Source organism: Mytilus trossulus, chromosome 12, assembly GCF_036588685.1.
Source record: "Mytilus trossulus isolate FHL-02 chromosome 12, PNRI_Mtr1.1.1.hap1, whole genome shotgun sequence".
Lineage (NCBI taxonomy): Eukaryota > Metazoa > Mollusca > Bivalvia > Mytilida > Mytilidae > Mytilus > Mytilus trossulus.
Window position 1 is genome coordinate 4,586,978 of NC_086384.1, and position 121,545 is coordinate 4,708,522.

Below are 121,545 nucleotides of genomic sequence, written 5' to 3' on the forward strand. Positions count from 1 at the left end.
ATACAACACATTTTTTCGTGCAATGCGGGATTCAAAATTTCGCTTAGTTTTTCATTTTGTGTATCGTTATTTATAGTTTATGATATAAAGTATTACTTCCATGCTCAGATTAACGAAGAGTTGTTTCTATGCGAAGAAAAAAGGGTTTGAATTACCCGATATATAGCCATTAACATGTTTGATGATGGCACAGATATTTCATGTATTTGTCCACCAGACACCAACGAAACAACAGCGAGAAAACACAATTACCCATAAGACAACTTACTAGTGTAAATAAAGTAAGCCGTCGATAACAGCCGGTGTTGATATTCACGGGTACAGCAATTTTCGTATACATAATTAAAGGCTAATGTGTGATCCTTGAATTTTGTGTTCGTAAAAAAGGCGAAGAAGTATTTACATACATCGCAGTGTTAACAAAATCTATTTATTTTTTTCACATTTCAGTATATGGAACTTCCAAACTGTTCCCCTTGTTTTGAAGGTAGTAAAGGTCAGCAACTGCAGTTTCAGTTTTAACGGGCTCGGACATTTTCCAAACTGAATAAAATCATTACAGCTGATTTCTTATACCTGCAAATAAAAACTTTGGTTGGCTTGCTTGCTTTGATTGTATAGTTGTTTATACAAGCTTTGAAAATAAAATTGACATCTTTAAACAATATACATGTATAGACATAGTTTAACTTGTATATTTTATATTTTGTACAATATACAAACAAAGCAAGCAAGCTAACCAAAGTGTTGCTCTACATGCATTAGGAAATAAGCTGTAATGATGCTATCCATGTGTATGTGCGACAAGGTGGAAAATTTGATATGTTTTGTGAAAATTGCAGCGTTGGATCTATAATAAAAAAAGAAGATGTGGTATGATTGCCAATTAAAACAGCTGTCCACAAGAGACCAACTTGACACAGAAACTAACATTTACAGATCACTGTACGGCCTTCAACAATGAACAAAGCCCAAACCGCATAGTCAGCTATAAAAGGCCCCGATATGACAATGTAAATCAATTCAAACGAGAAAACTAACGGCCTTAATTATATATAAAAAATGAACAAAAACAAATATGTAACACATAAACAAATGACAACCACTGAAATACAGGCTCATATACAATTTTTTTTTTATGGGATAGTTTTTTTTCTCCTTTTATATATTTAATTGGGCTGTTTGTTTTTGGATTGTTTTACACAAGTAATTTTTGGGTCATTTATGGCTTACTTTTCAGCATATTGAACCTATGACTGCTTACTTTACTAAATTATTTTTTTGTTTGAAAGATGTCTGATTTGGCACTCAAACTCATCTTCTTATTTCTATATAAAAAGCACGATTTAGAAGGGAAAAAATAAGTAATATGGCACCCACTATGATCCAGAGACTTTTAATATTGGAGATATTTTCTGATAAAACTAGCAACAAACGGATGTTACCGATTGTTGAAACTATAAAAAAAATAATGTGTTGAGCTATATACCGTACCCGCTCAGTGGCGGATCCAGGGGGCGGGGGTTCCGGGGTATGGACCCCACTTTTTTTTTAAGGATCAGTGCATTTGAATGGGGACATGTAGTTGGAACCCCCTCCCCTTTTGTCCAGGGTTAGGACCCCCCTTTTGAAATGGCTGGATCCGCCCCTGCCGATTTCATAACACCTATTTTTAGCATACTGAATATTATGATGTTCTTACTTTTAGTTCAGGTCTTGATAAAAAAAAGTTACACATTCAGTACAGAAAGAAGTGTTTCAATAAAAGTTTTCGTGTTTTTCTAGGCAGAAATGATTTTGGAATGACATAATATCGGTTTAAAAGATCTCAAATGATTTTCTTACTGGACAGTGGTCACTTCATTGGATATTTCATTGTTTCATGTCGTGAAATTAATGTAGGTTCAATTCATAACAATGCACAAAACCGGTTCCACTACTTAAGGCGAAAAAGAAAGTCGAATCGTGAAGCCAGTAAGCAATATTTTTTTAATCTGAGCATGCAAATTGAGGATTACGTTATATATTTTACATTAAATATATTTGCAGAATAAACACATTGGTAATGAGAGTCCCAGACAATATATTAGTTGACTGTTTTCCCACTAATTCCACGTGTTTTAAGTAGTAGTTTACTCGTAGTAGCCCACAATGCATTGTAGTTCATTGAGTCGATTGGTCAGTTTTTCAAGGCCATATTGGCCTTGTGTTTTGGAAATTACTATGTAAATATATTCTGACGTCAGAAAATCTAGAGTTCTCGACCTGTTTAACAAAAGACAATATAATTGTCCCTTCCTCCTATTGGTGGGAGGGTCTCAACTCTGTCCCTAAAGGATCGATTTGTCATTTACATTAGAACTAAAGTTCTATCATTTCTGGCGTTCTTGTATGGCAATCCGTTTTTATATTGAAACCATTTCAAGAAATCTTTTTTAAAGTTAATAAGATATCATAAAAAGTATATAAGCTATCCTATAATGTTTATAAGATATCTTATAATGTTTATACGATATCATATAATGTTTATACGATATCTTATAATGTTTATAAGATATCTTATAATGTTTATAAGATATCTTATTTATTTTATAAGGTGTCTTTAAATTTTTCAAAGATATCTTATATCTTTTCAAAGATATCTTATATCTTTTCAAAGATAAGATATCTTGTATAGTTTATAAGATATATTTAAAAGTAAATAAGATATTCTATTTACTTTATAAGATATCTTATTAACTATATAAGATATCTTATATGTTTAATAAGATATCTTTATAACCAGTTTAATAAGATATCTTATTTAGTTAATAAGATATCTTATTTAGTTAATAAGATTTCTTATTTAGTTAATAAGATATCTTATTAAGTTAATAAGATATCTTATTAAGTTAATAAGATATCTTATTTAGTTAATAAGATATCTAATTTAGTTTATAAGATATCTTATTTAAAATAACATAAGTAAATAAAGTCAACAATAAAGGCTCCCTCTAGATCTACGCGGCAGTAAATAGATCATGTGACAGCAGTTTCAAATTGTCAGTTAATAATAAATGATTGTGGTGTTTAGATATCAAGAAAGCCGAATGACACACTGCAACCTGCATTAATTTTTGCCATTGACATTAATCACGCTACAGACACCACGTTACCTGTATCAAGGACTTTAAGAGTTTATACAAACTTTCACAATAAGAATAAAAATGATTTTTTTTCGGCTTCCTTAAAGTATCTTGTAAAGCTTGATGTGTTTGAGCTTCTTATTTTTTCCATTTGATTAGGGACTTTTCATTTTGAATTTTCTTTGGAGTTCTTTTTTTTTTGGGGGGGGGGGGGATAAGGGTTTTTTTCAATTTACTTGAAAATATGTCATAATGATAATTTTATTTTACTTTATATAAAATCTGTTGACTTTGATGCAAGTGATAAGTACAAGTTATAAAGGCTCCAAAAATTTCTAGCTATATTTAAAGTGTAAAACAATTCAAACGGGAAAACCAATGGCCTTATCTGTATAACATCCACTTCCATTTAATATAGCCGAGAATAAATGTTTGTCAATAGAATTTAAGGCTTGATTACAAGTATGAAAACAAGTATTTATATAAAGCTTTAGAAAAAAGTAATTATTTTGACATGAATATATGCTGATGATGAGGGTTCGAATCTCCACAGGTATCACAGTTGTAAATGAATCTAATACTGTCGTTAACCAATGACACATTTTTGGTGTATGTGAATTAAAGTCAAAGATGATTGTCTCTTTTTATTGTGAAATTACTAGTATACAATTATCACGTACATAACGGTGGCGAAACAGAAGTAAATTTTATTAATATATTACTGCTAGTGGGTGGTGAAGGACACTTAATATTTATAACACTCCATTGGAGGTGTGCCTACACTTGCAGAATCTAATACAGATACAGATACAAATTAGCAATCGCGATCTGAATTGCTTTTGATTTATGATTGATCAATCTTTTTCAACATACAGGGACACTTTATTTCAATACGTAAAAAGGAAAGAAGATATCTTATTTAGTTTAAAAGATATCTTATTTAGTTAATAAGATATATTATTAAGCTTATAAGAAACTATATAAAGATATATTATATAGTTTATAGTTTATACAGTTGTTGGTGTGGGACTGGATTATGTTTGTTTGGTAATACCAAGTGCTTTCTCATTTTAGCGTTTGGAAAGACAATCGAGATTTTCTTATCAAATTATCAGGATATCTCTATTAATTTATCAGATATCTCTATTAATTTATGAAACATCTTATTTAATTTTAAAGATATCTGATTTAACTTTTTAAGATATCTTGAAAGTGAATAATTATTAAAAAAAAACGGCTTGCCATATTCTTGTCAATTACTTGTGCTAGGTTATTATCATCCAGAATATCAAGCAGTTGTTGGTGTAGTGCTGAAACAGGTTTGTTTTGGTAATACCAAGTTTTTTCCAGTTTTTTCCAGTTTAGCGTTTGGAATGACAATCGAGAGTTTATATTGCAGATATGACCCAGATATAGACACGCGCATGTCATGTAGGTCTGATTAGTCATTTCTAAATTGCATTGATAATTTGATGGTATTTGAATTGGATTGAGTTCTAGATTGTATAACAGCTCCGTATACTTATTGACTCTCTGACGTCCATTACTTGTTTACTAGTATAAATCACATTTTAATATATTTGTTTTATTAATGCATTGATACATTGAAATTCTGACGTATATCCGACTTTTCTTTTCATTCGTTATAACCTTTCGTTAATGTATTTCCTTTTTATTTTTATTAGTGTTTGTCAATCATTTAAATATGATCTCTAATTTAAACAATATTGTTACATTGTATTGTTATACTAAGTAATTATGATTGAAACAAATTAAAAGGTGATAAGGTTATAATTTAGAACAGCATATTTATAAGAACATGTTAGGTGGTTCCTGCTCATTACAAAGACTTTAATCTACGTACTAGTTACTTGTTTGTGATTTACTAATTTACTGACATGGATATTATTATATCTATCAGATTTTTGTTTCTATGTTTCATAATGTTATATGACGTTCAATGTCAGAGTAAATCAGATATAAAACAGTTATATAGTGATGTGTTTTCAAATTACCAAAAATCAATTGTACCAAATTCTGATTTTTCTTCACCTCTAAATATTACTGTGAGTTTATTTTTGATCACCATAACTCGATTTCAAGAGGTTGACCAGACGCTTGATCTAGCAGCTGGAATAGGAGCGAGTTGGAAAGATGAGGACTTATCGTGGAATTCGTCATTATATGGTAATGCAGAAAACATAGTGGTACCTTTGACCGATGTTTGGACCCCAAAGTTTTTACTCGTAAACTCAGTTGCAACATATGAACCGTTAGGTGGAGACAACGCTAATTTTGCGACACTCAAAAGCACTGGTGAGGTGTCCATATTTGTTGGCGACGTATTGTCATCTAAGTGTACAACAAATATATATAAGTTTCCGTTTGATTCTCAGACGTGTTATCTGAGATTCAATGTGTTGAGTATGACATCAGAAACAGTAACATTGAATCCAGCTTTTAATCCTATTGTATTATCCTTTTTCACACCAAATTCGGACTGGTCATTACAATCATATAAAGGTGAAACGTCAATTTGGAATGGATATTCTATATTTACCTTGACACTAACAATACAACGTTCGCCTTTATATTACACAGTATTAGTGTGTGTTCCTACTATATTGTTTGGATTACTCAATCCAATGGTGTTTTTACTGCCGGTAGAATCTGGAGAACGAATAGGACTTTCAATAACTATATTACTGTCTTATGCAATATTTTTGTCCATGGTACAAACGGCTATACCAGCAACGTCCAATCCAATGAGTCTTCTCTTAATCATAATGATTGTTACTATATCATTAAGTGGAATCATTCTGGCTTTAACAATTTACATATCTTTGCTTTATCATAGAGATCCAAAAACTAAAATGAACTTTTTCTGGAGGTATATTGGAACAAGAAATAATACATTAACAGGCGTGCAGCCATTTACAAACGATTGTAAAGGAGAGAATATGAAATCGTGGACAGAGACAAGTCCATCTTGGAAGGATGTATGCGAGGGATTTGACAATATTGTGATGGTTATATCATACTGTATCCTATTCATTATCAACTGTGCATATTTTATAGCTGTATTGAGTTGATATCATTTCAATAAGGTTATATCATACTCTGTCTTATTCCTTATCTAATGTGCATATTTTGTAGCTGTATTGAGGGGATATCATTTCAATAAGGCTATGTCATAATGTGTCTTATTCATTATCGACTTTGCATATTTCATAGCTGTATTGAGGTGATATCATTTCAAAAGACATTTGCGGAAACCTTCATACACCTATAATTAGGATTATAATTTCACTTACAGGTAACATTCAAATCTTGGGCTCTCTCAAAGTTTTAAAAAAAGTCGTCGAACCAAAAAAATGTAACGATAGCAATGTTTTTCTGTAGTTGAACAACGATTTTTCTCTAATATATTTGCAGCAATATGTTTACATTAATTAGTGTATACAGTGTTATCCAGGTTGAAAATGCTGTAATTGTAGATGAAGTATGATAGAATGAACTAACACTAATTTAAAAAAAAAATTTACAATGAGACACACAAAATATCGTAATTGTCGTTGCAGTAGCTAGATTGGGACAATTGCCAAAAACTCAGCAATACTGTGTGTTAGGACAGTTGAATCAACCATAATGCATGTGAGAATGTTCATCCAAAGACATACTTAGGGGATATCATTTCAAAGAGTTAATGTCATAATGTGTCTTATTCATTATCAACTGTGCATATATTACAGCTGTGTGTTTCTTATTCATGATCGACTGCATATTTTATAGCTGTATTGAGGGGATATCATTTCAATAAGGTTTTATCCTTTTATGTCTTCATGATTTATTGTCAACTGTGCATATTTCAAAAATAAATTATTGTGATATAATTTCAATAAATATTTCCTTTAGTTCGTGTTTTTTTTCTCTTGAGTGTTCTCTTTCATACCCCACCAGAAACTTGTAGTGTTATGGATATATACTGTGGTTGCAAGTTAACCACTTTCCCAGAATGAAAATACAAAGTCCAATGTAGTTTGAAGAGTTATATTAATCATGAAGATGGAATTTATTGAAAATTAGATAAATAAAGTTATTAATTAGAGGGATTATATATGTATAATTACTCTGAATATCTACCAACAATGTAAAATATTCAAATTTGCGGATCCAAATTTTTGTTGTTCCCTCGTCGGGATTCGAACTCCAATGACAACACCGTCAACATTGTGTTCAGCGCTCGAGACCACGCGACTAAATAGACTGAACTTAGATATTACGTTATAACTTTATATTCTTCTAACAAGAATAAATGAATTTACCATAGCTACATAAAACAATGAAGGATGTATATAAGTACAGAGCCAAGTCACGTGCAACAAAGAAATATAAAAGGAATACATACACAGCGAATTAGCAAAATAAAAGACAAGAATACAAAAATGTACCATAGCACAACAACTCAATGACGGAATGTATAAGAACAGAACCAAGTCACATATAACAAAGACACACAAAAAGGCACATTAGCGAGAATGAAAGATAAGAATACAAAACAAATTGACATAGAACAATAACTCAATGACGTGAAATACAGACACAAATAAATATCACCAAAACAAACTAAACAATAAAAGTAATATTAATATAGACAAATAAAAGAATACTATAATACGTTATTAAGATAATAAACAACGTCAGTACCCATAATCTATACTTCAAGACCACCGTATATTATTTGTGAAGTTGATACGGACTATTTCTCAACAAGTCTAGTACCTTCCATAAACAAGTCTAGTACCTTCCATAAACTATTTTTGAAAAAGGACGAAACGTTCTTTGCCATACACGGGTTCATTAATTTCTAAAATCTGAGCAACAGCTGCAAGCTCTTGAATACCGAATAATTTGAGAAATATATATTCCATACGCAGGTCAACTTGGTATATTTCAACTCAAACTGGAAATTTCAAAATCCAAATCGTCTAGTTTGTTATATATTGTGCAACGTATACATCGAATTGCACCCATTAAATCGATTAAATGTTCAAATGAGCTTCGAGGTCGAAAAGAGATTTTGAATATAATCTACAGATTCGTTGCCCAAGTCTGAATCAAATAAATTTTCTCCTAACAAAACGTTTTTTTAAATAATGTTGCCGTCTTCAGATAAAAATTCAGTCACACTGAAACTGTATGGCTTGTTTATGGTGTATACATGGTGGATTAAAGCTAGTGTTTTAGCTAGCTAAACCTCTCACTTGTATGACACTCACATCAAATACCAGTATATTTTGACACCGATGTGAGAACAAAACAAACAGACACAATAGCTACAGCAGTCAACATTGTGTTGTAATAGTTAAAAAAATTGTAAGGGTTCCGCGGAACCCAGTGTCTCGCCTATTTTTGCTGTAAATCGCAGGCTCAACAAAAATGAGGAAAACAATCAATAAAAATATTCCTCTTGTTACTATTTTATGATTGCAAGAAAATCTAAGTCCATTTAAAAGTAAATAACAGAAAAAAACAGAGTAATCTTTTTACAAACTTTACTTCTGGATACAATCTTATGATCATAAATAAGCTTCTGTCCAAGTTTGGTACAAACCCAAGATAGTTTAAGAAAGTTATTAAAATTTTAAAAACTTTAACCACAGAGTGAATGTAATGGTTCCCCGCAGAAAAACTAAGTCCATTTAAAAGTAAAATATGGAAAAAATGGATTTATTTATTTACAAAATTTACTTCTGGATACTATCTTATGATCACAAACAAGCTTCTGTCCAAGTTTGGTACAAACCCAGGATAGTTTAAGAAAGTTATTAAAATTCTAAAAACTTTAACCACAGAGTGAATGAAATGTTTCCCCGCAGAAAAAAACTAAGTCCATTTATAGTAAAATACGGAAAAATGGAATTTTATTTTTACAAAATTTACTTCTGGATACTATCTTATGATCATAAACAAGCTTCTTTCCAAGTTTGGTACAAACCCAGGATAGTTGGAGAAAGTTATTAAAATTCTAAAAACTTTAACCGCAGAGTGAATGTTTTGTTTCCCCGCAGAAAAAAACTAAGTCCATTTATAGTAAAATACGGAAAAAATGGAATTTTATTTTTATAAAATTTACTTCTGGATACAATCTTATGATCATAAATAAGCTTCTGTCCAAGTTTGGTACAAACCCAGGATAGTTTAAGAAAGTTATTAAAATTTTAAAAACTTTAACCACAGAGTGAATGTTTTGTTTCCCCGCAGAAAAAAACTAAGTCCATTTATAGTAAAATACGGAAAAAATGGAATTTTATTTTTACAAAATTTACTTCTGGATACTATCTTATGATCATAAATAAGCTTCTGTCCAAGTTTGGTAGAAACCCAGTATAGTTTAAGAAAGATATTCAAATTTCAAAAACTTTAATCACAGAGTGAATACTTGTTGACGCCGCCGACGACGGAATGTAGGATCGCTTAGTCTCGCTTTTTCGACTAAAGTCGAAGGCTCGACAAAAACACATAATGAATATATATCTGTTTTATATTTGTTACTAACGTTGGCAACTAATCGGATTGTTGTATTGTTTTCACTTTTGTCAACTATGCAATAAATTCGGAAAGCACAAATATGTAACAAGTACTTAGATTAAAGCAAGAACCACATGTTCTGAAAAATATCCTGTTCTTTATTGTGACCTTATAATCCGTTAATTTGTTTTAATCACACCTACTAATTGCTACCATGATTGTTTAAATTAGAGATTATATTTTAGTCATTAACAAACAATAGAAAAGGAAATACATTAACGAAACATACTGACGAATTAAAGGGAAATACGGATGTACATCAGTGCACGTAATTCATAATCGAATTTCTTTCAATCAAGGAACACCTCCCTTCAAAAAGAATAAATGGCAATACACAATAATATAAGATACGACGGTCATCAATCAAAAAGGTCCAGCACCTCAAAGATTAATATACTTTCTACATGTAATATAATTAAAACAATAAATTTTTTCGACAGTCACAAATTAAAATATTCTTTCAATACATATTCAAATGTTTCTGAGACCATGTGTTCCCATCATGCCGATGCAAGCTACCTTAATAATACTGTTATCATTTAGAAGTTAGATTTTCTAAGTCATCTACATTAGCTAGTAAAGAATAGCGCTTAAATTGCAAATTATATAGCAATTGTCTACAAAGAGGTTCAAAAAAATTATTAGTTTTCTCAAAACCAGTTTTGATTACATCAATGTCCACATAACATTACGGATTGAAAATCAGTTGAAGATCAGCTGGATATGATGTTGAATCTAAAGCTAGAAACAAACTTCCATTGTTTAAAAATTTTTGACATGAGTGGGTTTCTTGTTTCTTTCTATTTTTTTACATAATTGGATGAAGTGTTTGACTGTTTTATCCGCTTAACTGATGTTTCTTTGAAAATGAGGTTGTGTGGGTTTGAAGGATATATTTCCCAGTTTTAAGAAATACAGGAATTTTATTGGTGTCCCTGAGATCACCCCATGTTTTTGGGAGGTTCGTGTTGCTGCTGAATCACTATTTCTTACATTTTACCTATTGTGAGTATTGTGTTCACGCATCGCTGTCAATATAATCACTGGGGTAAGGCTGATGACCGTAACTGCATTCACAGTCATCCAAAGATGTCGGAAGAAAAAGTAGGTCAGTATCTGTATTGTCTGTTAAAGTGTTCCTATTATCATTTTCCATACAAATCATACATTTCAACGATGTAAATTCATAAAAGATTCACACGGAAATCACTAATTACTACCGAGAAATGAACATGAAACAGGAATTTCGATTTGAAAAAATCGCTCAGATGACCGTAAATCACAATCGAGATGACCGTAACAGAATCAGCGATTCATAACAAGGGTGACCGTAATTGGTTTTACCGTAATTTGTAAATGATGACCGTAACTTTTAAAAGATGACCGTCATTTCTAAGAAATATTCGTATTTATATAACTACCTTTCTGTATCCAATGAAGTTAATCGTGTTGGTATAAACGTATTAATATGAGAGTATTATCCTATAAGTAGAAGAAACTAAGACGTGCTTCAAATGCATAGTTCCCTATATGTATCTTTTTTACAGTACAGGGTTGAATTTTTAAAATGAATTTGCAACAAGACATGCACATGAACAAATGGGAAAACCATGCAACAAAAGCGCGATAAAATAACACCTTACAAGTATAATGAAAACTAGAGGCTCTAAAGAGCATGTGTCGCTCTTTTATGTGAATTAAACAAAGGAAGCAGACAGTTCATGACAAAATTGTGTTTAGGTGATTGTGATGTGTTTGTACATCTTACTTTACTGAACATTCTTGCTGCTTACAATTATCTCTATCTATAATGAACTTGTCTGTGTAGTTTCAGTGGAAAATGTTAGTAAAAATTTAAAAATTTTATGAAAATTGTTAAAAATTGATTATATAGGACAATAACTTCTTAGGGGGTCAATTGACCATTTTGGTCATTTTGACTTATTTTTTAGTCTTAAATTGCTGTACATTATTTGCGTTTACTTTGGTCATTTTGACTTATTTTTTAGTCTTAAATTGCTGTACATTATTTGTGTTTACAGTTTATCTCCATCTATAATAATATTCAAGATAATAACCAAAAACAGTAAAATTTCCTTAAAATTACCAATTTAGGGGCAGCAACCCCACAATGGGTTGTCTGATTCATCTGAAAATTTCAGGGTAGACAGATCTTCACCTGATAAACAATTTAACCCCTTGTCAGATTTGCTCTAAATGCTTTGGTTTTTGAGTTATAAGCCAAAAACTGCATTTTACCCCTATGTTCTATTTTTAACCATGGCGGCCATCTTGGTTGGTTGGCCGGGTAAAAAACACAAATTTTAAACAAGAAACATCAATGATGATTGTGGCCAAGTTTGGTTTAATTTGGCCCAGTAGTTTCAGAGAAGAAGATTTTTGTAAAAGTTAACTAAGTTGTACGAAAAATGGTTTAAAACTGACTATAAAGGGCACTAACTCCTAAAGGGATCAATTGACCATTTTGGTCATGTTGACTTATTTGTAAATCTTACTTTGCTGAACATTATTGCTGTTTACAGTTTATCTCCATCTATAATAATATTCAAGATAATAACCAAAAACAGTAAAATTTCCTTAAAATTACCAATTTAAGGGAAGCAACCCAACAATGGGTTGTCTGATTCATCTGAAAATTTCAGGGCAGATAGATCTTGACCTGATAAACAATTTAACACCCTGTCAGATTTGCTCTTAATGCTTTGGTTTTTGAGGTATAAGCCAAAAACTGCATTTTACCACTATGTTCTATTTTTAGCCATGGCGGCCATCTTGGTTGGTTGGCCGGGTCAAAAAACACACATTTTAAACTAGATACATCAATGATGAGTGTGGCCAAGTTTGGTTTAATTTGGCCCAGTAGTTTCAGAGGAGAAGATTTTTGTAAAAGTTAACGACGGACGACAGACGACCGACGCCAAGTGATGAGAAAAGCTCACTTGGCCCTTCGGGCCCGGTGAGCTTAAAATGCGATGCAAAGCCTCCAACTACAAGACAAAAGATTTTTTAAATTTCTGGGATGATAAATACACATTTTTAGAAATGCCAATGCATTAACACCCATTCATATTATATCGTCTTCCATTTTGTCGTGCAGATAAAATAACAGAAAATATTTTGAAAATATCATACGACTAAACTAGTGATGGTGATCTGCAACAAAGTAGATCCTTAAAATAGTCTTGGACGAATAGCGTATCACAAAGGGAAACGTTGTCAATTTGTATATATATACAGAAATGTTATTCATACAGTCAGGATTCTACTTCGTGAAAAATTATCTCCCCATTACGCCAGGCAGTTCATTTTCACAATCGTAGAAATGGAAGCCATTGTAGGGATGACGCGCTGCCAATTTTGCTTTTGAAAACCGATAAATTTATCCACATAGCACCATTGCGATCCTTATATGTCAGTTGTATTTTAAAAGATAAATGTATCTACTAGCTAATGAGCATCAGTAAATGATAACTATTTTTCAATTTTTTGTGAAATTTCTTTATCATTTAGAAACATAATCTGATTAAATATTTCATGAAAGGGCAGACTAAAAATGTTCAGTGGTTGAAGATAATAATTCCTAGTTATCACACACACAAAATTTTTTTTTTCTTTTTCGAAGATATGCATTTTCATCATCCAAATTAAAATAAAATAGAGAATGGAAATGTGGAATGTGTCAAAGAGACAATAACCCGACCAAATAAAAAACAACAACAGAAGGTCACCAACAGGTCTTCAAAGTAGCGAGAAATTCCCGCACCCGGAGGCGTCCTTCAGTTGGCCCCTAAACAAATATATACTTGTTCAGTGATAATGAACGCCATACTAATTTCCAAATTGTACACAAGAAACTAAAATTAAAATAAAACAAGACTAACAAAGGCCAGAGGCTCCTGACTTGGGACAGGCGCAAAAATGCGGCGGGGTTAAACATGTTTGTGAGATCTCAACCCTCCCCCTTTACCTCTAAAAGACTGTCGTAAAGTACTTTTAGAAATCAAATAGCTATTTGAACACACCTACTCTGTTTTTGTGATTCATTAGATAGGTATTTTACTTGACCCATATATTTCATCTTTTCGTACAGTCCTTTTTTACGTTATAAAGTAAACCTGTAGCTTTGATATATAATCAAAGCGCTGTAAGCACTGAAGGCAGTTAACCAAAAACCAAGGCAAACATAATTATGCAAACTGTGGCAATGTTGCTTCAACTTTTTTTTTAAATATTTAAAAGAGCAAACATTAAACATTCATATACAATTGCGCATTTATGTTCATTTAATGAATTAAACATTAAGGCAAATAATAAATATTTTATCAAGGTTTTCAATAGCAACGCACATGACCACGAATGGTCATGAGTCTTTCATGAGTCAGCAGTGGTACAAATTTGCAATGATTGCAGTTCTTCTAGTTTTATTGTTCGTATTAGTTGACTGTTAGTAGTTCAAGTTGACTTTAGTACGAGCTTGTAAAAGTATGAATGGACTTGCTTCCCTGAAAAGAAAACTGAGTTTGTGTTTTACAGTACAAAAGTTATGAAACACAAATCAGACAAATGTTTACTACTACAGGGATCATTGGTGAGGTCTGACTGACCTGTCCATAGTAAATGTAAATGACTCCCACCTTCACCCCAATTCCATGATTTCTAAGTTTGGAATACAATGACAGGTGTTAGGGTCTAGCAAAGTGATATGCATGTGTGTCGCCTATTCAATCTTTTTGAAATGAAAAACAGGAATGAATATTGTTTAGGCGTTGGTATCTAAATCTTTTTTCAAGTTCCCAAAACACACACACAAGAGGGTATGGGGTGACTTGAGGGACTACCCCTATTTTTCATTTGATTTTTTATATTGTCAAATACATGAATATATATGGTTTATGGGTGGGGATCTCGACCGTTATCAAGTTTTTGTTAACAGGAGGGGTGGGGACCCCAGTACTGACTTCCTCTATATTTCATTTGATTTGTTATATTGTCCAATACATGAATATATATGATTGAGAGGTGGGAATCTCATGTTTCTAAGTATCAAACAGGAGTGGTTAGGGTGACCCTAAGGACTCTCCCTATATTTCATTTGATTAGTTCTCATACATGAATATATATGGTTTAATTTAAAGGTGGTGATCTCGACTGTTTCCAATTTTATCAATCAGATGACTACAGGGACTCCCCTATATTTCATTTTATTTAGAGTTGGGGATCCCAACTGTTTCAAAGTTCTTATTATATAAAACATGAGGGGTAGGGTGACCACAGGGACTTCCCCTATATTTCATTTGATTTGTTATATAGTCTTATACATAAGAATATATGGAATTTTTCCAATTTCTCACTCATGAAGGTGTACAGTGACCATAGGGACCCCCTTATAATTTATTTGATTTGTAATATTGTCCCATACATAAATATATATTGTTTAAGATTGTGGATCTCGACCGTTATAAATTCTAAATCAGAAAGGGGTAGAGTGGCCCCACGAATTCCACCTATATTTCATATGATTTGTTATATTGTCCCATACATGAATATATATTGTTTAGGGGTGGGGATCTTGACCGTTACCGTGGCAAGTTTTAGTCATTTTGGTTTCTTGTGGATAGTTGTCTCATCGCCAATCATACCACATCAGAGATGATCTTTTGTTTACATAAGAAACTTCCAGCTATTTAAACTGACCTATCAAAATTGAGAGGAAAAAAATACCCCTTGAAATTGCATTAATGTGTTTAACTTGAAATGCATTTGACATGCATTACCAACATTTATCACTGATAAAAAAAATTATACTGTTACCAGGAACATATATATATTGTTTGATAAACTGTTCCCAGCTGTCACTTGTATTAGATTTTGACATTAAAATTGGTGTACAAAATATTTTCCGCTTTTTCTTTCTTTTAAACAATTTTGGTTTTCAATTCTAGTGTTTTTATTTATTTACCATGCATAGCTGTATTTTGTCACCTGTCTGGATTTTTTTAGGTTGATAGCCCAAAACCCGGGATTTCCCTTATCCCCTTTCGGAATCGGTTCCGATATTGTAATCTCGCGACAGCCATTTTGTTTACAATGTTGTTTTTGACAGAAAGTGGGATACGATTTTACTCGGATTTACACATTATTTATCGGCGATTTTCTGTATAAAGCTAGCGGTTGAACAAATTGAACATCGCTGTCATGAATAGTAATGATGAAAATAAGTTTGAGATCGTTTTTTAGGAAACTTTTGGGAAAATGTTTGCAAAGTTATGTTTTTATTTTCTTTCAAGGTCCGTTGGGCGTAGCTAGTTATAAAGTAGAAAGTCCGACTGCAAAAGAGGAAGGTCACAGACCCCGGACCACCGCTAATTTGAACCCCTGCGTCCGAATTAAAAAGATACGAAAATTTCGTCTTCTAATTCAAAATTGCCGCCAACAGCGTGATCAGTTGGGGCGCAGCTAGTAATAAAGTGGAAAGTCCGACTGCAAAAGAGGAAGGTCACAGACCTCGGACTACCGCTAATTTGAACCCCTGAGTCCAAATTAAAAAGATACGAAAATTTCGTCTTCTAATTCAAAATTGCCGCCAACAGCGTGATCAGTTGAACTTGTATACGTAGTTGACTACGTATTGACGACAAACAATATTATTCCTACGAGTTTTGCAATTTGGGAGATCTTAACTACTTGTCTAGAGATTTTCGGTGATTAAATATTTCATACATTTGTTCTTTGACATCTTAGCCAAAAGCTCAGGGGATAATAAACTACATAAGGATTCCTAATGTGCTCTACTTCCTATGTGCAACTTCAAAACTTTTGGGAAAATCGACGATCATTTAAGGTTTTTCTGGTGATATTTTTTGTAATCCAGAATGAAAAGTATGAAAAAACTGTCCAATAAGTTATAAATAATATAGTAGACAGCTAGATAATATGTATGGCACGTATTTCAGCATTTATTGGGTAGCACACAAATCCAGAGTGCTCGCATAAGGCAGCTTAACTGCCTAAAACTTATAGAATCAGAAGCGAGATGATATATTAAATACTCTTGCTTTGTACGTTTTTGGTTTGTTACCCCGATTTTGTTTTTTGTCCATGGATTTATGAGTTTTGAACAGCGGTATACTACTGTTGCCTTTATTTATTTAAGGACAAAATATACAAATCAAACACGACCTTAAATAAAAGGTACACTCGATTTTCTCTTTTCGATACAATTGTTACCTATTTTGGGGAATTTTTCTTGATTCAGATAATGGAAGGGCAGACAAGAAAAATTCTGAACTATTAGATTGATATGTTCTCCGTCCGGGTTAAAAAAATCGAAGGTTATGCATTTTCTACATCCAACTTATAGTACCCATGTCGTCAACTTGATATCTTATTGTTCTGCATTACTATGTAATGCTAGAAGATGAATTGAAAAATTATGCAAATGAACACTTCCTAATTGAGAAGAAAATTGTTTCTGATAGCTTTAAAAAAAAGTTGTTACTATAGTAATGATTACAGTAAACATTTATCGCCTTCTCTAACAAAGAGCTACGAATCTTTTGTTTTATTTCAACTGGGTTTCCACCTGCATATATCAAGACAAATTAAGAATTTTATCAGCTTCCTCTTGAACCATACACATTGGCTCGATTACCGAATATTCATACACGTATATATTATTAATGTTTTTTATGCTCCGTTTATGAACATTATGTTTTTCTGGTCTATGCGTGCGTCCGTTTATCTGTTTGTCCAGCTTCAGGTTAAATCAACTTGAAACTTATTACGTTTTCCCTATGGTATGATTTTTTAAAATTCTCATCATGAATCTTATCAGTTTTATCCCATTTTAACGGTCCACTAAACATAGAAAATGATAGTGTAGATGAGGCATCTGTGAACTAGGGCCACATTAATGTTTCTTCAAATTTTCATTGTATCGCTGTCAATTTGTATTAAAATTTTAACGTCGTTATCAATCAATATTTCATTGTTTACGCGAAATATGCAATTTACTATCATTGTCATGAACCCAAAATACGGCCAATTGTTTAAAAAAAGAAATGTATGAAACATATTTATATCCGTTAACCGAGCCGAGCCCCTATTGAAATCGACAAACTCAACAAAAAGCTTTGGACACAAGTACGGATATTTCTTAGAATTGACAGTTGTCCTTTATAAATTACAGTCAGCCTTTACAAATTACGATCATCCTTTACAAGTTACGGTCATCTTTTTACCAATCACGGTCATCTTGAAAATATTTTGATTATGAATTACGGTCATCTTAACGATTTTTTCAAATCGAATTTCCCGTTTCATGCACATTTCCCAGTAGTACTTTGTGCTTTCCGAGTAATTCTTTTATGAATTTACGTCGTTTCAATGTATGATTTGTAAATAAAATGATATAGAAACACTTTAACAGACAAAACAGAAACTGACCTAATTTTTCATCTTGGGATGACTGTGAATGCAGTTACAGTCATCAGCTTAATCTCCAGTGATAAGGGAATTTGATGAGACTGCCATACAGGTGAGAGGTTTGTCTGGCTTTAAAACCAGGTTAAATTCATCATGATGTCTATTCATTTGATGTGTTTCGGCTTTTGACTTTGCCATTTGTTTAAGGACTTTCCCTTTTGAATTTTCCTCGGAGTTCAGTATTGTTGCGATTTTACTTTTTAGATTTGCACTGACCAAAATTGCTAAAGGATTTACCAATGCAATGTGTATCTATGTTCAATGTATTTAAATGTAGAATACCCTTTAGATTCATCAGTAGTTTATGAAGTCCAATAAGCGTAAATTTTGGATTTAACTAACTGTGTCCATTGAAGTTTTGAAGGACTGTTCAGATAATCATAATAGTCAGTTATTCAATATTTTTAGCATATATTTCCTTAATTTCAATAAACTAACTGTGGCTATTGTGGGATTTTATCTGTAGTTGTCTTTCTGCTAGCTGCCATTATTTTTATAAATTCTACCAAATCACATAGTTCATTAATTCATCAACTATATTAACCTGTGACTTACATTATAAAACAAGGAATGGAAGACAGCAAGTCATGTTCACATCAGTCATTTATAGAATGAATATCAATAAAAATACAAATCAAATATCACAAATAATTCATATATCGTTTGAATAATTGTAATGATAAATCAGACAGATATGATGTGCAGGGTTCATATATATCAAGGCAACAGTAGTATACAATTGTTCAAAAGTCATATATCGATTGAGAGAAAACAACTCTGGGTTACTACAATGGAGGAAAAAAACAAAACAGAAACACTGAAAAAAACACTCCAACATACATAGAAACGAATTATTTGATAACAACTACCATATCCCTGACTTTCCAAACTTGCTGCTTTATGACCATGTTAAAATTTATCTGTAACTTTTCATGATGAAACTTTATACCAATTATCAAATCCGTATCTTCAAGCATGACGAAAAATGGAGGAAATTGATAATTAGGGTGAGTTTTTCAAGACCAGCACAATAACTCTTCGCAAAATTGTCAGATCGGAACAAAATTCGAACTTGATGTTACTGAACCTGATAAAACAATACACAAAATATCAAATCAATATCTTCAAGGACAGAGATAAAACTGTTGAAAACTGTTTTGTAAGAGTGATGGATATATTAAGTGTATAATTATAAGATATCATATATATTATACAAGATATTTCATAGATTATTATTATATCTTATAAACTATATAAGATATCTTATAACCTATATGATATATCATATAGTTTATAAGATATCTCATAAATTTATGAGATATCCATATAAAGATATATATGAGATAATCTATAATAGATTTATCATAAACTTTCCTCGCCCACCCTTAATCACAATACTATGAGTGGGTTTGGACTTAGTGAAACCCTGCCAAGAATGTAAAATATTTCAAACAGAATGAGTATACCACCTTGTCCTTTATGGTTTAAAGCTCTTCATCTTCTTAATAAGCTTTCGATTATCAAATATTTTGGCCTCGACATCACTAGAGAGACATTGATTAAGATGCACATCTGGTGTAGAAAAATTGGAACAGTTCATATTATTAAACTTTTTATTCTTTGACACAAAGGTCTGGTAAGACAGTTTTCTTGGGTGGGTAGTAAACTTGTTGAAGGTATCTCTTGAATATCTAAATAATGTATGACTTTCTCTAATTTTTGTGCTATTTTCACATTTCTTGATCGCTGTGAGATAAATATATCTCCTCACTAGTGAAATATTCTTGGGTTTCTACTGAATTTCCATCGTGTGATGTCATGAAAAGAGGCTACCATGTTTGATGATGTCACATATAAAGAACAAAACTTTCTACAAATTTTTGAAAGGGAAGGATCAAAATCATTAGAGAAACAGTTTCCACCCCTATCACTAAGATATTACGATAAGTCTCCAATCTCAACAGTTAAACTTTAATTATTTAAAAATCTTGGCAAACTTTGCTCTTTCAATATTAGAATTTAACTGTCTAGTGAAGAGAAATTTCATAACACACATATTGCAGTGATAGAATCTATATTTTTCACCATATAGAACTGGGAAAATAATGCACAAGATCATCTGTGAATAAGTGAATCGACACAAAAATAAAGTTCAGACACAAATCCCAATGTGGTCTTTTCCACTGTATTTTAATATTTATATCCATTTCATACATAACAAAGTTTTTAATACTAAAATTCTAAAACATTTTGGCACATAAAAGTCATTGACCAAACAATATTTTACTTTCTTTTCTTTCCTTTCTTTGTCATTTTCTTAATTGTTCGATCTAATCCATCTTTCTCTTGTTCAATTTGAGCTGCTATTAATGTCAATGTCGTCTTATGTCTCTCCTGAATGATAAATACAATTACAGTGGATTTATTATTACACATAGGATACCAATGTTTGTGTGTATTAAGTGTACAGTGGAACCATGATTCTAATTTTAAAAAAAAATCCTTAGGAAATACATGACTTCGTTAAATGCACAAAATTAAAGTTATTCTCAATCAATGAAAAATAAGTACCCATCAAAATAAAGTAATCTGCAATATCCACTGAGTAAAATTTTGAAGCTTTCTCAGACTACGACACAGGCACTTGTTTCTATCCATTGGAAGACCCACTATCAACATTCATTTACGAGAAGGTACCCAACTACTTTTTTCACCTCTACGCTTAAAACCCTTATTTCTTTGTAAATTTAGTCTTAATTTTTTTTGTAATATACACCATTCGGTTCATAAAAAGTTTATCTTTCAGGTGATATGCATTGTATTTACCCTTAGAGTACCCCTTACACTCCAGTACACAAGATTTGTCAATAAATTTTCAATATTATCATTTAAGTCCTCCTACAAAAAAAAAAAAAAAACGTTTTAAAGCAGATAAATTCAAAACCGCTTGTGATTGGTGGGTTCATAGTTCATAGGTTCATTCACTCTCTAGATTTTACTTTAATCATTTTTGACTGTTAAGACTTATCCTTAACATTAATCATTTTTGACTCTTAATAGTTATCAAAATTACCAGGATTATAATTTTATACGCCAGACGCGCGTTTCGTCTACAAAAGACTCATCAGTGACACTCAGATCAAAATAGTTAAAAAGCCAAATAAATACAAAGTTGAAGAGCATTGAGGATCCAAAATTCCAAAAAGTTGTGCCAAATACGGCTAAGGTAATCTACTCCTGGGGTAAGAAAATCCTTAGTTTTCGAAAAATTCAAAGTTTAGTAAACAGAAAATTTACAAAAAATGACCATATAATTGATATTCATGTCAACACCGAAGTGCTGACTACTGGGCTGGTGATACCCTCGGGGACCAAACGTCCACCAGCAGTGGCATCGACCCAGTGGTGTAAATAGTTATCAAAATTACCAGGATTATAATTTTATACGCCAGACGCGCGTTTCGTCTACATAAGACTCATCAGTGACGCTCAGATCAAAATAGTTAAAAAGCCAAATAAATACAAAGTTAAGACTTATCCTTAACTGTTTTATGCAAATTATCTAAAAGGGAACTAGTTGTATTTTGTAGGAGGACTAAAAATGATCAAATGAAAATTCATTGACAAATCTTGTGTACTGAGGATAAGGGGTACTCTAAGGGTAAATACAATGCATATCACATGAAAGATAAACTTTTCATGAATAGAATGGTGTATAGAACAAAAAAATTGAGACTAAATTCACAAAGAAATAAGGGTTTTAAGTGGAGAGGTGAAAAAAGTCATAAATCTACATAGCCCTTTGTAGCCGCTACAATATTGAACCCAACCCTGCTTTGACAGGCTAGTAATTACTGTAGGCGAATTACTTACTTACACCACTCTGCCACCTAAGCCCCCTTTCACACATTATATTTTATATTTTTAATGAAATGTGCAATGATATTTTTAAAGAACTTATCATTTTATTGTTAATATATAAGAGTTGGTATATAAGAAACTCTTACAGTAAGGCAGAAAATAAATTGTTTGGGTGAGCAATTCTAAATTCTTTACTTTTATTAATTCCTCTCTAAGTATTCTTTAACAGAACTCAATCAAATAACCAATTATCTTGGTTAGTTGGCTGGGCCACCGCACACATTTTTTTAACTAGATACCCTAATAATGATTGTGGCTAAGTTTTGTTAAATTTGGCCATTAATTTCAGGAGAAGATTTTTGTAAAAGATTACAAAAATTTACGAAAAAATTTACTATTGAAAATGACTATAATGGGCAATAACTCCTTTAGAGGTAACTGACCATTTTGGAAATGGTGACTTATTCGTAGAACTGACTTTGCTGAACATTATTGCTGTTTAAAGTCTATCTCTATATATAATAATATTCAAGATAATAACCGAAAACGGAAAATTTTCCTTAAAAATACCAATTCAGGGGCAGCAACCCAACGATGGGTAGTCTGATTCCTCAGAAAATTTCAGGGCAGATAGATCTTAACCTGATGAACATTTTTACCTCCTATCAGAGTTGGTCTAAATGCTTTAAATAGTTTCAGAGATTTAAGCTAAAAACTGCATTTTACCCCTATGTTCTTTTTTTAGCCATTTTGGCCATGTTGGTTGGCAGACAGGGTCGTTGGACACATTTTTTAAACCACATACCCTAATGATGATTGTGGCGAAGTTTGGTTAAATTTGACCTAGTAGTTTCAGAGGAGAAGATTTTTGTAAAAGTTAACGGACGACAACGATGGACAACAGACGCCAAGTGATGAGAAAAGCTCACTTGGTCAAGCTAAAAAGGAAAAAGCATGAAATCAAACATCCCTAAACATAAAAGTTTTTCTCAATCCTTTTTTCATCTTTTCTCAACATAAAATTGATAGACAGGCTATGTTAAAATTATCTGTACAAAAGTTTGAATTTTTTGTAACACTAAGGCTTTTCTACCTCAGAAATAGATTACATTAGACCTTTGAATTTGCAAAATGTCTAGGAATTTCGGTCCTCATTGCTCTTCATACTTTATTTGGCCTTATTAACATTTTTTTATTCGAGAGTCACTGATGAGTCTTTTTAAAGACAAACGCTCGTCTGGCGTTAATACATAAATTTAATCCTGGTACAATGGGTTTACTATACAGTTGTAAGTTTTTAATGGGCTAAATATATGTATCTGATATTCTTTTAATAAATTTAACAAATAACTCCAATATTTACCAGTTCATCTCTGGTCTGTTGTTCTCTATGCTGCTCATCTTCAATTCTCTTCTTTTTATCATCTTCTTGTTTCTGTTAAAACAAAATTTAAATATACCTCACCTGATATAAACGTGTCCCAAGTCAGGAGCCTCTGGCCTTTGTTAGTCTTGTATTATTTTAATTTTAGTTTCTTGTGTACAATTTGGAAATTAGTATGGCGTTCATTATCACTGAACTAGTATATATTTGTGTAGGGGCCAGCTGAAGGACGCCTCCGGGTGCGGGAATTTCTCGCTACATTGAAGACCTGTTGGTGACCTTCTGCTGTTGTTTTTTTTATTTGGTTGAGTTGTTGTCTCTTTGACACATTCCCCATTTCCATTCTCAATTTTATTGTTAAATCTAAGTTAGACAAGCAAGTCAGGAGCCTCTGGCCTTTATTAGTCTTGCATTAATTTAATTTTAGTTTCTTGTGTCCAATTTGGAAATTAGTATGGCGTTCATTATCACTGAACTAGTATATGTTTGTTAAGGGGCCAGCTGAAGGATGCCTCTGGGTGCGGGAATTTCTCATTGCATTGAAGACCTGTTGGTGACCTTCTGCTGTTGTTTTTTCTATCGTCGGGTTGTTGTCTCTTTGATACATTCCCCATTTCCATTCTCAATTTTAATGTTCCAATTTAAAAGGGACATTACTCAAGAATGATGTCAGTGGTACTACCTAAACAAGCAACTGTGAATAAGTTTCATAACATTTGGTTGATGGTTGTAATATATGATAAAGTAATAACTACTTCAGGTAATAAATAAAATTTGTAATGAAAATAAATGTTTATTTTTTTTCTGAAAATTTTATACCTGCGAGCCTCCTTAAGTGGTAATAATCATGATAATACATTTGGTTGAGGCAAAATGAAGTTAAATTCTGGGAACTGCAAATTTGAACGTTTTTCCATTCATAAAGGGACATTACTGCAGAATGACGCCACTCATGTTTGTTGGTAATAAGCATTGTCTTTTAATCTAATAACATTTGGTTGAGGGTAACTAAAGTAAGAGAACAGAAACTAATTTTTGTTTATCAGAATGTTGTACAGACAGACCAGGGTGAAACTAAATGCCCCTTTCACCGTGGCAGGGGCATAAAATTGTCTAGCTGATTCATATTGTTTTAATCCTGTAACAGACATACCTGTCTGCGTTGAGTCTCTTCATACGAGTGATAGTTTGGACATTGTGGCCACTTCCTGTTGTGCCCTTTTTGATGACAGTTTCCACACGTAACATTTGCCATGTTGCCACTGATCTGACTAGAAGATATTGATGATGAAATACTCTGACTAGAATCAAAAGCTGTATGTTTAAATGGTAAGGATGTGTTCTGGTTGATATATGATGTTCCTGCTATAGGCTGACTGCTGTGTGGATTTCCTGCAGCAGAAGAGGCTGATGTGAAGGAAAATGGCTTCTTCTTCTCTACAGGACTGTGTGGTGGTGATATAGTAATGGCATCGTTTTCACTCAAGCTTGGCAGAGAATCTAAATATGGAAGAAATAAATGTAGAATAAAACAGCGCATTTTAAAAAATATATTTATGGGACTGTCATACAAATGAGAGGTTAAGCTATTTATAAAACCAGGTTTAATCTACCATTTTCTACATAAGAAAATGCCTGTATCAACTCAGGATTCTAATGCAATTTGGATGTAACAATTTTTTTCATTGGCTAAAAGTTGCCGTCAAATCCACAGTTGACTAGGCGTAACTAAGGAGGGACCAGCCATTTTGAATTGGTGAATCAACAAATGTTCGATTACTACTATATAATCGAAAATAAAACAACACCTACCTCGAATTCGCCATTTTAATGTAATTTTATCCGAATTTGAAGCGTACAGGTAACGTAATAACTTCCAGTTTGCAAGTTTTCATTTGTATGACGTCACGTTTAGCCATGACGTCTTTGTGCCAAAATCATTCAATCAGTTTCGCAGATTTTTTTTATTTGACATATTTAGACATTTTTCCAAGTTTTATCGGATTTTTTCTTTTTGTAATGCATTAGAATCGGAATAACAGTACTGTAGTTGAAGAGTTGCCACCGTCAATTTTGATTTGACGGTCGCAAATCTCCGTTTTACTGTCTCCGCTACGCGTCGCCAGTAAAACTGCATTTGCGACCGTCAAATCTACAATTGACGGTGGCAACTCTTCAACTACAGTACTGTTATTCCTTAAATATGACAGTTGTTATCCATTTGTCTGATGTTTGAGATTTGATTTTGCCCACTCAAGCTTGGCAAAGAATCTATATCATTGAAATAAATAAAAGAGAATCAATATAATAATTTAAACATTATATTTGGTGTGTATCTCCTACCTCATCAGTATTTTTTGCTCTAATATACAAATAAAAAAATTAAATCAATGGAAATATGGAAAATTTTAAGAAATAGATATGAATAAAAGATAACCCTGTCCCCATTTTTTGACAGGTGAGCTAAAAATATTATCATAACTAATTTGTTTAAGTAATGTGACCAGTTTTCACAGATTAAAAACCAACTTGTGATTATTGTAAATCTGTCCTAATTATTTTAATCCTGTTAACCTTTGTAACTTATGAATTATAATTCTAACATTTCATTTAATCTAGACTTAAGACATTTAATTAGGTTTCATTTTCAAGGACAGCTGCACTTAAAATTTATGTTTATATAGACGATCAACAATGGTGTGAAATACAGGCCACCACTGTAACATGTCAAGTATATTACAGCTTTAATCACTTATGATAGATAGATAGTTTATTCTCATAAAACCATGCAAGTACAAAGGTTACAGAGAAGTTGAAAAATATGAAAATAATAAGGTTACACAAAAAAAACATGTGACTTGATAAAAAGCAATTTATTTCCCATAAAATATTACCTCCATCAACTGAAACAGGCTGCCATGATGAACTACAGGTTTTGGGAGATTTCTTGGTTGAATTGTCAAATGTCCTTGTGGCTAAAGTTATTCCTGAAGACGTATTTGCTTTTACAAAGGATGAATTGCTTGATGTACTTGCTCTGACAGGTGTTTTGGCATATGATGTTTCTGGAAAAGACTGCTTTCTTGGACTGGTGAAGTTTGACCCTGAATGACCTCTGTACTTGACATTTTGACTTTGTCTTACTTCCTGCAACTATATGAAACAAGTAGAATTTACAATTTCACGGCAGATTATTAATTGTAACTTTAAAATAAAAGATGAAATGTGATAAATTACCACATTAATGATTTTTTTTTTGCAGCTTTGCTTATTGTCATTGTACATGTTGTATGTGTGTTTCAAAAAAACATAACATTAGCCACTGAATTTAGTGGCAGATCCAGGGGGGAAGTTCCAGGAGCTGGAACCCCCTATTTTTTGGAAGATCAATGCATTTGGATGGGGACATGTAGTTGGAACCCTCCCCCTTGTCCTGGGTGATGACCCCCTTTTTAAAATGGATGGATCTGCCACTGGAATTAATTCTATTATTGAACAGTGAAAATGGATTCAAAACAGTAATCAGTATTTTATCTCGTTAATATCATAATGTATATTGTTATAATTGATAAATTGTATTAATATTGCATTTGTATATCTGTATGGTGGTTCAAACCAGCATAATAAACACATAATAAGGACATACAAGTATAACTATCCATACTATTATAAATATATATATAAAAGTACATCTGAGTCAGTGACGACTCTACAACAGATTTATCCATTGGATCACCAGCAACGATGGTGATACATAGCTGTGTACATTATGTATATACAACTCCCCTAAACATCAACCCAATATTCTCATGCAACAACGTTTATAACGTTCATTTTGATTGGATAACGTCACTTATTTACGTGGCATCAATTGACAATTGATGCTATGAGATGGACGCGCAAGGGCCGACAGCATATGACAATGTATGACAGATTTTAAATACATGTTTTAACGTTGTTTTCTGTCAGTTTCATTAAAAATAACGCGTCGCCAGTAAACTTAATTTGCGTCCATCAAATCCCCAATTGATGCTGTCGGAGCTTAAAATACAATACAGTTATCTCCTAAACATGGTAAATTGTGGAAATCCAGATCTGGTATACTAAAAAAAAATTCACACCGTATGTTTGTAAACATCATGGCCACAAGTTAAAAAAACATTTTCTGTTTAGTATTCAATTTGTATTAAGATCCATTTTGTTACATCTTGTGATCAATTTTATTTGGCAATCACCAATGGCAGTCAGTTGTTCGACCTGTAAGTCAAATGCGTTTTGTTTAAATATACTTTTTCACTTTTTTGGTCTTTTGGACCCTTCTACAACGAAATTTGTTTTACATGCACACGTTTAAAAATTGTGTTTTTTATCCAACGCAATCATAGCTTTAAACGTAGTTTTCAATTTAGACTCATATATATATACATATATTTACAACTCGTCTAAACATCAACCCAACAATGTTAGATCTGTAAATTTGCTTTCGCAAATTCTTCCCTCACCGGGATTCGAACCCATGCTACTTATTGAGGAAGAGCAGACTTTAAAAAACTTTAAAATTACCTGTGTCTGAAGATCTGTCTTTGACCTTTGAATAGCCTTTAACCTTCTATCCCAAATTTGTTCAACAGCAGCCTGTGTATTTAGCATTGGATAATTGTCTTCTTCATGCTGGGAAAATAGCGGTTGGCTGCTTACTGAAAAATATAGAAGCTTTAAATAATTCCATTAGGTGGCACTGCAGTAGCTGTTCCACTTTACTGTCAATGTTTTCCTTGTTGATGTTGTTTGTTATAAAAGCACATTTAATGAAACATTTCAAACAATACCCTGTGCAAAACAAAATCCCCGCTAAATTGTATTTATCAATTATTCAATATTGAATGTGCTTTTAAAAGTTATTTAACTTGGAGTACAGCAATCAACTGTCTAGTATGTAGAAAATCTAAGTTCAGAAGATGTTTAGTTTGACAGTTTGACTGTACAAGTCATTTTTATTTGCTTGAAGAAGTAAATAATAATATACTTATATAAGAACATTTTGCTATGTTCATATTATCTTACAAGGTTTGACAATGTCCCCCTTTATTTTCTCCTGAAGTTTACTTGTATCAATATTTTTTGGCTTAATCCCTTCAATTCTGAAGTTTCTCAATTTAATTGTTTCATATTTTTCACGTCCCAACCTTTTTTAGCCAATCTATAGTCAATTTGATAGAATGGATTATTTTTTCATTGTTGAAGGCCTTACAGTTGCCTATAATTGCTTATACCACTTCTTTGAACTTTGTAGGATAGTTGTCTTTTTGGCAATCATACCACATTGTCTTAACTATATGTTATATGTTTTTGAATGGTCTTCATCTTGTGTTTTGGTTTTCTTTCAAATATAAATATATATAAACGAAAGAGAGATAAGTATGAATTGTATCACAAAGTAAACCAGATGCTTCGCAGGGCGTAGCTTTATACGACCGCAGAGGTTGAACCCTGAACGGTTGGGGCAAGTATGGACACAACATTCAAACTGGATTCAGCTCTAAATTTGGATTGTGATTAAATAGTTGACACAGCATAGGTTTCTGACACAGAATGAATGTGTTCTAATGAACTTAAATTTTTTGTTTTCTCTTAGAGCAATTCACTATGCTGTTCAATATTAATCCACTCAAAATAATGTTTGAAGGAATTTTCTTTTTATCTATGAAATTTCAAATGAGAAAAATTGAACCCAATTTTTTAATCACATCCCCCTTTCCCTTATTCCAAAACTAATCTCAATTAAAATATTCTAATGGAGTTTGCAACAATAACTACTCATTTAAATACATCATAAAATAAACTGTAAATAAAATGTAAAAAAACTGCTTGTTATCACTGAATGGTAAAGATTATTTAAATTTATCAGTTGGTAGTAAAAAGTGAATATACATTGTATATTGTATATAACAAAGATTTAAGTTGATTCTGGACAAAGAAAGATAACTCCAATTAAAAAAAATTCTTGCAATAAGATATTTCTTGCTTACTATTTTGGACAAAGAAAGATAACTCTACTTAAAAAAAAATTTGCTATTTCACAATATTGTGAAATTAGATATTTCTTGCCATTGCATAATACTGTGCAATTGAAAAGACTTGCTATTCCACAATACTTAATATAATAATTTTAGATCCTGATTTGGACCAACTTGAAAACTGGGCCCATAATCAAAAATCTAAGTACATGTTTAGATTCAGCATATCAAAGAGGCCCAAGAATTTAATTTTTGTTAAAATCAAACTTAGTTTAATTTTGGACTCTTTGGACCTTAATGTAGGCCAATTTGAAAACGGGACCAAAAATGAAGAATCTGCATCCACAGTTAGATTTGGCATATCAAAGAACCCCATTTATTCAATTTTTGATGAAATCAAAAAAGTTTACTTTTGGACCCCGATTATGGCCAACTTGAAAACTGGGTCAATAATAAAAAATCTAAGTTCATTTTTAGATTCAGCATATCAAAGAACCCCAAGGATTCAATTTTTGTTAAAATCAAACTAAGTTTAATTTTGGACCCTTTGGACCTTAATGTAGACCAATTTGAAAACGGGACCAAAAGTTAAGAATCTACATACACAGTTAGATTCGGCATATCAAAGAACCCCAATTATTCAATTTTGATGAAATCAAACAAAGTTTAATTTTGGACCCTTTGGGCCCCTTTTTCCTAAACTGTTGGGACAAAAACTCCCAAAATCATTAACAACTTTCCTTTTATGGTCATTAACCTTGTGTTTAAATTTCATAGATTTCTATTTACTTATACTAACGTTATGGTGCGAAAACCATGAAAAATGCTTATTTGGGTCCCTTTTTGGCCCCTAATTCCTAAACTGTTGGGACCTAAACTCCCAAAATCAATACCAATCTTCCTTTTGTGGTCATAAACATTATGTTTAAATTTCATTGATTTCTGTTTACTTAAACTAAAGTTATTGTGCGAAAACCCAGAATAATGCTTATTTGGGCCCTTTTTTGGCCCCTAATTCCTAAACTGTTAAAACCAAAACTCCCAAAATCAATCCCAACCCTTCTTTTGTGGTCATCAACCTTGTGTCAAAATTTCATTGATTTCTATTTACTTAAACTAAAGTTATAGTGCGAAAACCAAGAAAATGCTTATTTGGGCCCTTTTTGGCCCCTAATTCCTAAAATGTTGGGACCAAAACTCCCAAAATCAATACCAAACTTCCTTTTATGGTCATAAACCTTGTGTTAAAATTTCATAGATTTCTATTCACTTTTACTAAAGTTAGAGTGCGAAAACTAAAAGTATTCGGACGACGACGACGACGACGACGACGACGACGACGACGCCAACGTGATAGCAATATACGACGAAAATTTTTTCAAAATTTGCGGTCGTATAAAAACTTAGGGCCAACCTTAAAAATATCTTTGTTTCCCCTCTCCGACGGATATTATCAGTGTATAGGTAGATAGGTAGGCAAATTATTTTATTTTATTTCTTTATATAATTTTTCTATATTGAATTTTTACAAAATTCAACAGGTAGATAAGTCAAGAAAAGTGGGGTATTCCCTGTATTCAGTGTGCACCCAAGTTTTCTGGTGTTAAAAACAGTTTACAGGGACCTCATTTTTTCCTTTTCACTTTATGGTATGAAATCTACAAAAGCACACATTCTTCATGTGATAACAATGTTTAATGAAAGCAAGTGTTACTTAGTTAAAAATCAAGCTTATTTCAAGTCTAATTTGATGCATAACATGCATAACTCACATGAACAAAACAATTCCTGTGTTCACCAAATCATACCTTGATCATCAATTATGAGATGACAAAAAGATATGTTAATTGCCTAGGAATTAAAATTCAAAGAATAAAAATTTTCAATAGAAGTGAACATAATACACCTTATTGCCATTTGTCCGCCATTACTGGATATCACACAGGTTCCCGTAAATTTTTGACGTCATAAAACAAAATGTCTGACTCCACAATGGAAAAGTGATTGTTGTTTGCGTCAAAAGGTTCAAGCAGCCGGGTCAGCCGGGATTATTCAGTTATGTTCAATTATACATGGATCATGCAGCTTGGTCAATTAATTCCTAAACAAAAGATTTGTATGTTTTTTTCAAGTTCTAGAAAAAACAAGGCTTTATACTTATTCATTTTTTGTTGTTCCTAGAATACTTTGAGTATTTACAAATTCAACTGATGCAGTTATAACTTAAAACGTGCCCTTTTGTAAATTTCATGCAATAAATTGAACCAGATGCTCCGCAGGGTGTAGCTTTATACGACCGCAGAGGTTGAACCCTGAACGGTTGGGGCAAGTATGGACACAACATTCAAGCTGGATTCAGCTCTAAATTTGGATTGTGATTAAATAGTTGACACAGCATAGGTTTCTGACACAGAATGAATGTGTTCTAATGAACTTAAAATTTTTGTTTTCTCTTAGAGCAATTCACTATGCTGTTGAATATTAATCCTCTCAAAAAAATGTTTGAAGAAATTTTCTTTTTATTTATGAAATTTCAAATGAGAAAAATTGAACCCAATTTTTTAATCACATCCCCCTTTCCCTTATTCCAAAACTAATCTCAATTAAAATATTCTAATGGAGTTTGCAACAATAACTACTCATTTTTAAAAATACATCATAAAATATTAAGATGTAAAAAAAACTGCTTGTTATCACTGAATGGTAAAGATCATTTAAATTTATCAGTTGGTAGTAAAAAGTGAATATACATTGTATATTATATATAACAAAGATTTAAGTTGATTCTGGACAAAGAAAGATAACTCCAATTAAAAAAAAATCTTGCAATAAGGGTGCTATAAACAGTTTCGTATAAAAAACTAGGGGTTATTCCCCAACTAAAAATAGACTTGGAGGGAAGTCCCTTTTTATCAACATAATTGGTAAAAAAGTATCATGTTTTTTATATTTGATTGTAAAAATAAGTTAATTAGCTTCAATTAAAACAGGTTGAATGATTAAAATAATTTTTAAAAATTAGATTAAATACACATGTTTTAAGGGGAGACAAACTGTAAACATCCTGTTTTTTTGGCAGTGAAAAGTGCAAAACTTATTTGCACCCAATGTAGCTCTTTTCGGAGCAGGCGAACGTAGCCTGAAGCATAAATTTTTAGAAAGACCAGGTAAAAACCTATGAAATTCATACAGTTTTGAATATGAAAAATGTGCATGTATCATGTCTGCATGGGTGTGCACATGGCCTGATTTCAGGTTTTTTATGCATAGATTAGGCAATGTTTTCCCCATTTTCTCTGGATAAAACTTTTTGGTACTATTAAAAGTACAATTTATTTTTATTTCATTCTAAACTAGAGAAAATTCTGATTCTAATGATATCTAGTTTTATACAAGTATCTTCATTAACATTAACACCACTAAGGGTCAATTATAGATGGTCCCTCAAAATATGACGTCATAGAAAAAAACTGTTGATTGCACCCTTAAAGGGACAAACATATAATATAATGAGGTTTTCACATAGAAATGTGTTAGTGAATGGACTAAAACAATTCTGAAAAATATTGTATGGCATGTGTACATTAATTTTAAAGCATCAGTTTGGTATATTTAATGCAAATATTACAGATTAGTACATAGCAACCAGATATAAGAAAACCAGACTCTGTTCAAATTTTGAAGTTTTTCAGCTTATTGCGACGTAATGATACTTTTATTAATTCTCTCCTATATATGGAACCAAAAGTTGCACATGCAAAGTGTTGATTTTTTCTTCTTTGGCCTGTACTACTGATTAGTGTCACATGGATTTTTTTTCATTAATTTATATTTTTTGTACTTTTTATAGTTAAAAGGCTCCAAGTATCATATATAAGAAATACACTATTTCAATATTTTTCTCAACTCAGCTACAACTTAGCTCATATAATAATAGGGACAAAATATGTTTAAAGTAACTTTATTTATGCTTATTTTACAGTTTTTATTCTATTTATTCAAAAGAAACCCAATTTTATGTTTTTTCTTTTTAAATAAACTGATGACAATAGAATACAGGAAAAGTTTGGAATATGCCAGTTAAACTATTTGCCACTGGCCAAAATACCACAACTATGCAACATATAAAATTAGCTGTAGTTTCACCATTCGGGGTCACAATCCTTAAAGTAAGACATCATTTTAATCGGAATTGTGTACAGATTCATAAAAGCTGAGAAGTTTTTATATATCGCATACAAGGTTTTGCTTAAGGGTGCTATAAACAGTTTCGTATAAAAAACTAGGGGTTATTCCCCAACTAAAAATAGACTTGGAGGGAAGTCCCTTTTTATCAACATAATTGGTAAAAAAGTATCATGTTTTTTATATTTGATTGTAAAAATAAGTTAATTAGCTTCAATTAAAACAGGTTGAATGATTAAAATAATTTTTAAAAATTAGATTAAATACACATGTTTTAAGGGGAGACAAACTGTAAACATCCTGTTTTTTTGGCAGTGAAAAGTGCAAAACTTATTTGCACCCAATGTAGCTCTTTTCGGAGCAGGCGAACGTAGCCTGAAGCATAAATTTTTAGAAAGACCAGGTAAAAACCTATGAAATTCATACAGTTTTGAATATGAAAAATGTGCATGTATCATGTCTGCATGGGTGTGCACATGGCCTGATTTCAGGTTTTTTATGCATAGATTAGGCAATGTTTTCCCCATTTTCTCTGGATAAAACTTTTTGGTACTATTAAAAGTACAATTTATTTTTATTTCATTCTAAACTAGAGAAAATTCTGATTCTAATGATATCTAGTTTTATACAAGTATCTTCATTAACATTAACACCACTAAGGGTCAATTATAGATGGTCCCTCAAAATATGACGTCATAGAAAAAAACTGTTGATTGCACCCTAAGATATTTCTTGCTTACTATTCTGGACAAAGAAAGATAACTCTTAATTAAAAAAAAAATTTGCTATTTCACAATATTGTGAAATTAGATATATCTTGCCATTGCACAATACTGTGCAATTGAAAAGACTTGCTATTGCACAATACTTAATATAATAATTTTAGATCCTGATTTGGACCAACTTGAAAACTGGGCCCATAATCAAAAATCTAAGTACATGTTTAGATTCAGCATATCAAAGAGGCCCAAGAATTTAATTTTTGTTAAAATCAAACTTAGTTTAATTATGGACCCTTTGTACCTTAATGTAGGCCAATTTGAAAACGGGACCAAAAATGAAGAATCTACATACACAGTTAGATTTGGCATATCAACGAACCCCATTTATTCAATTTTTGATGAAATCAAACAAAGTTTAATTTTGGACCCTTTGGGCCCCTTTTTCCTAAACTGTTGGGACCAAAACTCCCAAAATCAATACCAACCTTCCTTTTATGGTCATAAACCTTGTGTTTAAATTTCATAGATTTCTATTTACTTATACTAACGTTATGGTGCGAAAACCAAGAAAAATGCTTATTTGGGTCCCTTTTTGGCCCCTAATTCCTAAACTGTTGGGACCTAAACTCCCAAAATCAATACCAACCTTCTTCCTTTTGTGGTCATAAACATTGTGTTTAAATTTCATTGATTTCTATTTACTTAAACCAAAGTTATTGTGCAAAAAAACCAAGAATAATGCTTATTTGGGCCCTTTTTTGGCCCCTAATTCCTAAACTGTTGATACCAAAACTCCCAAAATCAATCCCAACCTTTCTTTTGTGGTCATAAACCTTGTGTCAAAATTTCATAGATTTCTATTTACTTAAACTAAAGTTATAGTGCGAAAACCAAGAAAATGCTTATTTGGGCCCTTTTTGGCCCCTAATTCCTAAAATGTTGGGACCAAAACTCCCAAAATCAATACCAACCTTCCTTTTATGGTCATATACCTTGTGTTGAAATTTCATAGATTTCTATTCACTTTTACTAAAGTTAGAGTGCGAAAACTAAAAGTATTCCGACGCCGACGACGCAGACGACAACGCAGACGACGACGCCAACGTGATAGCAATATACGACGAAAATTTTTCAAAATTTGCAGTCGTATAAAAATAAAAACACCAGAAATCAGGGAGGTTCCATGAAAGCAGGGAATTCACGTATCCAACATTTTATGACTTGAGCCCAACCTGTTCGAAGTTGAAAACAAAAGTAGATTGATTTCAAAGCACGATTTATACCATTTTTACTCAAAGATTTTATCCTTAAAACAGGAACAGAGGTAAAAGACAAATTTAAGCCAATCAAGGTGCACTCAGTGGGTTGAAAGATGCTTCAGATTTTTTATTTTCAAATATCCCATTTGCACACAACACAAATCATGTGGTAAGACCATTATGTTTGTTTTCCTTGATTTCTAATCATATAGACGCTTCAATGCGAAAATGCCTTGATTAAAAACATGTGTTGACTACAGCATCAGAAAGATATCACCAAAAACCAACATAGAAAAAAAAATTTGAACAAGAATGGCCAATAAATTTTTTCGAGTAGCAGCAATTTTACCAGGTCGGTAGTGGAAGAGGAAACAAACATTTATTTATTTTTGGCCCAGTCAGAAAAAAAAAAACTTTTTAAAATGTTTCCAGTTGTTGAGCAGTCAGAGGATTTACTTAAACAAGTGATTTTCTAAATCACTGATTCAAGTAACATTATTTCCATAAAGGTTGGATGTTAGAGTTGTCTTTCTTTTATAATCACCTGTTTAAGTAGTACAAATAAATCACTAGAAGACGTGATTTAATTTTAATGTAGCTTTAAGTATAGAATACTAATGATCCAGGGACTAATTATGTTTCTAAACTTATCAGAACCAACATCTGTGTTGTCTAGGTAGACCAGGTCATTTTAGGTGATGACCTTGTACTGAATCTATGATAATGACATAAAAATCACTTGTTTACATATCAGACCTCAATTTCCTACCCAAAAATCACTTCTTTAAGTAACATTCTGTTAATAACCCACACTAATTTCAACACCCCCGAACAGTGAAATTTTTATTGCGAACAGTAGAATTTTATAACTTAATCTGAAAGATGAAACCTTGAACTTCACAGGAAAAATACTCCCACTGCTGTGAAAAATCTTTTAAGAAAGTATCAGCTCATTATGTAAAGCCATTATTATAGCATTTTTTCAACTAAAATGGAATTTTCAGCTAAATGATAGCATCAAAGGCATGAACCTTCTACTTAAAAGAAGCAAAAAGTTCATATTTTTTTAATTTTACTAATTAAAAGATATTATATAAACCTATGTGTTTAAAATTTAGAAAAAACTACAAAATCCCAATTTGTGATAAAACCTCGAATTTGCTACTCAAATAAGTGATTTAAAAATCACCAATTTCAGTAAGTCCCCTGACTGTTGAGTAAAACACAAAATCATGATGGACTTACATAAACGATGTTGTGAAGAATTTTTTTTTATATCCTACTGACCTGAGTTAGTAGCTGTTTCTTTCTTATCATCATCTGCTAGTTTACGAGCCAGTTCCTCATCAGCTTTCTCCTGCTGAATTCTCCACTGATCATTATCATCACTGCTGACCCTGTCATTATTGTTTATTTTCTGAGCAAGCTCCAAGTCTCTCTTTTCTTGACTTTCTTGATCGGTAAAAGTTCCAATCTGATCCTGATCTTGCTCTAGTAAAGTTTGAGCAAGTTCAAGGTCTTCCTGCTCTCTTCTCAACTTTATACGGATATTTTCTTCTACATCATGCTGACTTATGACTTCTTGAAGTGAGATTAATGTTTCTGATGGTTCATGTGTTTCATTACTAGAAGCACTTATCATGCTGTGTTTTCTTTTTCTTAAGTTTCTTTTCTCTGTAATTTCCTCCTGATCTGGAGAGTAATATCCCTTGTCTAGTCTTTCCTGAAGTTGTCGTGCCATTTCTTCATCCGTTTGTTCAAATGATTCAGTACTGTCTGACTGTGTTTCAAAATTTAATATTTCATTCTCAATCTGGTTTGGCAAGCAAACTGATTCCGGATTTTTATTGTCCCACTTATTAACCCTCTTTTCTATTCTCTGACCCATTGAAGTCTGACGCCTTTTTAAATCATGTTTCAAATATTCTTCTTGTTCTAGTTCTCTGTTAATTTGTTCTTGTATCTTTCTTGCAAACTCTTCATCATCAATGTGTGAAACAATGGCTGCAGATTTACTTTCACCACTGTCCATACTTGGATATTCATTCAATATTTTCTCTGATTTTATTCTGGCACCAAGAGAACTTTTATCACCATGGAAAAAATCTACATTATGATTGCAAGGTTCTTTTTCTATTTTCACTTTTGTTTTACATATTTCGAAAGAATAATTGTCTGTCTCTTTTTTGATATTAACAATTTTATCATAATTTTCAATCTTGAACTGGCTGGCGATAACATTTCCACTGAGATAATCCCCATTTTGAATTTCATTTTCTAACTTACAACCACTTTGAATTGTATATTGTGATTCACAACCCTCACCCTCATTTGAGTGTTCTGTTTCAATGTCATCAACAAAGCCTAAAAGCAAGCTCACAGACTGACTCTGTTGTGTTTGTTCTCCAAGTGTAGCAGTTTGAAGGTCACAAGCATGACATGTTTCAAGGTCACTAGCATGACTAGTCTCAAGGTCACTAGCATGACTAGTCTCAAGGTCACTAGCATGACTAGTCTCAAGATCACTATCATGACTAGTCTCAAGGTTACGATCATGACAAATATCTTTTTGCTGACTGTCTCCATATTTTATATTTCTGGTTATCATTTTCAAACTCTGTTTTGGTGTTATTCCTGCGGAAAGTCTTTTTGATGTCATCGGAGATTCTTTATCAGGAGAGGGCGGTATAACATCAATATCATCCTCATCGGTGCAGATGTCATTCAATCCTGTAGATTCAGGTACATTTATGCTAGGAAACAAGTCTTCATTATCAGAGTCTTCCTGAGTATCTTCAACAAGAACTTTACCATGCTGTAAGTTATTAACCTGAACATTGTCAAGTCCTTTCAATTCACAATCATACCCATTATCATTTTTATATTCCTGTAAGATTGTCTCCCTTGATTCCTGTAAGATTGTCTCCCTTGATTCCTGTAATATTGTCTCCTTTGCTTCCTGTAAGATTGTCTCCCCTGTTTTTTCATTGCTGACAATGGTTTTTGTTAGCTGAAAACTGTTTTCGATCTGAAATGTACCTTGATGATTAACATTTTCATCTTCTTTATTAGAAATACTTTCAACTTCACAAGCTTTCCTTTGATGTTCTTGTGACATATCTTCAAATTGTTCGTCACTTGGTGACTGATATATTGGCATCCCATCATCACAGTACGATTCCAGCGGACTATCACCATCCAATATCTCTACACAACTATCACTATAGTCTGTACCTTGTGAATCTATTAAAATCACATCTTCTTTTATCTTGTTATCAGATACATCATCAGATCCTAAATGAGTCTGCTTTGTTTTAATACTCTCCTCACTATTTGGGTAAAGCACAGGTATTTCAGTTTTCTTACTCTCTATACTATTGGTGTTATGCACAGATATTTCCATTTTGCTTTGTTCAATTGCTAATCGTATTTGTTCTTCCTCTGACAAAGTCTCCACATTTGTTCCTATCCTATTACATTGATTACTAGGATAACTCTGTGTTAAGGCCAATCTCATTTCCTCTGCACCATCTAACACATGTTGATTAACTTTTCCTTCAAAAGTTTCATTCCTGACTGTTTTATCAACATTGTACTTAGTATCAAACCCATATTGGTCTACAGAATTATCAACATATGACTCTTCAAAATTATTAACACACAACTCTTCAAGATTATCAACACACGACTGTTCAAGATTATCAACACACAACTGTTCAGGATTGTCAACAAATGACTGTTCAAGACTGCTTAACTTTATAACCTTCTGCAGTTCCTTGTCTTCACAATCATTTGTCACAAAAGTTCTTTTGATACCTTGGTTACATTTCGGCACAAGTTTCCCATGCCTGATAGGTGATTGGTCAAGCGTACTTAATTCTAACACCCTTTGAAGTTCTTTATCTTGACTGTCACTAGAGAAAACAGGCAGGTTTTTCTTTATTTCCTTTTTACTCATTTCTAGAATTTTCTGCAGTTCTTCATCTTGACTGTCAGACATACCTACATTTGTTGGTATGGCTGTGTCAGAGTGGGGTACGTTACCTGTAGTTATTGTAAAACATGGTTTTGTTTTTTCATCGGATCTAGAACATCTAGGCTGATTGAGTTCAAGATCATATGCACACTGCCTACTAAGCTCTAGAGCTCTTTTTAAATCTTCATCTTCACTGTCTACCCTCTCTGCCTCTCCTCTTACACTACTTCCTGTATTTACAAGCTTAGGGTTCTTTGATGTCTTAGGTGATCTTTTTCTTGAAGGTGTTGCACTAGGAATACCTTTCTTAGGATTTTTTTTTAATAAACCACTTGTACAAGTAGGAAGGTCAGTCTCTTCTTGTCTGCTTTTAGCTAATGCCTGAAAAATATGTCATTGCCAGTTAACAAGTCGAACTGTGAGCTATTGCTCAATAATGATACCTCAGATATTAGTCCTGTTATTAGTATTTGTTAAACAGGTACAGTAAATTCAGAAATCATTGCGAGGTTTTTATTAATGTGAAAAATGCGACAGAGTTGCAGTCTGTGCCAAAAACTATTTGAAAAATATAAGTTAAAAAAAAATAATACTAGCCCGAAATTATATGTGCTAGACCGGATAAAATCTGTGTCACCGTTGAGGATCAAGAAGTGATCGGAACCAGCTAGGGGGGTTTGTGGGATGGTCCCCCCCCAAGAAAATTTTGGAATATTAGATGTAAAATCCTGCATTCTGAGGTTACATTTTGTATCTGGAAGTGTATATAACTTTTCAAAAATATAGAGTTTTTTCTCCATGTAATATAAAAAAATTCTACTTTCCTTAAAAAAAAACGTTCTCAAAACAGTTGACAAGAATTTAAGACATACATGTAAAATGAATGTATACATGTAGATATAAACCCCTTGCCATCACATTTTGTTTAAATTAATTTCTCATTCAAATTTGACTTTGGAAGTTAAAGAGATCATCCTTTATGATGCAGGCCAAGAAAAGAAAAAAAAATCAAAAAAATCAATCAGTTAAAATTTTATTCTTCATGATTTTTCATATTTATTTTTCAATTTGCTGAACAACTCCTGTTCAAATACAAATACAGATACAAATTTGCCTCCTTTTCCCTGCTCTTTACAGTAGCTTCACAACATAAATAGATTCTCGTACTGGAGCCATGGTTAGGGACGACAGTCCATCTAATGAGTTATAAATTCTCGAACTCGTTTATCCTCGTATTTTTTTTAGCCTCCGTAACTTAGTCAGACTTTCGAGACGGCCTTTTTGATGCCTTTCATGGTCTTGCACTTTCCGACAATTAAGCCATGTATATCAAACGATGTTTGTGATCAAAATTATGTGTAACTTTCGAAAAGAAAACAAAACTGGTTCCACTTCTTCATAAAATTAACGGTAACCAGTCACTGAAGTCGTCCTAATAACCAACCGTCTAAAATACACAAGATGTCAAGTGGGCAGTTACGAATTAACATCTTTTGATGCAAAAATGTTCAATGTTTTTTTTTATTTTCTGTTATGATTATAGTTTATTCAGTCTATGCAACATAAATCAATCAATATATTCTAAAATTTGACATTTTCAAAACACGTGGTTCTGACCGTTTTCGCGCTTTTTTTTATTTTGAACAGTCGGTTATTAGGGAGACCGTCAAAACTGGTTTACAGAATTTTTGCAAGGAAGAGAGTATCAGTTTATTAATATCGATTGCGTTGTGTGACATTCTGCGTTAACTAATTACGGTAAAGATTGAAAAAGTGCACACAGATATGCACTAGACCGGTTGGACTATCGGCAGTGTGCGTTAACTAGTCCGAGCTTATTTAAACTAGACTCGGGCTTGGAGCTACCGCTTAACGTCGCAAACTGGCTCAGTTGTAAATGCATAATTGAAACTCACATTTTGAAATGTTTAATATGACTTAAACAAGATTTTCTCAAAATCGTAATAATTAAAATCGCATTTAAGTCTAAAATGACAAAATCGCAATAATAAATGCATGCAATAATTTCTGAATTTACAGTTGTTGATGAGTGATGAATCTGAAAACACACCACACAGTTTGGCATGCTCACATAAAACTTGTATCAGAAAGCCTTGTTAATTTTTGAGAAAATTTCGAGAAGAAAATTGAGAAAATTCTTGAGAAAAATGCAATGAAAATTTCATACATAATTGGCCATAATATTTTAAAGTATTCTGTAACAAGAATGTCTCCATAGTACACTGATGCCCCATCGTCACTTTCATTTTCTATGTTCAGTGGACTGTGAAACTGGGGTACAATCTCTAATCGGGCATTATAATTTAAAAGATCATTTCATAGGGAACATGTTTACTAAGTTTCCAGTTAAATGGACTTCTACTTCATTAAAAACTACCTCGACCAAAAACTTTCACCTGAAGCGGGACAGATAGATGGCCGAACAGACGGACGCACAGACCAGAAAACATAATGCCCATAGATGGGGGCATAGTAAAAACAAGTTGATAAGCTCCATAACTGAAAATGTAACTCAACCTATATGAGCTTGATACCAAGTTTTAGGAGGCTCTTATGTGAGGTTCCTTACAAAATGTTACCAAAATTCAACGGGATTCTTGCTCTTTCATGATTGATTTTGTATCACTTTTTGTTTATATAAAACTAAGGCTTTTCTACCTCAGGCATAGATTACCTTAGCTGGATTTGGCAAAACTTTTAGGAATTTTGGTCCTCAATGCTCTTCAACTTCGTACTTTATTTGGCTTTTTTAATATTTTTGGATTCGAGCGTCACTGATGAGTCTTTTGTAGACGAAACGCAACTCTGGCGTATATACAAAATTTAGTCCTGGTATCTATGACGAGTTTATTTATATTAAGGTAATGAGTAATAACCTGTTGCATCATGAATTCTTCTGTATCAACATCAGCAGGCTGATTGTCAGTGTCATCTGCTCTTCTACTGGTACTCTCACCTGAAATATTTTTCATTAGAAATTTAGTAATGGTCTTAAGGCTTATGTTATACAGTAATAGACCTTTATTTACATGTATGGAGGGGACTACCAATATCTAAATAGTAGATTTTTCTTTTTATTAGAAATTTAGAAACAGTCTTAAGGCTTATGTTATACAGTAATAGACCTTTATTTACCTATATGGAGGGGACTACCAATCTAAATAGTAGATTTTTGCAGTATCAAAAATTTGTATCTGTTTTTTCTTGTACACATTTTATATTTTATAATATTTAAGGTATTAAGCATGTCATTTATGATGTTGCCTACATTTGAACATTCCAACTTATGTAAAAAACTTTTTATAGGTTAACATATTTCCAATTCATACATGTAATTTCTAAAAAGGAAAGAATTCCAAATGTGTAGTGAGGTTGCTACTTGTATGGACGAGTAATTTCTATAATAGATGAATGATGTCCTAAATACACATGCAATATATGAATCTGGCAGTGAAGAACCCAAAGCTATAATAGTATTACTGATAATTGGGGTGATGTGTCCCTTTAATGGACTACTGACAGATAAGTAGTGGCATACCATTATTATTGTTCATTTGGTCCCTGATTTTCTTTGTATCTTGGTTATTTTCTGTTCTAACTATGTAAACATGTGCAAACACCTATAATAAATGAAACCATGCCATTAAATAAATATTAGAATTTGAAAATCTTTAGATGCACGGTTCATGAGTTAACGCACAGACACTGTTTAACAGCCTCATGTCTAACCAGCTTTACATCCACAAACCCATAACCCAAGTTTCCATTTTGAAATCTGGTAAAACAAGAATGTGTCCACAGTACACAGATGCCCCACTCGCACTATTATTTTCTTTGTTTAGTGGACCGTGAAATTGGAATAAATTTTTTAATTTGGCATTAAAATTAGAATGATCTTATCAAAGGGAACATGTGTACTAAGTTTCAAGTTGATTGGACTTCAACTTCATCAAAAACTACCTTGACCAAAAACTTTAACCTGAAGCGGGACAGACGAACGAACCAACAGACGGACGAACAAACAGACGGATGAACGAACGAACGGACTAACTGTTCAACAAACAGACGGGCGAACGGACGCACAGACCAGAAAACATAATGCCCCTCTACTATCGTAGGTGGGGCATAAAAAATCTAGCTTTAAGTGGTTGTTGTTTGTTGATGTGTTTCATAAGTGTTTTTTGGTTTTTATATAGATAAGACTGTTGGTTTTCCTTGTTGAATGGCTTTCCACTAGTCATTTTTGGGGCCATTTACAGTTTGCTGTTTGGTGTTGAAGGCCTTATTTTGACCTATGATGGTTTACTTTTACAAATTGTGACTTGGATGGAAATCTAGAGTTGTCTAATTGGCACTCATACCACATCTTCTTTTATCTTTTAAAAAAAACTTAATAAAAATAAAAAGAGAAAAGAATACAGACTCAGTGTCAAGGCTAAAAATGCACACCCTTTACAACTCAGTACTGCTAAACTAGAGGCTTTTAAGAGCCTGTGTCACTCACCTTGGTCTATGTGCATATTAAACAGAAGACACAAATGGATTAATGACAGAATTGTGTTTTGGTGATGGTGATGTGTTTTTAGATCTTACTTTACTGAACATTCATACTACTTACAATTATCTCTATCTATAATGAACTTGGCTAATTAGTTACAGAGAAATATTTTGTTTAAATTTACAAAAAATTACAAAATTTATAAAAAATTGTAAAAAATGTTTGTAAGGGGTCAAAGGACCATTTTGGTAATGTTGACTTATTTGTAGATCTTACTTTGCTGAACATCATTGCTGTTTACAGTTTATCTCTATCTATAATAATATTCAAGATAATAACCAAAAACAGCGGAATTTTCTTAAAAATTACCAATTCAGGGGCAGCAACCCAACAACCGGTTGTCCAATTCATCTGAAAATTTCAGGGCAGATAGATCTTCATGCTTTGGTTTCAGAGTTATAAGCCAAAATCTACATTTTACCCCTAGGTTCTATTTTTAGCCATGGTAGCAATCTTGGTTGGTTGGCTGGGTCACCAAACACTATTTAACTAGATACCCAAATGATGATTGTGTCCAAGTTTGGTTAAAATTGGTCCAGTAGTTTCAGAGGAGAAGATTTTTGTAAAAGTTAACGACGACAGATGACAGACGACGGACGCCTTGTGATGAGAAAAGCTCACTTGGCTTTTTAGGACAGGTGAGCTAAAAAAACAAATCATTCTGTTCAGTAGTTTCTGAGAAAAATGTGACAAAAATTTTTGTTGATTGACAAAGTAATTGCAACAAAGCCTAGACTTTTGGAGAACTGAAGGGATATACTGATTGCCATCCTACCTGTATCTGTAGCTGTCTGTAGCACATTATATCATAATGAACCATGTTGTATGCATTAGTGGTAAATCTATCTTGGACCAAGTCTGTAAAATATAAATGTCATAATGAACCAATGTTGTATAAAATTGAGAATGGTAATAGGGCATGTGTCAAAGAGACAACAACCTGACCATAAAACAGACCACAGTAGGAGGTCACCAACAGGTCTTCAATGCAGCAAATATATATATACTAGTTCAGTGATAATGAACACCATACTAAACTCCAAATTGTACACAAGAGACCTAAAGTTACAATAATTTCGAGACTAACAAAGGCCAGAGGCTCTCAACTTGGGACAGGCGCAAAAATGCGGCAGGGTTTAACATGTTTATGAGATCTCAACCCTCCCCTATACCTCTAGCCAATGCATAAAAGTAAAGGCATAACAATACGCACATTAAAATTCAGTTCAATAGAAGTCTGAGTCTGATGTCAGAAGATTTTACCAAAGAAAATATTTTTTGTTTGTGAATGATATTAGAAGGGAGCAAAGACTGGCGTCTAGAATATGGAACAGCATACAATAAATTAAATGCATTACTGTGAAAGTACTTTAATTCGTTGGTATCAATTTTCGTGGATTGAGCAATATTAACATGTTCATGTGTTTTTAAAATTCGTGGATTACAGTTTTCAAAAAATAAATTAAAAAAAATTAAAGCCTTTAGAAACGAAGGTTACAAATAGTCTGGATTGAGGGAAATTGCAAAGTAAACATTGACTCGTGAAAATCATAGTGATAACACTATTTAACCTATGATAAAGTGATCAACAAATTAAAGACCATCAAAGGTGTTAATTAGGCCATAAACCTGTCACATAAGAAAATAGTAACATAAACAAATACTATAAAATATCTTGAATTGTCAAATAATTCTTATCAAAATCAAGCTCAGCCTGAAATTATTATTTTCATATGTACGAAAACTATGAGGATATAAAATGAACACTTTATCATACTAGCATATCATGATCAAAAATAGTTTTATGAGAATTAAAACATCAAAAGTTGTACAGTTTAGGTTATTAAAGATTAAATGGGTATTATCCTGCATGCTGTTGTAGTTCTGTGACTGCTATTAAAGTATTATCAGATTTGGCATTATTGAATATATTCTCTAGATTATTTCAGTTTCCGTATCCAATGGGGATCTTGCCATATCTTGATTTGGCAAATGGTTGTTTTATTTCGTTGGACACTTAAATTCGTGGATAAGGTCATCCACGAAAACCACGAAATTTGGTACCCCACAAATAAAAGTACTTTCACAGTAACTGAAAATCAGTCTTGGACCAATTTCATAATATCTTTCAAAAGCTCTGATTATTCCTGCTATTATTATTCATGATAAAGAACTTTTCTATATTTCATGAATAAAAGTTAATTTTCCATTTTATCTCATCTTAACATATAAGCTTAACAAATTTGACCACTATACGTTCCTAAGACAGTAGTTCTACAATGCAAGGAGTTAAATTCTCATAAATGATGGGTAAACTGGCATTTTTAACATAAGAAAATTTACTGAACTGAGTTGTAAAATTGGCAAGCATCAATTAATTTAGTTTAAGTCTTATAAATACATATATCTACTGAACATAATTAGGGCTATTCCAGAAAAAAATGTATGGGAGGGGGGGTTGAAAGGCACATTTGTATTAATAATACATGGGTGAATGGTATCAGAGCAACTTTTCACACTATAATGCACTATAGTTCTCAATTACAATTGTCTGGGTGGCAGGTGCTGACAAATACTGCCTTCCAAACCCCCCCCCCCCCCTACATTTTTTTCTGGAATAGCTTACCTTCTGTATTTTCCAGATTATCATGGGTATCTACCAAACATTTATTCTGCAAAGTCTGTCTTCTCTGTAATGACATATCAATCATTTAAATCATTCACTAAAATGTGAAAACTTGTGTCTATCTAATCAAAGATTGTTTTGACTTAGGAACTATGTAACGTGAAGATATCCAAATTGCACCTATTTTGCCAGTTTTTTCAACTACGTTTTTTTTTTTTTCAAGACAAAAATTTCCATTTTGAGTTTATTTTGTAGCCGTATCCTTCTTTATTGTATAGGTACACCAATTCTTTATTGTATAGGTACACCAATTTGATTTTCAATTAAAAAAAAAATTGTCTGAACTCACCTCTAACCCATCAATGATTCTGTAATGAGGAGTACCCAAATTGCATCCATGCTTAAATTCGCACTGTCAAAAGTCGAATAACAGAGCTTTTGTTTATTTTTTTCAAATATTTTGAACAATTGGATATTTATCCATGCTTATTCATTTTTTTTAAGAAATGAATATTAGTTACATATTGTATTTGCTATAAATTTTAAAAAGATGACGTTTTGATGATGTTGCATGGTGACGTTTTGGTACATTTTGCTCCTCGAGACTTAACCATTTGTAATTTTATGATTTGATACTATGCATGTCTTTCAAAATAGGTAAAATAGGTAAAACTATTTAGATATACACAAAACGATCACGTGGTGTAAACAATCTACCTGTCAATACTGGATTAAACTGGTTAGAACTGGTCAATTTTCATGTAAAATTTTAACCCTCACTGAAAGTTGAAGTCATTTGAAACTTTACCGATTTTAACACGATTTTTTTTACCGAAAACTTTAGCACCACGGAGAAAAATTATACATCGCGGCAAGAACGATACCACCGCGGTAGAAAATTATACATCGCGGGCCCGTGGTCCTTTAAGGGCCTGGGGAGAACACTGACCAAAACGTTTTGATTGGTTAAAAATGTTCCAAACAATTGAAATTCAGCCAATGAGATAACATTATTTTCATTTTGGTGTATGAACAATGAGATTACCGATAGTCCTCTTGATTCTGAAAAGGGTAACTACTTTGCAATACTAACCTAATTTTATCATTTAATGTTTTTTTAGTTAATGGAAAAAAACACGAATATCCTTAAATAATTGGGGAATGTGTAGCAATATAGATAAAGAATGGAAACTTATTTTGGAACATAGTGATGTACATACATACAGACAGAAAAGGGTAACACTTAATGCCCCCTCACTTCTGAAATTCATTCTGTTAATAAATTTTTCCAAAATATAATTCAACATATTGGCAACCAGGAAGTAAATATCTGACTGAGTGACAGATTCCATAAATTCAATACATCTGTAATGATTAATGTCATAGCTCTTACCTTGTTATATGCCTCTAACCCCTGCAGTATTAGTAGTTGTTTATTTGTCGGTTTGTGAAGTTCTTCTTTCACACTTTCTACTGTAGTTTGTAATCCCCTGCTTTCTCTGTAATGTACAACTGTTTAATTTTAGGAGAGGAATTTAAGGGTTCATATTCCTATCTTTCTTCTAATAATCAATATCAATTGAAATGCTTATACAAGCACCTGACAATTTAGAAGGAAAAGGACTTTTAATGAAAACACTAGATAAGAAATTGACTTTCATAAGAATATTCACTGGAAAAAGGTATTTAAAAAATTAGATGAACAAGTATATCAACTTAAAATAATTGATAAAAAATGTTAGACTGAAAACTTGGTTGAAGTCTAGGATTAATCCCCTCTTAACTTTATCTTTTTTCTATAATAATAAAAAATAAATAGACTGCATTGTCATTTTTTTAACCCTTTCATGATCTTTTCAAAAATGGCCTTTGACTTAAACTTTTTCTTTCTTCTAAGTGAATAATATATATTATTATACCTTATATATATTTTAAACAATTGTATTGGCTGAAACGTTATCACGTGACATGGAATAATTCAGTTGTTTTTCATTCAGTTGCAAGGAAGGACGAACAACCCTTTATAGTAACCCTATTATTCACCGGCGAATAACCTTTTGAGATTGTTGATTTGTACTTGAGTTATCTCCTATGAAAATGACATCAGATGTAAATAAACAAAATGGGGAGCGTTCACGTTAAACTGGAAGCCCACATAGAGACGAGGAAATAAGGCTTTGGACATAATAAAGTACCAACAGCTAATGATAAATCTTATAAAGTAACGGTCCTTTTCAGGGCCATCAATATTTTACAAAAAGATTCTACCTTTGTTTTACATTCTAGAAGTTCTACTGTAGCACACAAATGTTTTTTCAAACGTCAGCTTGTCTTTGTCTTTGATATGTAAAGTTTAAAAAATATAGAAAGTGTTTGAAAGGACTTTCCACTGTTAGTTCGGTATAATAAAACAATTGTGGCCCCTTAGAATCAATGAATATTCAAAATTGTCAACCCTTAAAAGTTATTTCACTTCGGGCTGCACCCTCATTGAAATAAACTTCTCGTGTTGACAATTTTTAATATTCACCTTTTCAAGGGGCCATAATTGTATAAAATTAATTTAAGCAAACTAAATACCTGAATATGTTGTCAATAAATTGTTGATCCAACCACACTGTATTTGTAGTCTGTCTGAAGTCAGTCTGTGGTATAACTGTTGATTTAGGTTGTACATTAGCTCTTCTTACAAACTCGTTATACATCAGGCAATGATCTCTAAACAATCCTAATAAAGAATAAAGCATCATTGATGTTGTGATTCAGCCAGTTTTGTAGCTTACATTTTGTCTGACTATGCTTCAATAATTATTTTGCTATCTTCATTTCCTTAATCTTTGTGTAAAATTTCTATTCTATTGCCAATTGTAAACCGGCATAATTCTAGAAAGGTTAAAGTGACACCACCAAAATTTAAACTCTATCTGTATTTTTTTTGGTAATAAGCAAGTGTACAAGTTTCCTAACTTTTAGATGTTTTAACTAAAGTTAGAGAATTGAAACGAAAAATCAGAAATTTATTCTTAAGTAAAAGGGCATATCTTTAGAACGGTTAAAAGAGACGCCACACAAATTCAAAACTGATCAGTGTTTTAGGGTGATTAGCACTGATTTTAATTTTCATAACATTAGGATTAGGCAAACTGAAGTTAGAGAACAGAAACCAACTTTGAGACGTATAGAAGGAGAAACAAGGGTAAAACTTACTGAGGCATTAAAAGTAAACCTGATATTTCACTGGGACAATTTGCCATTAAGATGGTCAACTATACATTGTACAGTGTCCTGCCTATACAGACTGTATTGTACTTTAGACATAAGCCAAAGACATGAGCATTGTTATGATTGTGTACTTTTTATATCATCAATACTTTTTGTATAATTTCAAAAATAAAATAAAGAAATTGGATATGCTTGCACAATGAGACAACTCACCACCAGGTTTCAAAAGACATGAAAGAAGAGGATTTAAGCAATTATAGACAAAATTTACTTTCAACTTTACTTTAAATCATTTAGACTGGTTACCTTTATTGACTGCAGCAGATAACAGTACTGTAAACCATTTAAGCCACGTCGCTGACTTAAACCAGGACGCTGTGTAGTTGATGTAAAATCCATTGTGCAGAAAAATATTCTCTAGCTCATCCTAAAACAGAGAAAAAGTTACAAGTTGATCAGTATAAAATAAGAATATGTGTCCCTTTGACATCATTCCCTGTGTGTTAGTTTTCATACGGTGTAATGAAAAGTTGGAAATGCTTAAGCTTGATAGAAAGATTCCATGGTATCTATGGTAACTATAAATGAAATATACTATGAAGGCCGTACTTTAACCTATAATGGTTTAATTTTTAAATTGTTATTTGGATGGAGAGTTGTCTCATTGGCACTCACACCACATCTTCCTATATCTACGAGAATACCAAGTTTGTAGATATTCTTTCTTCATTATTGTCATTGCCGCTTACAACTCTATGACCCTACAGGTATCATTTTTTATAACCACTACTTTTCATGGAGTCGACAACTTGCAATTGTTAAATAGTGTTTAAAACAATGGATCCAGGTTTGGATGTAAAAAAGAGCGATTCAAGTTGGAGAAACATACGTTGAGAAAAAATTAGAAGTAATTTTACCTCAGGAATAGATTACCGTAGCTGTATTTGGCAAAACTTTTAGGAATTTTTGGTCCTCAATGCTCTTGAACTTTGTACTTTATTTAGCTTTTAACATTTTTTTATTGGAGCGTCACTGATGAGTCTATTGGAGACGAAATGCACATCTGGAGCAAATACAAAATTTCATTCCTGGTCTCTATGATGAGTTTTTTTACCTTTACACTATATTTCTATTCTTTTATAGGAGGGCCAAGCAACTTCAAAACATACTTAGCACCAATAGTACTATAATCAATACCTACCTTCAGTTTTTGTTGTTGTTGGTCTGTTCTGTACCTCAGTGATGATATACTTCCCTCCATCAGATAAAAACAATTTGGTAAACCACAACCCTGGAAAATTAATAGGTCATAAAATTCATTTCAGAAGTATAAGAGAAAAAAGTAATGTTATTTTGCATAGCATATTGAAAATTTCAAAGAATTAACAACCAAAATATAGCTATTTTGAATACTTTTAAATTGCACATACAACTCATCACTATGAAGCTACTGACAGACAAGGTAACTGTAATATATCTCAAATTTCTAGAGGAGTGATTATAATAATAAACTTTCTGGAGTATATTGTGAAAGGTAGTAAATTCTTACCAACATTCTCAGAACTTGTTTATGAAATCTTTTAGTTCTAACACTATCATCTAAATCTTCCCATCCTTTTCTTTCAACAATGAATGGCAGAACCTGGTGAAAAATTAAAATACATGAATACTTGTATGCAGTTAGAATTGCCATACACATAGAGAAACATGTACAATATATTTTTTTTATTTCATATTTGTCAAGGTATATAAAAAACATACTCATGACTCTGCTTTGCTTATTGTTGAAGGCCATACAGTGACAAATAGTTATTAATTTCTGTGTCATTTGGTCTCTTCTAGAGAGTTGTCTCATTGGCAATCATACCACATCTTCTTTTTATATGATATGAATTATTTAATTATTTTAAGTACTTATGTTGTTCAGAGGAAAAATAGATATTTTATGGATTCTTCTTTTTAGTTCAACCAAAGTTGTTCCACTCTCTTTAAGGGCATACAATACAGTTTTGATCCTGTATTTACAGTTTGATGAAAATTTCCAAAAAGGTTATATTTTGCCTGATTAAATCAAATATGTAATAAAAAATATACCTTCATGTGCTACTTTTTGAGTTAAATGAGGTTGAAATTTTGTATATATTTGCTAAAAATAATTTTTAAAATTTTAACCACAGAGTGAATGTAATGGTTCCCTGCAGAAAAACTAAGTCCATTTAAAAGTAAAATATGGAAAAAATGGATTCATTTATTTACAAAATTTACTCCTGGATACTATCTTATGCCCATAAACAAGCTTCTGTCCAAGTTTGGTACAAAACCAGGATAGTTTAAGAGAGTTATTAAAATTCTAAAAACTTTAACCACAGAGTGAATGTAATGTTTCCTCGCAGAAAAAACTAAGTCCATTTATAAGTAAAATACGGAAAAAATAGAATTTTATTTTTGCAAAATTTACTTCTGGATATTATCTTATGATCATAAACAAGCTTCTGTCCAAGTTTGGTACAAACCCAGGATAGTTTGAGAAAGTTATTTAAATTCTAAAAAATTTAACCACAGAGTGAATGTTTAGTTTCCCCGCAGAAAAAACTTAAGTCCATTTATAGTAAAATACAGAAAAAATGGAATTTCATATTTACAAAATTTACTGCTGGATACTATCTTATGATCATAAACAAGCTTCTGTCCAAGTTTGGTACAAACCCAGGATAGTTGTAAAAGTTATTAAAATTCTAAAAACTTTAACCACAGAGTGAATGTTTTGTTTCCCCGCAGAAAAAACTAAGTCCATTTATAGTAAATTACGGAAAAAATGGAATTTTATTTTTACAAAATTTACTTCTGGATACTATCTTCTGATCATAAACAAGCTTCTGTCAAAGTTTGGTAGAAATCCAGCATAGTTAAAGAAATTTTCTTAAAATTTCAAAAACTTTAACCACAGAGAAAATATTAGTTGAAGCCGCCGACGACGACAGAATGTAGGATCGCTTAGTCTCGCTTTTTCGACTAAAGTCGAAGGCTCGACAAAAAGATTTGAAAACGATTTTAAAAGTACCGAATACCTTTTCTAATGAAGGTTGTCTTTGATCATATTTGACATCTGGTCCTGGTAAAGGAGGAGTCAGTATCCATATGTAGTCCCCAGCAGGTAGGGACCTCACTTGAGCATCTATTCCCCATTGGTCAGCTAGCTGTAGAAATCTGTTTTTGTCTCTCTCCTGCTCATCAATTATCAAACACACTTTTCTGGTGCCACAAATGGTACTAAAAATTCAAGATAAAAACTACGATTATTTCTAATCAATTTACACTTTTCTACTGACTTAGAAACTTGTTGTAGTAAATTCCTCTAGATCTGATGAAAATAAATAGAGAATGTGTCCATGTGACAAAGATGATGCCCTCACTTGCATAAAACTTTTTAAAGGGAAATAACTCCAGATTGGTAAACTTAGTTAATGAAAAGAAACAAAAAATTCAGCAAACTGTTCCATTTGTAAAGGGGCTAGATAACTCTAGAACTCTAACAGTGATGTCACACACATTCAAAAGTGATTTTCTATTGTGGTAATTAGCATTGTGCATAGATCAAAAACCAATTTTGAGACATACATATTTAAAAATCAAATGAAATCATTATCATAACTAAATGTATACATGTTATCTGCTCTTTTGTCGGGTTGTTGTTTCTTTGACATATACCCGAATTCCATTCTCAATTTTATGTAAATGCATATGAGTCATTAAAAGTTAGTGATACTGAGATCTGAATAATACCTGACGTCATGTGGCACTGTTGGAAAGTCATGTGACCTGAGGAATCTCTGTACAGACTGTTGATATCTAAATAACTTGGTCGCTAACTGGTGTCCTGATTCTGTTAAAGCATATCTTAAATAATGCAAAAAAAAATTCAATATATATTAACAATAAAGGAAAATCTGTTATTAATTTTTTCAAGTTTCAAACAAGACTTCGAGTACAAATATATTTATATGCAATTTCTGTCAAATTGCATACACTGCTTTTAATCAGCAATTTAATCTTGGCACTTTAAACTTCCTAACCTCCCAACCCTAAAATTAACTTCCTAACCTCTTAACCCTAAAATTAACTTCCTAATCTCCCAACCCTAAAATGAACTTCCTAACCTTCCAAGCCTAAAATTACATTCCTAACCTCCCAAGCCTAAAATTAACTTCCTAATCTCCCAACCCTAAAATTAACTTCCTAATCTCCCAAGCCTAAAATTAACTTCCTAACCTCCCAACCCTAAAATTAACTTTCTAACCTCCCAAGCCTAAAATTAACTTCCTAACCTCTCAACCCTAAAATTAACTTCCTAACCTCCCAACCCTAAAATTAACTTCCTAATCTCCCAACCCTAAAATTAACTTCCTAACCTCCCAACCCTAAAATTAACTTCCTAACCTCTTAACCCTAAAATTAACTTCCTAATCTCCCAACCCTAAAATGAACTTCCTAACCTTCCAAGCCTAAAATTAACTTCCTAACCTCCCAAGCCTAAAATTAACTTCCTAATCTCCCAACCCTAAAATTAACTTCCTAATCTCCCAAGCCTAAAATTAACTTCCTAACCTCCCAACCCTAAAATTAACTTCCTAACCTCCCAAGCCTAAAATTAACTTCCTAACCTCTCAACCCTAAAATTAACTTCCTAATCTCCCAACCCTAAAATTAACTTCCTAATCTCCCAACCCTAAAATTAACTTCCTAAACTCCCAAGCCTAAAATTAACTTCCTAATCTCCCAACCCTAAAATTAACTTCCTAACCTCCCAACCCTAAAATTAACTTCCTAACCTCCCAACCCTAAAATTAACTTCCTAACCTCCCAACCCTAAAATTAACTATGATGCAAATAGTTATAAAATTGTTGCATTCTTAGAATCAAGGTATGTTGACAGATTATTTGTGCAAAAGTTTGCTTATTGCAAGACAAAAGTGTTAAATGTACAAATCACTTTTCAGGGCAGATGTAAACTAAATTATTTATCATGTGTTATAGTCAGTAATTTTGCTAGCGCTCGCCATTTTCGTAATTTAAGAAACGGTTTTCTAAGTGACAAAAGTATTTCAAATCTTTTTCGTCACTTAAAGTTTGAAAGTGTTAAAATATTTTCAGAAGAAAAATCTACCTGTCTACATGTTTTTGACAAGTTTATGACCCCCAGGTAATTATCATTTACAATAGGTGTTACAAGTCCTGATTACAACTAATCTGCTTATCGGCATTAGATGGGTCACTAATTCGTTTATTATAAATAAACCTCATAATTGTTTTCCACAGGAAAATCAGTAAGTCAGCATTTCAACAACCAGGATTATATTTTCAACTTAATAGAAATAATTTCCAAATATCAATTTAGAAGTTTTATAAGGATAATGATTATGCAGTTAGATAAATTCATTGCAATCTCATTTCTGCTGTGATTCCTTTTTTTTTTTTAATTTGTAAGGGATCTGCGGAACCCAGTGTCTCCCCTACCTTTGCTGTTAATCGCAGATTCAACAAAAATGAGGGAAAAAAATCACTAAAAATATTCCTCTCTTCCTTAGTTTGTTGGACAATGATTCCAAGCAATTATGTCAGCCTAAGTGGACGATACATGTTCCTGCTATTGACTGCTTAAGTCCCAGTTTTTCAACTTCAAGTTGGTCCAAAATTGTCCAGTTGATCCAATAGCGGATTTTGATTTTTTTTTAAAAGTCCTGTTCAAAGGGGGGCTTTTGAATTAGATACAAGGAAAAAATATCCCAGAAGTCCATTAAACTATTTTTTTGTAACAACTTACGTTGGATAAGCTGAATCTTCTCTTTGAACAAAATGTTTTGCTATCAGACTGTTCTCTATACATTCAAATCCTCCAACATATCTGCCTAGAAAATCAAAACAATACGTCTAAAGTTACAGTACTCAAATTGCAACAGGCACAGAATCTGCATAAGAAGCGACATATATCTTGTAGATTTTCTTAAGAGACTAGACCATTTGTAGTTCTATAATTTATCATTATGGATGTACTGGTATTTATCTATAGCTAAAGATACTTAAAAGATATACAATACAGTAATATTATTAGATTATAGAAACTTTGGATGCGACTTCTACAAAAAATGAGAAATAAACATGTCACAAACATCTATTTTTAAATATACAGCCATGCACTGTAGTCAAATGGTTCATGAAAAAAGTTGAAAAATAAAACAAAACATGATTTATTTTCTTTAATGGATATGCAGTTAACCTGGTTGCAATAAAGATTCACCTAATTAGAGAATCTTGAATAGAGAATCTTGAATTGTTTATAGGTCTTTTCAAACCTATTTTATGATGGGATGCATATGGTGTTCAAATTTTAGAACATCTTGGTGAACTAATGTCAAAACTGACTTTTTTTTTACATAAATAAGGCCATTAGTTTTCTCGTTTGATTTGTTTTACATTGTCTTATCGTTATCGGGGCCTTTTATAGCTGACTATGCGGTATGGGCTTTGCTCATTGTTGAAGGCCGTACGGTTACCGATAGTTGTTAATGTCTGTGTCATTTTGGTCTTTTGTGGACAGCTGTCTCATTGGTAATCATACGGTACCACACCTTCTTTTTTATATATTCAACAAATGAAGAGTAAAGGAAATTCAATACACAGATGGTGCATTCAAAAAGAAACAATTTGAACTTAACAAATAATAAGATAAAATGTTCTTCCTACCATTCTGTTTATCACTAAGATCTGTATCAGTTAATGGCTGGCCCCTGTTCTTAATCTCATCCTCCGTCATACTCAACACACGTGGTGTCTCAGTCATACCACTAAAATAATGGAATAATTTAAAATCATTATCAAAATGTTTGTTTCCTGTTTTTCAGACATCAATAGTTTAAAAGATTTTTTTTTGTCTTCAAAATTATCCGACTGTTAAGTTTTAAAAGTGATATCAGACAACTGTTGTGTAAGCCAACACCCCTTACAAAATATCTCAATATAAAAAAATAAATATATTTAGGTGATGATAAAGACCATATCCAATCAAAACTGTTGTTAAATGTCGATGACATATACCTTCTTTTTTGTTTGAAGCAAAAGCTAAATATCATATGATCATGATATATTATATATATATATAAAAAAGAAGATGTGGTATGATTGCCAATGAGACTACGCTCCACAAAAGACCAAAACGACACAAACATTAACAGCTATAGGTCACCGTATGGCCTTCAACAATGAGCAAAGCTCATACCGCATAGTCAGCTATAAAAGGCCTCGATAAGACAATGTAAAACAAGAAAAAACAAGAAAACTAACGGGGCCTTATTTATGTAAAATAATGAACAAAAACAAATATGTAACACATAAACAAAGGACAACCACCGAATAACAGGCTCCTGACTTGGGACAGGCACATACATAAATATAGAGTTTCATAATTCATATAATCAATTTGATCCTAGATATGTATCAGATGAAACCATTTGTCAAATTGACCAAGTGTCTCCTAGTCTCAATTTAGATTTGTCAAATTGACCTGAAAACTCGCTCTATTCTATTTAATGTCATGAATCCATGCTTTATTCCATGTTATCCATGGTATCCACATTTTTATTATTTTATCCACTTACCTGTACAATGCTAACAGGATGGAAAATGGAGCTTTGAATGCCTGAAAATAAATCAGTCAAATGATAACAGGAGTACTTGTGCAATAGTTAATTTATAGAGAGAACATAAATTACTGTGGATTCATTCATTTTCCTGGGTACCAATTTTCGTGGTTTGAGGAAAACTTACATATACGTAGATATTCAATTTCGTGGTCTTGGCAAAGTCTACACTCTTTCCTGTAGAAAATTTGTAATTCGTTGAACATTTAAATTCGTGGATCTCCTGTACCCATAAAGTCCATGAAAATTGGTATCCAACAAATATTAATGAATCCACAGTAACAAGTACTGAGTACAGAAAAAATATAAAATGAGCACAGACAAACTATAGTGCATTAAAATAAATCTAAACATCTAAATCTACTTATATAGCAATGTTTACACTGACACTCAAATGTAGAATTCTTGTACTACAAAATTATGAGGTTTGATAAAGATGTTCTCTTTTAATAATTTAGGGAATAAGAATTTAAACTATATTTTTGTAAAACCGAACAGTATTTTATTATACTGTGTATATCATATCTTATTTAGGTAATATTTCAATAAAACCAATTATATAAATTCATTAACTGCATACAACATACTTACATGAGGTACATATGGTTTGGTCACCTTGGGTGCAACATCAATGTCTAAAAAATATTAAAGAACCAAAGTGAGCACGCTCACATACCACACGTCCCCACATTGTAATTGGAGAAATTAAATAAGTGTAAAAAAAGAAATTTGTATAAGAAAAAAAAAACGAATCATAATTTCCTGTCAATATGCACATCTACATAGTATGTCCTTATTATCTACAAAGTTTCATGAAATTCAGTTGTGTGACAAACTGTTGCAGTAGTACATTAAAGTAAATAAGTTCAAAGGGGCGTAACTCCTAGAAAAAAAATTGAATTGCAATTTCCTGTCGAAATGCACAACTACATACTATGTCCTTATTATCTGAAAAGGTTTCGTGAAATTCTGTTGTGTGGTTTAAGAGGAGTTGCGATGACAAACTGTTGCAGTAGTACATTAAAGTAAATAAGTTCAAAGGGGCATAACTCCTAGAAAAAAAATTGAATCGCAATTTCCCGTCGATATGCACAACTACATAGTATGTCCTTATTATCTGAAAAGGATTCGTGAAATTTTGTTGTGTGGTTTGAGAGGAGTTGCGATGACAAGAAACAGGACTGACGGACGGACTGACGGACGGAGGGGTCAAAAACATTATACCCTCCGCAACCTGTTGCGTTGGGTATAATTATTGCTATATTATATATGGTGTAGCACTCTACTAGGTATATATTCATTGGATATGATAATCATGTGTTTCAAAGGCAATTTTACTTATCCGTAGCCTTGTTTCTATTTTTACGTATATATATATATATATAACGACACTATGATTCTATATATATGTTTCTCTTACTCTATGGAAATTTATCCCTTTCCGAACCCATTGTATAAAAAAATTTAATCAACCTGTGGTTGCTGGTGATCTCAAAAGATCATTGGATGATTTTAAGGGTCATGACCTTTTTAGCTAACTTAATGAATCAAAATATGATAACAGGTGTTAATGAAATTGACAACTTCGTGCAATGTGAAAGGCACTCGAAGGGGATTTTCGGTTAACAAAAAAAGAAAATGTCTTTTTAATCAATAGAGAAACAGATTCTTACATAGTTACTCGTGGATTATCGGATTTATCCAATCTCGATAGTTAAATTATAAATTTTAAAGTCCTCGCCGAGGCAGCTCGGACTTTAAAATTGATAATTTAACTATCTCGATTGGATAAATCCGATAATCCACTGGTATCAATGTAAGAATCTATATATATTGGTGGTCTATATATAAGAACCCTGCTAAATTCAGATTTATGACGTCACAAATAACAAACACAGAGGAAGCACTGTAGCAGGCAAAAAGAAAAAGTTTTTCAATAGATATTTCAAGAATTTAATGTTAAATGCAGACGCTAAGAATACAAGCAAGCTAATGTAACAAGCTATGTTGATTATTGAAGACCATATGGTAACATTTAGTAACTTGTGGAGAGTTGTCTTATTGGCAATCATACCTCAATTTCTGTATATAATTAAAAATATACTTCTAAACAATTTTTCTCACTGATATATAGAATTTGTTTATTGATTCTATTTAGTTTCTACCTTGTAACTGATGGCTTCTCCTAGTAGCACCCCTGTGAATTGTATTAGAACAATTCTGACACAAGGACAGGCCCTGACCACCAGTAGCATTCTGACATTCTGGACAGTATACTTCAGCAGCTAGGTCTTCACAGTCATCACAAAGTCTTTCCTAAATAAAGAATGCGTAGAAAAATACCTTTCATTTTATACATAAAACAACCATGCCACAATCTGTAAAAACATTTTAAATTCAAAGGCAAATTCTACATGAAACACTGGTAACTATATAATGCAAATCTTGTAAGAATATAATACATAAATTGCGAAATTGCAAACCTGAGCATTTACATTTATATTTTAGAAATGAAGTATGGAAATCTATAGAAAACAGCATACTTCAGAATTAAGAAGTTAAATCACAAAAATATAAATCACAAAAATACTGAACTTCGAGGAAAATTCAAATGTAGTTTAATATATTTTCTATATATAATTTGACAGAGGTATTACAATTAGGAATATATCCTTTTTACCTTTTTCCTTCTACCACCACGATTATTGTTTGCTGGTTTCTGACCAGGATTGTCAATAGGATTATTAACAACTCGGGCAGGTCGTGGATTATTTGTATTTCTGTCAAGTCCTGGATTATTCATATTTCTATTCAAATTTCCAACAGGTTTAGAATTATTTCTTGCTGCGTTCTGTACTCTGTTATCTAACGGACCTGCCAACCCTGTACATTTAAGAAAACAAATATAAAAAATATTAATTAGCAACTTACTTACAAATGTGCTCCCTATCTAACAACAAAATCATTTGTAAATTATATCCCATATGCATGTTACTTGCATGTGTATAATTTCTCAGATTGTTCAAATCAAGCATTGTCATGATAACATCTCGTTTTTTTTTTAAACTATTTGTATTAAGGGGAGGTTACTCAGAAATGGAACAATTTACAAAGGAATCTATATACAGTTTTTTTTTATTTTTGTGTAAAAGCAGGACAATATACAGTTACCAAATCTTTCTTTTAAATTCTTAATGCATTTTTTGAAAGGAGCTAAGGTCCAGTAAGACCCCTTTTTGGCCCCAAGTTATAGCAGTTTTACAAAATTGTTAAAATGGAAACTTTTAGTTATTTATTGGAGAGTAGAATGCTTCTGCTACATAAATATGGGCTGTTTTAGACAATACAATGCACAAATATCAGGTACTAGCACCATTAAGTCAAGCTAAATGTCCAAAATCTTCACAATACTAGCATTTTAGTTAAAATTTTAGACAGTTTTCCTGTAAAACGAAAGTGGTCGCATTCATGTTCATCCTTATAAGTTAATATTTATGCAAGTTGTATTTTATGATAATGCGTAACATATATATAAAGGTTGAGGATAAATAAGGATGCCGCCACTTTCATTTTTGACAAAAATCATCTGAAAAGTGAAATTTTTTGGCTTCTTTGGTAGATTTTTCATATTTGAGCATGAATCGGATCGTTTAAATGACTAAATCAGTTCAAATCATTCACGTAAACTAATTGATTGAAATGAAATAGACACTTAAGTGTTAAACAAGAGGCTGTCACAACGACAGCAAACCGAATTTATTAACATTTATTTGTGTCCTGACAATATCAAAAGAACCATTACTGATGAATGGTGAAAGTGAAAATCGTCAATATCAAATTTGACCTCCATTTTGTCATCAGTATCAACATATTAAAATTTGAAAAGCTTAGATTGAATGGTTGATGAGTAAATGCAACAACGTGAATGGAAACACCATTTTTAATCTTTCAAGATCCATAACTCCTGAACGGTAAAAGTCAAAATCGTAATTATTGAACTTGACCTCTATTTTGTCATCAGTAACAACATATAAAAATTTCAAAAACTTTGGTTGAATGGTTCATGAGAAAATGCACGGACACGACAGGAAACACCATTTTTCAATCTTTTAAGAACCATACATTTTACTCCTGAACGGTAAAAGTCAATCAGATGAACTTGAAATTTGAGGCCAAATTGGTCCTTACCGGACACTCCTTTATCGTCTTAAATTTTGTTTCAAAATGCTATCATTTACTTTTCTGTATAATCCTTATATATGAAGTTACATAATAAATTACACATATGAAAATAAATTCCTTCACTATACAAATCATATGATATAAAGTATACCTTGCTGCTTAAGACCCAACCTGACAGCATGTTGTTGGATAAATGTCCCTAATGGATCATTTGATTGGTCAATAAAATTACTGACAAAGTCATCATGCATATCTTGTAAGTCTCTCTGTGTGAATAAGGGGTTCATCCTAGCTCCTTTCTTGTTCAGCCTTTCCAAGAAGATAACAAAATCATCTAAGGTTGGAAAATGTGGTGGTTGACCTTGAAACTCACTGGAAATAAAAATTTGACCTTGAAGCATGATTTTACAGACAACTGTCACTGGAGAAGGCAGGATTTGATAAGATCTATTTTTTGGCTATTGATATTGCAGAAATAAAAATTAATAAATTCTTTGAAGTTATATTACTTCTACTGATAAATTACAAGAGTGTCATGGTATTTTCCCTTAACTTCAGAAGATGGTGATTTCAATATGGTTCATGAACATGTTTCAATTCAATGTTGTATTGGACAAAAAAAAAGCCTTATACAAGTAGCATGCATAGTGTATATATGGTGTGTATGGTAACATTATTTATCAGTCAATCTAATTAAAATTAAATCCTTACTTTAACATTTAATGGTTTACTTTTACAAAGTATGACTTGAATGGTGAGTTGTGTCATTGGTACTCATACCACATCTTCTTATATCTATTCATTTGCAATATATATTAAACATATGGTTCTATGGTATTATCAATGACTTCATAAGTAAAGAAAACCTACTTTTTAGAGTTGAGCAACACAGACAGTAGGGTTTTCTTCCTGTTAGCAGACTTTGTGGTCCAGGCCTGAATGGCTTTATCATTAGGGTTGTTAAGTTTTGTCTGTTCCACTTCATACTGCTTTATAAACAGACAGGTGACCCAGAAAGGGTTAGATGCTGACTCTAATATGGTCCCATCTTCTAAGTTATAATGGGCTACAGACCTGAAAAAATCATAAATATAGTCCCATCTTCTAAGTTATAATGGGCTACAGACCTAAAAAAAAATCATCTAGTGTGATTGAAAAAAACAATAAAAGTCCTCAACCAATACAATTTAAAATCTAAATAACTGATGATATATTGGGTTAACTTTTTATGGCCTTAGCCTATATGTAGAAGGGTGACATTTTAATGGTTTATACATGTATGAAAAAAAAAAAAAATTACAATCCTGATATATAGTAAAAATATACATACAAACCAGTGAAATTTCACCAGTCCACATAAATGTTCAACACCATATTATTCTATTCATCAGTATCAGGTCAGAGACTCTATATAGTCGTATAGTAAGCAAGTAAAAATGTAGATCTATAAATTTAACAGTCTGAAGAATTTTAAATTCTCTAGATAAATTGAATTTTAAATTCAGATAGCCTTATTTTATACAAATCTATACATGGCTAGTTTGCAAAGACAACACATATACATTCATATTGGCCATATGAATTACTGTGGATTTATTTATAATTTGTTGATACCAGTTTTCATAGACATGATGGATGGAGGAAAACTTGCAATTTTGTGGATATTTGATTTTGTGGTTTTCCAAAAGTCTATATACATGTAATCAAACACCAAATTCACAATTCATAGAACATTTAACTTCGTGGTTTCACTGTCCCAACAATAGAACATTTAACTTCGTGGTTTCACTGTCCCAACAAAATACTTGAAAATTGGCAAATGCTGATAACAGTCACAAGCCTTTCATTCAAATACCTTTCATCAGACAACTTCTCATTATTAAGAAACAGGTCATCCAATTTCAAACTGTTTCTGCACTGTTTTTTGACATTCTGAAAAAAGAGAGGTACAAAATTATGTATACATGTACATGTACAGAGAGTCTACTGTTAGTTTTGATTGGACAGTTCTAGAATTTTGAGTTACAGTGGAAAAAATTTACAAAAATTCACAAAATTTATGAATATAATGTTAAAAATTGACTATAAATGGCAATAACTTCTTAATGGGTCAATTGACCATTTTGATAAGGTTGACTTATTTGTATGTCTTACTTTGCTGTACATTATTGCTGTTTACAGTTTATCTCTATCTATAATAATAGTAACCATGGTAACAATAATAACCAAAAGCTGCAAAATTTTCTTAAAATTACAAATTTAGGGTCAGCAACCAACAATGACCAAACAACAAGTTATCTATTTATCTGGAAATTTCAGGGCAGATAGATCTTGACTTGATAAACAATTTTACCCCCATATCAGATTTGCTCTAAATGCTTTGGTTTCAGAGATATTAGCTAAAGGCTACATTTTACCCCTCTGTTCTATTTTAAGCCATGGCCGCCATCTTCATTGGTTGGCTGGGTCATTGGACACAATTTTAAACTAGATACCCAAATGATGATTGTGACCAAGTTTGGTTAAATTTGGCCCAGTAGTTTCAGAGGAAAAGATTTTTGTAAAAGTTATCAATGTCAGACGGACGACTACGACGGACGTCAAGTGATGAGAGATAAAAAGAGGGGATACAACTCCGAGAGCATCCCCCCTTTTTTCCCTGGATCAGCCACTGGTACACTACCTGCTTTACCTGACCGAAGCTTAATAGAATTTTAACACAATTCAAAATTATTTTCATGGCATGAGATTTAAACCATCACTTTGATGATGACAAGACAATTACAAAATGTATATTTTCAAATTGGAAAACATTTTTTTTATTGGTAAATAACTTGAAATTTTCTGTGGTTTTATCACAGTAGTCTTAACATTTAAGGGGGCTCGCAGGTCTAAATGATTTTTTTTATTTAATATAGGATTTCGCTATATTTTTCTATAAATGAACTTTATCTTATTCTTAATAGAAAAATGAAATAAAAAAATGGGGTCACCGTTCATTTACGCTTACAATCTGCCTTCGCAAGAAGCATACATTTTTGTTAATGTCTGTTTTTTCTGTTGAACTAATAGGAGAAATAGCGGTAATATCGAAATAAAAAAAGAACTAAATTACAGAAATCGCTTAAATTTTACAATTATTTAGTTTATGTACAGCTTATTCAAAAACAACAATAAAAAATATAGGTCACCGATGAGTAAAAATAGATATTTCAATTTTAATGCCAAAAAAACGGCATTTTTGTACCAAAGGGAGATAATTCAGAGCTTTTCCAATGATATTGACATTTCAAAAGTCACCTGAGGTCAACATGAATTGATTTTTTGGAATGATTTTTGTAAAATATGATAAAGTAACAACTACTAAAGGTAATTAATAAAATTTGTAACGTGAAATAAAACTTTATTTTTTTCTGAAAATCTTATACCCGCGAGCCTCCTTAAATTATTTGAAAGAGTGAAACATTACACATGTCTCTAGTCATGCTAGTTTCTCGTTTCTCGTTTTGTTTATATAGATTAGACCGTTGGTTTTCCCGTTTGAATGGTTTTACACTAGTAATTTTGGGGCCCTTTATAGCTTGTTGTTCGGTGTGAGCCAAGGCTCTGTGTTGAAGGCCGTACTTTAACCTATAATGGTTTAATTTTTAAATTGTTATTTGGATGGAGAGTTGTCTCATTGGCACTCACACCACATCTTCCTATATCTAGTTGGATTCTGGAAATTCAACCCAAAAGAAGAAATCTAATTAAATGAAATCTGCTGTAATACCACCAAAAGTTCACTTGTAAATTATTTTTTAAACAACAGTTTCACTTGAACCAAGGACGTATAACTAACATATATCTATTATACGTCCTTGCTTGAACATTCTTGGAATCTAGCTGTAGGAGTGTAAAAGATATTTCATCTGCTTCACTGGCAACACATGCTTCATGTAATAAACCATTGTACTTTGAACCTTGTAGCTGACTGTATATAATGACAAGAAAACTCAAATTGGCCTTGTCAATGTTGAAAAATAATCATAAAAGTAGACACATTTTATTTATTTGACAAGTGTAAAACATTCATTTGTGGTATTCCACGTTATAATAATTTTGATTCTGAATAAAAAAAACATTCTTTAAAGATCGATATTTGGATTCTTTTTTACATCAATAAGCTTAGTCAAATTACAAACCCACACGAACACATGGGTTTGTTTACAAACATTGTCATTTCCGGTTTAAAATATTAACCTCCTTGATGTTTCCTATGGTCGTCCCTGCATAATTAGCCACATCAACGTGAAGAAATCCGTATTCCTTAGATGCTGGATTGTACCTTGCTTTATTTCTTACAAATATTCGTATCTTTTTGTTCTGAAACATCTCCTCAGCATCTCAAACTTTTTTCTCTGGACGAAAAGCGCGCGTACTAATTTGATTGGTTTGAAGAATGAAAAAGAAAAAAATATATTAAAATATTGAGATATATGAATTGATTCACAGTTTTATCGTTACAATATCAAAGAAATGTGCTATGTTTATGCATTTTTTTCACCCTATTTTTTTTTATCTTTTTTTTGCATGAGTGGTTTCGTCCCAATTACGTTTCGGTTCATCTTCCTTAGAACTATCGCATAACTCGGCCTAAATACTCGGTCTATCATATGATAGGACTATCACAAATTCGGACTGAATAACAAATTCGGCCTTTTATTATCTACGAAGAGAACTCGAACTAGTATTTATGGATTGTATTGTAATTTTTTTTATTTACTTTTTTAAAAAGGGCATACGATACAGTTACAGGGGAGGTAATGACGTTGCCAACGTAAAATGTTATTTTCGCGATGTCAAAGTGTGACATATCGGGAAAAGATGCATTTTTCGACTGATTTTTATCATTCAAACTGATTTAATTTGAAAACGAGTTCATGGACCCCTATTTTTCAAAAGGGAAATTTGTTTCATTTTGCAGGGAGATTATGTGACCTAAATGTTATAAAACTGTAAATAGAGGATTTTTTTAAATTATGATAAATATGCAACAAAAAATGACGTTTTTTCCTCAATTCATGAACATTTTATAAATATAAGTTATTTCTGAATTAAAAAATGTATAATTTTTTTAGAATACTTATAAAATACAGAAATTAACGATTATAATTTAACAAAAAACAATTTGTGTTTATCTTTTATAACAAAAAAGTTATGTCTTTCTTTAGAAAAAGAAATTATGTCCACAAATCTGAATTTTGAGCAAATATACAAAATTTCGACCTCATTTAACTCAAAAGAAGCACATGAAGGTATATATTTATTACATATTTTATTTAATCAGGTAAAAAATAGCTTACATCCAAATTTTCATAAACTTGTAAATACAGGATCAAAACTGTATCGTATGCCCTTAAAGCTCTATACGAATTGTGTAAATGTGTTTGAGAATTTCTTATATGATATAAAAAAATTATCAACGGCAAGTAAAATTATAAAAGAAAAAAATCTAGAGTTGGCGGAGATATCCGGGTGTCTTCATTTTGAAATCGAACACTGGGTAAAGTTAATTAGTATATAAGACACTTTTAATAATAAATTTCAAACGAAGTTTGCACCGTACGGTGACTTATAGTTGTTAATGTCTGTGTCACGTTGGTCTTTTGTGGATAGTTGTTTCATTGGCAATCATAGCACATCTTCTTTTTTATATTTGTGTTTATAATAAAAACATATACATCCGAAATTCAGAGTCATTATAACTATATAATTAAAGCACTTTTGATTGGTTCTACAAAAAATGCGACTTTCCATAACAATGTTGATATAAAACAGTTCTGTTATTAATTAACGTGATGGCTAAACCTAACAGAAAGCACAATGTACACTAGTTCGCCTATAGGTGGTCATATATATGCGCTGTGTTCCTCTATATAAAAATAATGAGCATCGACAATAAGGAAAAAAAAACGTGCGTGTATGGATTGATCGATTGTGCTATTTCGTGCATGGCGATAAGTTTTTAATTGGTGAATGAAGCCAGAATGCCAGCGGAATCGGCACGGGACATTTGCGCTTTTTCATAGGACATTTGCGCTTTTTTTTGTGGACACTTGCGCTTCAAAACATAGGACATTTGCGCTTTTTAAAAATGGACATTTGCGCTTTTCACATAGGACATTTGCGCTTTTTTTATATATATATCTATATCCTGGCAGCGGAATACCACACATGCACTCTCCGTAGGAAAACTTAAAATCCCAGTCAATTAATTTATAATGCCAGATTGCATGGACTCTGAACCTGTCGGGCGCAGGATTCTAACTCACAACCTCAGTGTTGACTGGCTAGTGATACAGTAGTTCGACTGCTTATAGACCTTTAGACCACAGAGGAGAGGCTGTACTCTTTTTTTTTCTTTCTTTTTTTTTTTCTTTTTTTTTTTTTATTAAACTCGAGATATTCTACATTTTAGAGCGATGGTGTTCATAGGGCCCGAAAATGCAGATACGTTTCAACTAGATTCTAAATATATATTGCTTCACCTTTATGGATACTCATGGTTCTATATCCTATTGGTACTGTTTATTTGTAGTTTAGTATTTTACAAGATCGAGCGTGTCTCAAACTGTTTACACTAAATTTGTTGGATGTGTGCTAATTGATATACCCAAGTTAACCTGGAATAAAATGATTGATTCGGTAATAGTTGATATTAACTTTTAACTAGATTTAGGTAGCTGCGAGTACTCTGTGTCTATTTTTTTTTTTTTTTTTGCATGTTGTATCGATCTATTAAGGTAAGCCATTTACAACTGATTTTACAGTATGTTTTTCTTATTTTGTGGTGTTACACCTATGTCCCGTATGGTGGGAGTTTTGAGCGCTCACAAAAATACGTTGACCATGTCCACAATATTATGTGTCTGTACTAAGCCTGTAACCCAGTGTTTGTCATCGGTCATTTCTGTCATATTTGTTTTTCATAAATGGTATTGTTATAAATAAGTCGTTAGTTCTACTAGTTTGAATTGTGCCAGATTGTTCATGGTGGGTGCTATTATATGCATGATGTTCTCTCATTGTCGAAGGCCATAAGGTGACCTATTTAATTGCTTATGTCTTCGTCATTTCAAAATTGAACTCATGATGCATGAGGGTTTGGATGGGGTTAAATGATTACTGAATTATGCCCTTAAAAAATTAAGATAAGAGAATAACGGGCAAAAAAATGAAGATGTTTACAGAATAACATGCAGACCCCCCCCTCCCCAATCCAGACCCTCCTGCATGGTAAGCCGCCTTATTGGCAGCTATGCCATATCTCCTTATTTGTAATCTTAGTATTCCTAGAAAATTGAATCATATAAAATCCGGAGTTACATCAGTTCTGGACAACACTTTTCAAAATATAAATAAATGATCATATCGAAAAGATCGACTCTTCCAAGATGAAAGTATATATAAACTATCATCTTCTGGCTCATGTCATTCCACTTTCACAAGTTGTAAATTTTCATCACACTTTCAACTGATCTCATTAATATGGAACACAAACATCCAGCAAACTATATTTTCAAAGCAAACAATTGAAATTTAATGGTTATGTTTCATCTAAAGACATTCTGCATTAACAACAATGTACAACCAAGAAAAAATAAATCACACATAAATTAGAATAGTGCTGCAATGCTTGGCACCTTCACAAAAAAAAACATAAGTGCACTAGAACAAGTACAGTGTATTGCAACAAGATACATGATATGTGACAGACATCCCAACACCAGCAGTACATCTAGCATATGTGGCTGAACTCTAATTTAACAAGATATACAACTTTTGATTTTATTTCTTCTGTCAAAACGTGTAAAGACTTGCATAAACAAAACACACCCAGACATCTCCAAATATACATTTTCATACAAAAACCTTTCAATTATGTTCATGTTTGATACCTACCTATACTTGCATGTTAAAATAAATAGACTAGATCTATACATGTAGAAAAAAATAAAGACATAATCTCAGATCAAAAGAAAAATTGTGAAATATCTATGTAAATTAAGGTTTGGTATAACAAGATCCTTTTGAACTAGGATATAAATATGCCCCGATATGAATAGAACTGAAATTGTTTTACCCGGTATTTATTTTTTCATGATTTCAGAATTTGTGTCGGTTCAAGTTCACAAAAGTTATTATTATTATATTTATTAAATCTTTTCCACACAGACTCTTCAATTTTAATTTGTTTTCCTCGTGTTTAAAGTGGCCCATACTTTTTTTTTTATATATATATTTTTTATACTTAAATATAAATGAGTGCTGATTATTGAATTATTTTGTTTATAAATATCAAATTTTTATCACGATTTTTTTGTAGAACTCTATATCACTTTTTTTTTTTTTTTATCTTAATCTTGTTAAGATAACATGTTATCTTAGAGACTAACAACACATTAATCCCTTCCGCTTTTGCGTAGTAAACTTCAGCATATTCTAAATTAAGATACGGATAGGGTCGATTCGATAAGGGTTTTAAGGGTCGAAGGAAGCAGGTTCTTGTAAATGCGGTAAATATTATTTATTCATTTGATTGGCTAATTTGGAGTTCAGCGGGACATGTGAAATATTGCGCCAAATTTGATGTAAACAAAGAACTATCAACTTCATGTACAGGATTAGCAGAGACGATGATTGGGCTACAACACTTAAATCTAGGTTCTTTTACGATTTCTTAATATTCTATTTATACGGTATTTACCAAATATATTTGCGTGAATAAAGAAATCAACAGACCAACAAAGAATCATTTAAATTGTAAAAAAAAATACTGACAAAAAAAGGGGAAATCGTTTTGTGAAGATATTCCTGGCTGCTTACCAATTAAAACATTTCGTATTCTACGAATTAACTATTTGATTATCATATTATATGACAAACAATTATAATAAAAGTATTAGTTGTGATTTTACCTAAAAAAGAGGGGATAGTAAATTAAGCCCTTTACTGTCTTTAGATTTTCATTTTTGTATGTACCGTTAAGGGCGTTAGCATCAAATTGAATAATATTTGGAAAAATTTATCGCGATGTGTTAAAATCAGTCAAATTTTTTTATCGTCCAATACAAGAGGCTAGTAATGCCCTTTACCTTCCGGCGTCACACAGCCATTTTCGGCTATTGTGCGTCAAATTGATTAAAATATACTGAGATTCAAAATATCGTGATTTGTCAGAGGTCTCAAATAATTATCGTTACCATTATATTTGGAAAACAATTAACGTAATTCGTCAAAACATTTGATTTTTTTATCGTCCAAAAGAAAGTGCATATTTTATCATCATGCACTAAAAATTACTGTTAACGTCATTTGGCAAGAATTTTTACTGTTATTTGTCATGAAGGTACCCCCATTATTATGGATGTAATATCCTAACTTTAATATTGATCCGGAATATATGTCCGTCATTTCATTCCGTATATTACTATGTACAATGGGCTATTCCAGAAATAATCCATCCCCCCCCTATGGAAGACATCAGTTGTGAAAAAAAAAATCCATGGAAATAATTTTCACCATTGCCAAAATTTTCCGGAATTCCAGCATTTGAAATTATAATTGTACTTTAAAATACTGGAATTTTTTTCATGATGCTGTCAATATGTCTGGAAATTTGAGTGTAAAGGTCGGAAGCAATACCTATGGAAGACATCATATTTTAATATTTTGTCTGAAATTTATCTGTTTCTGTCTAAATATGCCAAAAAAATCTGGAATTTATTTAGTAATACATGTACATGTAAATGCAGTCATAACCATGAGAAGCGTATCTAAAAGTTTATAATTTAGGGCAAACATATTCCGGAATAAAAACTACTTTTTAAACTTTAACAGCGTATACATGTACATGACATGACGTACTCATTATATTGGAATTTCCTATAAACAAATCAGAATTTCTTTCCAGAATAGTAATGTAATGTTTCATTATTATATATTTTTAAAGTAACGAAATAGGATTTAATAAAAGCACAAACATCAAATTAATAGCTGGTAAGAATGCATGGGAAAATTGATAAAGAGATAATTGATTTGACCACACAATTGGAAACATTTACAAACATCACAAGATTATGACATCTAATTAGTTTCTGACACTTGTCATGCTTGTGATATAAACAGGCAAGTTGAAAACTTGACCTTCATCCATATGTCCAGATTTTATCATGGTAAATGTAAGGAAGCTTGAAATAGTGACCATGGTGACCAGGGGCGGATCCAGGATTTCAAGTTAGGGGGGGCGCAAAATTTTTATATTCGCCGAGCGGAGCGAGGCAAAAAAAAATTTGGAGGTAAAATTATTGAAATATTTTTCGAAAGAGAGTGCAATGTAGATAGTCGAATTGTTGTGTGGTAAAACAAGGGACAAATTAAAGTTTCAAGCTGAAACCCCATAAATCCTCCCCATACAACTTACAATCGCCATATTTAACAAGAAATATTTTAGGTTCAATTCATTGAGACTACCCCCATATATTTCCCAGCAAACGGGACTGAAGACAATAAGGATAGAGACAGAACTCAGTCCGGAATACACAATTAAGCTGATCCTCCATATAAAAAATATAGCGATGTTGTGTCAATGGTTGCTTGGAAAACTTGTGTTGCATTCATATTAATCAATCGAATATCTTCAGGGGGGAAACAATAACGATTTTATTAGATTTGTATACATCCTATTGGTTCCTCCGTACCAAATATCAAGTGACTGACTGGCGGATGGACGGACAAAGGTAAAACAATATGTCCATGTTCCACGATGAACCTCCGAGTAGTGATGGCAAGGTCTCCTACAAATTGGAAAAATCTACAAAAACCCACTAAGGAATTCATATTCCATATATGAGTTTATCAAGCTACAGTTATAAAGCTGCAGTCCTAAAAACAGAAGCTTAAGATCATGTGAACATTTTACTTTGATTCTGTAATCCTATGCAAACCAATTTACAACCAAGACACCAGCACTTGTTGTAAAAATGTCTATATAGCAATATCGGGTAATATCTTAACTAAACATTGAAAGACAAGGTGCGGGTAGTTGTAACATAAAGAAATACTGGATCACCACCAAAAAAAACCTGTTGTTTTGCACATCGCCAATGTGTCTACAGAAGACTCATCAGTGACGCTCAGTTCAAAATAGTTATAAAGCCAAACATTGTATTTGTCAAAAAGGCAACTCCACGTTTGACACCTTCCATTGAAGTATACAATATTTATAGAACTTAAATAAATCTTCGGAAAGTTGATTTGTAATCACGTTAACGCTTATCCTGTTAAAATGACTGTTTTATATACTTTGAATGTTAAAAAGATGGAATGGTCTCTTCAAGTGTGATACTTAAAAAAGTTGAAGACAACCTATGCTTTGCAAATTTTAGGGGGGGCGCACGCCCGCCACGCCCCCGCCTAAATCTGCCCCTGGTGACCAGCTCATCCCTACCACTTATTGAAATTGAATTTCCTGTTATTCAACAACTCTACCTGCTAAAGTTCACTTATGAATGCAATAAGTATTCCATAAAATTTCTAGACCTTGAAATCTTCAAAGACAAAAACATGAAAATACTGGTGTTTTAGATATAAAAAGCCATAAAAAAAAACACAGAAAATTTCCAATATCTTTAAAAACTCAAACACCCCATTTGGAACTTTAAATCCTATATCAAAGGCAAAGTTATTCATAACCTAGAAACACAAACCAGAAAAAAAAACTTTTATGAACTGAAATTAGTAAAACAAATTATAGTCAAATTCCAAGACAGACAATGCAAGATAAAATAAAGAAAAAGAACCAAGTTGAATATCAATGAAATGTATCAATCATTATATATTATCATCCTCAAGCAGAGAAACTTCAAAAGGTATGCAGGAAATACTGGCATCTTATTAAAACAGATTCTTCAATAGGTGCTATATATCCTATTAAAACCTATCCATAGGATTCAAAAGAAATAGAACATTGGTGAATTAGTGAAATGAGCTATAAAATAGTTTGTATGAACATAGCAGCTCCTTCAAAATTTCCCACTGTGCAGAACTAATTAATGGCAATTGTCATGAAAACCACACATGTATACAGATATTCTTATAAGACAAAATTCTTACCATCTAACACTTAACAAATGCTTAATTCAACATTTATTGAAATACTAAGGTTGAAATAGTTGGAAAATCAGAAATTCTAAATTTAAATTCAAATTAACAAATTTTATAAAATTATGAGAGAAAAAAAAATTAAAACGTACATGTGAAAAAAAAATGAAAAACAGAAAGGGTGGTTTCTGCTGAAAATCTCCCTTTGATTAGCACATTTCTTGAAAAACCCAAAACAATGCACAGTACAGTATCAAAGAAAGGCCATAGAAATGATTTGCACTTAAAATTATAGGTGGATCAATTTCTAAAACAATATCCCTAAACAAAGAAAATAATCGTGCGAGTGCTTTGGACACATTTACTTGTTTTACTGAATGGGAAAAAATCACTGTTCTACGCATTGTGCTGTAAATTGGTCAGAAGAAGTTGTTAAGGTTCATTCTTTCATTCGCTGCAGAAACTATAAATCTTTAGATCAAAAGTTGAAAATAATATGTACTAGTTTGCTGTTAACTTATAGAATCACCAGCTGATTACAAATGATTCAGACGAAATAAGTGCTCATACTTGGATGTTTGCACTATTTATCAATCATGTGAACTATTAAATAAAAATAATGTGATCTGTTAAATTAAAATGTTGCATTTTAGCGTTAGTGGTAGCCTTTTATGGTGGCGACCTCCCCTTTAATCCCCATCTGCTATATGACCCTGTTTATCTCTTGAATAAAAATTATTATATCTTTACATTAAAAATAAAATCAAAATTTGCTCCTGGTTCTTTCTCTTGATTTAAGAAGAAGTTTCTGTCTAATTTTTATTAGTTTTGTAAAATTTCCTGGAGTTTGACAAAGTTATTCAAAATCTTGCACTTTGATATCTAAAGATTGACAGCAAAATAATTATTGATAAGTAAATAATGGAAAAATGGACCAAAAAAAATCTAATTTTACTCTACATGTCAGGTATTTATATATAGAGAGTAAGAAGAATCTTCTTATAAAGTTCCCTGATATTGCTTAAAGTTCTGAGGAGCTTATTGATATTTTGTTACCTTCAACCCTAGGCTTTATCTAAATGTTAATTGAACAAAAATAAGGGCTTAAGTGTCCAAGTGTTCTAAATCTAAATGTTAATTGAACAAAAATAAGGGCTTTAGATATAGTGTCCAAGTGTTCTAAGTATTTTAACTATCACTGGCTCATTGCATAGGCGGATCCAGATGAAGGGACCCCCCCCCCTTTTGTGGGAAAAGTTTTGTTGCTTATAAAAGAAATGACTGGAGCAGCCCAATCCCTTCGGTCGGTCAGTGCCCCCCCCCTTTTTTACCAAAAGTCCTTGATCCACCACAGCATTCACCATTGGCCTGTCAACTATGACATGTGTGTAAGGCTTTAATACAACACAAGGCAGTGCCCTTAAACTTTAATCATAATTCACTGTTAGTTTTCCACCGTAAGGTCATGGTTTTCTCCTGCATCAAACACCAATAAAAACTGACAAAAAAGCACAACTGTGCAGAAGTGGCATTAAACACCAATCAACATATCAACTATTCCATAATGCTTAACAAAGTTTATATTGAAGTCTTTAAAAAAGGTTTAAAAAACACAAAGTTGATACCAGGCTTAAACTTATGAACACCAGATAGGGTTCTCTCTACAAAAGGTGTTTTTTTTCTGGACAATTTTTAATTTTTTTCTTTCAATTTTAGCATCACATACAATGTATATAGTGGCAGCTGAGGTTGAAACAAACATATATTTTTTTCTCAGGTCAAAAACAAATTATTTCTTTATCTGAAAAATGGAAACACTTTTTTTTCCCCAAAAAAACCAAACTGAAAATCAAATACTGTAGATGCTGCCTTATAGGAGTGTGAGTTCTTTTTGTGAAAATTTTTTTCTCAACTTTTTTAATTTTCAAAACTCATTTCTTTAAAAAAAAAAAAAAAACATCCGTCATTTCTTATTCCTATCCATTTTCCTTAAATCTTTAGTTATACGCTTTTTATGTGAAAATAAAACATGCCTTGTAGATGTAGATTAAACGCAGGTCTGGCATACTAAATTATAATCCTGGTACCATTGATAACTACTTGTATTAAAACTATCAATTAAAAAAGGGGGGATCTTCTGAATATAAAATCAAAAGTCAGTGAGAGACAGTTTTCCACTGATTCTGATAACAATCTATTTGTTTGTATCAGTATTTTGCAATCTATAGTAGAGTCATGGTCCACAGCTGGTCATTTCTGGTCAGTCTTTTACAATATTGGGGTAATTAGACAATATCCTGCTGTGAAGACAAACAAGTGTGTTTGAATAAATGATTTATCAATTATCTGTTAATTGGTAAATGTTATGGCTATTTAGCTGAAATGACCTAAAATCTGGCATTAGTTAATAATGTTATAGGACAAACCCTAAATTTCATCATAAAATTGAAGATATCAAATTAAATTGCACAAATTATTGGTTTAAAAAAATTAAACCTTATATGAAAAGGGTGAAAAATACAGATTTTAATATATACCTTGGTTGAAATAATCATCTTCTTGATTACATCACAAGTGTCTGAAGCTACATATAATTATATGTCAAGATAGATTTTTGATGTTTGAACAAAGGTCATTAAGGCATCAAAATTTAACCATGGAAATATTATATTCAACATATAATTATTCCATGATCAAACCAAATTTTCTTTGTTTCTATCTTTCCATGTGACACAATTTATCACTAGCAGTTTTAGATTAATCCAATTATTGTGACTTTTGCACCCGATTTACATACATCAGTTTGTATATACATGTACATATACATTTGTACATGTATTTAAAACAACTCTAGCTAAAAATTATATAAGTTGCACTTCTGTTAATTATTAAAAACAATGCAATTTCGCATAGGAACTATGGGTACCTTTACAGCTCAAACTATGCCCTCTTTTACTATGAAGTTTCATAAAATTTGTATTATATACTAAAATGGCAAGTTGTTGATATGTACTTCTATTTTATTCAAAGGTCAAAACAAAAGGCCATGCAGCATATCCTTTTAACATTTACATACATTTAAGAATGGCTAAGAGTTTAAACTAATTTATACTTGATAATTCTGTAGTATATCCCTACCCGGGCTACCCCACCCATCATATGTCATATCTCATATCAGTATATACACAAAACAAAATATATATGAATAATATATCCCCTATAAAGAGACAGTCTGTGAAAAAACTGTCTTTGCAAAGTGCAACCTATAAAATGAATTGAACAACATTTTTAATGCTCCTGCTCTCTAAATTTTAACCTAACTATCTGTGTATCAAAGTTTTGTCTCCTCTCCAATTATTTTGAAGTCTTTTAAGAGATGTACATACATAGAACTCTTGTGTTTTATACCTGGAAATAATGATTTGCAAAGAAATCTTTTCTGGAAATTCTTAATGACTTCCAGTAAATATTATGTGGAAATTACCCTACCCTTGGAAAAAATCATGGAATTTCTTGTGCACTGATAGACAAAAAGTTTGGAAATTTTTTGTCGAGGTTGGAAATTTGTCTGGAAATTTAGAAAAAATCAAGAAAAAAAAATCTGGAATTCCAATGTCTTCCATAGGGGGGGGGGATGGATTATTTCTGGAATAGCCCAATGTTTAACACAGTTATCTACCTTGATTAAAGTATCAGAAATCCAGCATGGTTTGCGTCTTTATAAACAAAGACATCTACAATACAATACACAAAATACCCATGTAACAATACACTATCGCCTTACAGATCATTTCAATGGCACCCTCACACAAAGCTTACATTTTATTGCCATTCTCCAAAAAATTGTTGTTTGATGTCATTTGGTAAGAATGTTTACCTTAAAAGTCATGAAAGTATCCCCATTACTACATATGTACCCTAAAAAAAACCCAGGGCTATGACTTTACCTATGAAAGGATGTGGTGTTATAAAAATGTTGTATAAAGTTTTACTTTCTTTTGTTTCCAGAAAATGTCAAGAAACCTTCTAGTAAAGATAAAGGCTTCACAGTAAGTACAAGTTACAAATATATTATCTGTGTTTCTAAAGGCAGAAGCAGGTAAGTTAGTAAAACTTTATTTTGATTCAGCATAGTGACAAATGAGCTTAACACTGAATAGAAGTTAACTAGACCACAGGTCTATAAAACCTTAACTCTGTTAGTTAATGAGAGAAAACTTCACAAGAAACCAAATGATGCAGAATTTTACAAGTCTCACCACCTTCAACAATGATTAAAAGCTATATATAAGGCCCTGGAATGAAAATTAAAAAAAAAAACTTATGGCCTGAATTATGTTCAAAATAATGACTGAAAAACAAATGTACAGGAACAAACATGACAAATGACAACTAATTACAACAATTACAACAAATACAATATTTTTTTGAATGTCAATTCATCTATAACAACAAACATTGTTGAAAGTCATTACATCACAAAAGTTACTAATTTTTGCAGGTTGCAGTGGAAGGAAATATTGGAAGTGGAAAGAGCACATTTTTACAGTATTTTAAAAACTTTCCAGAAGTTGATGTAAGAATAACATGTCTTTTTAATACAAGAAATATTAAACTTTTTTGATTTGAAGGAGTAAAATTGTTTAATAATTAAAATCCAAATTTGGTTATCTTGCAATATTTAAAAACAGTAAAACAAGTCAGCTTCTGCTCTTAGTTATTTTGTATTGAAATGTTTCTTACATTTATCTAAAACTGTGTAAATAAAAAAGACAAATACATTTTTTATACTATATTTTCCTGCAATTAGTCTTGGCAGGAGTCAATGGAACTTAAGGACCCTATTTATATTTGAGTGGGGTCTGGAGATATAACTAAACACAATTTTGTGCCAATGTCTTTTAGAGAATAGAAGAGTTAGTTTAAATGCCATATATTATAACTTGTATTTGTTATGGTTTAAAAATAACATGAATAACTAAGTAATTGTGCCATTTTGAAACATATTTATTTCTATTACTGTAAACCAATTAATATTTATGTTAAAGGTTTTTTGTAGCTCTTCTGAGTAGAAAAATATTATAATGTAAATAAATTGTTACAAATTTGTTTAACTTATTTTTAACTAAAAAATGTATAGCAACATCAAGTAGATGTTAAAATGTTTTTTTTAAATAATCTGAAATGCAAGGTAAATTAAGAAAATATAAAAGTGGTGAAATTCTAAATATTTAGCATCTGAAAAAAATATGCTTAAATTACCTGATATATATGGTAACTATGTAATGTTGATTTGTTTGTATTTGTAGTTGATACCAGAACCTGTCAGTAAATGGAAGGATGTCAATGGCTTTAATACTTTGGTATATGTTCTCTTATTACCTCCCTTAGATGATTTAAAAAAAAAAAGTTTCACAATAATAACAAGTTTGCTTGCCAGTGGCTAATGCAAAATATTACCACAGTTGAGTAGAATTTGAATAATTACAATTTTATTATAGAAAACTCAGCAAAAAGGTTTCACTGCTTATCTTTGTTCTCAGCTGTCTGCACCAAAAACTTTTTCAACTACTAGTCCGAAGACCAATATTCTGACATTTTACTTCTTGGGGCAAACAAAAGTTTTGCAAAAACTCACTAGTCCGAATGAAATTTTACTAGTCTGGGGCATCAGACTAGTGGCTAACCGTGCAGACTGTGTTCTTAGATTTTATAGAATAATTCTGAAATTATTACAAATGATCCAACTGGGTGAACATCACAATAATAAGACCTAACTTCTGATATTAGCATGCACTTTTTCTTGAGACTTGATATTCTTCAAAAATCCCAATAATAAATGCACAGATTGTCACAAATGTTTTTGAGTTTACAGTTATCATGGTTATCAGACGGTGAAACTTCTTTATGCTTGAAGAGTTTGATGACAACTTTTCTTTATTATTTTTGCAGGAAATGATGTATAAAGATGCCAGTAGATGGAGTCTGGCATTCCAGTCCTACGTACAGCTTACAATGGCAGAGGGACACAGAAAAGATCTCAAAGATAAGGTAAAAACAGTTACAATTGTATTACTCAGTTATGTCCCTTTATAAGGTAAAAACAGTTGCAATTGTATTCCTCAGTTATGTCCTTTTATTAGCTCACCTGGCCCGAAGGGCCAAGTGAGCTTTTCTCATCACTTGGCGTCTGTCGTCCGTCGTCGTTAACTTTTACAAAAATCTTCTCCTCTGAAACTACTGGGCCAAATCAAACCAAACTTGGCCACAATCATCATTGGGGTATCTAGTTTAAAAAATGTGTGGCGTGACCCGGTCAACCAACCAAGATGGCCGCCACGGCTAAAAATAGAACATAAGGGTAAAATGCAACTTTTGGCTAATAACTCAAAAACCAAAGCATTTAGAGCAAATCTGACATGGGTTAAAATGTTTATCAGGGCAAGATCTATCTGCCCTGAAATTTTCAGATGAATCGGTCAATCGGTTGTTGGGTTGCTGCCCCTGAATTGGTAATTTTGAAGAAATTTTGCTGTTTTTGGTTATTATCTTGAATATTATTATAGTTAGAGATAAACTGTAAACAGCAATAATGTTAGGCAAAGTAAGATCTACAAATAAGTCAACATGACCAAAATGGTCAGTTGACCCGTTTAGGAGTTATTGCCCTTTATAGTCAATTTTTAACCATTTTTCGTTAATTAAAGTAATCTTTTACAAAAATCTTCTCCTCTGAAACTACTTGGCCAAATTAATCCAAACTTGGCCACAATCCTCTTTGGGGTATCTAGTTTAAAAAATGTGTGGCATGACCTGGTCAACCAACCAAGATGGCCGCCACGGCTAAAAATAGAACAAAGGGGTAAAATGCAGTTTTTGGCTTATAACTCAAAAACCAAAGCATTTTGAGGAAATCTGACATGGGATAAAAATGTTTATCAGGTCAAGATCTATCTGCCCTAAAATTTTCAGATGAATCGGTCAATCGGTTGTTGGGTTGCTGCCCCTGAATTGGTAATTTTGAGGAAATTTTGCTGTTTTTGGTTATTATCTTGAATATTATTATAGATAGAGATAAACTGTAAACAGCAATAATGTTCAGCAAAGTAAGATCTACAAATAAGTCAACATGACCAAAATGGTCAGTTGACCCGTTTAGGAGTTATTGCCCTTTATAGTCAATTTTTAACCATTTTTCGTAATTTAAAGTAATCTTTTACAAAAATCTTCTCCTCTGAAACTACTTGGCCAAATTAATCCAAACTTGGCCACAATCCTCTTTGGGGTATCTAGTTTAAAAAATGTGTGGCATGACCTGGTCAACCAACCAAGATGGCCGCCACGGCTAAAAATAGAACAAAGGGGTAAAATGCAGTTTTTGGCTTATAACTCAAAAACCAAAGCATTTTGAGGAAATCTGACATGGGATAAAAATGTTTATCAGGTCAAGATCTATCTGCCCTAAAATTTTCAGATGAATCGGTCAATCGGTTGTTGGGTTGCTGCCCCTGAATTGGTAATTTTGAGGAAATTTTGCTGTTTTTGGTTATTATCTTGAATATTATTATAGATAGAGATAAACTGTAAACAGCAATAATGTTCAGCAAAGTAAGATCTACAAATAAGTCAACATGACCAAAATGGTCAGTTGACCCGTTTAGGAGTTATTGCCCTTTATAGTCAATTTTTAACCATTTTTCGTAATTTAAAGTAATCTTTTACAAAAATCTTCTCCTCTGAAACTACTTGGCCAAATTAATTCAAACTTGGCCACAATCATCATTGGGGTATCTAGTTTAAAAAATGTGTGGCGTGACCCGGTCAACCAACCAAGATGGCCGCCACGGCTAAAAATAGAACATAGGGGTAAAATACAGTTTTTGGCTTATAACTCAAAAACCAAAGCATTTAGAGCAAATCTGACATGGGGTAAAAATGTTCATCAGGTCAAGATCTATGTGCCCTGAAATTTTCAGATGAATCGGTCAATTGGTTGTTGGGTTGCTGCCCCTGAATTGGTAATTTTGAGGAAATTTTGCTGTTTTTGGTTATTATCTTGAATATTATTACAGATAGAGATAAATTGTAAACAGCAATAATGTTCAGCAAAGTAAGATCTACAAATAAGTCAACATGACCAAAATGGTCAGTTGACCCCTTTAGGAGTTATTGCCCTTTATAGTCAATCTTTAACCATTTTTCATAAATCTAAGTAATCTTTTACAAAATCTCCACTGAAACTACTAGGCCACAATCATCTTTGGGGCATCTAGTTTGAAAAATGTGTCCGATGACCTGGCCATTCAACCAAGATGGCCGCCATGGCTAAAAATAGAACATAGGGGTAAAATGCAGTTTTTTGCTTATAACTATGAAACCAAAGCATCTAGAGCAAATCTGACAAGAAGTTAAATTGTTAATCAAGTCAATATCTATCTGCCCTGAATTTTTCAGATGAATTGGACAACTGGTTGTTGGGTTGCTGCCCTCATATTGGTAATTTTAAAGAAATTTTGCCGTTTTTGGTTATCTTGAATACTATTATAGATAGCGATAAACTGTAAACAGCAATAATGTTCAGCAAAGTAAGATCTACAAATAAGTCAACATGACCTAAATGGTCAATTGACCCCTTAAGGAGTTATTGCCCTTTATAGTCAATTTTTAACAATTTTCATTAATTTGGTAAATTTATGTAAATTTTTACCAAATATAGTTCTCTGTTACTAATGGGCAAAGTTCATGATAGATATAATTGTAAGAAGCAAAATCGTTCAGTAAAGTAAGAACTTCAAACACATCACCATCACCAAAATACAATTTTGTCATGAATCCATTTGTGTCCTTTGTTTAATATGCACATAGACCAAGGTGAGCGACACAGGCTCTTTAGAGCCTCTAGTTAATGGATCCACAGTTATGTGACGTCCCTTTATAAACGGAACATCACAGAATTTAACATTTATTTTCAAGCTCCGGCATCTGTCTCATTTATCTCAAAATCTTTTAAAAGAAAATATGCAGGTCCTCACTATCATTTCTATTGCAAATTCTCAAAAATGTGGTGGTCAAATCTTATGACCACCATTTATCCAGAACTCTGCATTTATTAACTAGAGTAATTAATTAACCATATTTTCCTATATATATATCATCTGTTTGTATTCATAAATTTTTAACATACCTTACAATGAGACTATCTGTTTTTTTTACAGCACAAGTCTTTAAAGATGATGGAGAGAAGTATATTCAGTGCCAGATATTGTTTTGTAGAGAATCTCAGAAGACAGTAAGTTTTAGTTATAAATGTTACAAATCTTTACAGTAATGCAATACGTTTAACATCAGAAGTAAGTTTTAATTATAAATGTTACAAATCTTTACAGTAATGCAAGTTTAACATCGAGAACATTGAACAAAAAAAAGTAAGAATCATGTATATATTATCAGATTACAAACAATTATTATGTCTGCGCCATCTAGATCAAGTTTAAATTTTGGTGGCGTCATTTTTACCATTCTGGAGGTAAGTCCCTTGTGTTACATATTTCATTCTCCCTGTATTTGCTTTAAATTTAGAAAAATAAATAGTTATGTATTAACATATATTTGAATTCTTTTATTTAGGGATCTAATGGAAGAAGTAGATTACTGTATTTTATCAGAATTTTACAAATGGATTTTAAATCATGAAGATACCAACGTTGATCTAATTGGTAAGTTTTAAATATTAATGGTAGAAAAAAGAAATTTTCTAAAAGCAGTATTTTTCATCAAGTTTCTTTTTAATATTTTTGTTATAATTAAAGACAAGTTCCTTTGAGAAAGTGAAGTGTTGTTTTACAAAAAAAAGCTGTAGATTATCAATAGACTACTTTTGATGTCTCTTACCAGGAAAAAAAATCAATCGTGCATGCTTTTATGACTTCATTAAAAGATAAAAGATGAATGCCTGTAGCCCTGCACTATTATCCTGTCATTGTGCAGGATATACTAACAATAATATTTATCCCATAGGTACTTATTCACAAATTCTAATTATAGCAGTGCTGATTGTCAATTATAAGAATTTGATTTGCTAAATAATTCGTGCAATATAGCATCATATTTTTCCAACCACTTGCTCAACATCAGACCTACTTGATGATGTCCCAAAACACATGAATGATGTTTACTAGATCCTAAGTTTTTGACAGAAATGCATGGAACACTAAATGTGTCCCTTGTAGACAGAGGAAAGCTTGTTTATTATGAATTTCAAAAGTCAATTAAAAAACCAGAACACATATATTTATCTGTCCATCTAACAGAATTGATCATACCTGATGTCTTCATTTTCATAATTCATTAATATTCATATTTGTGTAATAAAATATATAATGACTAGATTGCCTACTGAAAATTTATGTCCATGATCAATGATCTATTAAAGATGACTCCATTAGAACATTGTTGTAAAACTCATACACAGTTATTTGACACTTGATTTTTGTCTTGATTTACAGTTTACCTTAGAGCAGATCCACATACATGTCAAGAGAGAATCAGAAAGAGAAACAGACATGAAGAAAAAGACGTGCCAATAGTAAGACTTATTTTGTATAATAATTTAGGGAAATATTGATATATAGGGGGGATAGGAGGGTTCCTGATCCTGAAATCAGGGCTTAAAAACAAAAAATCCTGAAATCCCGGTCTTAAAAAAATGAAATCCTGAGGTCCCGATATTCCCGGATCTGGAAAGGCAAAAATGAAAGGGTCAATCCTGAAATCCAGAGCTTAAAAACACCCGATCCCGGAGTCCTGTTAAAGGTCTTTTCCCCCCTTTCTCTCTGTATTGAAGACCAAATGGTGGCCTTCAGCTGCTTTCTGCTTCTTGGTCTGGTTGTTGTCTTTTTGACACATTCTCAATTTTATTGAGCAATTAATTATTTTTATGTTTCAGCTGTCCTTTCTTCTAAAGCATTAAATTGAAAAACAGATAAATTTGAATTTAAAAAAAAAAGGAAAAAAATAACACACAATATCAACTGATGTAGACTATATATATATGTTGCCATCTTTTTGGTATTTGTTTATTTGGGTTGCTGTCTTGATTTGCTTTTATTTGTACTATAGTAACAACCCATGAATTTAACACACCTTATATACTTGTAGGAATATTTACAGTCTCTACATGACCTACATGAATGTAACACACCTTATATACTTACAGGAATATTTACAGTCTTTACATGACCTTCATGAGGATTGGTTGATGCACCAAAAACAGTTTGAACTGCCAGCTCCAGTAATTGTAAGGAACTTTTATATGTGATAATTGTCTGAAGCATTTACCGTCAGGATTTTGGGGAAATGCGCATTGATTTTTGTCGAGCCTGCAACTTTTGTTGCAGAAAGCTTGACATAGGGATAGTGATCCGGCGGCGGTGTAATCTCGCTTCTTAAAAGCTTTATATTTTAGAAGGTGGAAGACCTGGATGCTTCATACTTTGTATATAGATGCCTCATGTTACGAAGTTTCTGTCAGTCACATGTCCAATGTCCTTGACCTCATTTTCATGGTTCAGTGACCACTTGAAAAAAAAGTTAAGATTTTTTGTAATGTTGAATTCTCTCTTATTATAAGTAATAGGATAACTCTATTTGGTATGTGCGTACCTTGCAATGTCCTCATGCCCATCACACAGTTTTAACTTGACCTTGACCTCATTTCATGGCTCAGTGAACAAGGTTAAGTTTTGGTGGTCAAGTCCATATCTCAGATACTATAAGCAATAGGGCTAGTATATTCCGTGTATGGAAGGACTGGATGGTGTACATGTCCAACTGGCAGGTGTCATCAGACCTTGACCTCATTTTCATGGTTCAGTGGTTATAGTTAAGTTTTTGTGTTTTGGTCTGTTTTTCTCATACTTTAAGCAATAGGTCTACTATATTCATGATATTTGTTATATGGAATTATTGTAAGGTGAACATGTTTAGCAGACAGATGTTATCTGACCTTGACCTCATTTTCATGGTTCAGTGGTCAAAGTTAATTTTTTCAGTTTTGGTCTTTTTATCAAATACTATACGCCATAGGTGAACTATATTAAGTGTATGGAAATATTTTATGATCTATATATTAGTCGCGCAGGTTTTATTTGACCTTGACCTCATTTTCACAGTTCATTGCTCAGTATGTCAGTGTTACGTTTTTTGTGTTTTGGTCTATTTTTTATTAAACTATAAGTATTAGGTCAACTATATTTGTTTTATGGAAGCATTGTTAGCTGTACATGTCAGCCTGACATGGTTCATCTGACCTTGACCCCATTTTCATGGTTCATTGGTCTTTGTTTAGTTATCTTGGTTAATGTAACGTTTATGTGACAGTTGTAATAAAGCTTTATACTTAGGACTATCAACATAATATCAATGATTAGTAAATTTAAAGAAGGCGAGACATTTCAGTGTGTGCACTCTTGTTTAGGCTTTTTTTTAGAATTTTCATTGAAAAAAAAAAAATCAAAAATCAAAATGGACGCCGTTTCCATAGAAACAAAGCCCGAAACCAATTTCTAAAGTTTTAGTTGTCAAGTATATATTATTTATGTAGTTTGTGTACAAAGAATGGTAAAAATCTGTTACATAGGTGTGAACACTAATTTTTTTCCTTACAGAGAATGGCTCTTTAAGACCAAACAGCCTATTGTTTATGCGCATCAGCTAACGCAACTTGGTAGTGACATAAAAGCTCTATGACTAGTTTCTAGCAATAAAAAAAACGTCAAATTGTAACGTCCTATTTTGCGTTTTTCACAAATTCCAACATGGTGTACGCTACGTTGGTACGCTACGTCTCCCAAGAAAAGAGGAACTATTATGCGTCACGCTACTTTAATATCATGTGGATATTTAACACAAATGGACACATAAGATACTACACTGTATTTAACCTTTCGATCCAATAAAAAAAAATTATAAATTTTGATCTTGACTTTTTGCATTTGCGCCGTTCTAAATTTTATTTTATTTTTATTCTTTCACATGCGTAGATTTTGTCTTATACATGTATTTGCGTCGATCTGCATTTCATTTATTTCTTCTTCCCTTGCGTAGTCTTTAGTTTGTGTCGATTGTGTACAGCTTAGGTGAAAATTGTTTTATGGTCTGTGCGTCCGTTCATTCGTCCGTCTGTCCCACTTCAGGTTAAAGTTCTTGGTTAATTTTTAAGTGTTGATTTTTCAAAAAATTAAAAATTGATTATTCACAAGGTTAGGCCGATAATCAATTATGCCTAAAAGTTTTGACCTGCTAGTAACATGTGCATGTAACTGATGTCAGGATGATTCTTGTAAAAGGATGTCCGATCTTGCAATGAAGTAAATATTTATTTATACTGCTTATTTTACAAAATCTTATAGTAAAAATAAAATGATGACAACAGGTCATTTTTGTTTGTCATTTGTTTCATTTCAAATTGTTTTTAAGAGAAATGATGAACATATAGTCTTATCTCATTAAAGCTTACAGCTAGTTTCCTTATGTCTGTAGATCAACACTATATTTTGATAACGTATATACAGGTTTACATACATTTATATAAAGATGTCAATCTTAACTTCAGAGCTTGAGTGAATATTAATACAAACAAAGCAAGGAAGCCAACCAAAGTTTTACCCTACAAGCAGTAGGAAATTAGCTGTAAGGCAAAAAATATTAATAAAACTAATACTACTCAGCGAATGTGAATTAAAATCATAATTTTCAGTTTTTAAAATCTTTAAAGCTAAAATGTTGTAAATTTAGCTTATGACAAAAACAATTGCTCCAAGAATAATATCTTACATAAAATCGCTCCCTTTCATTTAGCTTTAACTGTGATCGGAAAGATTGACAAAAAAATTGATTTTCAATGCCGGCAACAACTTTTTCTTTGTTTTAATTTCCAAAATGAGCAATTTAGATTTATCATATTTTATCCTGATGGAGAAATTTTACTTTGTATTTTTCAACGGAAAATTATTTCTAAAATGTTTGATTAATCAAAAACTTTTTGTATTTTATATTTACTGTTTCGTTTATTGAAAACACACGAGGAAGTAATAAAGGATTGTATTTTAAGATAGATGTAAATGTTTAAGAATCAAACTTTCATTCATATATTATACCTATAACTTTAATTTTCTTATATCTTATATATTCAAAAATAATGAATTTACAAACTTGATGCAATAATTTCTAAACGTTCGTCTTAGTCGGAAAAAATGCTAGTATAATAAGTGTATGTCCGTCTTTTAACAGTACTGTATGAGTTCGTTACGGCCAACTTCTGAAATTGACGCGAAAAAGAAACAAGCACATATAGTCTCTGGTAAAGTCAAATACTGTAAGTTTACCAGTGCCATCTTTCATTTCTTTTTGTATTTTCAATAATTCTGCTTATGTGGGACAAAGGACAAAAACAGACTTTCAATACAAAAGCCGTGTGAAAGATTATTTCAAACAATTTCCCATTCCGACGGATGGTGTTTCTGAAGGTTTTTATTGTGCGGCAACATCATAAAAATCTGAAACTGATATATGCTTAATCTCTAGTATTACTGGACAATAAAGTAAGCGAATATAGTTGTTACTCTTGGAAATTTAAATGTGGGTTTCAAACGTCCAATTTGCCATTTTTTTTTCCAAATAGTGCCACAGCAAGGAAAGTTTGTACTATGACGTCAGATGCAATGTTCTGAAGAAAGACAACTCTTTTCTTCAAAACAAACGAGAAAAAATATAATGAGTTATGTAATGAGTTAACGCTCAGGATTTTTTTGACAGAAATGATATAGGCTAAATCATCTTCATCACATGAAACTTTGATTGATTGGTGTTTAAAGCCACTTTCAGCAATTTCAAGCTTTTGACAGAAATTATAGAAAGGGCTATTCCAGAAAAAAATGTATGGGGGGTTGGAAGGCAGTTTTTGTCAGCACCCGCCACCCAGATAATTGTAATTGAGAATTATAGTGTGAAAAGCTGCTCTGATACCCATCACCCATGTATTGTTAATACAATGTGCCTTCAAACCCCTATAAATTTTTTCTGGAATAGCCCTAAATAAATCACCTGAAATATCTACTTTAAATCTCTCTTTACAGGTGATAGAAGCTAATGAAGATATATCTAAGTTGTACCCAAAGTTTAACCAGTGTAAAGAAGAAATATTCTCTAAAATTCAATCTTTACCATCCATGGAAGATTTGGAGAAAGACATTTTCAAAGAAGTAAACCTGTCGTAGCATAACAGATTGTTAGGAATGTAAATGTACAGATAAATGTATATATGAAGTGCTAATGTATAGCAGCATGTTATCTATATTTATAGAAGCATACATGTCAATGTGTATATACCATGATTACAGTTATTAGTAATGAATTGTTTTAGTTCCCATATGATTTATTGTGAAAAAAACTCTTTTTTTCTAGTAGTTAAAAGCACTTAAATTTGTTTTATATTGTAAATTCAACAAATTTTTCAAGGATTATTATGAAAATAGTGGACAAAAAAATGAAATTCACTTTAAAAAGTTAGCATTTTCTGAAAAATAACAATAATTATCAAAGTATTATTTTTGTCCATTTGTCAAATTTTGTCTATCTTTGTCGTCAATTTTCAGGGAAAGTTTTTACAAGTAGCATCAAGACTTGAACATTTTTAACATCTTAAAATTTTACAGTAAGTAGTTTTTAGAACCCTATATATTTTATAAGTTCATTTTCTGAAGACCAACATGTTATCTTTTCATTTGATTAATTTTGCAACATCTTATACATATCCTTCTAAAATTCCTCATATCTTTTCTGCATTAATTTTAATGGAATAACCCTTGATCAATATTTTAATTGTATTAATTGTTTAAGTAGATTAGCACTGAAAGGGTCAGGGCTGTTCTAAACATAATCAACGGGGAGTCATTGTCGAGCCTTCGACTTTAGTCGAAAAAGCGAGACTAAGCGATCCTACATTCCGTCGGCGGCGGCGTCAACAAATATTCACTCTGTGGTTAAAGTTTTTGAAATTTTAATAACTTTCTTAAACTTTACTGGATTTCTACTAAACTTTGACAGAAGCTTGTTTATGATCATAAGATAGTATCCCGAGGTAAATTTTGTAAAAATAAAATTCCATTTTTTCTGTATTTTACTATAAATGGACTTAGTTTTTTCTGCAGGGAAACAAAACATTCACTCTGTGGTTAAAGTTTTTAGAATTTTAATAACTTTCTCAAACTATCCTGGGTTTGTACCAAACTTGGACAGAAGCTTGCTTATGATCATAAGATAGTATCCAGAAATAAATTTTGTAAAAATAAAATTCCATTTTTTCCGTATTTTACTATAAATGGACATAGTTTTCTGCGGGGAAACAAAACATTCACTCTGTGGTTAAAGTTTTTAGAATTTTAATAACTTTCTCAAACTATCCTGGGTTTGTACCAAACTTGGACAGAAGCTTGTTTATGATCATAAAATAGTATCCAGAAGTAAATTTTGTAAAAATAAAATTCCATTTTTCCGTATTTTGCTATGAATGGACTTAGTTTTTTCTGCGGGGAACCATTACATTCACTCTGTGGTTAAAGTTTTTAAAATTTTAATAACTTTCTTAAACTATCCTGGGTTTGTACCAAACTTGGACAGAAGCTTATTTATGATCATAAGATTGTATCCAGAAGTAAAGTTTGTAAAAAGATAACTCCGTTTTTTCTGTAATTTACTTCTAAATGGACTTCTTACAATCATAAAATAGTAACAAGAGGAATATTGTAATCGATTTTTTCCTCATTGTTGTTGAGCCTGCGAGTTACAGCAAAAATAGGCGAGACACAGGGTTCCGCGGAACCCTTACAAATTTTTTTATTTATATCAACGTTATATAAAAAAAATCAGCTGAGCAACACAGGCACCTTGAAGCCTATAGTTTACTTATATTTCTTACAAAATTCTAAACAAAATGCAATTCACCATTTTGTTCACCTGTATTTATTTTTTTTGCCTTAAATGCCATAACACAATAAATTTTGGAACAACCCTGAGGCCTCTAAACTGTTTCATATTACATTTTTGAGAAATTGTTTTGTTTTATGAAAGTTTTAATAAAGTAATGTGAAAAAATGTAAGGGTTGTTCCAGAAAATACTAGGTACCCTCAAGGATAGCAATTTTTTTAACACCAGCCACCTATAGAAATAAAAAAGATTAAAACAACACTCTTTTTGCATTTTGGTATCTCTAATACAACCACTCACAAAAAAAATTAAAAGTTGCCTTCCCTGTTCCCTGGGGTTGGGGGAGACGTAGTATTTTCTTGAACAGAAAACTATTACTTTGTGTTCATTTTAATTACATGTATTAAACACTTTTACTCATATCTAGGTATAGTACCTTTTATCTCCTTTGAAATGAAATTTTATGGTTATATATGTTTTATTAGTATTTAATTGTTATCAACAGTTTGTTATATATAAAATACATGTATTGTTAGTGGCTGTATTTTACTGATTATTACACCTTTGCAAGGATGTATTTTAATGTTAATGTTTTATAACTATTATTATTCTATACACCATAGCCATGTAGGTTTTATAGAAGTCTTTGAAATAAGACGTTAACACATGTGTTAATCACATGTTATTGTCACTCAATGTTATCATTCTAATTTTAATGCTTTGGTTTTTAACAAACTAATTGCACAGGTTTTATTGTATTTGAAATTTAAAACAAACTTCTGTTTAGCTTTTATATAATAGATATGCAAATTTGACCACTTAATCTCTCTATTGACAAGCTTACTGGTACTATACTGTTCACAATCGGAAACCACACATTATACCATTCAGCCATACATCGAAACATAGATATCCATTGAACATTATATTATTTGTATTGGTATACTAGGCCCTACACATTCACACATTCATTGCAATGCATCACATCATTTGTCATTTGCATCATATCTTTCACATCATTTATAAATCACAAGGTGTGTAGCCAAACATCACATCATTTATAAATCACAAGTTGTGTAGCCAAACATCACATCATTCATACATCACAAGGTGTGTAGCCAAACATCACATCATTCATACATCACAAGGTGTGTAGCCAAACATCACATCATTTATAAATCACAAGGTGTGTAGCCAAACATCACATCATTCATACATCACAAGGTGTGTAGCCAAACATCACATCATTCATACATCACAAGTTGTGTAGCCAAACATCACATCATTCATACATCACAAGGTGTGTAGCCAAACATCACATCATTCATACATCACAAGGTGTGTAGCCAAACATCACATCATTCATACATCACAAGATGTGTAGCCAAGCATCACATCATTCATACATCACATCCTTTATAGCCATACATCCATACATCTTTCCTTCCATATCCAAACATACCATTCATAGATATATGTAACAGCATTCACTATCCTGCACATTCACAAATCTCAACATGCAAATCCATTCATTTGTACATAACACCATCCAAAGCTATTGATGGACATCATCCATCTACAGCAATTCATATACATCACACCATCTTCAGCCATTCATGTGTACATCACACCATCTACAGCCATTCATTTCCACATCACACCATCTTCAGCCATTTATGTGTACATCACACCATCTACAGTCATTCATGTACATCACACCATCTACATCCATTCATTTCTACATCACACCATCGACAGCCATTCATTTGTACATAACACCATTGAAAGCCTTTCATTTGTACATCACACCATCTACAGCAATTCATTTGTACATAACACCATCTACATCCATTCATGTGTACATCACACCATCTACCTCCATTTACATGAACATCACACCATCTACATCCATTCATATGTACATCACACCATCTATATCCATTCATTTGTACATAACACCATCTACATCCATTCATTTCTACATCACACAATCCACAGGCATTCATGTACATCACACCATCTACAGCCATTCATTTCCACATCACACCATCTTCAGCCATTTATGTGTACATCACACCATCTACAGTCATTCATGTACATCACACCATCTACATCCATTCATTTCTACATCACACCATCTACATCCATTCATTTCTACATCACACCATCGACAGCCATTCATTTGTACATAACACCATTGAAAGCCTTTCATTTGTACATCACACCATCTACAGCAATTCATTTGTACATAACACCATCTACATCCATTCATTTGTACAACACACCATCTAAATCCGTGCATTTGTACATCACACCATCTACAGCCATTCGTTTGTACAACACACCATCTAAATCCGTGCATTTGTACATCACACCATCTATATCCATTCATTTGTACATAACATCATCTACGTCCATTCATTTGTACATAACACCATCCACAGCCATTCATTTCCACATCACACCATCTACATCCATTCATGTGTACATCACACCATCTACCTCCATTTACATGAACATCACACCATCTACATCCATTTATATGTACATCACACCATCTATATCCATTCATTTGTACATAACACCATCTACATCCATTCATTTCTACATCACACAATCCACAGGCATTCATGTACATCACACCATCCAAAGCCATTCATTTTTTACATCACTTCATCCGCAGTCGTTCATTCCCACATCACACCATCTACAGCAATTCATTTCTACACAACACCATCCACAGCAATTGGTGTGTACATCACACTATCTTCATCCATTCATGCAATTCACACACACCATCCACAGTCATTCATGTACATAACACCATTCACAGTCATTCATGTACATCACACCATCCACAGTCATTCATTTCCACATCACACCATCTTCAGCCATTCATGTGTACATCACACCATCTACAGTCGTTCATGTACATCACACCATCTACATCCATTCATTTCTACATCACACCATCCACAGCCATTCGTGTGTACATCACACCATCTACAGCCATTCATTTGTGCATCACACCATAGAAAGCCATTTATTTGTACATCACACCATCTACAGCCATTCATTTGTGCATAACACCATAAAAAGCCGCACATTTGTACATCACACCATCTACAGCTGTTCATTTGTACACCACACCATCTACATCCATTCACTTGTACACAACACCATCTACATCAATTCATTTGTACATCACACCATCTACATCCATTCATTTGTACATAACATCATCTACGTCCATTCATTTCCACATCACACCATCCACAGCCATTCATGTACATCACACAATCCACAGCCATTCATTTGTACACCACACCATCTGCAGCCATTCATTTGTACATCACACCATCTGCAGTCATTCATGTATGTCAAGCCATCTTCAGCCATTCTTTTCTACATCACACCATCCACAGTCATTCATTTCTACATCACACCATCCACAGCCATTCATTTCTACATCACACCATCCACAGCCATTCATTTCTACATCACACCATCCACAGCCATTCATGTATATCACACCATCCAGTCATTCGTGTACATAACACCATCTACAGCCATTCATTTCTACATCAAACCATCCACAGCTATTCATGTATATAACACCATCCACAGCCATTCATTTGTACATCACACCATCTACAGTCATTCATTTGTTCATCACACTATGGAAAGCCACTCATTTGTACATCACACCATCTACAGCCATTCATGTACATCACACCACCCACAACCATTGGTGTACACAACACATCTACAGCCATTCTTGTGTACATCACACCATCTACAGCCATTCATGTACATCACACCACCCACAACCATTGATGTACACAACACATCTACAGCCATTCTTGTGTACATCACACCATCTACAGCCATTCATGTACATCACACCACCCACAGCCATTCATTTGTACATCACACCATTTACAACCATTCATTTGTTCTTCACACCATCCACAGCCATTCATTTGTTCATCACGCCATCCAGTTATTAATTTGTACATCACACCATCCACATTCATTCATTTGTACATCACACCATTCACAGCCATTCATTTGTACATCACACCATTCACAGCCATTCATTTGTACATCACACCAGCTTCAGTCATTCATATGTACACAACATCCTCCACAGCCATTCATTTTTACAACACATCATCCAGCCATATGTCACTACATCTAAAAATTTATATTCTTACATCACACCAATCACATTCACACATTCATAGCTATACATCACACCATTCACACCCACAAATTCATAGCCATATACCACATTCAAATTCACACCAGTGTAGTCATAAATCACACTAATCACATATACACATATAAATAGCCATACATCATACCATTTACATTCAAACATTCTTAGCCATATAGAACACCATTCACACTCACATATAGCCATACACTATTATAATTCACTCAAGTGTAGCCAAACCACGCATCAATCACATACAAAGACATGCATCACACTGTCAACAAATACATGTCCATTCATAATTTCCATGCCCAAGTTTAGCCATACAGAACACCATTTCCATGCTTAAATTCAAAGTAGGACATCACACCATTTCCATGCCCAAATTCATATCAATACATCACATCATTTTCATTACTAAGTTCATAGCCATACAACACACCATTTCCTTCCTCAAATTCATAGCTGTTCATTACACTATTGCCTTGCCCAAATCTAAAGCCATACATGAGACCATTTCCATGCTCACCATTTCGATGCCAAAATTCATAGCCATACATCACACCATTTCCATGTCCAAATTCAAAGCCATACATCACACCATTTCCATGCCCAGATTCATAGCCATGCATCACACTATTTCCATGCCCAGATTCATAGCCATACATCACACTATTTTCATGCCCAGATTCATAACTGTACTTCACACCATTTCCATGCCCAAATTCATAGCCATACATCACATCATTCCCATACCCAAAAGCATAGCCATACATCACACCATTTCCATGAATAGATTCATATCCATACATCACACCATGTCCATATTGAAATTTAAAGTTGCATATCACACCATTACCATACCCAAAATTCATAGCCATACATCACACCATTTCCATGCCCAGATTCATAGCCATACATCATATCTTTTCCATATCCAAATTCATATCCACACATTACATCATTTCCATACCCAAATTCATATCCACACATCACACCATTTCCATACCCAAACTTGTAGCTTTACATCACGCCATTCACACTCATAGTCATACATCACACTTCACAAAGTTATAGCCATACATCGTACCATTCTCATTTCCATATTCATAGCCATACATCTTAATCATCCAGATTCTCAAATAACACCATCCACATTCACATATTCATGGTCATACATGTACATCACACTATTCATCTACACATGGTTCTATTCAAAGCATTACACAGCATTATAACAAAGACCAAATGACTTAAAAATTAACAACTTTGGGTCAAACCCATACCTCATAGTAAGCAATATAAAAGTCATAAATAATCATTCATTTCTTATAAATCACACAATTTATTCATTTCCACACATTGGAACATCATTTCCACACATCCCACTATCATCACAGTAATTTACCCAAATCATGATGATTCATCATAAGTACTTGAGTACACTTCACACCAATCTTTAGTATTCATTTGCATTTACATTAGTCCTAGGCATTCAGTTATACTTTGCACCAATAATCGGTCATTTACACCTCACACCAATCATCAGTCATTTACACTTCACACCAATCATCAGTCATTTTCACTTCACATCAGTCATTTTCACTCCACATCATTAGTCATTTACACTTCACACCAATCATCAGTCATTTTCACTTCCCAACATTCATCAGTCATTTACACTTCACACCAATCATCAGTCATTTACACTTCACACCAGTCATTAGTCATTTACACCTCACACCAATCATCAGTCATTTTCACTTCCCAACATTCATCAATCGTTTACACTTCACACCATTCATCAGTCATTTACACTTCACACCATTCATCAGTCATTTACACTTCACACCATTCATCAGTCATTTACACTTCACACCATTCATCAGTAATTTACACTTCACACCATTCATCAATCATATACACTTCACGTCAAACATCATGCATTTACACTTCACACCAAAAATCATTCATTTACACTTCACACCAGACATCAGTCATAAACACTTCATACCAATCATGTATTTACACTTAAAATTATCCTAAGCATTCATTTTCACTTCACATTTATCAATATCATTCATTTTCACTTCACAATTATCAATCATGACAGTTGAATACATTATTTTTTGACATTTTAACCTCACAACTTATCATCATTCATTTCACCACACACCAAGCATAAGCATTCATCTTCACTTCACAGCAATCAGAAGCATTCATTTTCACTTCATGCCAATCATAAGTGTTTATTTACACTTCACACCAATCATAAGCTTTTATTTTCACTTCACATCAATTATAAGTGTTCATTTACACTTCACACTAATCATAAGCGTTCATTTTCACCACACACCAAGCATAAGTGTTCATTTACACTTCACACTAATCATAAGCGCTCATTTTCACCACAAACCAAGCATAAGTGTTCATTTACACTTCACACTAATCATAAGCGTTTATTTTCACCCCACACCAATCATAAGCGTTCATTTTCACTTTACACTAATCATAAGTGTTCATTTGCACTTCACTCTAATAAGCGTTCATTTCACTTCACACCATTCATAAGCATTCATTTACACTTCACACCAATCATAAGCATTCATTTAACTCAAACCAAGCATAAGCATTCATTTACACTTCACACTAATCATTAGCGTTTTTCACCACACACCAATCATACACTTCACACTAATCATAACCGTTCATTTTCACTTCACAATAATCATAAGCGTTCATTTTCGCTTCACACCAATCATAAGCATTCATTTACACTTTACACCAATCATAAGTGTTCATTTACACTTCACACCAATCATAAGTGTTCATTTACACTTCACACCAATCATAAGCGTTCATTTTCACTTCACACCAATCATAATTGTTCGTTTTCACTTCACACCAAACAAGAGCGTACATTTTCACTTCACACTTATCATAAGCATTCATTATACCCCCGCTTTAAAAAGGGGGGTATACTGTTTTACCTCTGTCTGTCCGTCAGTCCGTCCCATGAATACTTTTCGTCGCATTTTTCTCATGAACTACAAGACCAGGATTTCTGAAATTTGGTTTCAGGGTTTATCTAAGTCAGCTGTACCGTGTGATGCGTTTTCAGATTGATCACTTGACAACTTCCTGTTTACCGAACACTTGTATGATTTTACACATGATAGCCAAATTGAAAATTTTCGTCACACTTTTCTCAGGAACTACAATACAAGGATTTCTGAAATTTGGTTTCAGGGTTTATCTAAGTCAGCTATACCGTGTGATGTGTTTTCAGATTCATCACTCGACAACTTCCTGTTTACCGAACACTTGCATATTTTTACACTATTTATTTTTTCGTCGCATTTTTCTCAGGAACTACAATATAAGGATTTTTGAAATTTGGTTTCAGGATTTATATAAGTCAGCTATACCGTGTGATGCGTTTTCAGATTCATCACTCAACAACTTCTTGTTTACCGAACACTTGCATATTTTTACACTATTTATTTTTTCGTCGCATTTTTCTCAGGAACTACAATATAAGGATTTCTGAAATTTGGTTTCAGGATTTATATAAGTCAGCTATACCGTGTAATGCGTTTTCAGATTCATCACTGAACAACTTCCTGTTTACCGAACACTTGCATATTTTTACACTATTTATATTATCCACTTGCGGCGGGGGTATCATCAGTGAGCATTAGCTCGCAGTTTCACTTGTTTACACTTTACACCAATCATAAGTGTTCATTTACACTTCACTCTAATCATAAGCATTCATTTAACTTCAAACCAAGCATAAGCATTCGTTTACACTTCACACTAATCATGCGTTTGTTTTCACCACACACCAATCATACACTTCACACTAATCATAACCATTCATTTTTACTTCACACTAATCATAAGCATTCATTTACACTTCACACCAATTATAAGCGTTCATTTTCACTTCACATCAATCATAAGTGTTCATTTACACTTCACACCAATAATAATCATTTGTTTTCACTTCACACCAAACAAAAGCGTTCATTTTCAATTCACACTAATCATAAACGTTCATTTACACAATAATCATGTGTTCATTTTCACTTCACTCTAATCATAAGCGTTCCTTTACACCAATCATAAGCATTCATTTCACTTCACACCAATCGTGAGCATTTATTTACTCTTCACACCAATCATAAGCATTCATTTACACTTCACAATAATCATAAGCGTTCATTCACACTTCACAATAATCATAAGCATTCATTTCACTTCACACCAATCATAAGCGTTCATTTACACTTTACACCAATCATCAGCATTCATTTCTCTTCACACCAATCAGAAGCGTTCATTTACACTTTACACCAATCATAAGCATTCATTAACACTTTACACCAATCATAAGTGTTCATTTACACTTCACATTAATCATAAGCATTCATTTACATTTCACATCAATCATAAGTGTTCATTTACACTTCACACCAATCATTATCATTCGTTTTTTCACTTCACACCAAACAAAAGCGTTCATTTTCACTTCACACTAATCATAAGCGTTCATTTACACTTCACATTAATCATAAGCATTCATTTCACTTCACACCAATCATAAGTGTTCATTTTCACTTCACATCAATCTTAAGCGTTCATTTACACTTCACACCAATCATAAACATTCATTTTCACTTCACACCAATCATCATTCATTTATACATCTCACCAATCATAAGCATTCATTTACATGTCACACCAATTATAAGTGTTCATTTGCACTTTACACTAATCATTAGCATTTAATTTCATTTCAAATCAATCCTAAGCATTCTTACTTTTTACATCATCATTCTACTGTCATCGCCTTTAAAATACAATTCCAGACATGAAGTGGTCCCCAGAAGTCAAAACTTAAAAATCATGTTTTTAAAATAAAAACATTGATATTTTGTATGATCTCTTCATATTATATTTTATTTTATTAAACTTGAACAGCAAAATATCATTGCTAAGGCTGCAATTAATGTAATCTCTGTTTCTCCATACCCCTATCAAGATATTTGCTTGTGGTAGGCAGGTGGTTTTTATTTTATTTTTTAAATTGTTGGCAGGTAGGTATTTGTGGGGGTTTTTTTTGTGGTTACACTTAGACTATATATTATGGGTTAAACATTTAGTACTTCATCCAGGATTATAATGTTTTGTGCTGATCACATTCATTAATCTCAGTGTTCTCCTTAAAGTTACTTTTAAGAGTACCCTATTATTAATACACAGCTTTGTTAATTTTCATAAAGTTTCCCACAAAACATTTTCATTTATAACCATATAATTGTGCAGTTTATGTGTACAGTACCATGTTTATTTTTCTTTATACACAAAGAAATAAAATAAAGAGCAGAAAACTTTAATTCAATAACTAAAACAACAAATGGAAGTTTTTAACGACCTTGACTAGCTAAACATCCCTTGCATGGTCGGAAATATAACTAAAACATTTACATTTTAACTCTATTGTTAAAGTATAACAAAAATAAAACATCACATTGTCAGAACAAAGAAGTGATTGAGAAGTTTTAAATTGGAGGAATTGCTTTAAATTTACAATTTTAACTTACATAGGTTACCAAAGTAACAATTCTTTCAAGATAAACTGCATGCTTGTATTTCTGAGTAGCAAATTAACTCATATTCCTCTAAATTTGTTTTGACAAAGCATTATTTTGTGAGAATGTTTTTATTTTGTTGTTTGAAAACATATCCCACATCATATCATGCCATATAAATGTTAATGAAACAATATTCAAAATAATGTTTTATCAAATTAAATTGCTTTTATAACTGATTTTGTGTTTTAATTTTTTATTACCATATAAATGTACTCTTGTGCAATAAACCTCTTAATCTTTCAGACATTTTGTTTTGATTTAAATATGCCTTGATGGAAATGTTTGTTATTGAATCTTTGAAAGAGGAAATAGCTAATGTAAGAATAAAAAGATGTGATATGATTGCCAAAGACAAAACTGTTCTCCTCCACCCAGTAGTAAACAAGCTGCTGATTTCTACAAATTATGTTTTTTCTGTTAATATCCACTTGAAGATGATTGTTGATCAAGGTCATGGTTATGAATCTATACTGTAAAAGTGTTGTTATCATTTTCTAGCACTAATTACATACCATTGTTGGTGGACTTGAGAAGTGATTTATAACATGCTTTTTCCTCAATTCTCTATTAATAGATTAAGAAATTATTCAGAAACTTTATTTCCAACTTTTTCAGGCATAGTTATTGTAAGGTTATTGTCAAGCCTGGAACTTTTTGTTGAGCCTGCCATTTTTGTGGCAGAAAGCTCGACATAGGGATAGTGATCTGACAGCAGCGTTAGCTAACTTCTTAAAAGCTTTATATTTTAGAAGGTGAAAGACGTGGATGCCTCATGCTACAAAGTTTCCATCAGTCACATGTCCAATGTCCTTGACCTCATTTTCATGGATTAGTGACCACTTGGAAAAAAAAGATTTTTCGTAATGTTAAATTCTCTCTAATTATAAGTAATAGGATAACTATATTTGGTATGTGCATACCTTGCAAGGTCCTCATGCCCGTCAGACAGTTTTCACTTGACCTTGACCTCATTTCATGGATCAGTGACAAGGTTAAAATTTGGTGGTCAAGTCCATATCTCAGATACTATAAGCAATAGGTCTTGTATATTTGGTGTATGGAAGGAATGTAAGGTGTACATGTCCAACTGGTACATGTAGGTGTATCTGACCTTGACCTTGTTTTCATTGATCAGTGGTTAAAGTTAAGTTTTTGTGTTTTGTTCTGTTTTTCTTATACTCTATGCCATAGATCTACTATATTTGGTGTATGGAAAAAAGTAGAATCACAAAAATACTGAACTCAGAGGAAAATCAATTCGGAAAGTCCATAATCACATGGCAAAATCAAATAACAAAACGCATCAAAAACGAATGGACAAGAACTGTCATATTCCTGACTTAGTACATTATTCTATTATTTTATGATCTATGTCAGTCACACAGGCTTAAATTGACCTTGACCTCATTTTCACGGTTCATTGCTAGGTGTTAAGTATTTTTGTTTTGGTCTGTTTTTCTTAGTTTATAAGCAATAGATTAACTATATTTGTTGTATGAAAGAATTGTTAGCTGTACAAGTTTGCTTGGCATGGTTCATCTGACCTTGACATCACTTTCATGGTTCATTGATCAATGTTTAGTTTTCTTGGTTAATGTTGAGTTTATGTGACAGTTGTAACAAAGCTTTATATTTAGGATTATCAACATGATGTCAATGATTAGTAATAGTTAAGCAGCTTACCACACAAATCATGCAAATGGTGATACAAGCATGAAACTTTGCAAGAACATGCCTTTAGGTGTATGTAATCATATTAGGGGGGTAGCCACGAAAAAAATTCATTCTATCATGGCGGCCATCTTGGATTTTAGAAATGACGTCTTCACAGGGCAAAGACATCATATTTATGGCCGGTTTTGCTTGTATTGTATCCAAAATGTTTCAAAATGGAGTAAATCCTTGTTAAATAAGATAAAGTATCACTTTCGGTCAAATATAGGTCGATAATCCAATCCTGGTTTTAGGAATATCCCGAATATGACTGTTTTATAACCAGAATAATGTCAGTTGTTATATTCCACAAATCTTTGACTAATCTTTGATTGCTTCATAAGGTTCTATAGGTTATATGCCAATAGACGGCGCAATTTTATCATAGTAAACCTTTTTGAGAGTGTGTGTTCTCATTATTATAAGACGTGGCTCGGTACTTGTCTATCCATAGTTCATATTTTTAGTTACGAAGTTTAATTTGCAATTCTGATCGGATATTGATTTAGGTATCCTATCCTTATTATGAACACAATTCTATAATGATAATGTTGTTAGTACATACAATAACATAATTAGAACAGTAATCTTGAAATTTATACAATTTCTAGAATTTTACCTGTGAGGTTTCTATATGTAGCGTAAAATTATTCATGTAACAGACACACACTCCTCGTGCACTTCTCTAATAGTTGATTAGTTTCACTTGGTTCTTGTTTGCTGTTGCATTTATTTATTTCTCAAATAATAGTTGCGTTATTGTTTTATAACTTCATTGTTGATTACTTTTGTTTTTATAATAGTTACCATTTTTTTTATATGGCGAAAAGAATTCGCTTATCAGCTTCTTCAGCAAATAGTTTGGAAACTGATTGGAAACATGTTGTTTGTGTCAGGAGGTCACAACAGACCAATTGAAATCATCAGACGAAGGATATACAATGTTAGGCAAACATATCCCTCTCTTTCATGAACTAAATGCCCTCCCTATCCCTCTTGATATTCGGAGATTAAACCACGGAGAGGGTATTCAAAGCACAATGAAAAAAGAAAATGCCAAGTACCATAATTTGTGTAGTAGGATAAAGTTCGATAACACTAAACTTGAGAGAGCCCAGAAACGCAATATGTCACCGATACCATCTAGAAGTTCTAGTGATTGTACGTCTCCTAAACGTTTTAGGTGTACTCCTCGTTCTAAAGATCAACAACAAATTCCAGTCGAAAATGTGCACACATGTTTCATTTGTGATAAAGAGTCACCTTCATCTGTCTTAAGCATTACCGACCGTGCAAGGGCTGTATGACCAGTCAAGGTCGTTAAAAACTTCCATTTGTTAAGCAAGGCAATGACAATGAAACTAAACCAACGACTAGTGGATTGTGCAACAGCTCTTCGGGATAAACAACTGTTGGCAAAGCTGAGTAGTGGTGATGTTATAGCACAAGAGATGAAGTATCACCCGTCTTGTCTTGCAGCTGTATATAATAGAGAGAGATAAAAAAAAAAAAAGAGAGAGACAAACAGAGATCGAAAGCAGTTGCAAAAATGAGGAAACTTTAATGAAAGAAACTGCATTAGCTAAGCTGGTCACATACATTTTTGAAACTCAAAGAAACTCTGAAAAGTCGTTGTGTTTCGATTAGCAGACCTGGCAAACCTGTCCGAGGAAAGATTGATACAGCTTGGTTCTTCTTCTGAACAGGTACATTCTACTCGACTCAAGGACAAGCCATTGCAAAAGATGCCAGAATTAGAAGTACACACAAAGAGCAGAGATGTACTTTTTATGTTTGAAAAAGATATAGGACCAGCTATAGCGTTTGCTTTTGATTATAATGACATCATGCATATGGCAAAGACGGCCGAAATGATTCGCTGCCCATTAGCTACTTTTTCTGGATCCTTGGTCTCTGAAGATATCGATGATAGCATACCCCCTCCATTGTTACAGTTGGTGAAAATGATAGAAAATGGACCTGATATCAAATCACGGTTAGACAAACGTTTCTACAAAGTCTGACTTAGCCTTGGTCAAACTTTTAATGTTCAATTATCACCCATGGCTGATCGTGAGACACCATTTTGTGTGTATCTTGGACTGTTACTCTTTGCAAATGAATACGGTGAAAACCAATTCGTTGTTATGTTCGGTGGATTACATATTGAGATGGCATGTTTTAAGGTTTTGGGTGATCTATTGCGGGATAGCGGTTGGATAGAGGCTTTATCAGAGGCATATGTTGCATCCTCTGGGATTGCAGAATCGTTCTTGTCAAGTTCTAATACTCCTAAAACTAGACTAGCACATAAAGTAACCGCATGTGTATTGTTTGATTTACTGATGTCTGCTTATGAATCTTCTAATAACGAAGATCCTAATGAATCAATAGAATATGACAATTTTATACAATGGTGTGAAGATAGAAAAGTAGATAGACCTCATTTTGAGTTTTGGTATTCGGTTCTTGAAACTCAGCTATTGGTTTTTTCCTTCATTCGATCATTACGAGAAGCGGATTTGAGCTTTATAAACAAACGTTGTCTTCCTTGATCCCATACTTTTTTGGACTTGATCATATCAACTATGCTAGATGGCTTCCTATTCATCTTCATTAGAAACCAAAAAAACCCAGATATTTACATAGAATTTATTAAAGGGTATTTCACTGTTAAAAAATCAAATCGTGTTTTCTCAAACATGGCGATAGACCAAGTTCATGAACAGAATAACGCTATTGTTAAAGGTGATGGTGGTGCTGTAGGGCTGACCGAGGATCCCGCCGCTTTGACTGATAATTCAGTTCGAGGAATATTTGTCTAGAAGAAAGAACACAGATGATAGACATCATGACAATTCTATGTCTATGCTAAAAGATTTTATTGACAAAGTGAGAATTCTTGAGACTGCCATGAATAATTATGGAAATCCTTTTTTTTTTAGGATTCTGAAGATATTTACAAGATAGACTGTTAAGATATTGTACAAGCAGGTACAAGGAAACTGTCACAAATTAAACAAATTGGATGCAATCAGTATGCTGACTTTAGAAACAGACTGCAGAACACGGCAAGCATCTATCAGCCTATTAAGAAAAATAAGTTTCTGTTGTTCAGTCGCCAACCAAAGAAAAGTTCATATGAAACAAAAAGCAAGCTCGACCTCGCCCGATAAGACTGCAGTTTGTTTTCAAGGCTTTTCATGTCCTGTCAAAGCAGACAATGCGACTTGGAAGAGTTTTTCAGCCACGAAAATCAGAAATTTCCTCCATCTTTGTCTCAAAGTGGAAAAATCAATCTTGGCGTGAAATCACAGCTAATGAAAATCCTAGAAGCTAAGGGAAATTTACCAAAAAGGGAACTTGAGACAGACATGGTAGTTGTTGATGGTGCAGCTATGGTCAATTCAAGACCACCGCGTGGAACATACACTTTTGATGAATATGCAAAAGATGTAATTTTGCCGTACATTATCCACCTTGCTTCAAAACATACCAGAGTGGGTGTTATCTATGATATTAACATAGAAAACAGTCTTAAAGCACAAACACGTAAAGCGAGGGGAGCTGGATCCAGGAGGAAAGTTGTCGGTCCCAGTTAGACTCCGAAAGCTTGGTCAAGCTTTCTTCGAGTGGACGAAAACAAAACGGAATTGTTTTATTTCCTTGCCGACAAAATTTGCTCGATTCAATCTGACAAAATTATCTTTTTGACAAAAGTCGAAATTGTTATGACAAATTATGATGATGACCATGATGATCTCAGTCCGTGTAATCATGAGGGAGCAGACACAAGGATATTTTTTCATATCAAAAGTGCCGCTGAAAAAGAATGTAAGTCTTCACTGATAATCAGCTCAGACACTAATGTAGTGGTTTTGGCGGTGTCTCTTTTCAAAACACTTCAAATAGAAAAACTTTGGGTTGCCTTTGGAAAAGGAAAAGACCTGAGATGGCTTCTGATTCACGGAATAAGTCATGCTCTTGGTCCTAAATCAGAAGCTTTGCCATTTTTTGATGCTTTTACTGGATGTGACACGGTCTCCGCTTTTCATGGGAAGGGGAAAAAATCGGCATGGCAGACGTGGGAAATATTTGATGAGGTAACCGAGGTTTTTGAACGATTAAGTAAAAAAACCTGAATTGTTCAGTGACGCTGATATGGAATTGATAGAGGCATTTGTTGTGGTTATGTATGACAGAACTACGACAACATTTGACATCCACGAATCCAGACTTGAAGTGTTTGCACGCAAACAGAGACAGTATGATACCATTCCACCATGGCACTAGAGCTGCGTGGCGATGTATGGGGACAGGCAGTCATACATGATCAACATCTACCTACTCCTGGTGATTTGGGATGGGTTAAGTAGAACGCAGATGGAATGTGGATTCCTAATTGGACACAATTAGCAGCAATTGCTGCATCTTGTCAGGAGTTTCACAAATGTGCCTGCAAAAAAACTTGTTCTGGTAGATGTAAGTGTTACAAAGCTGGCTTGACCTGTACAGCATTGTGTTCATGTAGCTGTTAAAACGGAATACATCGGAAAATATCGTAGATTATTACACTGATCAATCCTCCAGTATATCTAACATAATTATCGATATACATACCAAACGGACATTTTTATCATATATCTATACCACTATTATTTCACTCGAGTGTACGAACTTTTCCGACCCAAACCGGAAGTGGTGATTTTTTTTTACAATTGTTGTCTGTTTGACATATTTTCATATCATTTTATTGTATTTAAAATATTTTTTATGACATATATAGCGTTGAAAATGGTTAGGACAGTTTTTCAATGTCAAAGATTGAGCAAAATGATGTCAATTTTGAATTCAAGATGGCCGCCGTGAAAAAATCGAAAACATGTTGGCTACCCCTCTAATATGATAAAGTACTTCCTAATGAACGTCTATGCCAAATCCCTTGCTTGTATCACAATTTGCATGATTTTGTCAAATTTCGGTACTAAGCCGCCCCACTATAAAGAAGACAAGACATTTTAGTGTGTGCACTCTTGTTCTTTAAATGGGACAATATGCGTTATAGATTCTTCACAGGCGGCAATGTTAACATTTTTTTCTGTTGTTCAGGCCATATTGTAAACTTGGATATATATATGATGGCTCATTTGAAGCTGAAACACTTGCACATGTGTGGTGTGATTTTCGAGGTGTCAATTGTGATTCTTGTTCCCGTCAAATGCCCAACCCCTAAAAGATAGTGAAAAATGTCACTCACCTCGGGGAAATAATCCCAAAATTCTGACCATAAAAATTATAAAAAAATATGTCCTTTGTAATTATTTGTTCAGGTTTATTTTTTTATACCTTTTTATCTTACCTGGCCCGAAGGGCCAAGTGAGCTTTTGTCATCACTTTGTGTCTATCAACGTTAACTTTTTTGTCTTCTCTGTACCTATGTATTTGGTGATGAGAATAAAGATATATATATATATATACAAAAATCTTCTCCTCTGAAACTTTAAAAATGTGTCCGGTGACCTGGCCAACCAACCACTTTTCCAAAATGGCCACCATGGCTAAAAATAGAACATAGGGGTAAAATGTAGATTTTGGCTTATATCTCTGAAACCAAAGCATTTAGAGCAAATTTTACAAGTTAACAATTTGTTTATCAGGTCAACCCCTATCTGCCCTGAAATTTTCAGATGAATCGGAGAACCTGTTGTTGGGTTGCCGCCCCTAAATTGGTAATTTTAAGGAAATTTAGGCGTTTTTGGTTGTTATCTTGAATATTATTGAAGATAGAGATAAACTATGAACAGCAATAATGTTCAGCAAAGTAAGAGCTATAAATAAGTCAACTTGACCAAAGTGGTCAATTGACCCCTTAAGGAGTTATTGTCCTTTATAGTAATTTTTTTTAGAATTTTTTACAAAATATTTTCCTCTGTCATCTGGGACAATTTCATTATAGATAGAGATAATTGTAATCAGCAAGAATGTTCAGTAAAGTAAAACCTACAAACACATGTACATCATCAACACCAAAACACAATTTTGTCATGAATCCATGTGTCCTTGTTTAATATGCACATATGCCAAGGTGAGCGACACAGGCTCTTTAGAGCCACTAGTTTTACATCACATCAGCTCTGAGACTACTGTAACAGTCCAGACTAAAGTAAAGTATTTTCATAAACAAACATCGAATTATCTCACAGAATCACCTATCACATACTTTTTAGAATGACGAATGTGTGGATGACTAAATGAAGTTATCGCCTAATAGTATTTATTTATAAACTGACCGAAGTCTGGATTACTTTTATTTCTAAAAAAAAAATTAATATATATAACATAATTTTTGTTCACTGATCGATTGTGTATTTATATATAGAGAATGACGAATGAATGGATGATGTTTATTTGTCATATTGATAGCTTGATATTAGGGTCACCTTAATCAAGGCTGAATAGTCTCACCCTATTTCCCCTTAGTGACATGTAATGATTCGGACTGGTCATTGTTATTGAATCTTACAGATTTTAATTGGATAAAGTTATACAAATTTATTCATTAAGAAATAAGTCTTTCATGCCATGCTCTATGCTCATTTTAACATGGGTGATTTAACCATTGTATTCCCATATCATCAACCATCATTACAGTAAAGTGCAGTAAGACGCCCAGTCGTGTGTAGACTCGCTTATTTCTGGTCTTTGGTCTAAAAAGTATTCCGACGGAGGATTGTGTAAAACTTGTTTCCATTTTGGATAACTTATTTCTGGATTTGATTTGACGTTGCTGAAATCATACTCCTTATATCCACACAACTCTTGAACTCCATCTGTTGCTGCAAAACCATACATTTTTTCCGGAAATACTATGTTTTTGGTTTGTTCACTCGGAGCACTTGATCCTTGAATATCAACACGGACGTCTTGTGATGGCCAATGAGAAATCATGGCAGCACTTTTGTACACAGCTTGTCTTTTCTCTAAATCGCTTGTATTAGCCCAACAAGCCGGTGTCATACAGACTAAAACCGTAAATCGCCAACGACCGGGATTTTTTCTACCCTTTACTGGCCTTGCATTGGCATGGATCAATCTAGAATCCCACACAACCATGCCACCTTTAGGAACGGCAACTCTTAGTAGTTCACATCCCTTAGATTTAAACCACTCTAAATTATTTGCACTAATATTAAAAAAATTATGGCGGGCACTCTCTTCGGCAACTTTCTTATCACTGGCGTAGAATTCATCTAGAAATTTGTGTGATTTCTTTAGAACATAGAATGTCCAATCATCTTCCTCAGCCGCCTCCAGATAAACGCCTCCCTGATAAGCATGGAGTCCAAACTTCTCTGCACCTTGATCACAGTGGAGCCAATGCTTTCCCTCAACTGCAAATTCCTCCTCTCCTTCCTCTGGTGGCCGACCTATTGCCACAGTTTCAATACTGGATAATAATCTTGGGGTTTTCCATATCTCTTCATACACTGGTTTAACAGCTAGCCGAACCTTCCATGTTGGTTCTAAGTTTCCTGCATTATAACCTCTTATTAGGGAATTTAAAGATTTGGGCCACTCGCCTGGACCTCGGAATTGTTGTAGCCATGTTTTGTATTCTCCAATCCTTTTGTTGCACTCTTCCTCTGTCAGAACGTTCTCGATAACGACGAAACCGTTCTGAGCTAGCTCTGTTCTATGTCGATCAGTTAGCATCTATAGAAATAGAAAGAAAAATGAATCGGGTCAATGTCAATTTTTTTACAAAGTTTATCAATACACCTGTACCAAGTCAGAAATATGGCAGTTCTTGTCCATTCGTTTTTGATGTGTTTTGTCATTTCATTGTGCCATGTGATAAGAGACTTTTCGATTTGATTTTCCTCTGAGTTCAGTATTTTTTGTGATTTTACTTTTTTTTTTATAAACGTTTGCAATTCTAACAATGTGTATTTGCACCGAAATGGATATGGTAACACTAAATATTTTCTATCGTGCATAAAGGGAAAGTCTAAGAGTGAGCCACGTTCCTCTCCTCCAACCATAGGCTGCCTCTTACTTCATTTGCCAATAAAAAAAACTTTGCGTTATAAAACAAAGCTAGCAAAAGAAATAATTGTCGTAAAAAGTTATATGTCGAAGAGAACTGAAGAAATAAAGAAGTTAGAGTTTACCGTTTTTCTTGGTTGTAGTATTCTGTGTTTGCCATTTGATATGAATAGTCTTATATAGACGTCTATTTATTTTTATCGAACACAGTTTAGAAATTCCTCCGTGGGAAATTAAAAAGATATTCAGATTGAACTATAGACTGAGATAAGTACGTGACTTGTACGTACTATTACGTCCTCTTCCTTGTTTAGGTACAGGTGTTTTCAAAATTTAAAACATTTATGTCATTTATATATTTTTTATTATTTGAATGTCCTTTAATTTAATCAAATCAATCAAATCAAATAATTTTATTGGTGTAATTCCTATACAGAAATGATACCAGTCGACATTTACAAAATACAAATACAAATATAAACAAACAAACAAACAACAACATATTTTCTCAATGATAAGAGATACATCCGAGAGATACATATTTTACATATACGAGGCCCCTCATGGGGGGGGGGGGGGTCCTAGTAATCACATAATCACAATTTTTTTGCCAATATAATCACATAATCATTAAATATTTGCTTATCTTTAGTAATCAAATAATCATATACTAAAAATACAGTCCTAGGTAATTAAATAATCATGAAATATTTTGCTTAATAATCAAATAATCATTAAAAAAACGGCCAAGTAATCACATAATCAAAAACCCCATGAGGGCCCTCATTATTTGACTGTCCTTTAATTTAATCAAATCAAATAATTTTAATTGGTGTAAATTCCTATACAGAAATGATACCAGTCGACATTTACAAAATACAAATATAAACAAACAAACAAACAACAACATATTTTCTCAATGATAAGAGATACATATTTTATATACACATTCGATATCATACCTTGAATAGATGATAATAATTTTCTTACAAACGTTGTTTTTCTTCTTCAACTAATTAATGGAGTAATATAAAAACTTCAGCCTGGATAGAATCGACCCGTGTATCAATTTATAAATAAATATTACCCAGACATTCGTCATTCTATAAATAAATACATGGTTTAATATATATAGATTTTAAATTCAATAAAAAGTCATACAGGCATTCGTCATTCGTTATCCATAAGTGTGTGAAAAGAGATTGTGTAAAGGAATACCAAGGTCCATTGAAAAAAAAACACTTTATGACGATATCATTGAACCAATCAGAACATGCAGAATAAAACTTTTTGCAGGGTTTTAGGAAATGATTTTTCTGTATATCCGTGTATTATTTGCAATTGAGTTTGAATAGAGCAAATGTTTATACAGAGCCAATGATTAAATAGATATTTTACCCAAAACTTTCTAGTGCTTACAATATTATACGCAAATGAAAGATTGTAAAAATATGTCATTATGTCATGATTTTTAGATTCTATCAAAAAGTGAACATACTATCTACTTTCATTTTAGAATTGAATGCTTCTTTTTGTAAATTTATTGGGGTGTAAAAGCGTAGACCGAAGCACATTTTGTATGAAGCGCTTCATTCTAAAAATGTACGCACGGTCAACGCCTTTATAACCCTATAAAGTTACAAAAAGAAGCATTCAATACTTATAATTACATTTTTATAGCTAGGATCATGAAAATACGATTTTTTTCAAGTTTTATTTAATTCACCTGTGCACTTTATTGTGGGACCTCGTGCCATCATGAATGATAAGTTTTATTGTCTAGTGCAATTGCTTACGGAATAACATGTGATGTGCAGTTAGCCAATCAGAATAACGTATTATAATGAAACATACACCTAATGTAATTATTATGAGTTAAGAGACTAATCATTTTTGCGGTATCATTGATTCTTTATTTCTTACAGTTATATTGAAATCTACAACACACACACACATGTTGACACGAATGTTAAAAGTTCATAAATTCTATCTACACATCGGTCTCTAACACATCTTATTGTGGGATGTTCAACTTATAGTTTAAAAGACACATCGTCAAAAGTTTGAGAAACAAAATGATGTGCAAACATTCAAGTTCCGGAAACTTCACTAAATGGGGGTGGGTTGGAAGGTACCGGATCGGATGGCACATCTATTCGTTTGAAATATTTATTAAAATTATGACAAACTTTAACATAGATTTACCAACTGATGGCATGTTACGAAAACTTGTAATATTTTTTGTGTGGGGGTAGGAGTGGGGGGGGGGGGGTGTCGTATCATATGAACGATGTTTTGGCTAAATTAAGAAAAATTACTAGATCAGTATGGACACAACGGATGTTTCCGCCGGCTGTCAAATACTACGCGTAACATGTTATCATCTCAGAATCATCTAAAGTACCAGGATTATAATTTTATACGCCAGACGCGCGTTTCGTCTTCATTAGACTCATCAGTGACGCTCAGATCAAAACAGTTAAAAAGACAAATAAATACAAATTAGAAACACGACATACTCCGTATGTTGGTTTTAATGTAAAAACGCCCTCCCTATAGTTACTTATTTTATTATTCTATTTTTTCACATTACTGTTAATAAAATTATTTCCTTTCAATTCATTCATATGTATTGGTGAAGGGCTAAATAAAAAAAGAGAAAACCCAAACATGCTACAGTAAATGAACAACCGTTCGATAAGTAATATTTTTTTTTACATTTTAGATAAAATCATATTACATACAATAAGATGTTATTCAAGAACCAGTGATTTTATCACTGATTGGATTTTTGCAATGACAACAAAAGATAGGAACAGAGCGGTTGGAATTGTGTCTTTTTATTTTTCACAATGTATAGTATCCTTTTCCCGTGAACAGAAAGACAAATTTACATATTTCGAGGTAATATTTTGAAATAACTTTTATGCACAATCACGTCAATCCCTCCCCCCCCCCCCCCTTTCCCAAAAAAAAACCCCAAACAACCCTCACACTCAAACAAAAAAACCAACAAAAAAACCATATCAATTCTTCTGTTGATAGGTCAAATTAAACTCAAACAAATGCAAATAGTATACATAAACTAAAGTTGAAATTAGGCCGAACTGTCTAATTTTGGACATCAAACCTCAAAGTAGATTATGTTTACCCACAAAATCATGATGATCTATATTGTATAGCTACTTCCCCTTAAAACGGTCGATACCTGTCCACCAGGTGGCCTATTGTTTACCTTGTTGCTACCTGACAGGTAAATAGGAAGTTTAATTGAGAAGCACGTGTGACAACTTGTACCGGCTTGGGTTGACATGATCTCACGGTTAATTAGATAATTAGGTAGACGATTGAATCATTTGACAAGAGAACAGAAGACTTCACGGTAGGTTTACTTATTTCTGATAAATATATATATGCATACCTTGTTGTGTTCACTAGTTAACTGCAACAACACTTGACATAATGTGAAACTGTAACGAAAACAGATTTGACAGCCTAGTTTTAAGTATTAATTTGTTAATTGCCAAAATATATAGATAAACTGTAGCATTTGTGTCATCAATTTGGCGTAAGTGAATGAATCGTGCAGGGACAGTTCCAGTGAATCAGTGTTTGATTTGCAGGTCTGTTGGAGTTGACTAAAAAGATTTAATCCTAAAGACCGGCAAATCAAACACTGATTCTAGATCTAAATCCCGCCTTAGTCTAGTTTTGTGCCGCACATCTTATATACATGTTAGCGATGCTTCATTGCAACGGTATTGTCTGTTGCAGTATTATAATGTTCACTCTTAATTAATTCAGAAGAAAATACCGTTTAAATAAAAACTTTTATTTAGGCTTAGCAGGTAGTCATAATCATATATATACATATGTCAAGAAATAATACAAATGAAATACAAAGTGATCATAGATTCTAACTGACAAATAAACTAAATTAAAGAACTACTAAGTAGTATCTTCATAAATTTAAAGAATGAAGCATAACAAATTAAAAATTCTATGAAATACAAATGAAATATAAATTTCATACCCGCCTCGTACAAACATATTCCACCTTAAGGGAATGGGAGGGAGGGTTTTGAAAAAAGAACAAACGACGAAACACAATGTTCTTTAACAAATTGGCTACGCTGATAGAAGTTTCAACGACAAACTAAGACATATTTAAACATAAAAATTCTAAATTATTAAATGATTCTTCATTAATTAATCATTTTTAATCAAAAATTTACTCATTACCATAAACTAGAATATACACACAAATGGTGAGTCCATTGAGTGCCCCCAGTTTTCATTTGGTCAGTTGGTATACCGAGAAAATGCTTGTTAACAAGGATAGAATTGCGATCCAACCGTAAAAGATATGGTAAAGAATCTTATGGAGATATACAGATGCATGGCATTTTAAAGAAGGGGGATAACCTGCATGTCCAAGTGATTCAACATTATCAGTATCTGCGAAAATCAGACTTTTCCTGTTTACATGTTCACCATGATATAAGTAAACATGCAGATTTTTTTTCCCATTATATTATGTATGACTATTTTCTGAACAATGTCGTTCTGAATTTAAATGATTCAAATGGCTCTTTTAACTCTTTAGTAGTAGCTGAGTCAGAAAGTTGGGGAGTTAGGAAGTTTTATACTGAATATTTGTATATTTGACATTTATTTCGTGAAAAATCTGGTACCTATTTTCTTGATCGAGAAAAGGATCGCGACAGATCCGCTATTAATTTTGTTGCAAAATTAATTGTATAAAGTGTGCAAATCATGCTGTAGTCGTATGATGATTTATTTCAAATTGATTCCCGAACCCTCAATCTGCATGCATAAACAATTATCTGTTGAACGCCATCTCCGTAATGGTTCTCAATATGAATGAACAAAGGTTTATTGCCTTCTGAAATATAAACCTGCATATGTATACTTTTTTCCTCGTTCGCCGTAAAAAATATCAGCTCGGGTTTTAATCCTACTCTAAAGATACCAAGAGCCTAAGTTAGAATCCTTAGCATTCTAATTTTGAAACACAATAAATAACAAGTAATATGGGATGCTTCATACGTTTACTTATATATACTGATGTCTTGTGTAAAATATTCCATAAACATCCTCATAAACTCGCCATTAAAAAGTTTTTATATCGTTCACTGATCTCCAAACAACTACGACCAATTTTAATCTTTTATAGATGTATAAACACCCATTTTTGTAGGGCATCGAATGTCAGTGAAAAATCGTTAGTTATCAGAATCTTCAGATAATCACCTTATAGAAACTTCTACCTCGGTAGTCATATTCTGAGCTACAATAAGGAAATGGCATACTTTTGTGAGAGCTGTTATTCAGAAAGTTTGGCCAAAGACCATAAAAAGTTGTTTTTCGAGAATGCCGGGCTTCTGGTACCTTATAGGTCCTATATTTAATATTTTACATCCAAATTAAATTCCCGCTTGGGACTTCTTTGTTGACCAAATGTATAGTTATCTGTAATAAATTATCTACCCAACAGTCGAATAGTTAGCCTGTCTTGTTCTACATGTATTTCTCTAAAGACTACATGTACTGTTTTCTGCTCATAATCTTATTCAAAATTCCGGTGGTATTAGCCACTTTGTTTTAATAAAAACAAATTAACCAATTCATCGATAAATTATTCAGTCAATCACTAAACACTGCTTAACTGAACAAATAAATAACACGACGGATGCCGTATACGGTGCAGGAAATGCTTACCCTTCCGGAGCACCTGATTTCACTCCTGGTTTTTAGTGGAGTGTGTTGTTTCTTATTTATTATTTATAACTGTTGATGTAAAGGTCCTTTGGTTTGTGAGTCTTTGTTTACTTCTTGGTTTTGATTGTTATTGTCTTCTTTACTATTTCAGATGAATCGTCAAGGTCAACCAGGAGGTCCTGGAGGAGATAAGAGACAGCAGCAGCTGGACCAGATATCGAAGGGATTCAGACAGTTCCCTCTTAGTCCATACATGTTACTAGCTTCTATGGCTTTCTGGATCTTTCTTACGTATGCTAGTTTCAAGGGCATTCAATATTTTGGCGTCCATCGTCGATTGGATGATACTGACCTTGTTCCAAATTGTCCGGTCAAGTTTGGTGCAACCGTGGAAGATAACATTATAGTTGTAGAAAATTATACAGGTGGAGAATCAATGCCGTATGTAAAACGAATTGGGTCTCAAAAGTTTTCTGATTCATTTATTGGCGAAGAAGCACCTGTAGAACTGACAGAAATCCCGCCAATTGTAACAGCTGTGACGTCATCAGACTTTTACAATCTCCAGAGAATCATAGAACAAACAGCTTCCATAGCGCCTAAGAAAAACATAAAGCTGAACTTGATAGTCTATGACCTTGGACTGTATTCAAAAGAAGCAGCACTGGTAAGCTGAAAGTTTAAAAAACATATACATGTATATATATACAAATGAATGGAAAGTTGTTCGGTAACAGTGAATTCAACAGACATAATTATAATGATTGTTATTGTTATAAAATTAAAAGACGTGACACAAGGCTGAGTAAAACAAAATACATGGAATTTGGTAAATACTCTGCCAAGCACGTGGCAATTATGAGTAAATCTGGAAAAGGGCATGACCTCCGCTTGGCTGTTTGTTACTTTGTAGATAAGATCAAATCCTACTTTCAAGTTTGAATTCCAGATCTCGCTAACGTGTGACCATCCCGAAAAGAGCTGTAATACTTGCCGCTAGACATTAGACAGCATCGATAAATCAGCCTATAGTGTAACCATTAAACAAAAGATAAAAAGCGGTTTAGTAAACCTGCATTATACTTGCTGTCCTCACGAATGTTAGTTTACTAGAGTAGCTGATACATTATATCATATCATATTATATAATATACAAGGTTTTTTCTGTGTATAAATAAAGTTAAACTTATCCTTTTTGATCTTATTAATTTTTTCCTTACATTTCAGATAAAGAAACACTGTAATTGTGATTTCCGTACATTTGAATGGTCAGTGTACCCATATCACGTGTCTGACATGAATATAAGAGCATGGATGCCTATTATCATACAGGTATGAGTATTTTATTAGAAGCAAAGGAGACAATGGTATAAGGTTATACATGTAGATAGGTCTCCTTTTTAAACTAGGTCTCATCTCAACTGATTTTCATTTATGAAGGATAGTTTGTCTTATTAAGATGGTGTTTCTTTTCAATCTTAAGCATTGAAATCCCCCCCCCCCCCCCCTCCCCCAATTCTTCCTGTAAATGATAACTAATATTATTCCAACAAAAAAAGCATGACATTTATTTAGTGAAGAGAGATAAAAAAAAAAACGCTGTCATTTGGCAGAGAAAGAACACAAGCAATTACTGCAAATAATATATGTTTGGTACTTGTTGCCATGAATTTGTGTTTTTTGAGAAAGATCTGATGTTCAATATTATAAACCACAACAGAACATTATCTCTTTAGTTCCAAACCTTTTTGTTTAGCTCACCTGGCCCACGGGCCTAGTAAGCTTATCTCGTCAATTGGCGTCCGTCGTCCGTCGTTAACTTTTTACAAAAATCTTCTGAAACTTTTGGCCCAAATTTAACCAAACATGGCCACAATAATCATTGGGGTATCTTGTTAAAAAAATATGTCCGGTGACCCTATCAACCAATCGAGATGACTGCCATGGCTAAAAATAGAATAGGGATAAAATGTAGATTTTTGCTTATATCTCTGAAACCATAGCATTTAAAGCAAATCTGGCATGGGTGTAAAATTGTTTATTAGGTAAAGATCTATCTGCCCTGGAATTTTCAGATAAATCGGAATACCCGTTGTTGGGTTGCTGCCCCTGAATTGGTAATTTTAAAATTTTTGCCGTTTTTGGTTATTATCTTGAATATTATTATAGATGGAGATAAACTGTAAACAGCAATAAAGTACAGCAAAGGAAGACCTACAAATAAGTCAACATGACCTAAGGAGTTATTGCCCTTTATAGTCAACTTTAAACAATTTTCATAACTTTTGTAAATTTTTACAAAATATTTTTTCTCTGTAACTACTGGGTCAAGTTCATTATAGATAGAGATAATTGTAAACAGCAAGAATGTTCAGTAAAGTAAGATCTACAAACACATTACCATTACCAAAACACAATTTTGTCAACACTCTATCTATGTCATTTGTTAAGTATGCACATAAACCAAGGTGAGCGACACAGCCTCTTCAAGTTAGAGCCTCTAGTTTCTTGTAAAATTGGATGTCCTTTGTAATTGCCTTTGTTTTAATACGGTCATGTTAGGCTTTAATGCAGAACAGTATTGTCTCAGTGTCTGTAATAATTATTTTATTTTTTGGATTATAAACAAAACTAGATATTTATTTGCAAGTTTGGTTATTTTATGTCAAAACAGTTTTCTTTGAGGCGTAGGTTTAGTCAAAATTGTTGTATTTCATGCTGTAGAGAAATCGAATTTTGGAGGTCCGGAAATATTTCGGGAGTTCCTTAAATGCATTTATAATAATTTTAATTTCATTCGCGCCTCATACTTTCCAAAGAGTTATGAATTGTGTGATGCTGTGATCTGCTTTTGTCTATAGCAAATGCTTGATGCTGTTAGGCGACTAAATTGTAAAAGATGGGGGCGAAATATACCGGAGGGATTTGCACACTCAACTGACAACGATTCTGTATATTTTTTAGTGAATATATATATATATATATATATAAATGCAATATTATTTTTCTTTTCAGATGATACTTGAAGAATTTGGTTCTGCAATGTGGATTGACCCGTCAGCTTCTATAAATAATGTCCAAGAATTGAACCAGTTTAAATACAGAGCTGATAGAAGTTTTTTCCTGTACGAATATCCGATTTTTACTGCAATAAACGCATACACCAACCCGAAAATGTTTAAACATCTGAACGAAAAGCGTTGTACGTTTGTTGACCTTGGAATGATGGACACCCGTGTTATGGTGTTATACCGGACAAAACAAACATGGTACGGAATAATGAAACCATGGTTAAAATGTGCTCTTACTAAAGATTGCATTGCACCGGATGGCGCGAGGAGGACCGAATGTTTCCACTACAAGCGTCCGAAATCCACAGGATGTCATTGGTATGAACAGTCAATCTTTAGTATTATTATAAATAGAGTATACCAGTTTACTATTAATTCTGACAAATTCAAGTCACCCCACGCTGTGCATTTTGATGATACTGAGCTTGTGTATTATTTTCCCGAACAGCCATGGACATACACACAAATATTTCTAATCTTCACGTTACCTCCAATGGTTATTGTTACATTGTGGTACTTGAAAAAACGAAGAGATGCGAGCAAAAGAAATAAATTTTACAAGCGATAGTGTTCAGAAAAAAAACTTGTGTTCATAGACATTCCAAGAAGATACAAAAATGTATCTGCCATTACCAGCGACTGTTTTGGCTTGGAGAAGCAATCCTCCTTAATGCCATACATTGACGAACACAGCAATATACAGGGTACAATTATATCCGAGGAAATCCACGAGCAATTGTTAGACTCGGCGAGTATCGGGTATTATACAATTTTGCAGGACAAAAGTCTCTTTGACACAAAGTCGCATAGTGCGGTAAAGATTACTTTTTTAAGGTCCGTTCTTGTATCTTTTAATGTAACTTAAACATTATAGATATTGGCGAATTTTTCAGATAAAAGTTCATCTAGAAAAAGCTTTTATCGAGATAAATCCAACATATTGACTTGATTTATTCAATAGATAAAATGTTCAAACATACCAGATCGATTTGTTTGTACAATTTTCAAAAATATATATTCAAGAAACATGAAACAATTAACATATTGTCATGATTCCTTCTCTATCAAGTCCATCATCCGGACCTTAAATTTTTATATGTTTTTTTTATATGCAAGTTAAAAGAAACAAAACCTGAGGATTTTGTTAGAGAGTAGTTTTGTTAAAACCATTTCTGTATTCTACCTAAGATGCAACACCGGATCACACCATCATCGTCCGTGTCTTGACATTCACACCGTGTGCTGTGAAAGCAATACACGTTTTTGATTTCTTTTTACCTTGATTACATTGTACTTTTTTTTAAGAAACACATTGATGGTGCAATTGTTACTCACTTTTTCGTTATATTATTTCTGTGTACTGCATCTTGTTGAATAATTGTCCCACAGCAACGAGTCACGAGAACGAGACTCGCCTGCTGGTTCTGCATGATGACTGTGTCGTAAAAATTTTTTTGTCGAAGTTTACGGTCATATTTCAAAGCGTGCAATTTTTTCCTTTTTGTACATCATAGGTGACAAATCTTCACTTTTTTTGTTCTCGTATAAAACTCATCCAGCCTTCATCCGAAGTTCGTTTCACATTAATTTGTGCAATTTCTACCATACATCACTTATCGTTTTGTCGCATAATATAAAATGATGTGCGTGATATTACTATTTATATTGTTTGTATTTTTATATATTTATATGTTTACTTGTTTGCACTATAAGTTATTTTTGAAATAAATAGATATGAAACATACAAATTACTTATTCTGTTGATAAAAGTACAAAAAACAAGAGAAATGCGCGCTCCAAAAGGCCTCGTCCGTTTTTCTGACCATCGATTTTATGTCGAAAGTCTTGCAAAAAAAAATCGAACTACAAGAATATCACATAAACTTACCAATTTTAACGACCAACGAGGCCAAGGTCAGCTTAATCGTATCAGACACAAAAATACATCTTGTAATTATTGCATACACCAAATGCAGTTTACTTATTGCTTATGGAAACTGAAAAGCAGATCAAAACACATTGACAAAAGAAGCATTAA

The 121,545-nt window shown here is 32.7% G+C and overlaps 7 protein-coding genes across 10 annotated transcripts; 4 read left to right on the forward strand and 3 right to left on the reverse strand.

Annotated features, from left to right (window-relative positions):
* Positions 1-5,068: 5,068 nt before the first annotated feature.
* On the forward strand, positions 5,069-6,217 carry LOC134693588 (acetylcholine receptor subunit alpha-1-B-like). Its single transcript, XM_063554430.1, has one exon. The coding sequence runs from the start codon at positions 5,069-5,071 to the stop codon at positions 6,215-6,217; it is 1,149 nt and encodes a 382-aa protein (XP_063410500.1).
* Positions 6,218-19,635: 13,418 nt separating this feature from the next.
* LOC134693283 (uncharacterized) lies at positions 19,636-66,389 on the reverse strand. Its single transcript, XM_063554029.1, has 27 exons — positions 66,171-66,389; positions 63,784-63,860; positions 62,799-63,002; positions 62,080-62,300; positions 60,427-60,629; positions 59,912-60,062; positions 58,338-58,381; positions 57,705-57,745; positions 56,794-56,894; positions 55,874-55,958; positions 53,836-53,949; positions 53,121-53,322; positions 51,602-51,694; positions 51,254-51,343; positions 50,359-50,479; positions 49,411-49,558; positions 48,224-48,329; positions 46,831-46,894; positions 44,980-45,062; positions 43,185-43,266; positions 42,523-42,602; positions 36,937-40,006; positions 28,030-28,163; positions 26,361-26,619; positions 24,620-24,966; positions 23,446-23,517; positions 19,636-20,615 (listed from the first exon to the last, which is right to left on the reverse strand). Exons 1-27 carry the CDS (start codon positions 66,300-66,302, stop codon positions 20,505-20,507), a joined length of 6,435 nt encoding a protein of 2,144 aa, XP_063410099.1. The 5' UTR covers positions 66,303-66,389; the 3' UTR covers positions 19,636-20,504.
* A 4,113-nt stretch (positions 66,390-70,502) lies between these two features.
* Positions 70,503-90,019, forward strand: LOC134692929 (thymidine kinase 2, mitochondrial-like). Its single transcript, XM_063553569.1, has 10 exons — positions 70,503-70,634; positions 78,081-78,121; positions 78,574-78,648; positions 79,382-79,435; positions 80,025-80,123; positions 83,288-83,361; positions 83,700-83,788; positions 84,578-84,657; positions 85,288-85,368; positions 89,207-90,019. Exons 1-10 carry the CDS (start codon positions 70,607-70,609, stop codon positions 89,345-89,347), a joined length of 762 nt encoding a protein of 253 aa, XP_063409639.1. The 5' UTR covers positions 70,503-70,606; the 3' UTR covers positions 89,348-90,019.
* A 945-nt stretch (positions 90,020-90,964) lies between these two features.
* On the forward strand, positions 90,965-101,177 carry LOC134693303 (histidine-rich glycoprotein-like). 3 transcript variants are annotated; one of them, XM_063554058.1, is made up of 3 exons: positions 90,965-94,370; positions 94,605-99,353; positions 99,612-101,177. In XM_063554058.1, exons 1-2 carry the CDS (start codon positions 93,896-93,898, stop codon positions 95,255-95,257), a joined length of 1,128 nt encoding a protein of 375 aa, XP_063410128.1. In that variant the 5' UTR covers positions 90,965-93,895; the 3' UTR covers positions 95,258-99,353; positions 99,612-101,177. The 3 variants fall into 2 exon arrangements, with proteins under 3 accessions (XP_063410128.1, XP_063410126.1, XP_063410127.1); XM_063554056.1 differs by having other exon boundaries at positions 90,965-99,353.
* LOC134693589 (keratin-associated protein 21-1-like) lies at positions 95,668-96,156 on the reverse strand. The gene has a single exon (XM_063554431.1). The coding sequence runs from the start codon at positions 96,154-96,156 to the stop codon at positions 95,668-95,670; it is 489 nt and encodes a 162-aa protein (XP_063410501.1).
* A 7,861-nt stretch (positions 101,178-109,038) lies between the features above and the next one.
* Positions 109,039-111,798, reverse strand: LOC134692932 (uncharacterized). 2 transcript variants are annotated; one of them, XM_063553571.1, is made up of 2 exons: positions 111,657-111,798; positions 109,039-110,361 (listed from the first exon to the last, which is right to left on the reverse strand). In XM_063553571.1, exon 2 carries the CDS (start codon positions 110,359-110,361, stop codon positions 109,294-109,296), a length of 1,068 nt encoding a protein of 355 aa, XP_063409641.1. In that variant the 5' UTR covers positions 111,657-111,798; the 3' UTR covers positions 109,039-109,293. The 2 variants fall into 2 exon arrangements, with proteins under 2 accessions (XP_063409641.1, XP_063409642.1); XM_063553572.1 differs by lacking the exon at positions 111,657-111,798 and adding an exon at positions 110,820-110,995.
* A 2,103-nt stretch (positions 111,799-113,901) lies between these two features.
* On the forward strand, positions 113,902-120,203 carry LOC134693030 (uncharacterized). The gene is made up of 4 exons (XM_063553725.1): positions 113,902-114,076; positions 116,588-117,103; positions 117,664-117,768; positions 119,452-120,203. The coding sequence occupies exons 2-4, from the start codon at positions 116,588-116,590 to the stop codon at positions 120,073-120,075; spliced, it is 1,245 nt and encodes a 414-aa protein (XP_063409795.1). The 5' UTR covers positions 113,902-114,076; the 3' UTR covers positions 120,076-120,203.
* The last annotated feature ends 1,342 nt before the right edge of the window (positions 120,204-121,545 follow it).

Coding starts and splice junctions, on each gene's coding strand:
- LOC134693589 (XM_063554431.1), bottom strand. CDS start 96,156: ATGGCTATGAATTTTGGGTATGGTAATGGTGTGATATGCAACTTTAAA.
- LOC134693030 (XM_063553725.1), top strand. CDS start 116,588: ATGAATCGTCAAGGTCAACCAGGAGGTCCTGGAGGAGATAAGAGACAG. Junction 117,104..117,663: donor ATTCAAAAGAAGCAGCACTG/GTAAGCTGAAAG, acceptor CTTACATTTCAG/ATAAAGAAACACTGTAATTG. Junction 117,769..119,451: donor GGATGCCTATTATCATACAG/GTATGAGTATTT, acceptor TTTTCTTTTCAG/ATGATACTTGAAGAATTTGG.
- LOC134693303 (XM_063554056.1), top strand. CDS start 93,896: ATGTACATCACACCATCCACAGTCATTCATTTCCACATCACACCATCT.
- LOC134692932 (XM_063553571.1), bottom strand. CDS start 110,361: ATGCTAACTGATCGACATAGAACAGAGCTAGCTCAGAACGGTTTCGTC.
- LOC134693283 (XM_063554029.1), bottom strand. CDS start 66,302: ATGTTTCAGAACAAAAAGATACGAATATTTGTAAGAAATAAAGCAAGG. Junction 63,861..66,170: donor CCATAGGAAACATCAAGGAG/GTTAATATTTTA, acceptor CTCTTTTTTCAG/AATGTCAAAAAACAGTGCAG. Junction 46,895..48,223: donor GGTTAGAGGCATATAACAAG/GTAAGAGCTATG, acceptor ATGTCATTACAG/AGAAGACAGACTTTGCAGAA.
- LOC134693588 (XM_063554430.1), top strand. CDS start 5,069: ATGTTATATGACGTTCAATGTCAGAGTAAATCAGATATAAAACAGTTA.
- LOC134692929 (XM_063553569.1), top strand. CDS start 70,607: ATGATTGGGCTACAACACTTAAATCTAG. Junction 78,649..79,381: donor AAAACTTTCCAGAAGTTGAT/GTAAGAATAACA, acceptor TTGTATTTGTAG/TTGATACCAGAACCTGTCAG. Junction 85,369..89,206: donor AACTGCCAGCTCCAGTAATT/GTAAGGAACTTT, acceptor CTCTCTTTACAG/GTGATAGAAGCTAATGAAGA.